Source organism: Pseudopipra pipra, chromosome 1 (assembly GCF_036250125.1).
Source record: "Pseudopipra pipra isolate bDixPip1 chromosome 1, bDixPip1.hap1, whole genome shotgun sequence".
Lineage (NCBI taxonomy): Eukaryota > Metazoa > Chordata > Aves > Passeriformes > Pipridae > Pseudopipra > Pseudopipra pipra.
In genome coordinates, this window is record NC_087549.1 from 123,040,878 (window position 1) to 123,172,018 (window position 131,141).

The 131,141-nt window shown below is 40.8% G+C and overlaps 2 protein-coding genes across 3 annotated transcripts; one reads left to right on the top strand and one right to left on the bottom strand.

Annotated features, from left to right (window-relative positions):
* Positions 1 to 5,563: 5,563 nt before the first annotated feature.
* IGF2BP3 (insulin like growth factor 2 mRNA binding protein 3) lies at positions 5,564 to 120,099 on the top strand. Its single transcript, XM_064674993.1, has 15 exons — positions 5,564 to 6,143; positions 7,410 to 7,470; positions 30,769 to 30,817; positions 77,040 to 77,091; positions 77,184 to 77,247; positions 85,460 to 85,744; positions 87,683 to 87,817; positions 88,390 to 88,512; positions 90,895 to 91,030; positions 92,860 to 92,991; positions 108,042 to 108,161; positions 112,164 to 112,238; positions 114,980 to 115,111; positions 116,438 to 116,551; positions 117,488 to 120,099. The coding sequence occupies exons 1-15, from the start codon at positions 5,969 to 5,971 to the stop codon at positions 117,587 to 117,589; spliced, it is 1,755 nt and encodes a 584-aa protein (XP_064531063.1). The 5' UTR covers positions 5,564 to 5,968; the 3' UTR covers positions 117,590 to 120,099.
* Positions 120,100 to 123,112: 3,013 nt separating this feature from the next.
* On the bottom strand, positions 123,113 to 130,002 carry MALSU1 (mitochondrial assembly of ribosomal large subunit 1). 2 transcript variants are annotated; one of them, XM_064675007.1, is made up of 4 exons: positions 129,816 to 130,002; positions 128,042 to 128,220; positions 125,144 to 125,225; positions 123,113 to 123,940 (listed from the first exon to the last, which is right to left on the bottom strand). In XM_064675007.1, the coding sequence occupies exons 1-4, from the start codon at positions 130,000 to 130,002 to the stop codon at positions 123,762 to 123,764; spliced, it is 627 nt and encodes a 208-aa protein (XP_064531077.1). In that variant the 3' UTR covers positions 123,113 to 123,761. The 2 variants fall into 2 exon arrangements, with proteins under 2 accessions (XP_064531077.1, XP_064531086.1); XM_064675016.1 differs by lacking the exon at positions 129,816 to 130,002 and adding an exon at positions 129,466 to 129,632.
* Between the last annotated feature and the right edge of the window lie 1,139 nt (positions 130,003 to 131,141).

Sequence of the window (131,141 nt, forward strand, 5' to 3'; positions counted from 1 at the left end):
GCATCAAAATCTAACCAATACTATGTATCGAAAAGCAAATTTAACACTCTTTCCCTATAATTTTAAGATATGGACAGTCCTGAGGCTGAATTCACAATAGACCTATGATACTGCTGGCTGAAAACACTGTTATCGTACCAGTAAGGCAAAACAGATTCTGAAGAGGAGGGTCTCATTGTTCTCGCCAAAAGGATTTCATGCTTGGGTTGCTGCCCCATTTTACTCCCTTACTTGATATTTTTTTCCTCTTGGCAAAAGATCTCCTTGATGAAAGGAGGAGAAAACAAGAAATAAATTCTGATTTCTCTAAATTGTAAGAAAACAAAACCAGAATAAAACCCCATCTGAAACGAGTTACAATACACTGAACTAGTGAGAAACAATTTTACTTCTTAAATAATGCCTTAATTTTCAGTTCTCCACTCCTTGTAAAAGCCCCATAAAATATTCTTTAGCTAGAGGAAGCCATATTGGCAATTCTTCCTATCACTAGATCAAATAAACTTCTGATTTTGCCCATCTATAATGTATATATTTATTTTTTCTACATACTCTTTCCAACACAATTGCAAAGATCTCAGGTTTCATCTATCAAACTGAAATATGATAAGTTCTATTTTGAAAGTCCCCTTTTAAATCCAGCTGTGCCAAGCAAAGTGAACACTGATGAAAAGTTTATGTACGTATACATATTAAAAAAAAAAAGACTGTAAGCTATTTTCACATCATTAAAACGCAAGTGATCAGATTTTTGTTTTGCAAGATCTGTTTGCAAATATTTGAAAGCTGAAAACAGGATAAAGCGAGCAATCAGTACTTGAATAAAGAGATCCCTGGACAAAATGGGAAAAAAAAATACTTACTTTCAAATCAGCATGTAGAGATTCGTTGTAAGTCACAATCAGCACGTTTTATATACCGGAATACTTATTTAGAAATTGTTTGTATTACTTTTGTGCAGTAACACTGTGATCACATTGCATTATAAAACAAAAAAACCTCCTGTAACTTTCCGGTCAGCAAAACAGCACAGACAGCTAACCACTTTGTAATTCTTTTTTATTGGAAAGAAACTCGAACAGAGCTGGCTACAATGTTTTATCTCAAGCCCTGAAACTTCCGATGCATCGTGCGATTTATTTGTTTCACTCCACACCGGCACCGCCGCGCTCTCCGTCGCCGATTCATTGGGTTTTGCAGCATTTTGTGATCAAAACTTCCAAGCCGGAGCGGAGCGGGGCTGATCCCGGTGCTCCCACAGGCATTCCGCCGAGCCCCGGCAGCCTCGCCAGTAGCGGCGGAGCCGAGCCCGGCCACTCCCAGCCTCGGCAGCGGGACCGGCCGCCAGCACCGAGGCGCCACCGCCTTCCCGACCTGCCCAGGCAGCTGGCGGTGCGCGCCTCGGGAAGGACGGCCCGACCCGCCGGGAGCGCCGCTCGGGACCCGGGAGCACCGATCCCTGCGGCGGCGGGGGGCCGCCTGCCGCCTCCGCCCCCCCAGAGCTGGAGACCTGCCCCGTGCGGTTATCCCACGGCTCCCCGGTGCGGGCATCCCGTTCCCGCACGGCGGCCGCGCTCCCCTTTCCCGCACGGCGGCCGCGCGCCGCCGATCCTTTGTTCGCCGCCCCTCCCGGCGCGGCTGCGGCTGCGGCACGGCGGCCCCGGAATCGGCACCTCTGCGGCGTGGCACCCACTTACCGCCTTACAAAGACCCGGCCCGCCGCCGGGAGGGAGGGAGGCGAGAGGGAGGGAGCGGGCTGGCTCTCCCATCCCGCCCCGTCCCGTCCCATCCCGTGCCGGCCCTGCCCTGCCCTGGCCGGCGGCGCCGCGCCCCCCGCCCGTCTCCCATCCCCGCTCCCGCCTCCGCCACCCCCGCGCCCACCGCCGCTTTCGCGCCACGCGCCCCAGGGGCCGGCGCGGGGGCCAATAGGCGGCCGCGCCGCGGTGGCGGGCGGCGCTGGTAGGCGCAGGGCGCAGCCAATGGGAGGCGGCGCCGCCGCGCCGCTTTACTACGAGCGGCTATGGCCGCCCGCGGGGGCTGCGCGCCCCGGGCACGGCGGGAGGGACGGGCGGGCGGACAGACAGACGCGGGGGGGGGGGGCGCGGCGGGGCCGGGCCGGGCGGGTCAGCGCGGTTGTCCTGTCCTGTCCCGTCGTGGCGGGTGCCCGCCCCGCGAGGACCGGCGGCTCCGCGCCCGCGCCGCCCCGGCGGAGGCAGCGGCGGCGGCGCCCCCGCCGTCGTGGCGGCGGCCGCCCTGAGCCCGCGGGAAGCGCCCCCCGGGGCTGCCCGGCCCCCGCTGCCCATCGCGCCTCAGCCACAGACCCACGCGGCAGCCGTCCGTGGGCGGCTGTAACCTGGAAAAAAAAAAAGCCCAAAAAAGACATTTAATGGGAAATATTGGAGCTGCGGCCGGACCGACGTGCTACCCACCCACCGTGCGCCGACCCCGCGGGAGCCGGGGATTTTTAGCCTCGGGAAGGGGCAGGGAGGGAGCCCTGCCCTCCCCTGGCCGTGAAAGAGGAGGTGGAGGGACACGGCGGAGGCTCTCGGAGTCTCACCCGGGGGTGGGGAGAAGCACATGGTTGAGTTTTAATTCTAAACGGCAGAATGTCGTAAAAGCCCTTGCTAATTAAAGATTGGCTGTGCTTCCTTGTGTGCAATATTTATGTAAGTATTTTAACAACTTTTTGGCTTCTGTGGGCAATAAACACAAACAATTGAAATACAGAAAAAAACTTAATTTTTTTTATAATTCTTTTTCTTACAGAAGTGAATCGAAAAATACATTAGTATGTGGGAATGCTCTGATGTGTGCTCACGCATTTGATTTGTGACTGCCAAAATAAATTACATCTCAAATTGCAAAGCTATATTCTCAATAATATTAACATTTGGGAGTGCCCCATTGGTCTGAACTGTGTGTTCATCTGTGCAGGGAAGTGGAGATTTGTCAGGAAGCATGAACAAGTTTTTGTTGTTGATTTGCCTTTTTTTGGCATTCAAGATGTGGAATTACTCTTGAAACCACTAACCAACCCACACTTCTTAACAAACAAAGCTATACATTATTTAGATTTACAGAAAATATTTCAGCTTATTAGCAAGAGGTTTTTCAGAGTATCAAAAAAAAACAAAAAAAAGGGGGGGAATTGTTAATAAGTAAGGGGGTTTTTTCCCCCAATCATCTGATTATAAAGCGGTTTATGATGTTATTGGTCAAATAATGCACAGTGTTATCATGACCATTCAATCTTAATTTCTTAAAAAAATCTTCCAACAAAACAGATTATCAAACTAGAATATTAAATTAAATATAGGCACCCTGTTTAGCAATTTAAGAGGAAATACCACATAACAATATAGATCAACCATGTAGAAATGAGCTCATACAGACTGCCTTATAGATTCAGTACAAATCAAATTTATAAAGAATGCAATTAATCTGCAGAAACAGTGACTAATTCCTTTCACAAGTTTAACTAAGAATTCAGTAGTTCCAAGGGGGCTGTTTTTAACTTGGAGAAGCGATTATTTATTTCAGCCAGATTATACAGACTGGGGTTATGAAATACAAATTCATTTATGAAAAAATTCTACACCCAACATGTAAAAGTCATAAACAGGTTAAATCTCTAGGAAAAAAAAATTTCTCTCTGTTCCCAAGATAATTATTTGCAAATTTTCTACAAAATGGAAGTTGTGATTAAATTCTGATTAGCGGAACACAAAACACTCGATTTCCTCAATCATAACCTGACAATTAAAAGTTCATTAAAATAACCCTGAGATTAAACAATGGATTGAAATTACAAATATTAGGTTTTTGGTCAGCCAACCGCTTGGATGCACACAACAGAAGGGCCGTATTTCCAACTTACTGCAGCATTCACCCAGCCCCTGACAATTTCACAATGGTCTGGGGCTTCAGCCCTCATGGTGAGCCATGTCTCCTTGCATCATCATACCACCACAAGCAAAATCTTCAGCGACTGACTCACCCCGCGAGCGCTGGGTACCACCACCGCCGCCGAGCTGCGGCGGCCGCAGCGCGGGTAACAAAAGCCTGACCCCAGCACGGCTTCCAAGGAGATTTAAATCACCCCTCTTTAATTGTATACTTGTTAGAAGTTTAGGCACAAAACTAGGAAGGGTTCCTCTTTACTATAGATTTCCAGGCATACTACAGGACATGTGGAAATCCAGTCACTGCTCACTAATAAAAGTATTTAACCGTTTTCCATGGATATACCTATTAAAACGTACCACAAGAAGCCTACCACGGAATAAATGAAACCTTCGGCTAAAGTGCATTGAATTATTAAACAAAACCTACTAGATCGCTTTATTAAACACAGTGCTGGCTTTCATTTCCGTATCCTTTCTTCATCTTCAGGCAACGTTTTGTTTGCACTGGAAAGGCTCCACACCCCCAAACCCCTCCCCCACAAGCCCACCATTGTATCTGTACGAATGTGGAGAATTATGAATGGTTCCTTAGACCGGGCAGGGGGAGGAGGGGAGGAAAAGAGGGGGGTCGCCAAATCCCTTTGTGTGCCGTTACCAGCCGACGGCAACGGTGCCTTCGCGTTTCCCCCCGCACCGTCCACCATTGCCCAGATGGGCAGGGAGCGCGCCCCCCTCCCCGGGCCGGGCAGCTCCCTCGCCCTAGGACTCTCCTCTTCTTCATCATCCCCCAACTCTCCTCCACCCCTTTGTCTTTTTTTTTTTCTCTCCCCCTCTTTCTCCTCCTTTCCGTAAGGCTCAGTACAAGGGGCACCGCGAGTAATGCGGGATCATTACCATATGGGGCTCCTCCGGGGCTACAGGGACCCCCGCCCCCGCCCCGCAGCCCCCCAGCACGCAGCCGCGGCGGCGCTGCGCGGGAGCGGATCCCGCTCTCTCTCCCCCGCCGCCTCCCCCCACGCTCGCACCCCCTCTTTTTCCTCCCCCTCTTCCTCCTCCCCCCCAACCCATAGTGCCGGGGAGCGGGATCGCCCAGGCACGACCCCGATGAATAATCCCCACCGCCTGGCACGGCGGGGGAGGAGCGGGGCGGGGGGGGCGGGCATTGCGGTGCCTTTTCCCCTCCCTCCCTGGGATCACACCCCGCTCGCACGGGGGGAGGTGCGGCCGCCCAGCCGTTTTTGGGCGGAGGGGGCGCTCGGAACGGTCTCCCCCGGCGGAAGGGCAGAGGCGGCGCAGACCGGAGCCCACCCAACTCCGGTTTCCCCTTCCCCCGCCCTCTGGCCCTCTCTAAACTTGTCCTGTCCAGCCTCCCCCCACCCCTCTCCCCGTCCTTCACCCCAGCCCTCCTCCGTGAGTGTGTGTGCGCCCTATCCACTCGCTAATTGAAGAGCTGGGATTCCTCACGTGAGAAGTTGATTTGTAGTTTGAACACGTGGCTCATTCAAAAAGCCGGAATATTCAAGTAATTTTTTTCTCTCTCCCTCCGCCCTTCCCTCCCCCCTCCCCTTCTCTCTCTCTTTTTTTTTTTTTTTTTATACGGAGAGGCGGCGCCTGCATGCACGTAGTGTGACATTTTCATAGTCCGCCTGCTGCTGCCAAAGGGGTTCGGGGGCAAGACAAAAAAAGTAGTTTTTTTTTCCCCTCCCCTCCTCCTTTTCCTCTCCTCAGCCCGCCATCCGCGGCCCCGGCGCTGGGTGTTTCCCCCGCGCCCCCCATGCGCCCGGGTAGCACGGCAGGCACTTAGGGCTCCCGTTTGGCTACGCTTTTTTTTTTTTTTTTTTTTTTTTTTTTTTTTTTTTTTTTACCCCTTGAGAGGGAGAGGGAGGGACACAAGCTGCAGATCTGATTTTTTTTTTTCCTTCCTCTCCCTGTCCTCTCTCTCTCTCCCTCTCTCTCTCTCCTTCCTCCATCGCATTTTGTTTTATTTCCCCCTTCCTCCCCACCTCCTCTCGCAAGACGAGGGTTGCAGCCCGCGGTGCGCGCCTCCCCGAGCCGCCAGGAAGATGAACAAGCTCTACATCGGCAACCTCGGCGAGAACGTCAGCCCCCTCGACCTGGAAAGTCTCTTTAAGGACTCCAAGATCCCCTTCTCGGGCCAATTCCTGGTGAAGACGGGGTACGCCTTCGTGGACTGCCCCGACGAGAGCTGGGCCATGAAGGCCATCGAAGCACTTTCAGGTGAGCGGCTCCTTCCACCACCCCCACCCTCTCCCCGCAGCCCCGACGGCTCCCGCCGCCCGCCTTCCTCCGCGGCGGCGGAGTGGCTGCAGCGGCGGGCTAGGACCCGCCGCCGGGCTGGAGGGGATGTTGGGGGGGTCCCTGCCCCTTCCGCCTCCAGGTGAGGGGCGAACTGTTGTTTTCCGAGCGCGGCCGGAGCCGCCTGGCCTTCCCGCGGAGACTTTGCGCGGGGCTTGCGCTGCGGGGGCCCCCCGGGAGTGGCCGGGGAGTGGGGCCGGGGAGGGGCGGGAGCCTGGGCCCACAGACCCGCGGCGCGGCAGCTCCCATGTTTTTCCAAGCCCCACGGCCAGCCCTGCCCGGCCAGGGGCCCTCGCTGCATTGGGGGGGGGGGCGGTGAGTGCAGTGAGGCGGAGGCGGGCTGCGGGCGCGGAGCCCTGCGCGGAGCAGCGGCTGCACACACACGCCCCCCGGGCACAGCTGGACTCCCCCGCGGCCCCTCGGAGGGGCCGCCTCCCTCCTGAGCGGGCTGAGGTTCCCCTCGGTTCGGCGTAGGCCGCGGGCCTGGGGGCGAGCCGCCGAATTGCTCCAAACTTGGGAGGGGGGAGCCCTGCCTGCCCCCCCGCCCCGCGCTGCCCGGCTATTTATTTCGGTTTCTCTTCGCTGCTCTCACGCACCCATCACCGCCTCCAGCATTGCCGGCTCCTGGCCCCGACATCCTGTTTTTGTGTGCTTTAAAAAAAAAAAAAAAAAAAATATTTTCGCGTGAAGCGGGTCTGCGGAGGTCTGCCGGGAGAGGCTGCCTCGCAGGAGATGGGCTCAGGTCTGCCGGGAGAGGCTGCCTCGGAGGAGATGAGCTCGGGCTGCGCTCCGCGCCTCCTCTCGGCTCCCTTCCCGCCCGCTTCCGAGCTGAAAACCGCCCGAAGTTGGCAGCGCGGGGGGCGGCAGAGACCCTGCTCCCCCTCCCCGAGACGGGGCAGAGCCCGGCTCCCACACACGGCGTTTCGCCGGCTGTTTGCAGCGCGGGGCGGGGGAAGGGGCCCCGCCGAGGGCAGCGCGGCTCCCCCCCGGCAGCGGCGCGGCCCCGGGCGCCGGGATGTGTCTCCTTGCCGGGCGCCGCGACCCCGCTCCGGCGGTGCCCGGGCTGCCGATGAATGGGCTAACGTGTTGCGCTCCCGTTCCCTGCCTCGCACCCCTGCGAGCCCGCTCCAAGAGACGGGGACGCACAGCCGCGCTCGAATATTTTCCCCTTTCTGTTTATCTCGGCAGGTAAAGTGGAGCTGCATGGGAAACTCATAGAAGTTGAACATTCGGTCCCGAAAAGACAAAGGTAATTTATTTTTATTTCCTACCCCCCTGCCCCTCGGTCTTAGTTACCCAGTGAGAAGCAATTTGAAAAATGCTTAGGTTTGTGTTTCTCTTCCCTGTAGATAAATGGACCGCTTTCTTAAAACCACAGGCGTGCACTCAGTGCTGTCCGAGAGGTTTTCTAGTATCACCCCATGTATTTCTAATGTAGTGTCTTGGCCAGGCAGCAGTGGTACTATTTAATTTATTTAAAAAAAAAATAATAAAAGCGCCTTTTTGTGGGAGAGGCAGGTTATTATGGTCTGATGACAAATGATTGTGAAGATTTTAAAATTTAAAGTTCTGTGAGAAGAGTTAAAATCTGTGCTAGCAGGAAATGAAATGTGGTGTTGTGAACTGTATAACGGGCAAGCATGTGAGCTCTGCTTCAGCAACAGAAAGCACCTTGTAAATATACTGGTGTATATATTTTTTTGATCCTGCCGTGTTGGAGTCTGCAGCATTTTATAGGCATGTAGTAGAAGTCTCATCTGTATTTGAGAGGATTTTATCATCGCTATTTTGAGTTGGTCTATAGAAGCAGCAGGAGAATGACTCCTTCCCAGTGAGGACAGGATTTATGCATCCTTAATTTCTAAACATACCTTTAATTTTTGTGAGTCAGTAATTTTATTGGGCCTCATGTAAAGAAGCAATCTTTGGAATAAAGCAGGGTAGTATTTTTATGCTGCCTATAGCAATTCAGCCTGCTTTCACAAATATTTAGATTATAGAAAACCTGCCGTGCACTAGAGAGTAAAAAAAAAAAAAGATCAAACTTTCCACGTGCTTGGTCCTGTACTCCATTATTCAATCTGGGAAATATGTCTGTCTGTGTAACTTTATTAAAAGGGGCTTCTACTATTTCAGAATTATTTTTTAAAACTACAGTGTTTTTAAGATAGTTGATTGGAAAAAATGATTAAGCTGTCTTGATGGGCATTGTATTTTGAGAATTAGAAGTTTGATCACTAAATAGTGTTAGAGGAGAGCTTCACTTGAGAAAGTATGGAGGATTTTTGCTCTAGTTAAGGGAGGGGGCAAACTCTCTGTAGACTAATTCATAGCATGTGAATCTTCATGGTTTTCTTTATTTGATACTTTTAATTGGAAATTAATGTGCTGTATGTGCTCTCTCTCATTTAATATGCAAGGTATATGGTTTGGATTTATAATAGCCTGTATTTCAGATATTTTGTATACAAAATTGTTGTAGATGAAATATATTTTTAGATTTAAGAAGAAAATGCCATAAGCCATGTAAGAATTGATAATTTCCTGTTAGTCTCAAATAAATTTACTGTCGTGCTTATTAATCTTAAACTTGCACAAACAGCAATCTATTTATGCTGTTGAAAATAAATTCATTACACTCATATAAATATAAATTTAAAATCACTGGTTCTGCCTCAACTTTTTTAATCATTGTTTAATGTCTTTACAAGTATTTTCCTCTTCTTTCAGCTGTCAGCTGAAATGGTGTAAAAGTCCATTCTTTGTGTTGGGTGGCATGTCCTCCTATTTGTCTGTGAATTAGCAATTATCAGAAACATTTATCTGCCTGTAACTCGTTGAAAATAATTCTGTACTGAACTTAAGCACTTTTGTAGGCATACACTGCCTGCATATAGACATATTGAAAAAATTGCAAATGTAACTGTATCAGCATACCGGTGTTGCTTCTCCCAAAGCCCTTATTTGTTGAAACACTGTTTTATTGTGCAGTATCATGTTGGAATGTATTAGATAGAGTTCAGATTTAGACTGCTGTTTAACAGAAAATTAAATTGCATTTCTCATAACTGCACTTCCTTCCCCTTTGTTTCCGCTCCCCTTCTCCCAAAATCTAATATAGAAAGCCACTTAAAATTCATTCAGTGGCCTCCATATGTAGAAGTGACTCTCTGGTTCCTTTTATAGATGTCTAATATTTTTCTTTTTTGAGGGGGGTCAAAAACTTGGAGATTTTTTTTTTTTCCTTGTTTTCCTAAACATTGCTTACTGGGCGCATATTTAGAGTTAGTTGCTAGTTACATGTGAAAGGATAGTTTTCAAATGTTGAGTATTGTTGGGGAAACTGGTTAATAAGGTGCTTTCAAAGTAACTTATTTTTACACAAGGGAAAGGTGTAGATGCAGCTGGGGTGGGGGGTGTTGCCCAGCAGGCCCACCCAGTGTGTTTTCATGCTGCAAGGCCAGGGAGTGCTTTCCAGAGAGCCCTGTGCACTCCAGCGTGCGAGATACGGTTAGAGAAGTGACGCCATTTAAAAAAAAACAACCTAGATGTGTCAAGTCTGTCTTTCAGCATGAGGGTACGATTAATAGTTTGATCAAATGATTACTTCATAAGAGCAAAAGTTGTTTTGTAGTGCACTGAAATTATTCAATACGTTGTATTGACCTCTGCTGCTGTGAGACTGCTTCATGGAGAGTCCTAGCTCCCCTCCTCACAGCCTCCTTCAACATGATAATTAGAAGAGTTTCTGGCTTTTTTTGGTTAGGTTTGGTTTTTTTAATCAGAGCGTGTACATTATTGCTCACAAAGGTAGTTTGTAGCCATCTCTGTAGGAAGATACCTGAGGTGCACAGGAGGAAAGGGTAAGGGTTTGGTAATCCATATCCTTGTCACATAAAGGAAGGTCAAGAGGTGGTGTCAGCTAGGGTTGCCATAAAGTTGAGCTGAATCTAGAAGATGTGGAGTGTGCCTGGCTTGTTATTCGGGGCGAAATTTTTGGGCCCAGTAGTCACTGCATTCCAGCCCTTGCTGGATCTTCTGATTTGAAGTGGGCACACCCAGGTTTGAAAATTGCCTGCCTACATGCTGTGGAAGGAAGGAGAGAGCCTGTGTGTGGCTTTCTTCCTCCCTGCCCCCCTGGAAGCATTTAAAAACAGACAAGGGGATATGCTGTGGTTGAAAGAAGGGGCCTGGTCAAGGTTTCCTTGATGGAAGGGTGGGGAATTATTCTGGGGGAGGTGCGAAGTACTAAATAAGCTCGGAGTAGATTCCTGACTTACTATTGAAATCTCAAGGGAATGCCAAAGGAATGCAGCATTTCTGCATTCAGACCCCTCAGTGTGGAGGAAGGCTATTGCAATATTTAAAGGTTTAGGTCACTTCATGCAAAAGTTAGAGGAGGCATTGTAATGATTTTGACTGCTAGTCGCGCTCTGAGAGGGAAGGCAGGGCACTGTTAGTCACATTCACTACTTAGGTGAGTTTTCTCCTTGCAAAGCAGCAGTGCGGGAGGATGTTGGCAGCCCATGGCGTACGTGGAACTTGTGGTGCAAGGCTTTGGGTACTACCTCGCTGCAATCCAAGAGCAGCTGGTATCTCACAAGGCGATGTAGGCTGCAATCTGATTATTCAAATAGCCCTGATGTCACTTGTGCGCAATGAGGGGGGAGGGCAGGCGCTAACTCTGGGCACCTGGAGGCTGCCCCAGGCACACCCCCTGGCTCTGGCTTCCATGTCCAGGTGGGCTTCCTACCCAGACCTGGTCCCCTCTGCCTGCTACTGGGGCCTTCAGGTACCCAAAATGCTCACAAACACCTCAGTTGTGGTAATGACGAGGTGTTTTTCCAATTAGAAGGCTAATTATTTTTCTTCCCCACCTCGAGGGCTCTTTGTTGAGAAAATAGATTCACTATGTCTCTTCTGGGGAGTCTGTTTGGGAAGGGAGCAGAAGAACCAGGTAACAAGGGTGTACCCTGTAGGTAATGCTGCTATGGGGAGAGCAACAACTTTCCAGCTGTGCTTCATCTCTGATGCAGAGGTGTCTGAAGGCTGATTTAAGGAAAATAGGTCTCAAATCCCCCTCATGCAGCCATCTCTGTTCCAGGGGCGAGCAGTGGATGGAAACTGGATTGTGTTGGTGATTTTCAGTATAATGAGGATTTGTATCTTGCGTGCACAAGGCGGTGGGAAATGGTTTGGTGATGCTAAGGTATAGGTGGTGTGTGCAATGGTCACAGTTCATAAAAAAAAATAGTTTAGTGGCATTGATTTGTAGTTTCGCTTCTGTAAATATCAAGTAGGGAGAAACATGCTCCAAGTAAGGACACATGATAGAAAATGTAATTTATTAGCCATATTCGTTCTCTTTTCTGTGCCCAAACTTAGAATATTTGTTGAGAGCGAAGGGCCAAAACTTCACCTAGTGATTTAAGGTTTTTATTCTCTGTTTCCCCATTTATTTTTGCAGATGCAAACAAAATTTTTTTGTTTGATCTGTGAAAGCTTACAATTAGAGTGGAAACACTAATTGTGGTGATTCCTATACAGATGAGTTGTTATGGCAAGAACAGATAATTCTTCACTAACCATGTTAGCTGTTACATCGTTGGAATTTTAATTTTTATTGCTCCTCTTACTGTTTGATCATTAATAAGAAAAAAATCCCTTCTTGTTGCAGTTCTTAAAAATCAGCTGGAACACATGAAACACAGCTCTAAATGCATATCCTGAAGGGTTAGTCCTGTTCTCGTTTTGCTTCCTTCCTTTTATGGAAGGTACCCTGAGAGCATACTTGTAGTGGACCTTAAATTGTGCATAGATATGGTAAATTTTGAAGGGGTGGAATAAAAAATAACATTTTGGAAGTGTAATTCAAGGGTAGTAAAAATATAATCAGGAAATATTTAAGATTTTTTTTTTTATTTCTCCCTTTTTTTTCCCCCCTTAAAGCATGGGGTAATAACATTTTCCACATTTTTTGAAACCTTGAAGGTGGTATTTTTGTAAAATGGGGCTGTGTTCATTTCAGTTGCTCTTTTAAGTGCAGAGTATAGGACTCTACAGTGCTGGAGTCCTTTTATGGCTTCTGGCTAGCTAGTGGGTGGACTTCAAATACTTTGTTTTGATGAAAAATTCTTAAATGGTCTGAGATTTACCTACCCAACAGAAAATGTGAAGCTTCCCACAATGGCTGTGAGAGAAGGACCCAGAATTAAAATACACCTAATACTTAACTATGGATAGGGCTAGTCCTTCAGAGAACTTCACGAAAAAGATTCTTTGCTCCTTAAACCTGTTCTCCTTAATATCATTTTACAATTTAAGATTTTATCCTCCTGGATTTTGGTAAAAAATATATAGGACCACATGTAAAGACATTTTCTCTTCTGGTGATTTCATCCTTACGTGAGCCCAGTGAGACAGGCAAAGGGTAATATTGATGTAGAACCTTTTTTCCTATAATTTAAGACTAAAATGTATTGTTGAAATCCGATTATTCGGAATCAGTAAATAGGTGGAGAACATGTGCAAAATTAAATGCTCTAAAATCTAAGTATGGACAATAACTCTTCATGTTTTATATATAGATAGGGATGGGTTGAAGAGTTTGAATAGGTTTAATACACTTAGCAATACTGAGGTCCTTTATGTATTTCCAGAGTTATTCAAGACTGTTCTCTTTTAATGCGGGTTCTCTCATTTTGTTTTCATACACAAGGTGTTTATCTCCACATCAGTCCATTCTTCATCTCTAATGATGCAGAATATAGAATTATATTAAGTTATATGCTGATTACTGTTGAAAGCTAAGACAAGACATAACTCTCCCTTATTTTGTCTAAAAATGTGACATAATCAGAAATACTTGTGTATTATTTTGTAGTTCTAGTCTTGGGCTTCCATAATTTTTTTTCCCCCCCCTGCACATGTCAAGTATATGCACTTATATGCCTTTTCATCCTGCATCTTTGCTGTGCCCAAATAAAGAAATAAAGAAAATATAATTGAATGCGCCAACCTAAAAATCTCCCCAGGTGTTCGTGTTTGGGTTATGCTGAGGAGATCAGTAAGCCCAGTCCTCACTGGTGCTACCCAGCCTGTCTGGGCATGTTTATCCACCTGGATACTTCAATGGCAGTTGTTCCTTCTCATCAACTGGAATATGTAATTTGGCTTTGAAAAATTTCTGTGTGGTAGCAAGAGCTCCTGTGTGTGCTCCTGGGCACACTTCAGGTAACTAACAAAAAAATACAATTTTGTATTGCTTCCTGGCTTTTCTTTTTTCCAGATCTGCAATATATGGGCCACTCATTTAAGAGGTGGACTTGATAATCCTTGTGGGTCCCTTCTAAGTCAGAATATTCTGTGATTCTGTGATTGGTTTGTGAGTGTGTGTTGAAAGATGCATCTGTTTAACAGAGAAGGAGATCTTGATGTTTGTAGTGGGATACTTAGCAAATGAAGTGCATTACCCTAATATTAATCCTAGTAAATGTTAAAATACTGTATGTGTAATGACAGTAAAAGAGTGGCACCAAAAAAGGTTGTGTATTCAATTTTTTTTTCTGAAAGTGCATTGAAATTTCAAAATTAAAAATTATGATATTCTTATTTGCTGAAGAGTATTATCATGACAGTTGGCACAAGAGAAACCTGTACTATAAACTATCTCCTGTGCAATATAACCTTAGCAGCAATGTACCTCCTCTATTGCCTGCCTCTTCATGGTGCAGTGGAATCAGCATCAACTCAAACTGTCGTATTGCAAATCTGAATGGATGAAAAAGTGACACTAACAGGTAAAATCAAGTATTCTGTACTTTTAAGTGAAAATTTGGATAAGAGCACAGATAAAACAATTATTCAGAGGGATCTGGCTTTTCTTGGGTATGGCACTAAGTACAAAAATGAAACTGTCTTGAAATGAAAGGTCTTCTGCTGGGAAGGGCATTACTCCATTTTAATTTTTTTTGCTGTCTTGATTATTTTGTGACTAGCCTCTACATTACATCTCACCAATCAGAAGTGTTTCAAAGAGAAATGTGTATGTATATGTGTGTCTCTTGTGTGTGTGTGCTTGTGTATATATATCCACATATGCATTTTAAAAGATTGTAATACCATAAAATAATTTGCGGTTTGAGAAGAGACCAGCTAAAAATATCTGGAGAATTTATAAAAATAGTAAGGTTTTTTTTTTCGTTTGTTTGTTTGGTTTTGTTTTTTTTTTTTGCTAGTGCCACTACCTTTGAATACAACTGGAGCTGAATGTTCACTTTTGAAAGATTAACTTTCATGCTCAACTGAACTTTAGGAATGCTATTTTAAAATATGTAGTCTACACCATGTGTCCAATACATTTTTCCTCTTTGAAAATAGCTGTGCTTTATTGTTTTGGTAAACTGTCTTTTATTTTTACATGTTAAATGTACAGGTCCTGTAGGTTTTCCTTCAAAAATGGAGCTTGCTTCATCTTAATGGAGCTGTAAATATTGTAGTGCAGAAATCAAAACTCCTGATAAAGGGAACTCTAGTCTGTGTGAACCAAAATTTGTTGGAACATAATAATAAACTTATTAGTTGGGTTTACAGTTACTTATTTTCCTGAAATTTCATGTTAAAGAGCAGTTAGAGATGGAGTAAAAAGCTTATGTTTTGGTTTGAAATTATTCATTATATGTCTAACGTGCATGGATCAAGGTGAGACTGATATTCTAGGAATAAACAGGGTGGGAGGGCTAGCTATGAGAAAGGGGAGGGGTAATCCCCACCTTGAGTGAGTTGTACTGTGCAGTTGGTCCAAGCAGCTTTCATCCTAGGGCCTGATCCTGCAGACTCTTAGCCCCTTGTTCCCTGCCATCAGAGGGAATCCTAAGCGTGCTGTAGGGAGACTCTTGGGAAAACTCTTTGGAAACAGAGTTGGCGAAACTGCTCTAGCTTTGACAGGGAAAACGTGTATATAATCTAGCAAAGGCAAAAGACACAAGTTTTGTTTGTGTTTGCTTTTTTAAATTTTTTTTTTTAACAACAGTAATTTTAAAGCAGTTACAGAACAGATCGTCCAGAAATTTAGTTTTAATGGTAGAGTGGATTATTTAGTTTATCCACATAGGGGAGACTCTTTGTGTGATGGCTTCCTGGTTATCATGGGAGAACAGTTGAATTTTTCCTCCTACATCTAAAATAAAAGTTTGAAAACAGTGTCTCTTTAGGACTACACTTGAAAAACATAATCTGTGGGATGTTAGAGGAATTTAAGTAGCAGTTTAATCCATGACAGTAGATTACATTTATAATGTAAACCTTATCTTTTTCCTTATATGAATTAAAATTCTGATATACATGCTTTAAATGATTTTCTGGTGAAAGTTTTGTGGCGAACTTGAGCAGGTAGTGGTTAGGAAAAAAAAATAGAATTTTCCTGTCTTGGAATATTGTTGCTAATTTAGAAATAATTTTTCAGATGACTTTGCTAGCTGTACACCAGCTTGCACAGGTTCCCCTTGCCTTTGAGGTGTTGGTCTGTTAGAGATGTGTCCTGCTGTGCCATAAAGAGGATATGGGTCTTTCCTACCAAGGGAACAAGATCCCTGAATGAACCACATTTTTCTTTGTGGAAAACCATTGATCTGATGTGCAGAGGGAGCTGTTTACCAGGGTCAAGTGAGAGGGGTTCGATGCTAAGTGTCTCTCAGTGGTATCGATCACAGTGGGTGCTGGTCAGCAAGAGTTCTTACACAGTGAGGTTTGTGTTAATAGAAGCTCAGTTATTTAGGAAGTTCTAGGTGGTGGTGGGCAGCAGCATAACTTGGTGTTATGCTAACTAAAAAGCGCTAAAAGCTGCCATTGCTAATCAGGAGGCACTACTGTCGACCCAAGAGAAGTGCTGGAGTATGTCAATGCTTGTTTGTTACCTGATTGTATGAACTTTCTACCTCCACAGAAGCTTTTTATTGTAGGATACTTCTGAGAAACGTGCAACTTTTTTTGTACCCTGAACAAAATAAATGAGAAATGGACAGCTCTTATTTTTTTTTTTTTAATACTGTGTGCTCTCATTCAGAGTTTAATTCTGCAGCCCAGTAACAGTGGTGTAAAATTTTTCTTATACTGCTAATACTGGTTAATTTGAAGATGTACTAGAGTGCTTATTCTGCTAAAATATTTTATTTAAAAACAACCCACCCCCAAAACCCTCCCCTACATAAAGTTATAGTAGTCAAAAACTAGGAGATCCTTTATTTATTAAGAACTAAGGTTTTTTTTCCCTCAGTGATGATCTGAGCCCTAATAGCAACTAGTGAAGTCCTGTTTTATTTGATAACTTGCTCTGGGTTATTGCTTATTATATTTGCTTAGAGTGAGTTATATACCTTTATTTAGAAGTTTTCAGTTTTTTCTGATGCGGTTGAGAGAGAAATTTTATAAATAATGTGATTTCTACACCTTCTTCTACCCTGGCTGCTCTCTTAAACAAGAAATGGCTGTTAACATGTAAATATACCCCAATTCTGCATTTAACATAGAATGGTAAGCATCTCTAAAGTTGTGGTGTACACACCCTTTGTACAACTGGGCTTTATGACAGTTGTTCAATTAAAGCATGAGCAAAATTATGTTTTTAGGTATATAGAATGTGCTTAAGCTATATATAGTTGAAGCTACCCATTGCTCCTTGAAAGTAATCTTGGGAAAACAGTTGGAAAATTTGTCATTATAATTTCTAGGGCCCATCGAGATTTCAAATTGAGTTCAAGATACCTTTGCATTTGACTAGCTTTGCTAAAATCACAAAATTGCATTCATTTGCCATGGTTGGATTTTGCTGCCTCTGTGGCAAATAATAAGCTTATGTACATTGCTTTTCTTCCTGGCCCTTGGGCTCACATCACCTGATCCACACAGTTCACTTAGTATGACTGTTACTGGGTTTGCATACATTAGGTTCAGCATCTTAACCTGAAAATGCTACTTCTGAATGCATGAAGGACAGTTCAGATCCAGCACCACACCTGTGATTAGGTCAGTCTCCTGCTGTATAGCAGTGCTGTGTTTTGTGCTGCAGGGCTTCAAAAAATGGCTTTTCAAATGAAAGTTGAAGCTATCTTTTTAGCTAGAGAGGGCTGGTGGAAACCATGTGTGGTTTTGTATTGCAGAAAGCCTCTCTTTGACATAGTTCTAACTTGTTTCACTGGATGTATCATTCTGGGGGGAAGAAAAGGGAGGTAGAAGGGGGGGAAAAAAAAAAAAAAGGCAGAGCATGAAAAAATCTGTCCAAAACTTAGTCATGTTTCACCATGATGAAAGCCTGTAAATTCCACAGGAGGAAATGGCATTTGAGCAGTGATAATTTTCTGGAGATGGCTTGGTGCATGCCCTACCTGGTGAGAATGGGGCTATATGAGGAGGGCTTGTCCTAGTTTGGGGGGGCTGAGCAGGTGTCCTGACATGTTTCTTTTCCCTGTAACATTCAGCTCTGTGAACTTTCCTTGCACTCTGTGGATAACGCGCGTGGTTACAAACTATTAAAGTGTGTCTTTGAGGTTTGGGGGAGGAGAGGGAGGGAGTGATGCTTTGTTTTGAGGCCTTTGGTAGCTCCAGTTCTGGTTGTTACTGGTAGTTGTGTTTCATTGTATGGTCCAGTACTAGGCATGAAGCTGTTTGAAATAAGTTGAAATTTTGGGGAATGATCATGGAATAGATGAGTGAAGAAGACATACTTAGTAGTTCTAGCAAAAAATGGTTAGTAACCCCTAAAGAAGGATGAATTATATCTGTGGGTGAATCTCATAACATTGTAGGTCCTTAAGCTTTTTTTTTTGACTTGCTGTTTTAGCTTTCTCTAGCTCTTTTTTAAAATGTTCATAAATCCTCAGTTGTTGGTCATATCTGTATACAGATGGAACAGTTGAATTTAAAAGCTTTGAAAGGTGTATTTAAACTATACTTAAGCTATGCTCTCAGGTAAGAGCAACTTGATCTACTAGTGGGGGTAAGTACCACCTAATTTAAGTATCTCTGTTTATGAATCAGTACTGTATGATTGTAAAAATAAGATAGTAATTACTGCCTTGATGTGATAATAAGCTTGAACATCTGTATACAAACTAAATTTGAAGTAATTATCTGCTAAATAATTTATTAAACTTGGTCAAAATTATCATCTTCATTGATATGAACTTTGTTCCTAATTTGGATTTAAATACACAGTAAAGTGTTATGCCTTTGAAAATTCCAAGTCACTAAATGCAAATAATCTTGACATTAATGATGATTAACTTGTATTGTACTTACGTTTCAACTGGTTAGCTGTAGCATGATATAGGACTTTTCTCTGCATTGAAACTACCAGATCCAAACTTACAATTTTGCTCAATTTAATACAAAGTGAACTAAAATAGTGTCAATGTTAAATGCTACATAAAGAGTGTGGTTACCAGTGCAGAAATGTAAACTCTATTTTTTGTTCTCTGGTCATGGCAGTGTATTCAAATCTACAGTGACCATGAGAAAGTTAATGATTGCTGTGATCTTCATCCTCAATACATGGTCTATATTCTGCTTTCTGTGAAAAAGAAATTAAAAATAATGGGGTTACTTAAAAGGTGATAGTGTCTATCCTATAATTGCTTTATATGTCACTACTTAAAGTCAGGGTAGATTTTTTAATAGTATTACTAAAGTGGGGGAAATTATTAAATATTAACTGTAAGGGTTGCTAAAGAAAATACTTACACCTCTTACATACAAGCAATTTTTCAAGCATAACTTGCCTTTGAAAGAAATTGTAGAATTGAAATATTGCATAATTTTAAGTCAGTGAACAATTGCATGTTAGTTGTTGACTTTTCCAGTTGAACAGAATGAAATGATACTTTAAGGCTTTAATCAAGCCCTGGTATGAAAGCTCAGGCATTGCTTTCATATATTATACTATATAAGCCTGTGTGCACTAATCAAAGCTGCTATGACAAAAGCACAGAAGATTGTTTTGGTAATTCTCAAAAATGAAGTTTAATGAAAGATATAATTAACAGTATTTCTATTAAGTAAATATAAAAAATTGCAAAAGACTCTTTACACACAAGCTGTGATTCTTTAACTATACCAGTATAAACTATTTGCTGTGCATGTGGATTACATAGATTTACTTACCCTGGCCAAAATTGTTGCTCTAAAAAAAAAAAAAAAAGACAACTTTGCTTAGTTGTTTTTAAATACTGTATAAATTTAACTTCTTAAATCAAAAAGCTAAATTTTTTCAGTAACCAGTCTTTAGATTAAACCTTAAAGCAGAAAATGTGTGCAAAGCGTGGGTAGTACTTAGTTTTGCATACCAGCTGAAAGAGGGTGCATTCTATACTTCATTGTATACTTTAAAGGGATAAAATTTTTTGAGAGGAGAATGTGCAGGTCTTCTAAATAACAGATAACTTCTAGCTGAAAGTACAGCTATGAAATGTTCTCTCAACACAGGTTTTTGCGTAATTAAGTACGATTTAATTTTGGGGGGAGAATTTGTCAGAAAAAAATAGTAAAAAGAAATGAAAATAATGTCTGGAAACCATAAACTGAATTTGTTTCTCTTTGCAAGTAACTTAAGTACAGAAAAAGCAATGTCGCTTTTTAAAAATTTCTGCATCTAGTGATGTTCAGCGTAAAAATGACAAAGCCAAACAGCAGAGTGTTCACATTCGGTGACTTGGATTTTGATAGAGAAAGGAAGGGAAATTATTTGGTGGTGACAGTACAAACCCCACATGTTCTAGCACTGCTCCGGTGAAGGTGTTATATCTCATCTGATTTAGGTCACTTAATCAGTTTAAAGCCACGTGGAATTGCCATTAGTAAGGGCCAGCACTTGAGTGCTCTTTCTTCTTGTTGGTATTCAATTAGTTCAACAAAGTGTACTAGTGAAATAATTACTAGAGCATCAAAGTGAAAATTGGTATCTGTGCAGTCTTAGCTCTAGTGGGCATCAATTTATACTTTGAAAGTTTCTGTTCTATTTTAAACTTGTGTAAGGTTTATTGTACTGAAGCTATTGAGATGGAAGAAATTATTTATTTTAAAGCAAAGATAATAGGAAATGTACAGTGGACTTAATATCTCTGCTGTAAAACTGGTGAAGTATTCTACTTTATACCTGTTAGTGTGGTCTAGAAGACTTGTAAGAAATGATTTGTCTTTCCAGTATTTTTAAAATTTTTCTTGATTTGTCTTGAGATTGAAAGGTATAAAATATTTTTTAATTAAAAAAAAATTGTCATGTGAGCAAGTTAACTGCAGGTCTTTGTTAGGCTTCCCTGGAACATCAGATGAGGAGCATAGTATATCTTTCAAATGTTCAATTATCATGTCAGTATAAGATGTCCTCTTGCAAAATTGAGTAATATACATATTTATGAAAAACAGTAATAAAAATGGAAGTTTCAGTGAGGAGGGATGCAGAGTGAAAGCCATGCATGCACGTGCACATGCACACTCTACATTCTTTGAGTGGCTCTACACACTGGAAAGAGCCTGGAAACTGTGGCTGTACATTTAAAAGTGTTGATTTACTCTGTGCTCGTGTTAATTCTACTTTTAGTTTATGTAGCTCTTTTAAGCACCAGGATTATTCATGTTTTTAGATATTGTTATATAGACAGTTGCCTAAATGAAGTAGGTTACCCCTGTTAATGTTTTTTTATATCATCGAAGAGTCTTGCAAATGTTAAGAGAGCCCGTCTGGTAGCTAAAGTGTGCATATACACTTAAAATCAGACTAGCGAAGATTTTTCATTTATTCTACTTATAGCATGTAAGCTTTTTGAAATTAGATGGTGTTTTCAGCAGCATGAGTGTTTTATTGTTTTCATTTCCCAAACCCCATGGTAATCTTCATTTACTGAGATAATTTTAGGAACTGGACATCAATTTGTGCAGTTTTTGTAAAGTAGCCTGAGAGAGGCAGCAAACAGTCTTGTCTTTCAAAAAGTCTGTGTGTGGGGTGAAACAGCGACGCAGTGGAGAAGTGGGATGAGTCCCTGAACTACCCTAATGCCATGCTCAGTTTAAATTCTGAAGTAGCTTGTTCCTAACCTGAATGTTTTAAATTGGATATTTAATGACAAAAAAAAAAGTAGCAAAGGGAGGTTCCCTGCTTGCTGAGACTGTGTAACAGAGGTCTTGCAACTACACGCTGTAAAGGAAGAGCAGCTCTTGCTGTTTTGCTTCCACTCTAGCCCCCCCAAACCAGAACTGAATTTGTTTAATCTGGAGCATAGTGAACTCAAATTGAGTATGAACAACCTTAGCTTCACTTGAGCAGGACCTGAAAGAGACCAAAATAGGTTTGACTCCCTGTCTGTTGCTGTGGTGTAAGGAATCTGGAAAGCATTTCCGATGTTCTCTGCAAACACAAGGCTCGTGGTTGAGCAGTTGGTCTCAGCAGCATGGTGGCTACTGAGTTTGTCTACGAGTGCTGCTAATTTTATTTAGATATTTCAGTCTGAGAAGGGTGAATCACTGAGTTATTGTTAGATGAGATCTAATCTAGTGCCATACCTCCCATACCAAAAAAAGTTGCCAAAATTTTACATAGTACATGATATCTGTGTCACTTATTTCCATCGGGTTTCTAGCTGGTTTGTAAACTTCTGTGGAGTAAGAGACAGTAGTAGAGAAGATACACTGTGAGGGTGTATCCAGCAGCTGCTTAGAACAAAGTACCTTATTGGCTTTTTAATTATTGTGGTCTTGGTATCCTCTTTTACTTCAGAAATGGTAGTGAAGTATCCTAATCCACACCATTTCTTTCTCCTCCTTGGGCTCTTTAAAAGAAGCTGAATTCCCTGGAAATTAAAAAAAAAAAAAAAGGGAGAGAGAACAGAAAAGGATTTTTTTTTTTTCTTTAATCTGCTGCTCCCCAGCCCCTAGCTTGGTCATGTATTGGAGGGGCACATCATATGCAAGTTTCAGTCTGGAGCTGCTTCTTACAGCTGATGTAAAGTTTCACAGTTAATCCATAATGGGAGTATTGCTTCAAGCAGCAGCCCCTGTGGACACTAGGAAAACAGGTAATGGGGGAAAAGAAGCCTTTAGCTCTTTCGGTGGCTGAAAGAAAGGAGGGGTGAGGAGGAGAAATAAAAGATGAGTGTGCCCCACCATTAAAGGATTAGTAGTTCATACTTATTAGGATATTAAGTAGACTTTTTTTTTCCATGCTTAGAAGTACTTTTGCTTTTAAAAATGTTATTTTCAGTCTTTCTTGAGTGTTTTCACTGTTATCCACATCCCAGTTAATTGCAAGTTAGTGGTAGGGTGAGAGAATAAATGGCAAGTGGCCATAGCTTGAAAAAATTTGATCAACAAAATCAGCTCTGTAGTACAGTTGTTTAAGGAAGAGACCCCTGCTCAGAGGAGGAGGGAAAGAGAAAATGTGGCATTTAGAAAAAACACACATAAACCCTGCACCTCACATCAAACAGAGGGGAAGGAATCAAAATCAACCCAATTAAAAATAATTCAGTTTCTCCAAAGAGCTTTGGCATAGGGGAAGAGGCTTTAAATGCCACAAGGCACAAAGATAGGCCCATTTTTCTAAAGGACACTAGAACTTCCCATTAAATTTAAAGTAATGCTTAATTCTTTAATTTAAAAAAAATTTAACAGCCTTCTCTCATTAACAACACCTGGAAAATGAAAGGTTTTTTAAAACAAGGAGTTCAACATTAATATGGTAATGGGAGAATCTTTAGAATTTTCTTCTTAAAATGCCTTTATGGTCCACTCAAGGGAATTTACAAATAATGAATATAAGCTTTTAGTCTAATTAGTCACGTGAAGAATTGTGGAGCTAAAATTCTAAAGCAAATGGTAACAGGTGAAAGCCTACTATCCAGCTAATCCACATAAACATGAGAACTTGGATGTGTCAGTGTAAGTCTTCTGGTTGTGCTTCTTGAGCTATCAGTCTGTCCACAAATGCGCAGTCTCTTTCAGGGTATTCAAGTTAATCCTGCAAGGAGAGTGCAGCTCTGTGCCCAGTTGTTTGGCTGGTGGCTTTAGGGAGCAGAGCTGTGTGGTCGTACTGGCCCCACGGACAGCTGTCTGATTTTTCATCCTGGTGAAAAATAGTAAATAAACTTGATGTTTCACAGGCACTGGTAGGAAATTTGATCATCAGCACAGAGGGATCTGTGGGGTAATCCAAGAGTAGTATTTTCATCCTGAATGCTGAGATAATGCACCTCTCCAAAGCGGCTACTTTGGTGGGTTTGTATGCGCAAGATGAAAGGGAAACAGTGTAGTTAGGAGCCAACTGTTACGTCTTGCATGAGCTTTGAGAAAAAAATTATCTTTGTCTAAATTTTGTGGGAAATCCTTACTCTGAGTGGTAGTACAGAATGCTTTTAAATCTGGGTCTGGGATTAAATAATGAATCAACACAAAGAGAAGTATTGCTGCAGTTTGCCTGTGGCTTAGCCAGGCTTTGTCTACTTGAATTGCTGAATTGGGTCTGAAATTGGAGCAATAGCATTTCCTCTTCAAGTATTCTGCTGTCCAGATCAATGTGTAGAAATAAAAAGTGGTGATGTTTCTTAACAAGTCAGTATTTGAAACCATTCTCCTTTTTTCTGTAAGGTAAGTTCATCAAGACGAACTATCTGTTTTGCAAACCAATGGCTTGATTTGATAAAATATAGTAACTGTCATCAGTGTCCCTTGTGATATACTAGAAATTAATTACCTTTTAATAGGAGTGATATAAACACTTCTGTTTTTCACTTAAGTGAAACTGAGTTGGTTTTTAAAAGAAATTCAGAATACCTTCTTTTTAGGTAGGAAGTGTGACCCTTTGGTTTTCTATTTATCAGAACTATTTGTTAGGAAAAAGCAAATTGAGATATATAATTGCATATAAAATTTTATATATAAAAAGATGGCTTAGGATAAGCATCCAATAGGCTTAATTTCACAGAATATGCGGAGTTGGAAGGGACTCACAAAGATCGAGTCCAACTCCTAATCCTGGACAGGACCATTCCCAGAAGTCACACCATGTGCCTTGAGAGTATTGTCCAAATGCTTCTTGAACTCTGTCAGGCTTGGTGCTGTGACCACTTCCCTGGGGAGCCTGTTCCACTTTCCAGCTACCCTCTGAGTGAAGAACCTCTTTCTAATATCCAACTTAAACCTCCCCTGACACAACTTTAGGCCATTTCCTTGGGTCCTGTCACTGCTCACCACAGAGATCAGTGCCTGCCCCTCCTCTTCCCCTCACAAGGAAGTTGTAAACTGCAATGAAGTCTCTCCTCAGTCAATGCTTCTGGTCAGCCAGCTTTCAGTCAATGGACTTATTGCTGTTTGTTAGGTACTTTCAGGAACCAAATGTGGACATCTTAAAAACAGTTAAATGGCTGCTTAAACCCATGGAGTTTGTGTGAAGTCAGGGGGCAGGCAGCAGAGACTGCAGCACCTCTTGCAGGACAGGTCACTCCAGTGGCTCAATCTGTATTGTCACCTTCATTTACTGTGAAGAAAATAAGAACCCCCTTCCCTCACCTTGTAACTAAAAAAATGACTGCTGCTTTTTTCCCTAATCACACTGATATGAATTGAGAGTTAAGGATTATTTATTTTGTCCTGTAAACCTGCCCGTTTTAATTCCCACCAGAAGACCATTAAAAACACTGATTCACTCTGTTGTCATCAAACATCAGCTACTTGAAGCAACCTGAGGGGGAGAAACTAATGAACTCTTTGTGGAGGGGTAGCTTTTGTGTGGGTTTTTTTCTTGCCTGTTTTTATTTTACTGGCTGCAGAGTAAACAATAAGACACCTCTTCCCTTTCCCTTATAAAATCAGTTGGTTGCCAGCAGTTTTCCATTTGGCTATAGGAGTTGCTAACTTTGCCTCTATGGCTGTTCCTGTCAGGACTTCTTATACAGAACTTATTTCTTACCGTGTGGCATTAGCCACAGTTCACAGAAGGGTTTTTTTGCTGTGTGGTGGTATTTTTTAATATTTCATCTCCAGCTGTCTATGTTCAGTTTGGGTTGTCAGTGAAGTAAGCCTGAGAATTGACTATTTTTGTCTTCATGCAGCTCTTTGTAGCTCAGGGAGAAAAATGGTTGTTTCAGTGAGTGGGTTTGCAGCGGCATCACATGTAGCTGTCAGAGCTGAGGACCACAAACTGGGAGACAGTGCTGGGGAGTACCAGCACTGGGTGCTGGTGGGTATTGGCATACTCTGCATCTGTGCCATTGGTGTGAGGTGCCAAGACTTCTTCCAGGTAACCAGCATAGCAGTACCTACCGAGAATGGATGAAACGAATAAGCGCTTGCTCTTTGCACGTTCCTTAGAATGGAGAAGGGAGACCATTTACTTTCTGTCCCATAGGTATTGAGTTCAAACAGTTGAATGAACTAACATTGTCAATGTTCACTTGATCTCCTTTCAAACATATTTGAAAAGCCCCTCTTTTTCCATAGGCTCTTGTTTAAAAGGAGTACGTTTGTGCTTTGTGGGTTTAAAGCATTAAGGTTGTGTGTAGTTTGTATGGCTGCTGAAGTAAGGGTCTATTAATGTTGTTATTGTTGAGAAATGCGAATTGAGGAGCAGGAGGCAGCAGGTCTCTGGCAGAGGAAGGATGGTGAGAAGGGTCTTGTATGAGTGTAGTTACAACTGTGTGGAAGTGCAGTCACTTGTTTATGATTCACTCTGAAATAGTCAAATTTTGACACACCTGTGAGATACAAAAAGTTTTGGACTGTGAGCAAAAGCATGATACTTTGTTGTTCTTTGCTTTAAAATTGTCTATCCTCTGTTATTTAAAATTATTTTCCCTTAAGGACATGTGCGGATCTGATGTGATTTGCCTTTGCTAAATGTCATATAAAGCATACAGTGAGATTCTATTAGTGAAAGTGTATAGTGAGATTTTATTTAATACGAGGATGCAAAAATAGACAATTTTGAGACCCTTTTAACTCAAGAGGAACTTGATATGTTGAAGGAGAAAAAAGTGATGCATATAGCGAAAGGCAGAGAAAGAAGGAATGTATATATAAAAGAAAGAAAATGCTAAAATTATGGCTTTTCTTTTTCCTTTCTCCCACCACCTTTTCCTAAGACATGTCTAGTATTGTTTCGTGTGTGTGGAGGGTTCTTGTGGGTTGGGAGCACTGGGTGTCCCTGTGCATATGTTTGTTCTCTGTATTTACGTAAGAGAGATTACCCCTTCAGAGATCACTAAGATGGCTTTTAGTAAATTATCCATCTTTGTGGTACTTTGCTCTTTCTGTCTCTGCGCACACGTGGCACAAATATGCTGCTTTCCTTGTGAAGGGGCACAAGAACGGCTTTTTGTTTTACCTGTTTTCAGTGTTGTAGAGATATTCATGTCCCCCAAACACAAGGCTCCATGTCTCAACATCCCCAGAATAAATATGTTGGCATATGGTCCTCAGCAGTGGCTCAAAGTAACTGAATCCTGTTACCTGGATAGTACCTGAAAAGAAGAATTACGATATGTGCAATTTCTCAAATTAGAATGTGTGCAATTCCTCTTAAGAAAAGTAAATTATTGCCAAACAATTGCTTATGGACTAACCTTGCACAGAAACCAGAGAAGTCTGTTTTCTTCTTGCCTAATTAAAGGTGTTTTGGGTCTCTTTGAAAAAGAGAAACGAATGGGAACACCTGTTCACATGCTGTGAACACAGGTAGCTTTCAAAAGCCTTCATATGATACAGAGCACAAACATAATTTGTGCTTTTTTTCAGTTGACATCTATTTGCAATGCCTATTTAGAATAGGAGAAACAAACTAAGAAATCTGCTTAAACTGGAAAAACTGCATACACAAGGCTTATGTGAGTCACACTGAGAGATGCTGGTAGTGTTTTACTAAGGATTTATTAAGACTAGGTGAGCTATGTTTTAAATGCAACTATTGTAATAAAATACTGTCAGGGGATGAGAGAGGACTGTTTCTTGTTTTATGCACTCAGTGTGACTGCAAGTAGTTGTAGAGTAACAAAACTTGAGATTACTTCGAAACAGAACATAACAGAGCCCTCTATAGGGGTCTGCTGCCTGGGTTGCGATAGCTGTAGGATCTTTGCATATACCATACTTAGCTAAAGAAAACCGTGTCATGAGGAAGATGGAAAGCATCCTAGAAGAGCTGACAGTGTCTGAGATGGAAGTGTATTTCCAGGAAGATGTTTCCATACTTTTCTCTTTCCTTTCCCCATCTATTGTGTGGAGTTTTGACCCTGTGCAAAAGTGTGCTTTCTGAAATCAGAACCCATCCTCGTGGAAGCTGTTGCTGCTCTGGTAAATTCAGTCAGGACCCACCTTTGTCCCTTACTCATTGCTATACATTCGCGTTTGGTTTGGGATTTTTCCTGAAGTTGAGAGCTGATTTTCTGTGTGCTCACATGCAAGTAATAGAGAGAGTGCCTGCAAAATCACTCGTGCTGCCGAGAGGAGATGTACGGGGCTGCCAAAGTGCAGGAAAAGAACGGGAGGGAGCGATCTCTGAGGAGGAGCTGCAGGTTATCGCAGCACGTGGGAGATTCTGTCTCCATCTGCTCGCTGCTTGTCCAGTGCTCGTTCTGGTCCTGGGAACAAAAAACCACTTTGGTCATTTCTAGTTATTCTTTCTGTGTGTGGAGAAGGGCAGAGGGGGAAAGGGGTGACAAGCTTTGTGTATTTCTAGGTAACTTTAAGGGATATATTTCGATGCCTTTTTAACAGGGGCTAATAGTAACTGAAACAGGGAAATCTCATATATGATCTTTTATCTAACACTGGTTCTATGTGGTTCCTCTCTTGGCCATGCAAAGCTCTATTCAATTATATTTTTTCCCTATTGCTAATTGTAATACAGAAATAATGTAAAAGAATAAGTTTTTACATGCATCAGTAAACACCAGATTTCAAAGTTGTGCACTGGGTGACAAGTTAAAATTACTTGCAGCCAAGAAACTGATGAAGGTATAAACAGTTCCAAATTAAATGGTGGGTATAGCTATTCTTGTATTTTTGAAGTGACCTTTCAGTTTTGTACAATAGGTGTCTCACTATTGCCATAAATTGAGGTGCACAGCAGGACTGTACCTGTTTTGTACTTGGCTTGCCATTTCCTTTGGCTGTTTATGAATGTGGTAGAGGAACTGGTAATTTTAAGGTGGCATTTCTTCCTTGCTCGTCTCCCCTAGTCCTCCTCCTTTTTAGGATGTCCAAGTTATTTCTGTGCTACAAATGTTGGCTGGCAGAAGTTCTAAATTGCATCAAACTTTTCAGATCCTTGAAGTCACATGGGAAGGAAAAAAACCACCTCCAAACCTTGTGTTAGTCTTCAACAATAGATGAGTAAAAGTAGAGATGGCTTTTTTGGTCCACCTCTCAGGTGTTGGACAGTAGAGAAGACACACAGGTTTCACACAGCTATCACCTCACATTTCATTTCAGAAGGAAAACCTACATAAGTGCTTCTGGAAAGGACTTTTCCACCCTACCTTTCTCACCAGTGGATATACACAGCTCAGTGTGGGCATTTGTGGCCAAACTTGATGTGGAGCTGGGGTGAGACCTCTTGTTCCTGTCGTGGTGGGCAGGGCTATTGGGCTTGGATCCTTCTGTGAGTGGCACTCCTTGCTGTGAAACTCATGAATTTCAATTTGAATCTACAAGTGGGAGAGAGTAATGCCACAACAGTTTGAAGCACATTGAATAGCATATTAGCTACCAGTTTTGTGGTTTGGAGGTTTTGCTGTATTAAAATTTCCCGGTATTTCTAATATTGAATGAACATCCCCTTTTATGTTCTACTTTAGGACCCAACTTCCAAGTTTCAGGTTGCTTTGTGAGATTATTTTGATATTTCAGAGCAGTATATCACTACTTTAGGGCAACTTTTTGTAGCATTATTGCTAGCTGAGTTTAAGGAAAACTTTGCAGACTTCAAGGAATTTTCTGCTCTCAGTGAAGCAGCTCCTGACTTCCCTTGCTTTATTGAAAATGAAACCTTAAATAGGGTTGTGTGTGGTTTGGTTTTTTTGTTCTCCCTTCCTTGCCTATTTATATGATCAAATGATGAAATGTGCTCCTACTTGCTTGAGAGAGAGTAAAAACAGCTGAGAAATGCTGCACACAACCAAGACCTGTTCATCTTTTCTGGCAAAAAAGCCAGAAAAGCTTGTCTCTTGATCTCATGGTTGCTGTAGTGTTGGGGGTTGACACTGCCACATGAGGAGCTGTTTGGGCAAGGTGGCTTTGTGCTATGACCTCCGGCTGTGCCTTGGACAAAGCCTGTTGAGAAGAGCATTTCAAGATGTAAAACACTCACTGCAGGCCTGGGTAGGTGGTGGTATTAGGGAAAGGAGTGTATTTTAAAAGGTTTTGAGGGGAAAAGGAAAGCTTTTGATTTTATTGCTAGACGGGAACACCTCTAAAACTTGTTTTGCTGCAAGACTTCACTGGCCTGTACAAGTTTAACTGTTATAAAAAGCCCTTAAAGTGTAAAGCATTTTTTTTCTGTGAGAGGTCAGTATTGAGCAATTAAAATGTGAAGTAAAACTGTTTGGACCCAAGACACTTATTTTAGCTGCTTTGGTGAACCAAAACGTAACTGAGACCTTCTAAACTAGACTGCTCTTTGTTGTCCCCTCTCCTGTCCCCAGAGCTTCCCAGGATGGGCAGGCTGACCCTACTAGCTCACTCTACCTGAGCCCAGCCGAAACTGTTACTCTACACATTCTTGTAAATCCCAGGGGGTTTGTGGCATCTCCGGCATTTATTTGTTCTCTCACTTTGGGGGAAGGGACGAGACAAAGGACTTGGCTGTGAAGGCAGCCAGCACACTGCCAGGCTTTGCAGTAGCACTTCAAAGTGAATGTTTTGTTTACTAGATAAATGAAAACCGATGTAAATTTGGGGTGAAAATACAAGGAATTTACTAGACTCTTACCCTCTCCTCCCAGTCAGGGAGGAAGAACGTTAGTCATGTCAATGTTGGAAAATAGTCCATCATTAAACTTTTCATTAATCTAATATCAAAGCAAATGTATTAATTCAAATTTGTATTCCCTATCTTGAAGGAACTTAAAATCCTGAAGTATTTTCCTGGTGGATTCACAAAACAAAATAACAACAAAAAATTCTTAAAGTGTGTGAAGGAGAACCCAGTAGAAATATATGGGATTATCACACCCATTTATAACAGAGAATTAGATACTGAAGGCCTTAAAGCAGAAATAGAAATAGTCTACAAGAAAAGTGGAGACTTCATGAAATGTAACAGCTGTCAAATGTGTAACAAGTATTTCTGTAACAGCTCTTTAGACTTGAAATGGTTTTGACCTGACATTCCCCCCTCGGCGATCTGTTGGGTTTTTTTGAGTTGTGTATTTGGTTTTGCCCCTCTTAGTATGACAGATGCTTAAATGTATGACACTGCTATGTATAGTCTATCTTGCAATGATGTTTTCTTTCCGTTTTTTTGTTTTGTTTTTTTTTTTTTTAAATGCTATTTTCTTTAATTTATCTACAGGAGTCGGAAGCTTCAGATCAGGAATATCCCGCCTCACTTGCAGTGGGAGGTAGGAAGTTACTTTAAAAAAATTGTATCTTTGCTTAAAAACTGTTTGTGTTTCTCTCTTTATCCACAGGACTTTTCCCCTTCCCCCACCTTTTACTTGCTTTGCACACACCACCCATTCTGTTCTGGGGAAAAATCCTTTGGAAGAGGGAACAATAGAGCCTTCTAAGCAATTCAGATAACTGCCTTCATTTCTGCTCTCCCAGCTAACCATAAAAAATGTTGAAATGGATTCTTTGGTGAATGCTGACTTCCTGATGCAGTCACTCTCTTTGACTGAAAGCTTGTCCGTTTTGGACCTGGTGTCTGGTGTATGAGTTCAATAAATTTAAAACAAGTTCATATTTAAATACTTGGCCAAACCTTTACAGAAGCAGAAACGTAATGCTGATCTTTTTTTTTTTTTTTTTGAGTGGTGGGTTTTTGTATTTTCCTAGCTTCTCTATAGTGGTGGCATTTTGGCAAATTGTTTATTCATGTTATTATGGTTATTGGTTATCCTCAGTATAGTGTACACTTCCTGCACTTAACAAATAGCGTTCTCATTTTTACAGTAGATGGACTACCATAAGAACAGATTTGTTTTCTTTTTTCTGCCTTATGTGTGTGTTTAAAATGTTATTTTCATGTTTTATTAGTGATAAGTCATTCTTTTGCCTGAGGGAGATAAGAGGGCAGAGGGTTTGAGGATATAGCTCTGGTAGCAGTTCTCCAGGAGGTTTGGTCTGCCTTCATTTAACTTTCCATCTGCAGCAACTTCTTTGTTTGCACTACTTGATTTCTTCTTAGCTTTAAGAAAAATGGAGGCATTGGTCTGTTTAACCTAGGCTGTCAAACTACAGGGTTTCTGTAAGGTACCAGCCCACATTGCCTCTCATTGCTTCAGTCTGCCTTTTTGGTGTCTGCTGTCTATATAAGCTTTTCCTCTGCGCTTCCCAGACCTCGTGTACCCCTCAACTGAACAGTATCCACCCGATACCCTCATTTCAAATCCATAAGTTTTTTTTGGTCAAGCTTCTGGGAAGAGTAGTTATAGAAACGGTTGAGGGTGACTAATTTGAAGATTAACTTATTTTTTGGTACCAAATTCCTCTGAGGATTTCGTGTAGGAACAGTATCAGAGCAGAGGCATACAATTCAGAGATGTGAATAAACAGGGGTGTAAGCACTGTTAAGCAGAGTACTTAAAAATGCTTCTACCTGCTTATGCCTCATTACACATTTGTAGCTAATTTTGCTTGTGTGTTACAGATATCTACTCTGTTTCCTATCTATTTCCTGATTTTTTAAAATTATTTCCCTCTTCTCTATTGCTGCAGTTTCTGTGGTGACATCTGGTCTCAGACAGATGTTCTCTTTACCTACCTTTTTAAAACACTGTATCTTCCTAACGCTCCCAAGGAAGAGTTAAAGTTGTCCCTATTAACATAATCTCAGTCTTGCCTAGATGTCCTCAAGTTACTTGTACAGACCTGATTCTTTGAGTACAAAATTTAGAGACCTGAAAACTTCTACAATACTTTTGGATTCTCTTGCAACATCAGGGCTGCTTGTCAAGTACAGCTTGTCCACTAACTTCCTAAAGTTTTTCTTTGTAAGTGCTGGTGGTCTGGCACCTCTGCACTTAAACAGGTAAGCTTTGTATACTCGCAAAACAGTGCTGATGATAAAATACAACAACTGGTGATTAAATTCATCAGGGAATTGTCTTATGTCAGTTTACCTTGGGCTCTGGTATCTTTTGTTGATGCTAAAAATCCTTGAAAAAACTTCCTTTGAGCTCTGTAAGAAAGCTTTTGATTCTTCCTTAAAACAAGTCTTGGTAGGGAGAGTAGAAGTTGATACATGCAGAGAGGTATTTATATTGAAGCAATGTTCTTGCAGAATATTTTCTGAGAGAATGATGTGTTAGTGTGCATGTGTGTCAGCTGGAGTGATTTTACTTAAATTGTGTCTTATAGTCCCTCTGTGCCAATTTTCTTGCCTCATCGCTTTTGTTAATTCCTTGAATCAGGGCTGACTTCTAATGGGTGTGAAATCCTTAAAACCAAACCAAAAAACAACTGATGAAAGAGGTCCCTATGTTAGCTAATCCATTGGCCCTCATGTATGTTCAATATTGAAACACACTTAGTACCCTGCAACACCTTTCCTTGTACTGTGACATAGATATGTGAAAAGAAGATTATTGTTCTTGTGAAGTTTCTTCCCTTAGTATAGCCACTCTTAGTAAGGTTACAGTGTCATTCTTTGCAAAAGTTGAAGTAATTGTCTTGCTTTGATTTTGTTGTTTATAGAAACAAGCTTTTTACGTGGGAAGCCCACAGGAGTGTCCCTAGCAGTCAGTGTGCATGCCTCTAGTTCAGTACTTCTCAGCTGTTCTTGCTGCCAGTGTGTCACACAGTGGTACCTGCATGCCTTGAGCCATGTGGTACTGGGACCCAGTGAGCATCTCTGCACTGATGGTCCTTGGCTTATAAAAAAACCCCACCCACAAAGTGCTCTTATAATAAGGAAGGCATCCATAATGTTCTCAAGTGCAGCTTGTCAGGTTTGGAGAAAGCAGGTCTGGAAGTGTGGTAGGGGTGGGATATGCTGGTCCCGCAGGAATGTAGCTGAAGTGCTTGTCGTGTGAAGTGTAACAATTCGGTGGTAGCTCCCACTTCTGAGCACCACAGATAGTAGTTCTGCCTCCTGGTTTTCAAAACCAGAAAAGCTTTCAGGGAATATTGAAGCTTAATTTGAATTGAGAATGTTTTGAGATCCATCAGCTGATGAAGGTGCTCCATTATTAATACAGGTCCTTTGTTCTCCATGCAGGTGGAAGCTGTCTTTTGAGATTCATGAAATGCTGAAGTAAATCAGTTTCTGGTGAAAACCTTGAAACTATTCCACTGGTGTACCCTCTTATCTAAGAGACATGCATGCCTATTTAGTAAAATCTAATGCCTTTAGTAGCACAGAAGAGAGAAAACATCAAACTTTAGTGATAAGGAGTCTTTGACTTCCTCTGGGAAGTAACTGGGTATTCTGAAAACTCATGTGATAGGACACTTAACCCATAGTTATTCCATATAGATTGGGAAACAGTGATGTAAATGGCCACAGAGTAGCAAATGGCCACAGAGTAGCAAGCGTTTATTAACAAGACTTTTCATGAACCAGACACATAAATTCAGATTAACTATTTGCTTTTCTGGTTACCTTTTTTTGAGAAAAATATTCCAATTAGTGTTCTCCTTCACCTAGGTTGAAGTTACTGAACAAAATACTGACTCTTACAACCAGCCATAGTAATTGGACTTGTAGTTGTTTCCTCTGTGTAATATAAGACCTCGCTGTGTACTTATTAGACCATCATGGTATAAGTAAAAAAGGTAAGATAACCTTTTTAGATCATATTCAGGTTTAAGTGGTGGAAAAAGAGGCAGATAATGACCTGCTCTAATCTGCTGAGTTACTACTTTGAAACAAAACCACGAGGTTGCTATTCTGAAGAGCTCACTTGAAAAATGCAGCTGTAAAAGATAAAATTCTAATTTATTCCAAGTCATTCAAGGTTAAGTTTGTACAAAACTTGTCTGGTGATTAATTTGAACTTCACAAGATTTTTGGCAAGGTTCTGCAGGTTCCTGTGTGTGTGGGTTGGGTACTCTTATACTCCTTGCCCAGCTAGGAGGTGGAGGGAAGGCAGCAACTCTGTCTGAACTAAGAAAATTTAGAACTTGCCTCAGTCTGCATTTGGAGTCTGGACTGGTAGGTGATTATCCAGGATCATGTTCTCTACTTATCCAGGAGGTCATTTGCATCTTCCCCCTTCCCTCACTGGACAGTCTGTGTTTGAGGACTCTGGATCAGTGACCATGTTCCATAAAAGCATCATCACTTCTGCTGTGCATCTTCTCCCTTTTGTTTTGCTTGCATATAATTTGCCTATAGAGGTTATTGTATCAGTTTAGTAATTTGGAGAACACATGCATGATCAGATTTTATTTTTTAAATAAATCATTTAATCTTGTTACAAAGTCTTTTGTGAGGCAAACCTTCAAACAGTTAGTGCATCATTTTTAGTGATAGTATGTGGTTATACCTTCCCCCCCCGTTTCTCTCCTTACTTGTCAAATACAAAGTCCAGACTGATCCTAAGAATCATGACTAGTGAAGAATTTGGCACACCACCTTTTTCCGTTCTCCACATATACCAGTCTCAACTCTTTCTCATTGGAAACGACTACCCTGGCTCTATGGTCACTGCAGGAAAGTAAATAGACCTGTATTACTCTTTCCTGAACTGCAGTCTGTAAGATACTGATTTGACTCCTAATTTGTAATGGCAAGTGCTCTCTCACTTAGCTTGTGTGTATTCAGCACTGGAGGTGTATTTGCAAGACAAAATTATATGCCTTCTGGAAGGAGATCTAGATGTGGTGATTTAAAACTGAAGTACCTAGAGTTTGTTTCTGATTTAATATGATGGGGATTTGAGTTGAGTTCTCTGAGAAGGAACTGTGGTGTGCAATACCACCCCCTTTTCTTTACTTTCTTTTAAGACATTTTAAAACTAGCATCTACGGTTTAGAAGATGCTTCAAGAAGTTTTCTTTCCAATTATTTTTTCTATGTTTAGTGAATAAAACACTAGAGAACAGACTTCCAGGACACAGATGGTGCCAAAAATGGCACTTGCTGGCTCAGCAGGAAGGTAGCTGTTGAAGAGTTCCTACTTATCTTCTGTGGGCTTATTTCCTTCTTGGTTTGGATGGAGCAGATAAACAGATAGTGTTGATGAACTTGGTAACAAAAAAGGTAGACTAAAAGCCCAGCCTGTGAAGTGTGAACCTGTTGTGTGAGGAAAGAAAGCAAGAAAAATGCTGTGAATGTGTATTCCTAGCTTTGCTGTGAGACTTGCAGGTTGCTTTCGGGGACAGAAACGTGTGGGAAGGAAGGTCTGGTTTAGCTCTTCCAATGGCAAAAGGATGTTGCTAAACAGGGTTTGCTTTTCCTCACTTTTTGATGGAAGTGAAAAATGAAGTCTCGTAGTTATGCTGAGACTTCCGATGTTTCAGATTCCCCAGGCAGAAGTTGTAATGAAAAAGGATTTCTGGATCAGAGTTGCAAAGTGACTTCAGTTTCTGCATTGAGATTCGTCAATGCAAGAAAGCTTTGAATCATCTTCACCCATCTGCATATTTTGTAAGAATACTTTCAGTTTCTTTGAGAGAATGGAGACTGACTCTGTGAGCAAATGTTTGTAAATCTTACAGCGCACATAACTGTCCTGAGGATCTGTAGTAGCTTGTGTCACTGCTTTGAATAAGACAGCTAAACCGTGTGGGATGGGTTGTTTGTTCTTTAAACCAGAGATGCAGTGTAAAAACTAATCTTGATGAATGGTACCTGCTTAAGATGCAGCTTACTTTAGAATACCAAGGATATGAAGAGGATAGGTGGAGAACTTGTAGGTTTTAAGGAAGGAAAAAAACACCATAAAACTATTGCAATTAAGTTAGGATTATACAGAATAGATATTTCTCATAAAGCCAAGATGTAAAGAGGAAATGCAGAAATGAGCCGGAGTTACAATGAAAAGAATTCTAGAAGTAAGGTGAATCAACAGTAAAAACATTTAAAATATACTGAAATACAGTCTTTCGCCTCAAGCATCCTCCAAGAATCCCAACTTAATGTAGTGCTATAAAAATAATGTATAGCTATAAAAATGCTAGCAGAACACTAAGCATGCACAAATCTGTTACTGCCTGCTAGGTATGGGAATCTGGTAGGGATCTTTGAGGAGGAAACAGAAAACAGTGTGCTACATTAGGCACTAAATTGTACTTTTTGCAATTACTACTTGTCCTATTCAGCAGGTGAATGGAGAACAAGTTTTTCTGTTCTCTGCATCAGTCTTTTATATATTTGAAGACCTGTGTTGCTTAGGGAGGGTTAAGAGGAAAGTTTAAGTTCTTTCAGTCTCTTCTCAGGACTCTTATTTCTAGGCTATTGATTGTTCTTAAGTCTGTCACCTGGGGGTGTCCCATGAGGCTTTACCAGAGTAGTTTCTGTAGTTTAAGATCACTTTGAGCTCTTGTCCTCTGGCATAATGTCACTTCATTTCAGCCTTGTGCCATCTTCAAATTTAATAAACACAAAGTTGGTACTACACTACATGGGATGGTCCTTGCAAGCCCTATGTAATAGAGCCCTTTAGTTTGACAGTAGGCTGGTAATGACTGCTACCTTACAGTAATCACAAAGTCAGCTTCTCGCCTGCTGTTGTACTGTTGTCAGTGTTTGCTTGATAAGTCTGTTGTAGGGGACAGTATGAAAAGCCTTTTGAAGGGAGATTCCCCATCCTTCCCCCATTAATTCTGTTATAATGAGAAACTTGAGAGATTTATCAAGAATTATGCACATCAAACAAAGTTTGAATGTTGATCTCCTGCTTATTTTCATTCCTAACTACAGGATAGAGCAGCCTCTGGGGCAATGCAGAGCCTCAGAAAGGCACTGCTTCCTCTTGGTCTTGGATCTATACACAGAGGACTGCCTTTGCTCCTCTTCTGCCAAAAAAAAAAGGGGGGATGATAATCTTTCCTTCCTATTTGACCTTGGACCCACACTCCGAATTAACTATTTTGCCTGAGCTGCACATATTTTCCATCATCTTGCTGGGCTTAGCTGCAGGTGAGGCAATCTGATATAGGAAAGAGACCATGTCTGTTGCAGACCACTCACTTTTGTACTTCAGACAACGTACTGGCTTATGTTGGGGTTTAATTGCCTGGATTAATTATAGGGGATGATATTTACAGGTATATGTGAAGTAGTAAATACCTCTTGCAGGTGTTTAAAAGACAGGGTGTGGGAGTGAAGGTCCTTGGATAAACATGCAATATGTGTATTTCTCACTTGGAATGATTTATTCATATGAATGTGTTGGTTACAGCACTACTGATAATTGTCATACGGTTTTGTAAAAAAGGGAAAAATCTAATGAGCAAAGTTAATTTTCTTCAAGAATTGGGCTTCAGTGTTTATTTAAATCAGGATCGTACTAAAAGCAGTTAACAGTGATACTTTTATCAAACATCTGCCCATGTAAGAGGTAATATCCTAGAAATCCTCACTGAAGATATTTTGCTGTTCTTTTATTATAGTTGTAGGCTTAGAAAAGTAACGTTGCATTAGTTAACACAATTTTTTCTCTAGGAAACTTGTAGTAGCTTAAACAACAAATAGAGAAGTTAGAGATGAGTTCAGGGCTCTGTTGTGCTAAGCACCTAGAAGATACAGAAGGTGGTCTTCCAACCACAGGAGCTAGACATAATGCTAATACTCTGTTTCAAAGAAATCTGAAGACTCACCGGGTCAGAGCTGGCTTGACTGACAGACTTTGGAGGTGTGAAAGTTGCCCTTCTTCCTCCAGGTGGTCAAGGTGGTAAGTTGAAAGAAGAGGAAGTAGATGATTTTGGGCTGTGCTGCAGGAAATCTGTTGGGTGGTTGTTCACACAGCCACTTCAAGTTGTTTGGCGGAGGCAGGAGGGTTGGCTGAGCAACTTTCGAAGAAGGTGCTGTGAAATGCCACAGCTTTTTGACCATGATCTGAAGCAAGCTGAGTAGTTTGGGGCATGATTTGTGAGCTATTGTTTAACCTTGCTGTGGAGAGGGCACACAAGGAGTGGAGAGACGCTTCCACTTAGACTTGAGACTTTCAATCTATTGTCTCATCTGAGCCACACAGCTTTGTGATTCAGTGTGTTGTCTACATATCTGTGTTGGAGTATGAGCTGCTTCTGTCTGTGATGGGCTCTAATTGTCAAAGCACAGAGAACTGGTGAGTTTTAAGTGTTAAAAGTGGCCATTCCAACTAAGACATACATAATCTTTGTCTACATACATAATCTTTGTCTTTAGAGACTACATTTATGGCCCTAGATCCTATTTCTCTTTCAAAATTCAGTGGGAGACCCTTCAGCCAAGTGAAGGGTCTAAAAAAAAAAAAAAGGAATGTTTCAGTGCAACTCTTTGATTAAAAACTTCTCTCCCCATCCAAATTGGTTCTGTTGTCCCGTGCCTGAGATGAGGAAAATGTCTGTTTTCATTACTGGTTTTTGATCTTCTGGGTAAAGAAAAGCACAACATGTAATCCCTTAACTTTTCAGAAATATTCTAATACTTATAACAGCTGTTAGTGTGCAAGAATTTTGGCATTGTCACCATGGGGTTGCTTGGCACTGTTAAAACAGTGTGTTGCTCACAAGCTTAGAATGACATAGTTACTTGTTTACCCTGTCACTAACAGTGACTACAAAACTTGAGAAATCTTAACAGACACACAAAGTTTGCTTAGTTCAAAACACTTTTTTGGAATCCAGCCACCAAGTCTTACTTTTTATCTGTGATTCTAGAAAGGTGTCAGTGAAAACCTTTGTTCAAGGGTTCAGTTGACAAAGCGTTACATCCCTTAGCTATGATTTTTACTTAAGGAGTCACTTTATTCATGATGCAACCTCTTTATCCAGCATTGTGATGTGTTTTTTCTTAGAATTACGAGACCATTTGGGTTGGAAGGGATCTCAGGATCTATAGTCCAACTTTCTGTTCAAAGCAGCGCTCTGTTGAATTCAAGCCACATTGCTTAAAGTTTGGGCCAGTATTGGAGACCTTTAGGAATGCAGGTCATGCAACCTCTCTGGGCAACCAGGTCTAAGGACTAATTATCCTGTTGGTGAGAATTGTTTTCCTTATACCTGGTGAGAACATCTGTTGTATCAACTTAAGCCCGTTGTCTCCTGTTCTCCCACCCTACACCTCTGGGAAGAGCCTGGGTCTGTCTTCTCAATGACCTCTAGGGCAGGCTGCTGCTATGTTCCCCCCAAAGCTGTTCATTCTTGGGCTCACCAAGCCCGTTTCCCTCAGCCTTTCCTCAGTAGAGAGGCATTCCAGCCTCCAACCATCTTGGTGGCCCTTCATTTCAGGTTCTCAATGGGTGTCTTGTACTGAAGGCACCAAAACTGGATGAAGTATCTACATGTGATTGGTTATCCCCTTTAACTCAACATCCATTAACTTTCCTCCATCCATTGGCTGTGCTTCTGTTAATATAGCCCAGGTTGTCATTGACCTTCTTTGCTGCCAAGACACAGACGTGGCTCATATTCTGCTTGCTGTCCAACACCAGTCTGTGTGGTCTTTTCAGCAGAGCTGCTCTCCAACCAGGCAGTCCTTAGCCTGCACTCATGTCCAGGGGGCTATTTCTTCCCCAGTGCAGGACTTTGCATTTGTCCTTGTTGAATTTCATCAGGCTGCTGCTAACTGTGCCTAGGTCTCCCTGTGAGGCATGTTAACTGTTCCCCTCAGTTTGGTCACATCCCCAAACGTGAGAGTGTAGTGCAACAACTCTTTCAGGTTGTTGACATAGGTGTTAAGTGGGGCAGGCCCTGGGACAAAATACTTGTTACTGACGTCCTGGTAAAGTGTGGGCAGGTAGGGTACCGTCCTCTGAGCCCTACTGTTATTCAGTATAGCATCATTACTGAACGTTAAGCTAGATGTGGAATCTCTGCAAGTCTGTCACCTGTATGCACAGGAGAGGAAACATGCCTGGGAATTGTATTGCCTGGGAATTGTATTGCATCTCTGCAGATAGAACTTAGACTGTTTAGCCGCTGCTGACTAAATTTCCTTAAACACAATGATAAATTAACCCATTGTTCAAACCACCCTTAATTGAGACAACCCAAAAGCAAAATAAGTAGCACCAACACACTACTACGTTCTTCATTTCACATGTAATCGCATGATCTTGTTTCCCAGTGGTACTCCAATAGCATAAAAACCAAACTGCCAGGGGGCTACTTGGTGAAAACTGTAGCTTCTAAAAACCTGCAATCTCAGATTAGCAAACTGTAACAAAAATCGCAAAATATGCTTTTGACCTATGAAATAATATACTTTTTTTGATAAGAAAAATGTACTTATCCCTGTCAAAGCTATTGGCGTAGCTTTTCTTTGTCTTTCATATGGAAACTTACTCTTTCCTAGTTATTCATGCTACCTGACATCTAAATCTTGCTTGTTTTAGTTTTTCTGTGTGAAATAAGGAACCACTAGTTTGTACTGGTGTTGAGTCTTCTGCTGAAGTGCTGGTTTTAGATGCTGGGAGTGCAGCCCAAAAATTCCTGATGAAATTAGATGTCTGTACCTTTTGTGTTGGCATGCACGAAGCTGCTGGTAAAGCTATGTGCTTTTATAAACAAACATGCCCTTCAAGCATTGCAAAATCAGTGTGTTATAAATGTGATTAAGAAACTAGTTACTTCTGTCTGCTCTTGGAGAAGTTCTGAACTAATTTCAGTTACCTGCCTTGAAAGAAGACATCACTAGCAGCGACTGCTGCTTCAGACTTACCTATTGTGTAACTTGAAAAGAAGTGAAGGAAATGCATAAAGTTGTTCCTTGGGCAATAATAGGAGAAATGTTATGAGCTCTTGTTCATGGTAGCCAAAGGAATAGAAAAATGTTAACTTCAAGTGGCCTCAATGATTCTTAATCCACTTAGTTTATGCATGAAGAACATAAAACCAGCAACACTGCGTCAGAAGAGATGTTAATGTAGTCATGTAAGCCACCTTTGCTGTGCCTTGGGAGGGGTACAGGAATAAGGGCAAGGATACAGTGATAATTCACTGTATGCCAGAGCACTCTACTGGCTTCTGGCATTTTGCAGCCCTGACACCTACTGATAGTAGTTTGTATTTGTGAAATATGGTGAGTTTGTATTTGAGAAATCAATCTAGGATTTCTGTGGTCATGTTCTTGAACCAATGCAAACTCCTGGCATCCACAATATACTGCAGTGAAGCGACATGGTTTTAGGGCATGTTGCAGGAAAAACCATCTCATTTCACATGGTTTGAACTTCCACTTACCTCCCAGCTCCTATATTGGAAGAGTGAATAGCAGTAGAATAGTAATAGCTCTGTTACCTTTTCTCCCTTTCTATTTCCCTTATTATTTTAATGGTCTTTATTCCTCAGCCATTTCTTTTTCTTTCTGAAGAGCTATAGCCTGCTGAGTTGTTTTTGGAAGCTGTTTCCCATTCTTTGATTATCTTTGTCCATTCATGGAAGTTTTAATTGATTTGGAGTTGAGGACCCAAATCTGCACATAGTTATTCATTTTAGGTTATTTCACTTTATGAAGGTAGTTGCTGTCAGAGGTATCTGTATATGCCTTGGGTTTTGCTCCTTTAAACAAAGAAGAGCTGCCATAAAGCTAGTGGAAAGCTAATCACTGGAATGGGGTTAGCTCCTTGTGTCTCAAGAGATCAGTAGACTTCTTTTTTATGATGGCCATGGGAAAAATCGACATTATAGTAGCGCAGATCCTCCCTGGGCATGCTGCTGGTTGGCAGGAAATGTTACATTTGAATCATATGCATACCACATGTTGACCTAACTTTATGCAAGTGGCTCTTGTGTGGAGGGAGGGAAACAAAATGTGATTATTTCCTAGGGGCTGGCTAGTTCCTGTTCAGTTGATTCTATAAAGCAATGATAGTCAGCACATCTCTTCTCACAGCTGTGCTTTAGGTGTGTGGGACTTTTGTCTTGTTTGCTGGCCAGGCAGAAACTGGCTCTTGGGCTACCTCTCCAATGAGCAAGTCTACTGTGGTGCTGCTCCTGATACAAGCCTTCTACTTCATTTCTACATGTACCAGCACATTGCTGCATTACCTGTGTGTTCCCTCCCACAGTGACTGTTTTGGTTGTAGTCTTGAACTTGACCATTCAGGACTCGAGGCCCCATCTGTGTCTCTTTTTGCAGCTCTCGCTTGCTTTCATCTAGTGATATAGAAAAATCTTGAGTTGTTTCTTGGATGAGTACGGGAAAGGAACAAAATGAGCCCAGCTGCAGAGGAGACACATGACCAAAAGGCAAGCAGCGAAGCTGTTGTACCAAGCAAGGGAGAAATGCCACAGGCTTATGGGGAAGGCAAGAGATACCAACACAATCTGCACCTGCATGCTGCCATTTTATCCAGTCTGCTAATGCTCAGTCCAAGAACCTGGATGCTGCAGAGGTTCAAGTGCTGGCTGCTGGGCTGAGACCTTGAAAAAGCAGCAATGAGGACATGAGAAATGGGTACCAGATCTTTAGGATGTTCATGAACATCAACTGAGCCAAATTTGCTGAGCAGGGGGAAGAGAGTGAAGTTCTGTTACTGTATTTGCCTTTTGAAGTTTTTGTGTTATTCTAAAGCCTGAAGCTCCCTCTGATGTCGTGTCCCAAACTGGTAGCCAAGTACATGTGAGTAGCAAAAGAAGGGAATGTAACTTGAAATAGCTCCCTTACTTTCAGATGCTGAGTGTGGTGGCAATCAAAAGGAGTGATACGACTAAAAGACATAAAAACCACTTCCAAACATATGCCTTTTAGTGAAGCAAATGAGCAGGATTTTTAGAATATATTGGAAACAGGAAATCACTCTAAAAACTGTAGCCCACCGTTAACTTGCAAGGGGAAGGGAAGATAGTTTTAATCTATCTTTGCAAACAGCCATTTTATTATAAAGCTTGATAGGGGATTGAATGCATGTGTAAGAAATTAGTCCAAATCAACATTTCTTGGTACACCTTTTATTAGGTGTTGAGTTGTTTTTTTATTGTTGCTCTTCGTAATAGAATCAGGCTGCTATGTGACTAGTAGATAACTATTTATGCAACAGTTTCACTTGTTTGCTCACCTAATTCTCATACTAAACTCAGTTACCCAGCATGAGCAGCAACAAGGAGGCCAACCTCAGCTATGTACTCTGAAGCACAGAGGGTTATAATGATGTACCAGTGGCTTCTAGGAAGGTGTTCCTCAGCCCTTTGTTGCATTGGATGTGTAATTAGATTTGTAGCCTTCATGATTGCCTATAGCAGCTGTCGCCCTCTTGAATGTGGTCTGAGTTATGAATCTGGTGTCCTTGTGTAGATCCAGCAGGCTTTTGGTCTGGAAAACTCTTGCATTCTACCTTCTCAGTACATGTTTTATTTTCTTGGCACGTTGTTTTCTGGTATTTCTTCTTCTCTATCTGCATGTAGATATTCACAGTGTAGAAATTTACAGGAGCCATCCATGTGAACTTACAGTGAAGTGATGTGTGTTACATCCCAACTACAGCAATTTTTTTGTTTGTTTGTTTCTTCTCTTTGAGTGTGGGACTTCTGTGGACCTGTAGCATTCTTGCTACAGGTGGTGGTGTGGGCAGCTCCTTACCCCTAATTTGATTTGTGGGTATTGGTTGTTGCAGCCCAAATGGTTGCTGGTTTAGGTTGCTATCACAAGCTGGGATGACTTTAGGTACTTGAGTGACTGCACCCTTATAGGAAACTTTTCTTGTTGCCCCTTCATTTCAGCCTCCTGTTAAGGTTCAGTATTTAGTATGTGTCATCCATCAGTAGGTTTGGGTTTCATACTGAGGAGGCATCTCCTCCTGGTGACATCACAGTTTTTAAAAGAAGAAACAGTGCGGTGGAAGTGATGGTGGGAAATACTGAAAACCTCAAGTAGCTTCATGTCTGGGACTGTAGTGGGAGTGTGCAGAGATTCATGATAGATTAGTGATTATGACTCTTCCAACTGTATGATCTCAAGTGAGTTGTGAGGGACTAGAAAACCCTTTAGCAGATGTGGATGGCAGTATAGCAGATATGAACTTCTCTTAGCTGTGCTGGGTACACCCACTAGAATCAGCCTTCAGCTATCTGAGCTCGCTGGCTGTGAAATTCATTGTGGGATCTAGGAGGAGGGTGGAAAGACTACAAAAGGTATCAGAAGAAAACATGAACTTTTGCCAGCTCAGGAGTTGGGAGGAGGGGGGAAAAAAAATCAGGTGTTGTTGCTAAATGTTAGAGACAAGTGCCCATGACTTCCACTTTACTATGTCACAGCTTTTAGTCTAAACCAGTGTCCAGTGATGCTTTTGGACCCTGTAGAAATGCACATGTTGGTGATTTGTGTTATGTGGCCATATGTTACAAAAGTAACTTATGTCTTCATGAAATAGGAGAGCTCTCAAGTGGCGTCCCCACCTGAGTAATGAAATACATTAGCCTGCTTCAGCATGAAAGTGTTTTGTTCCCATAACCAACCCGTTTAGTGGCCACCTTTGTGTTCTCTTGTTCATGTTTCCATTATGAAGGAGCTATTATTTCTCCACCGTTCAGACAATGCAGTAATGCAGCCTCCCAGAGGTGAGGCAAGCCGTGGGTCATTGAGACTGCAACATGTAAGAGATGTTAGAGCTGCAGCCTCCAGTATCCTTGGATTGCATTGACTACTGTGCATTATTCCTGATTCTTCTGCATGGTATTATCTTCTGAGCTTGTGGGATTAAAAGCATCGCCCTACTATATGTTACTTGTTAAATGTCTATCTTCTGCTTAACAGAGAAGGTATAATGCTGTCTCTTGCTTGTATTTTTGATGCAGTGAGACCAGCTGTTTTATTAGTTGGTGGGAGCTTCAGAAACGCAGAGGCCTTCTGACCTTGAGATCGGGGAGGGAACACATCAAATCTGTCTGGCTCTATGACCTTTCCTGTCCTGGGGTAGTGGCAAACCTGAAAATCTGCTACTGGCGATGCCAGGCTGCTGATGTAAAGCTGCTTGGAGCTAACCCCAGGATTCTGCAAGGCAGGAGGTGTTTGTCCTGGGCTAGAGGGGCAGCAGGTTTCTGATGGTAAAGCACAGAAGTGCAGGTGGTACCCTTCTGTTGGAAATCTCTCCTGCTGCTCCTGAAGCCCATCCCTTGCACTGCTGCTCTGCACCAGGAAGGGTCACCGTGTGTATGTGTGTTACCCTGCTAGTGTGATCAGATATGTGACTCTGCAGCATGCGTGTATCTCCATGTATTTTTAAGGCCTTTAAAAAATATTTTTAATAAACATGAACACCACTGGATCAAGTATTTAACTGAAAAGACCACAGAGCTTCTGACTTGCAGCAGTATTTGTCCCTTTCAGAGAAGTAGGTGGTATAGGTTGTGTGAAATGGTGGAGTGGAAGTGAAGTAATATGCTGTTTTCTGTACTGACTCAAAAAAAAAAGAAAATCGTGTTTGAGGAGCAACCAGGTTGTAGACTGCACTGTAACTAGAGAAGTGATAAATCTTCATGCTGCAGTGACATTTGACACTTTTTCCCTTTGGATTTCTGGTTTTAGTGGAAGTAAATGCAACCAGAAGTGATCAACAGCTGTTCCAGCAGCACTTTGACTACTTTTCTCCTCTGTATGTTGTAGAAAATATGACCTCTCCTGCCTTTCTACCTCTAACCAAATTCATGTGGTTGGGTTTGGGACAGAAGAAACTTCTATTTGGCAAATAAGAGGAAGGTGCCTTCAGTCTCAATGGGAAACTTTCAAAGATTAATGATAAAACTGGTGCCTAAAGCATGAGAGGAGGCACCATTGACTTTTTCTGCCAGAGTGCTCTATGTGTGTGAGGGGAGAACGCCTTAAAAAATCCTATTGACTTTTGCAGAATGTTGGCTTGGCTCCTTGTCACTTTTTTGGGTCGTGGCAAATACTCTAGTTGTAGAAGTGAAGAGTTTTAAGATTTTGAAAGTGTCAAAGCACTTCTGAAGAGTATTTATCTTTTGTGATCTAATTGGAGCACATAAAGGTACCAACTTACTTTCTCATGAGTTTTCTCTCGTTCAGGCATGGTAAGTTTATAATCAAACGAGGGATCATTTGAATACTAGTTTTCAGAACATTGATACCATCACATTCAATTTGTGCCTAAGAAGTTAATTATAGATACTGGATATTAGTTCTGCTTTTCTTTTTGACATCTTAAACTTGGCAAAAGAAAAATGTAGATTATAAAAAGGTTGAAAATTAAAGTCTAGTTGAGTTCTAACATCTCATGCACTGTTACTTAAACTTTAAAAAATGCTTTTAAATAGAACTTCCCAGACTGTTAGTCTGATGCCAGATGAACAGTTCAGGGGTATTTCTGTAAATCAGCAAAAGAAAATTTTGCCATGAGATGAATCCCAATTTTTTTCTGCAAAGAAAAACTAAAAACCAAAACCAGACGTTCCCCTGCCAACAAAAATAATCCAACCCAAAAAACCCCCAAACAAACAAACAAAAATCACCTAAAAAAACCCCGCAAACCCAACCTTTTCTCTGCTTGTCTTTAAACCTACTAATAAGCTTTTTCATAGCATTACTTGGAAAAAAAAAACCACCAGCTGTGGTTGTCCATTAATTATTCCCTCACTTGAAGTCCCTGTCTTCTTCCCTTGCGAAGTATCTGCTATTCATGAATTTGGTTTCTTTCTCTGAGCTGAGCAAAATGTGAGGTAAATAATAAGCTTCCATTATCTTACCTGTTTTCTAACTTTTCTGATGTTCATTTTAGTAGAAAAGGAAGTGTAGGTGCTGCATGTAGTCCTTTGTTGCCCACTGGAGTGTATTTTAAGCAGGCAGTTTAGACAATTCCTTCAAGGCTTGCAAACTGTTGGGTGAGGCTTTATACCTGGAGACTTGCTGCCACAAAAGGAAACTCCTAGCCTATAAGCCAAGGTCCCATCCTTTCTGGCAAATAAGAGTGCTCTGTAATTCCTGTCTTGCCTTCATTTCCACTAACTGTTGGAGGAAGCTGCTTTTTTTTTCTCCACCTTCCTCCATGCTCTGTCCACAGCAGCTACATGGTGACATCCTTATGCTGTATTCCCTGGGCTTGAGAGGGCCTCCTGGGATTTGTAGGACACACAGCTTTCCTGGGGCTTTTGCTTCCATCAAAGACCAGGACAGGTAGGGGCAGAGGGCATCATATCCTCATCCTCTTTGCCAGTGACCAGTGTCTGGTTACATCGTTATGGGGAAGGTCTTCTATGAGCTCGAGCTAAAGAGCTTTGAAAATGTGTGTGTGGATTTTTTCAGTTTTTGTGTTATCCTGATGCCAAAGATGTCGTTCTTTCCAAATCATTTGCTAGTCAAACATTGGGGGATACAGAGACAGTTAGCATTCCAGCAGTGCTTGAAGATGCATGCAGAAAAGGGATGGGAAATCTTAAACCTATTCTTTTTGGGAACTATGAGGAATAACTAGTTGGAACTGTATAATTGTATTTGTTTCACAAAAATAAGTAGGTTCTCGATCCCTTTGATTTTTCTTGTTCTAATGAGAAAATGACTTAAAGTTATAGAAACAATATAATTGTAGGCATAAGAAATACTGATGGGTGATGTTGCAAACTTTACCTTAGAATTAATACACTACTTCTTCACTTGCAACTTAATGGGTGCTGTCTATGAATTCTGTCTAAAATATCTACTTCTATTCAATTTTAAGGAAAAATTGAATTAATTTTCTGAATTAAAAAAAATACATCTGAATAACCAGAACTGCAAGGAAGTTTTTTACTGTACTGGCCCAATATAATACATATAATATAAAGCTCTTATATTCTGTGCTAACCCACAATAGGACTCTTTACACCTTTGATAAATGTCAGTATGTGTATCAGATGCACACAAGATCCTAAATTAAGACTTTTTTTTGTGGATGTCGTGTGTATAAAGCTATAACCTACAGAATACTCAGCTTCCATCAACTGTTTGTGGCTGCTAAGAATGCAAAAATCTACCAAATGGAATATACAGGAGGAATGTGACCATGCATAAGCTTAGATCTCCCAATTCCTTATCCACTGTTATCGAGTTGCACTGCCTTATGGTTTTAGAAGAATATTAGTTGAATTTGGGGAAAACAGATATAAAATGAAGTTTAATAGCACTACAAATGTTTCATATAGAATTGATTGTGGATTATATAGTTCTTATATAGCACTTTTGGAATGAAATTCTAGAGGTATTAGTTGTGGTTCTGAAGCTTGCTTTTATGTTCAAAAAAAGTCGGAGCAACACTTTCCTTGTTTGTGCTTTCTGAAGTCTCTTACCTTGATGAGTTCATAAAACCACTTTTTTCACCCCACTGCCTGTGTCGTTGCTTAACTACCCGTCAGCTGATTGTAACTAATTTCTAGTGATCTGTGTCATGATGCTTGTGTTTTTTCTTACCGAGGTATGATGGTCACCTGAACTGAGGTAACTATTGTGCTAATGCGCATTAATTTATCTTCTCCTATATTTTTTTATCAGTTCAATTCATGTCATCACTGCCTCTTGCATGCTTTTGGGGCTTTGGCTTATCTGAGAGTATATCTTGCAGAAGCGGTGCTTTTCATTTCCTTTGGAGAGCGATCCACATGTAGCAGTGCTGTCTAAGGAAATCCTGCTGCTTGACTCCAGCTGCAGCTAAAAGGGGGTCATTAACATGGTCTTTGCTCTTTCCTGCTGTCCCATGCTATTGTAGCTGTTGTCTCCTCTGTTGTGTATCTGTTAAATCTAGCAGCCTAGCCCTTCACAGTTTATCAGTGAGATGATCTTTACTCCTGGGAGCAAGAAGACAGAAAATTGGAGAGGAAATTGGGAAAAAGGCAGGTTCCTCCTTTCTGTTTTCTTGTGACATAGGATATATACAGTAACTTTGGAGTGCACTTAAATGTTAAATTACTTCTTATTCATAGTGATTACTTCATCAAAATGATAACTGAGTAATGTGAGAATATGCTCTATCACCAAAATATACAACCCACAGAGCCCGCACTCTGTAGGGTGCAGGTACTATGATGCGTACAGCTTGCACTGAAAGTAGTGTGATCCACATTAAAGTCTGTTTTGGGATCATCAGAGACATTTGAAGGAGCAGGGCACTTGCTCTTTCATGTGTGTCCTGCATCTTCAATGATTTTAGTGAAATCTCGGTTTGTGTGTGGATGCAAGACCTCCATAAGTAAAGGTATTTGTCATTTTGACTTTCTAGCTTGGTTTAGGTGAGGAATACAATTTTTTTAAAATATTCCTGAAGTGTGTTGTGCAGCATTCCCTCTTGCTCATGAGGAGTCAACTTCATGGTGTACAATACTTGAGGGAGATCTGTGGTCTTCACTTTGTAACCTTTGATACTTCATGACAAAGGTCACCGATGTCACCCTCTCCTGCTTTCTCTGAGCTGTGCTGCAGTTGGTGGGGCTTGCCAGGGTGTAGAAATGTGGTTTCCATCTTGCAGGAGTCCTCTGGGTGGGTCTTGATGAGTGCAACCCTTCCCTACGCTGGCAGGCTCACAGGGTTTGGCTGAGGCTGAGATGTTCCTAGAGTGCAAATGCTGTATTTTGTGTGATCTGGATTGGGAGGCTGCCCATTTGGCTACACCCCTCCCTCAGTGATGGCCCAAAATAAACACTGTGCAAATCATATGTCCCTCAAACAAGCAATCAGTGAAAATTGCTGTGCTTCCACTAAGATTAAGACTAATCGAAGTGGACAGTGATTGCAGGAGTCAGTCTTAGCTTGGAATTTGTTCTAATGAAGTCTTCACTGCCCCATGAAGGCACAGAAAGTATATGACATGACACAACCTACAAAAACTTTACCACTAATTGCATTTTATGTTGCTCTGCTACACCACGATCTTTCTTGGTCTCATTTATTTTGGTGGAAAACTCTTCTGGTAAAGAGGAAAATTTTGTGTAGGCTAAGTAAGTAGGAGACATTGAGTTCTTGCTATGTGGTGAAACAAAACCTCTGTGGTAAATGTACTTCAAAATGCGAATCTGAAAAAAAAAATTAAAAAACACCCTTAAATCAGTGAATTCCTGTGTGTCTAATTAGCTTAAAGGAGAAATATAGGATGTATTGGAAATATGGAAATATATACAGTTTCATTTTATGAAGTCTAGTTTACTGTGTGAATAATTCTTTATAAATGTAGCTAGTGATTTAAGGGATGACTCATTAATGGTTTAAAAGCAGTATCGTAAAAACGAAACTTGGTTGTTTGTGTGAGAGCTATTTTTGTGTGGGGTTTTTTTAAAGTTATTTTGGGAGTTACTTTCAGTGGAATCCTATCGGTTCTCTACAACATAACCATGATTGCCTACTTTGCTGGTTTTCTTTTTGCCTTTAACACAGTGGCAATAAATGGGGAAATATCGATGTCAGGCAAGTTAAGCATGGGCAAATGTACAGCTTTAAGGAAGGGCTAGAATGAAGCTAATATTAAAATTATGGTAACTTTTGCTACTTGTTGCAGTACTAGATCATATCCTTTTGCTGTATTGAAGTCATGATTAAAAACCAGTATAATTCTAAGTTCTTGTATGTTATCTCAGTGACCCTTGGTTGATCAATGCCATTATATGCAGGAAAATTCTTCTCCTTGTACATTGATAGTAATCTTAACAAGAAGAAAATGTTTAGCTGTCATTAAGTGTGAGAAGACTTAAAGCTCTGCATCTTTTCTTATAATACTAGTTCTTTAGAGTGAGGCTTCTTTTTATGATAAGTTATATAAATCAGTGTTTTATTTAGCACTTTACTGAGAGTAATGGACTTAAAAGCAGTGCACATATCTCCTAAAATATAGGAAATCAGTTACAGAGATTAAAAAAAAAATCAGTGTATTTAAATTTCAGAGAATTGTCACTACCTGTGCATATTACTACAGAGGCTTGTCTATGCAAGAAAAGCAACTAATGGAGGTGGGTTCTGCACTTGAGCAATGTGTCTCTTAGTAATATTGTTGCCTTTACATCTTCCAATTAACAGAACTTAATTCTAAAGATAGGCATTTAGGCTGGGCTTAAAGTAACGGGATCTCCAAATTCAGTGACTCGTGGGAGGTTCTAAACCAGTCTCCTTTTCTCAGCCTTGCCTCTTCATGTGTGTATAATCAGGTCTTGAAATCCATAGTTCTTTTCCATTATCTAAAAGATGTACATGATTTTGGAGGAACCTTCTGTCAGACCCTCTGCTCATCTGAAAAAAGGCAACCACACTTTCAGAACACTTCCAGTGAAGAGTTAGAGTATTAATTGCAGTTTTAAAATAAAAAACCACTTGTCTTGTGTAAGTGTAATATTTTACTGCTGTTAGATTATAAACACTGAACCATGATTTATAAGCAAGCTGTTGACTTGGTCTGACATAGTTTTAGTGGATGCCACAAAAAAGTTGTTGCATTTTGTATTGAGACAGGTAGTTCTTTTAAAACAATATTTGCTTTCATTTTTTGCAAATTAATTCAGAATTTAGAATTTGAATTACTTAATAGTTTGAGACAAAGTGATAAAAAACAACCCTGAGCGTAACTTTGATGCTTTCAACTTTATGCAGCTATATATCTATTTTCCTCCTTTTTTTTTTTTTTTAAAACTTTCCTGCTGCTTTTCTCCTTTGCTGCTGCTTCTTTTTCTGAATCTCACCTACTTTCCCTGGTCCCTTTCACAACAGAGTGCAGCCAGCTTGGATCCCATGTGCAAACCCGTGTCTCGATGAGGGCCAGTGGTGTGGGCAGGCTTTTGCTGCTGTGAGGTTGGAACTGAGGGTTAAAGGTGGCCTGGGGTGAGACTCTTTGTGCTTTGCATGACTGGGAGAGATGGGGAAGAAGGGTATAGGTAGCCACATGCCATACTTGAGATCAAGGTTTTTAAGTCTATGTGCAGCAATACAGTTAGTAAATGCTTGGAGGGCAGTCTACCTGTACCTTTCACCCCTGGGCTGTAGGGTTTAGCTGAGTGATTTGTTTTCAGCAGTAGGGTGTCCAAAAACCTTTAGAGCTGGGCTCTCTATACTGCAGCCAGGTGGATGCTCCCAAAGCAGCCATGCTGGGCTTGTTTGTGAGAATGTGATTTGTTCAGATCACCTGACAAGTAGAACGGGAGTGTGATTGCATTTAGGTATCTTGGGAGAGAAGCTGTGTAGTATGGGGGTTAGGCCCACATCCTACTTCGTTTATACAAACACAGAAATATCTTGTAACTTGGAACTGGTTTTTGTTTTTTATACTTTATTCTTTTTTTTCCCTTTCATTCTTTTAGTAGCATGTTTTGTGTGACGTGTTCTCTACGAGCAAGTGTTGAAACTGAGGTAGTGTTAGGCAAACATCTGTTCCTATGGAAAGTTAATGGGACTTATGTTGCTCAGCAGCTCATTTACTAATGCAGTCAAAAAGAGATGCAAATATGTCCCCACTTCCCCCCCCCAAAGTTGTGCTTGTTTGCTTGTTTTGCTGGCAACAGTAATTTTACACACTGTGCTGTCCCTATTTACTGCCCTAAGAGCAGCACAGCATGCAGACCAGTCACAGCAGCCAATGCCATATGAAGCTGTTAAAGCAACACTGCCATTGTCTGTCCACATCTTGTACCATCCACTCTTGCCTTCCAGCCTGTTTGCTAGTTGACTTTGTCTTCTTTCCTGAACTCTGTGTGTATAACACTGGATTTAGTTGTCACAGGTAGTTGCTGTATCTATAGTCTGGGGACCATGCTGATCAGCGCAGAACACTTAAATGTTTCATTATCCACTGGAGTTTAAAAAGAAAATACTAAAGATACTCTTAAATATCCTGTGTAAAGTTTCCTAAAACAGAACTTAAGGTAATATGTCATACTAGTGAAAACAGATTATTAAGTTGATGCAGTTGAAGATTTTCTGTGCAAATAGAAAATTCATGTAAAGCAACTTAGGTTATTTTTTTTTTTCTTAAAACTTCTGTCTTCTGACTTCAGTCCTCAACAGCTGAAAGACTTCTTCCACTAGAGCTCTGGAGAGCATGTGGCAGCTAATCTTGATCTCTGTGTTCAGAATGAGCAGAGCATACCATGGGCTATTAATTAGTACCTGCTCTGGCATTTCTGTTCCTTGCAAACATGTTGAGGATGCTGTGAATCACACACTTACTAAATTGTAAGGTTTTATGGTGGGATAGGCACAGACATAACTTTAAATAACAAAACAACTTTTTTGTACGGAAACACTTTTGTAACCTTAGGCAGAATGCTGCTGTCTGGCTTATACCTTTGTCTTGTTAAAATCTTATTTTATTGTTGTGTTTATTGCCATGTTTCAGGTAGCTCAGTGCTTCATAGTTGTTCTGTTCATTTACATGATTCATCTGATTCAACTGGTGAGAGTTTGGTGATCTGACCTTGCTGCTGGCCAAAGATTTTTTTTTTTTTTTGCTTGTAGATGACCTAAGTACAGCTCCTGTGGCACCCCTGTGCCACTAGAGTGGGGGAAGAAGGAATTTATGTTCAGTTTTCTGGAATTGTGCATTTTCTAGTCCCTGTTGTCTTCCTCACTGCATAGCTTATTAGCTAAGTGTAAGAGTACTTTGTGAGTCTGCCAGTGCCTCACAGTAAGGAATTTGCTTGAAACTATTTAGATGATATTTCAAATAAAGGACACTTGCTAGTGAAAAATGCAGCAGACTTGCCTGTGAGAGTGGCTAAAGATGGTTGCAGGTATATAGGTGTTAATTGAAAGCAGAGGGTCAAATGTTATATGTATTGCTAATACCTTGGATGTCTGATAACTATTTTTATTAATGAATGAGAGCTACCAGATAATGTGTGACTTTACAGTATTATGCTCTGTGGTCTAATTTTGGGAGTACTGAATAACATTAGAAATGGTGGCCAAAATGATAAGGCTTCTTGCTTCCTTTAGATGACTGAACAGGCTTTCATCCACAGATGAAAGATTTTTCTGGTTTTTTTTTTTTGAACAGCTGATGCTAGAGGTACTGAAAAGTTTGAAAATTAGTCATATGTAGAACCTAAAATAGAAAACCACTGGGGAATGCAACGCCTTTGATAACAGTTGATTTTTTTTTTTTTTAAATTTTTTACAGACCCTTTATCATTCTTGCCTATCTGAAATATTTACTTTTAAGTTGAAAGAAATTAATGTAGTCCATTTCCTTTCAGTTTACTGCTTAACCCCTCTTCAGGATTTTGATTGCTATGCAGCCATTTCCTTCCAATAGCATCGAGCTCAAGGACTGTGTCAGGAGCCCTGATGCTGCCCCAGTGAGTCACCTGGTAAAACCGAAGCAGTCCCATGTGATTATTCACACACAAGATTTGGGCTCATCTGTCTGTAAATAAGCAAGTGCTTGTCTACCTCGTTTTTCCTGTAAACTGCTGAAGTAGTGAAAGTGCTTTCTAAGCATGTGCCCTTGACACATAATGCTAAAAATAGGGCAGTTTGACATTGCTACAAACTCGCAGGCTTCCTACTTGTCTAAAAAGTGACTCCCATATTTAAGCAAGTGTTTGAATGGGCACATTTTCACTCAGATGTTCTGGAGTGGGATTTTTTTGTGTTCTACTCTAATATTTAGAGCTTTCAAATTTATTTTTTCTGTAATGAACAAAGTTAGGCAGCATATCTGTTTGTAATGCTCTCAGTAACTTTTTATAATCTCAGTGGAAGAGAGCAGAGGTAGGTTTCAGTCTTTTTAAGGCATCTGTGCTCTTTCTTTGATATTTGCTTCATTTGTGAAGTCACATCACTCTCTTGTGCTGGTTGTTGTCGTCACCATTATTGAAACTACTTCAGATGTGGTTGAGACTTTGTTAGAAGAATAATCAGTTATATTAGCCATAGCTGGTCTGTTTTTATGACTGTGCTTTTGTCACACCTTTCTTCCAAAAAAGCTGAACTAGTTAAGCTCCTTAAAGCATTTCACACCGTGTTTTATCAGTGTGACACTGTGCACAATGTGAAGGTTGCTGTACCTCCCTTAGATGTATTCCCCAAAACTTGTGCCTTGGACCCATGTGCTGTGCTGTGGTGGTACCATGTGGTGTTTCCCCTGGTTGTGCAGGAAGCAGCTCCATAGCAGAGTCTGGGACTGGTTGGAACACAAAGCCTACATTGGAGCCTGAACCTGGGAGGCAACTGTCTGTGCTGGGAGTAGGAAGGGGGATGTTTGGAGCTGGGTATGTGAGGCCTGGGGGAAGGGGAGGGGAAGAGAGATTTATTTTAACTAACCGTAAGCTTAATGTAGCTTCCTTCCTTCCTTACTTCCTTTGCCCCCTGCTTTACCTTTATGGTAAGTGCATACAATAGTCTGTGTGGCTTTATCTCTGCTGCCCAGAAGAAATGGGTGTTTTTGCCCCAGATCGAGCCCCCAGCATGCCTGACATGTGGTGTGGCAGTGGTGTGAGGATGGCACAGACAAAGGCAGGCTTTGGGCAGGGGAGAGTACTGGGGGGTGGTCACTGTGTGGACTCCGTGTTCACCCCCCGGCCCAGGGAGAGGAAACACGTCAATCTGGCAGCCCTGAAAACTTTGTGGCAGTGGAAACACGGTGGGTGGGGAGCGGGATAGACTGAGCAAGCAGCGCATGGGCCAGGGAATGCCTGTGAAAGTGTGGGAGATGGGAGCAAGCTCTGATTTTGGCAGGGCCTTGTTTTGCTAGGTTGGTGCTGTTGTTGCCGGTGGGAGAGCAGTGGTGAATCTCACGGCCTTCTCGCATTGCCCTGCTGTTCAACCTCCTGTTTCCTTGGTGTGGTTGTAGCCTGCTTACAGCTCAGCAGATCCACTGCTTGAGATGGAGAAATTCCCTGTGCTTCCTCTCTCACCATTCCCACATGCATATCCACAGGCTCAAGACTTCCCTCAGGCTTTTCTCTTGTCACTGGTCTTTTAGTTGTTTTAATTGTCTTTTACTTGTTTCTTGGAGGTCACGTTTTGTGGGCTTTGGAGGGCTCTTGTACTGCAGATTCCTTTAAAGCAGTCCACATGTTTCTTCAAGTGGTGGCACATGGAGAGCAACCAGGGCTATGGGGAAAGACCCAATAGGTAGAGGGAAGAGCTGTTGCAGGTTCAGTGCTGGGAAACAGCATTTGCAGGGAGTCTTCTCTCTGCAAATATAATCTGACTTGTGCCAAAAGGATTGCCCTTGCAAATAGAATTGCTCTCAGGGATTGCACTGTATCCTGCCTTATACCAACCATTAGTGTTGCACAGAATTCCTTGACACTTATATCCATCAAACTTTTGAGTGAATTTCACTTTAAAATAATAGGAGATCCTTGAGAAAATGAGTGTTTAGTCTCTGTACTTCATCACTCTCTATTGCTTTAGAAGCAGAACTGACGAGTTCGCAAGCTGCGATTAGTTTCTTTCCCAGCTTGAGCCACTATAAAGTGCAAGTTACACAGCATTAAAAGATGGAGACCAGACTATAAAGCAGTACAAATTAAGCTGTGGATTTCTAAATCATGAATAATTCTGAAAACCTTGTTGTATGAGAGAAATGCATGCCCCTGCATTTTTGAATCAGATGCAGAAATGTCGTATAGCTGGGACAAAGAAAACGTGACTCATGATGCATGAAAATATATAATTCACTGCAGTCTTTCACAGTTTATAAGCAACAATCTAAAAGGAGAAGAAACACAGCTTTAAAAATAAAATAAAATATCTGTGAGTGAAGGGTCTTCTGTTGGGACCCAACAGGTTGACACCCTTGCTGGTGTGGCTGTACAGCTGCTTTGTAAGCAGCAGCTGGGCTCACTCGGTGAGATTTGGGGCCAGCCAGTCTCTTGACCCAATGTCACCAGCTGCCATGGCTCTTGGCATTGGGACCCCCTGGCTTGGCTGGAGCTGCAACATGAAGCCGTGGTGCAGGAGAACATGGGCTGCTGCTGGTGAAGCTGCAGGCACATGTCTGACTCCCGCCTCAGACTTTCTCCTCTCTCTTGATTACAAGGCATACATTCTTGCTTCTCATGTGCCCACTTTGCTCTGAGGTGTGTGGTCAAAAGGAAGCTCTGCCTGCCACAGCCAGTACCAGGTGTTCCTGAGTGAGAAGCCTTGGGGTCTGGTTTTGCTCGTGTGTGCTGCGAGCGCAGCCTCCTCGGCACGGACAAGCGTTGCAGGGCATGAGCTCATTCTCATGACACTTCACACAGCTGCATGAGGCTGAACTGCTCTATCTTGTCGCCAGCTTTGCGGTCTTCTGAGCTTTTCTGGGGGAATTATTGTTGTAAACAGGCATGTGCTTCACATATATGGTTTTGTGCTGGTGTTTTTAATGAGGGAAGAACACCACGCGCTTCACCAGTAACGTGCGTTGCAGTCGTTGTACAGATGGCCATATCCTCACGTGGTCTGGTTCATACCAGATTTACAACTGCGTGTTCATTATTAGACTTGGAGCTGTGTGCAAGTGCTGTTCGTATAGTTGCCTGCATATTTAAAGGTTGCACAGATACAATTCTTCTTGGTGATGCCTAGTAGAGAACTGTGCAGCTTTCTTTATCTAGCAGCTGACAGGTGAAAAAAATAAATCCCAATATACCTGCTCTGAAGGATTGTTTCCTAAAGCCAAATAAGTAAGATTGGACCCCTTTTGAGGATCTGGAATATTTACTGTCTCTACTGAGAATGGTAGGGGTGCTGAGCTTTTCTGCTGACTTGTTCTGGATTAAGGAATCTAAGTTTTTACATCCAAGTTGGAAAACTATGCACTTTTTTTGATCTGATTGGTGGTTTGTAACCACTGTTACAGCACAACTTATACTTGTCATGGGATAATTTAGAGGTATACACAGTGGAACATTTATTCAGTTTTATTATTATTGGACAGTGTGAAGAGGTGATTGTATTTTACATGAGAAAACAGAATATTTCAGCCTCTCCATGCATAATTTACCACTTGGAATTTTGTAATTATGGTTCTAGTTAAGCTTGCAGTTGGTAACTCCAGAACTTGAACCATTTGTCTTCTCTCTAATGGTTAGAAAATGAATGTTTAATTGAAAGGTTTAGAGTGACTGTCTGCTCTTTCCTCCTGGTGTAACAGATGAAGGACAGACATACAGATAGTTTCCTGCCTGGTATTCTCATAGCTCTTCTTGCAGGTCATGTGCTGGTGATGTGTACTTGCATGTTGCAATTAAAGCTTTTTATAGCTTTAAAGCTGGGATTACAAGATTGCCTTAAACTTTTAAAGCAAATTTAATAATAATTTTATTTTTTCAAAGCTGATTATTGTTAAGCGTTAATGGATTTTTTAGTTTGCGCTGTTGTATCTTGGTACACCTCTGTTACAAACTCAGGTTGTTGCCTGTTGTGTTCATGGCACAAGTGGTAAAGGTGTTGACACTTCCTGTTCTGCAGTACTCCGAGTGCTAAGCTTTTTGTGGTCAATCCTCATTGCCATTTTATAGAATCTTAAAAAAAAGAGGGGGCAAAAAATTAAGTGCAAAAACCCTTCAACCTACAAACTGGTAACCCAAACCTTCTCTGTCCTTTACTACTTACAGCTGTGGTCAGCTCTATGTAACCTTAGCATTCACCTGGTCTAGAGCTTTTGTTTTCCCTTTTTCTTCAAACCACTGCACACCTACTTGATACTACTTCTACAATGCTCTTCATTTCCATTTAAGAGCACAATAGGAAGTAGATTTGGAAAAAATAAATGAGAGAAAAGGTATGTTCTTGTAATATTGCTTTTTTTCTTACATGTTTTGTATTTTAAGTGTATGTTTTCATAGATGTACATGTTTGCTCTCCTGGTATGTGAACTGTATAATAGATGGATGCTGATGTTTTGTGCTCATGCACTCATGTACAGATTTATATTAACAAATCATGTTTTGCTTTACAACCCCATTTCTGTCTTTTAATGCTGCATAACTTGCTCTTCACAGTTGGCTCAAACTGAGAATGAAACTAAGGAGCTTGCAAACACCTTGGTACTGTTTCTAAAGCAATAGAGAATGATGAAGTGCAGAGTCTAAACATTCACTTTCTGAAGTATCTTGGATGATTTAAAAGTGAAATTTATTCAATGATTTGATGAATGTAGGCTTACCCTAAACCAGTTACTGATATATCAAATTATATTTGTAGAGACAAGAGTTTTAACAGATGATATTTTCCCAGTGCTGAGTGGAATGGCTGTAGGTATTTCCCCTTACTTCACACTACCATCTTCTTTGAGGTGAACATCCTTTTCTCAGCTACTTCTGTCACATTAGTCTCTTTAGCCAAGTCCCTCTGGAGCTCTGGGTTTGCTCTTTGTGTGCCACTGTAAAAAGTATGTGGACCAATTTGAAGGCATCTCCAGCAGGACAAGTAAAACCTGACCTCCAAGGAAGACCTAAGGTCATTAAGTATTTTCACTGCCCTCTGTGAAGATGAAAGTCTTCAAGTGCATCAAATCTTTTATTATCTGCTGTGAAATGGTAGACATTTTAATAAGTATAAAGTCTATGGTGATATGGGAAGGGTGTCTGTCGTGGTGAGTGTCTAAAAGTCATCTGTACTCCAGTGATACAGATTCAAACATTGGCTTGAAATTGCTGAAGTGTAGCTGATTGTACCTTATGCTGGATAAAATGACTTGTTTAGACCTTTAATAGCTCTAGTAATGATGTTTCATATAGCTGTTTTTGGAATTTGGGGGCCACACCAAAAGTCAAAGCCAACTTCAGTCAAGGATCTGATTCGTCAGACCAGTCTTGGTTTTGACACCAGATAGCTGTGCTGTCATGAGGCAGGTTGTAGACTGCAGCTGCAGTTCTACTGTGGCACGAACAGTGGTGGTTGAATTGACTGAATTTCAGCAGATAGAGAAGGTCGTTGAAAGCACTTGAACTTTAAGTCAATAACCTCTGCATGTAACTTTCAGTGTGTCCGTATTGACATTGTCCGCTTTGAAGGACAATGTTCCCATTTGTCTGCGTGGGGAAAACACCACAGAAGCCTCAATATTAAGATAAGGGAACATATGTACAGGGTCTGTATGTGTACAGGGTTCAGGGCTCAAAGTTCAGGGTTTCTGTCTCACAGTAAGATGCACAAGAAGCCTGCCAGTGCATGGGGCTACTGTACACCTTTTTCTAAATTAGTCATTTTTGGTGTTTCTGTCATGTTTTAAAACCGTTACTGGTAGACTTGCTCTCAGCTGTTGATGTGAGATCTAGTCATGTATTTTTCTGCTTTGCCTGAGGAGTATTTAGTTTTGAATACCTTCAGAAAGTCAGCTTGAACTGAATTTATCCTAATAAACACATAATGCTATGACAAGATGCTGAATTCAGTAAACAATATTCCATGTGTCCTACCTGACTTTGGGATGTCACTTTTTAAATGAACCAATTGTGAGTGAAGTGACCATTGTTCATCTTATGCTGCTGCTGTGCAGGGCTCTTTGAGGTGTGTGTGCTGTGTACTCATCCCACAACCTATACTTTGACACCTGAAGCAGCTTCTCTTATCAGCTCGCTCTTCCATGCTGAGTCCTGCTATCCTGCAAGTGGGAGGGATATGAATGAATATGTATACTATGTTGTGTGTGTAGATACGCATTTGTACACAGTGGAAGGAAGCTATTTAAACTCCTAGAAAAAGTATATAGTCAGCTGCATGTATTCAAGCACAAGCAGCTGTAATCCACATCTGTAGCAGTGGTAGTGAAGACCTGTGCAGGAGTGCAGAGAGAAATGGGTGGCTGGACCACTTCTGTGAACAAATTCTTTAAATTATCCTGAGGATGGATTTTCTAAGACTTACGTCTATCGAATGCAGAAAACCAGTCTGAATGTTTTTGTAAGAGGTTTCTAGGAGAACATGCTAACATGGTTAATATGACAAATATCTTCACTGTCTTCATATTCTTCTTGTTAAAGCCTACCTTTAGCATTTCTCCTGTGATGAAAAGCCAGCTGAAGGCATTGATACCTACACTGTAACAAGAAACAGATGAGAGGAAGTGGGTAATGCTTATTTGTTGGCTTTTTTAAAAATTAATGACTGATTATTTATGTAGCATGTAGTCACAGAGGCAGTCAGAGTGCAGATAAATCAGGCTTCCTTTTCCCAGAATTTGGATGGAGATCTCTTGAGTTATTATTTCCTGATTTCTTGTCTGAAGGTATAAAAATACCATAAGCACTGAAGATTTTAATGGGAGTTTTAACAAAGCCCAAACAGTGAGGAACATAATCTTATACAGGCATCATTCTCCAGGGACTTAGGTTCTCTATTAGTGGCATGTGCACATTTCTTCTCTGGTGAGATATTGGGGAAAAAAGAACTTATTCACGTAACTTTTGCTTTTCTGCTTAAAAAAAAAGAAAAAGAAAAAAGGTAGGGGTGGGGTGGAAGAGCAGAGGAATGAATGATTTCTGATTCCCCCCAGAAAGCCCACTGCTACTTTCTGAGCTTCTTGTTACTGCTAGGTTATCTCATATTAGATCCGTTCATATATGATCCCCTGCTCTTCTTGTAAATGTACTGAAGGAAAACTTGTGTCCTTGGGTTTTAAGCAAAACTCACAGAAGAAAAAACAAACAAAAGAAACACTACAAGTTAGCACTGAGGTGACTTCAAGGGAAGGATGGGTGAGAGTGGAGCCAGTTGGTCCATCTGTCCAGAAGGCGTGGTCTTTTTCTCATCTGGAAATAAGTTGCTGACATCTGTATGGATGTCCATTCTTGTGATGATTCGTCTGAAAGGGTCAAGAAAAAAAAATCCAGGCAAATTGAAAGTGAAATCTGTCTTGTCTGTCTCTGAGCATGCAGAAATGAACATAAAATGAACATTTTTTTAAGTTTAACCTCAGAAGACTCCAGTTGACTGAAATTGGGTATCTGAAACTCTGTATCTAAATAGCTGCCAGAAAAAGGTGGGTCCAAGGTAATTTTTAAATGTTAAGTTTATCTATGATAGTTCCTGGTGTACACTGCAGGAGCTGCTCTGTGATAGCCACTGCTGATAGAGGTTAAGGTGCGCCCTGCATTGTGCTGGTGGGAGACAATGCAAGGAATGAAACTTGTATGTTTCCTGGTCACCTTCTACTCATACTTTCAGAGCGTTAACCCTGAGGTGATTCCTTTATCATATTGGAAATCACAAGAGCCTTTATTAAACATAAAGAGGACACACCCTGTGCATGTTTTAGTGTGCAGAGGCAAAGTGTTTCTGCCTTAATTGCGCTTTTGTTCCTGAACACCCCAGAACCCAGGCTGGAGGGTGACAAAGGAAAAGTCTGGGTTGGGTTCCCTCCCCTCGCCTTCTTTGAGGAAAAACCAGTATAATAACCAAAATATATTTAACCGTCTGCCTCTTTCTTGTGAAAGCGCACCATTGCAGATAAGGTTACACGCAGAAATCTTCCTGCATGCTAGTTGGGAATAGCAGCAGATAACTTGGAGCCTGCAGCTAAGATGAGCATGTTGGAGTGTCTGTTTACAAATCAAATATCAGCCTGGCATGGCCTGCTCTGGCAGCAGAGCTGCGTGAGCACTAAAATTAAAGAGGAGGCTGGAAAGGGAGACATTCCTCGTGTTCTGGGCTGGTCTCATTGGTTCGGCAGTATGTACCACTACTGTGCTGCTGGCATGGTAGCCAGCACAACTACAGTAGCCCATTGTGCACTGGTGGGTAAGAGCTCAACAATAAGGGACTGGAAAAGACCACTTTCCATAGAGAGGTTTTTAGAAGGCTGAATATTACCAAAATAATTTCACAAAGCTATATAATCTAAAAAGCAACTGAAGTGACTGCCCTTGATCTGCTGCCAGACCTCATGGGGTATTGCTTTCCACAGGCTGTTGCAGCACATTCAGCCATGTTACCCCATCCCATAATTTTTTTTTCTGCCATAGCTGAGCTTACTATTTATGCTGGTTTGAAAGTTAAGCATGCTCTCAAGTAAGCAGAGGGAAGAGTGATTGTACTGTTGCTATGTGGAAGAATGGCCAAATGCTCGTATGTATTTTTGGGGTGGTATAGAGTGTTTAGACTTGAAATTCTAGCCAAGGGTGTTCAGGTTTCTAAGCTTGCCTCTGTACCTGGCAGCAATTCTTCTAGTGTTGTCAGTCCTGCTGCCAGAGACGTTGTGATGTCCTGGAGGGGACAATATGGCAGCCTCTTAGTCTGAACCTCTCAGATTTGCTTAAAGTAAAAGACCTTAAATGTTGGTAAAAGGTCCCCAATATGTAGAACACTTTCTTTTTTAAAGTAAAAAAAAAAGGGTTGCCCTCGGCTTCTCCTCCTGCCTTGCAGTTTGGAGTAGTAAGTCACCAGAGAGGTGCCATTTGTAGCGCTTCCAGGAGCTGTGCTGATGCAGAAGCCTGTTCTCCACATTCAGTGTCCATGTTTTATTTAGAGGTCCTGACACATTCTCATTGCTTATTGGGAAGTTTGCTTTCTAGTTTCTGATTTGGGGTGTTGTGTGGTTTTTTTAGCATTATAACTATTTCTCATCTCTTCTGGGATGCTGTGCTGTATGTGACTCGTGTTCATTATTCATAACTTAAGAACCTGTCTTTATAGTAGAATATGTGCAACAGGCCCAGCTTTATTCAGTTGACTCATATCTGAAGACCATCTTGGAGCATCTCTATGCTGAGCACAGCTCTGCCATGCTTTCTTAGAGTGTCTCTGTCATGCTTTTGATTTTCTCCCTTTCAAGTATCTGGTTGATGAAAATCATGTCATCAGTGTAGCTTCATGCTTTCTGGCTTCAAGGCCTCTTGTATATGACTGCTTCTGCATGCCGAGCTGTTTCCATCTCCCTGAAACCAAGCATTGGGGAGGAGGGGGTGTGTGTAATGGTATGTGGTTGTGAGGGAGTGTATTAGTTGACTACTGAGGCTTCTGCTACTGCATGTCTCCGCCTCTCATTTATGTTCATCCTATATTCCCTTGCACTCAGAAGCTGTTTTTGAGTGGTCACTGACCTGGGATGCTGATGTTCCTATCTGCTCCTTTCTCTAATCTGATTATGATGCTGCTTATCACTAAAGTCTCTTGTTCAGATTTTTTTTTGAGAGAGAGCTTTTATGATGCCCCTCATATTTTACAAGCATCTCTAGTACTTACTACTTCTATGATAGCTGGAGACTTCACCAATGTCCTTTTCTACAAGGCATAGATCATGTTCCCTGTGAAAGCTCTCCTGAACACTCCTGCCTCACTCTTCACCTCCATCCCCAGGAGACCAGGCAATGGCTGGGCCCCGGGTCCTTGGGTCCGTTCATGATCTCCCCAGCCTCCCAACTTGGTTACACTTCCTTCAGCACTTGGGCCACCTATTCTTTATTTTGATACCCAGACACCCTTGCCTACACCTGCAAGCTCTTTGGGCCACCCTGGTTTTTTGCTGCTTGTTACACACAGCTGCTGATCTAATGCAAGAGGTGAGTGGCACTAATGGTTGGATATAAAATTTTCCTCTGCTCTAGCAGTCTCCTACTACTGCTCTCAGCATCTACTTGCTATGCTCAGCTCCAAGTAGCACGTTTCATTCTCATCCAGATGCCATGAGCAGGGATTTAAGAGCTGTGGCTCCCTAAATATTCAACAGGCGAATAACCAAGATTTCTTAGTTCCTCTTACACCGCCTCCTCTTTCTTTCCATGTCAATAGCAAAGCACTGAAGTACTCTTTCCCTCTGTGCCTAAAAATCTAGCTCCCCTTCTGTTGGGCTGAGTATTTAGCTATGAATCAGTGAAAAATCAGAATGAAGTGTGCATTCATACAGGCGTATACTGGGGATTTACACTCCCACTTCCCTTATTTTAAACAGTGCTGGCTTTTTAAATGTCAAAAAATTTAAATTTTAAGCTTAAGGAGAGGGAGTTATTTTGACAAGGGAAGATAGTTTATTGTACAGTAAATGTGAAACTGGTAAATGGCATACAACTTCTCCATGCTTTGTGGTATTCTTCACCTTTAGTCTAAATTTATTGCTACTAGAGATGGTTTTGATTAATGTTCAGGGGACTATTGCTGTAGAGAGTTAAAGTACTTTTAGCAGAGGACAGCTTGTGCAGCTACTTATGGAACAACAGTGAAACACGACTAGAGCCACTTGTTCAAATACTTGCAGTGCCTGATTCAGAGCATAAGAAAAAGTTTGCATCCAAATTAAGCGTCCAGGTTTCTGTAAAATAGCAGGTTTATGATGGTTTTTCTCAAAACTGGGAGTATCAGTCTAGCATCTGATGTTATGAAAGTGCTCAGATGCTGGCACACGGATGACTTTAGCAAAGAACAGCTCTACTGTTTTTTTAGCTGCTAAAGCCTGGTGTGTTCAGCAGAAAGGATTAGTTGAATTTAAAATTTAGGAACAAAGTAGAAGACAGAGACTTGAGCCTAAACTTTCCTATAGGGCCGCTGAAACCAGTAAGAATAGAGCAGACCTCTGTGCTGTATTTGATTTCTTCTGCTTTTTATAAGTTAGTCTGAGGAATAGCAGACAATTAATGGTGTTCTAGGCAAGCAATTATTTTTGAATAAATGATGAATAAAGGAAAAACAAACAACCCAAAAACATATATCATCCATGTTGTTTAGTATTCCCCCTTTCCTCTATGAATTCCAATGCTTATGAGGTATGAGGGTATTTTGGTTTTCAGGTCTGTACAACTACAGAGTAATAATTACTGCAGAGTGAGTGGAACCGTGTAAACTTTCTTCCTTCGTGATTGCATCTCTTTCATTGTCCCTTTATAAGAAGAAAAAACATATTCTAGTTTTATTAATGATGAGGCTGAACAATAAACTTCAGAGTTGAGAACTTGCTGGTGACTGAATTGCATCCTGCAAGGCTGCAAACAGAAAACTCTTTTACCTCTTTGTAGAGGGCTCTGAATGCAAGTAGATGGAAAAAGATCACTCTTCCACTTTAGGTGTAATTAGCTCATTTAGCTATGACCATTCTCCTTGAATTGTTCCAGTCATCTTACTTGTCATTGACTCTCCTTCAAAATTGACTCTTGAAAGTAATTTATAGTCTCTAAGCTGTCAGTTAGCACGTAGCATTCACACTCTGAATTGTTTTGTTTGGGCATATATAGGTCAAATTGTATTAGCATAGTGCATCTCTTGCAATCTTAATTTCTATGTTAGATAATTGCATTCAGAAGTTTCTGGCTATTTGTAAACATCCTCTTAAATCTTATCTTTCAGATTAGTACATGAGTTGGCCTTAATGCTGGGATTCTTTAAGGTAGACTTGGAAATCTCATAGATCTCAGTAAATCTGTGTTTAACAGAATTTCAAAGTAGTATCCTTTTAAGGGAGGTTTGAATAACTTGGTTTTGAGTGTTGAAAATATGTATACTTTCATTTTTATTACTATCTGAATAGTTAGGTAGCTGCTAGATAATGTGTTTTACTAGAGAAATTTTCTGCACTCAAAATTCCTCTGTTTCCCCTTTGCTCCGAGGTTCATGTTTTTGCAGTCTGAAGGCTTTGACAGCACATAGTTGTTGTTTGCAAAGCTCTCACCTCTGTGTTAGCACTGTGGAGACCTTTACTTTATTTCAGTTCAATTCTGCAGCTGAAGTAACTCAAGCGCTTGAAGGCAGGGTACTTGTTCTACCAAGATCACTCCTAAAGTGTATGTAACTTTTGCTTGTGTTTGATCCCAAGTTTGAGTTCTTGAGTCCCGCTACAACCTTCCCTACTTTTGTTGCCTGGTCTCCGCAGCAGGGACTAGATAAGGTTGTCCTCTTTCCTTCCCTCTCCCTGGAAATAGCCATATAAAACAGGAGAGGTGGGTTAAGAAAAAAAAAAACTTTCTCCAGTTGTGGGGATGACTTTTGCAATTTCAGGTGTAGCTGTTGCAACTACTCAAGTAACTGGGCTACCCTGTGAGTTATGAGTCTGCTACTGGTGGTTCTGCATTCAGGTACAGGTGTTTTGTCATGCCAGCAAGATAACTAGGGAGATGAGGCAAGTGACATGCACTGATAGCTCAAAGGAAAGCTTTGTATGAGAATATGCAACAACATGTCTGTAAACCTCAGTAAATGCAGATAACAATTCCCTCCCTTCAGTAGTCTCTTGTATTTCAGAACCTTGTTGTTTAGAGGCCAAACCTGGTGTGTCTGGTCAATAGTAGTGCCATACTTTAGTAGGACTGCTGTGAAGCCAAAGGCATGGCATGCATCTTATGTATGACCATTTTAAAAAGGGGAAAGGGGAGTCTTATAAGTATAACTCCAGAAAAATGCTTCAATCTTTTTATAGTTTTTCCTCATTATAAAGAGACTGAAGGTATTCATAAAGTGACTGTTAAGAATTCTTTTTCCCAAAAGCTTGTCATCTTGCATCTTGTGCACAATAGAGGGGATGTTTCAGATGTGATCTCCATCTGAGTTCTAATATAATTCCTCTTTATCTACCCTAATCTGTGAATTAAATCCATTTTACAGGATTTGCCTCTGTTATTCCCTCTGTTGTTTTTGGTTAGTTACAAGCAGATCTTAGAGGAAATTCTTTATGTTAAATTATGGGACAACCTTCCCAGGAAAGATTCCCTGGTATCAAGCACTGACTTGGCTCTGTCTCTGTAATGCACTGTCATACCTGTACCAGAGGGAACCCTTTTCATACATATGGCCTCTTCTTGAATTATGCCTGTGCTCTTGTGGAGAGATTTCTTGGAATTTGTAATTGTTGATAGGTTCCAGAAGATGGTCTGAAAATTGATTATTTTTTTTTTTCAGTTTGACAGATATCTCTTATAATTGCAGCATTCCAGCTTTACAGAAAGCATTTTTTAAATGAACAAACTGTTATTATACTGAAACTAGAAATATCAGGCTAGCACTAGCCTTGTAGAGCAGTATGAAGTGGCATCAAGACTTTTAAATAGCTACAGAATACCTTTTAAAAGTGCTATTTTTGTGCACACACGCACGGAAGAGAGTAAAGCGTATGGGAGAAGTATAATTTTCCCTAATAAATTTTGCAATTAAAAAGAACACTTTTTCTCTAATGACATGGAGTTAGCAAAACTGAGAGGACCAAAAGGCTGAAGGGGAAAGGAAAAAAACGTAACCGTTTCTGTTCTAGTTTTCATTGCCTGGAGCAGGACACTGCAGCTCTCACTGTGGGGCTGAGCTGTCGGCTTCTTGACAGAGACCGGTGCCTGATGCCTCCACAGGAAAGTGTTGAAACTGCCTATAAGGCACCAATTGTATTTTGGTATAGTGCTGTGAGTAAAGCAGAAAAATCATCCTTTATCCCAGTGTCTTTTCCAAACATTCTTTAAAAATTTGCTGGCTCCCTTGCTTTTGTGTAGTCTATCGTTTAATCAGAGTTGGGCAGTGGGTGTTCACTGAATAGTAATGCTTTTATAGCTCTTTTTTTTCCTTCCCTTTGGCAAACTACAAATGAGATCGTGGAAGTAGTGACAAGTGTTTCCACTTAAACTGGCCGCCTCAGTGCAAGAGGAGGCAGATGAACACTAGTGTTGCTGCTGCATCCTACTACGTTTGACAACACCCATCTGCCAGCCCGGCATGTGATCCTTTCCTCATGCCGAGCCGCAGAAGTGTCCTGGTAGCCCGTCTGCCTGAGGAGGATGGGGCCCCAACAGTGCCCATGCAGAGATTCTGGGAAAGGGGATTAGCTGCATAAAACAGCAGTTCCTCCTTTAAGGACCAATCTGTGTGACGGTGCTTTTTAATTTTCAGGAAATAAGAATGGGGACTGAATCAGGAGCACTTGCATTAGTGCAAACCTGGTTCATAAACTCCAGTGTTATCTGAAACTGCTCTTGAAGTTACACCTTTAGTGTAAAGAGAGGGAAGATTAATGAAGTATTGTAGCAGATATTGTGCAGTGCTTAATGGTGTTTCAGATAATGTTGCATAAATACTTATTTCTGTGTTTTCAAACTTGTTTTCATTTAATTTACATGAAGGGTGAATAGAAGCTGCCAATTTGGCCATCTCTACATGATTCGTTATTTCATAATACCTGTATCATATTCCCTCTCACTCCTTTCCAAACTGAATTATCCTGTTCCCTTTAATCTCTTTGTGAAGGAGGCCACCCATGCATCTAATAAGTGGCATTTTTTTACCTTTCTCTTAAACATTTCTCAAGTACTTTTTTTTTAGCCTTGCAGACCATTTAATGCTATTTATCTGCCTGGATACTATGGGGGTTTTTTTCCCCCATCACATACCTCCTTAGTGTAATCCACACTAATCTTTCCTCCCTATCACACATTTAAGAGACTGGTTCCAGTTTAGGGTGTAATGTGGGAACATGAAAGCACAGGAGAACTTTTTGTGTGCTACATTCAGTACCTGGGCTAATTTTGTAGCCTAAAAATTTCTTTTTCAATTTCTTCTATTTTCAGGGTTTCATTAGAATATTCTCTCAGTGAATTTTTCGATTCTGTGAATTGTTATATAAAAAAAGGGAGAGGGAGTTCTGGTACTGATGTTGATCTGTAATGATTTACCATGTTGCTTATACTTGTTGCATTGCTTAATTTTTTATTTTTTTTTTTTAGAAACCAACCTTCTTTCACTGGTAAATCATGTAAATTATACTTCAAACAATTTTTGACTTAGCAGATTCAAGGCGGGTTCTTTTAAATGTTGTTCTTGAATACCAGTTTTAAAGCATTTAATCCACTCTTCCTGTTACCTTTTTTATTTTATATACAGAAGTGGGTGGATGTATATATATATAAGAATTTAAATGGTCCAGCAGTACTATCTGGAAATACTTACAAACATATGTGGTATGTGGAGTTAGTTACAATAGTTGTAGTCATGGCTGCATGTGGTGCTCTTGAGACCTCTTTTCAGTTGCTGTCTATCTTTTGGTTAATTTGAAACACCAAAATTGTGATAGTTCACATCATCACTTACCTCAGTTTTTTTAATTGAGCATTTCAGATGTTCCATAATGAGAGCAAGGTAAATAGGGACCTATGTTTGCTCTTTGCACTGCAGGGAGAGACATGGGCTTAGGCCAGAGGATGGCTCTGCTGTCACAAGTCCAGCCTGTGCAGTGAAGATGATTAGTCTTGTAAGAGTTGTGACCCAGTTTACTCACCACATGCTTTCTTAATTTTGCAGCAAGTTGAGGACTTTCAGGAAGACAGACCCTTTTGGTTAGGGGAATTGAATGTTGCCATGGCAAACTGAATCCTGCATGTTCTAGTCTCCGGTGCTGTGCTAACTCCTTAAACAAAAGTCACTGTTAGTTGCTAAGTGTGTGCCTTGTCTTCAGCTTGTCTTGTGATGAGCCAGAGGTCTTGCAGAAGTGCCGTGTTCTCCTTACTACCAAAAGTGGCTTTGAAGCCGCCCTTTGAACAGGCAGACGTGCTGAGCACTGTGGAAAATCAAGCCCTTGGTGTCCAAATTGGTCACTCAATTAGAAGTCCCTTTGACAATTTTGTCTTTGTTCTCTGTGGTTCAGCATTACATTCTTAAAACCCTGGTAATGCCACCTAAACAGAATTGTATTATAGGGTAAACTTATTATTAGTTTTGAACATTTGGATATAACTGTAAGTTCCCAGGAGAAGAATTCACTCCAGGGTTTGTATGGGATGTGGTAAATAAGCCAGAGTTATTGTTTTCAGGCGCTGCCTTTCTGGTGTGTGCAAACAATGACTCCAGCAGCTTCCAGGCTTATTTTTCTGATTCTTCCAGACCATGGTCATGGTTTCATGAGACAGTAAACTGGGTATTGGAGGACCTACAGGATGAAAAACACCATCACCACATGCTGCAATGCATTGAGCCATTGCAGACTGGCTTTGCCTATTCAAATGCCTTCACAAGGTTTTGGACAAATAACTGTGTCCCTGCAGACCATGTGCTGGATTGGATACTCCATGTCAATGCTGCTCTGCCTTTACAAAGAACCCAACATACTCTCCTTTTTGGTGAAAATGGGCAAAGTTGCTCTTTTTGGGCTCTGGATGGGTGGCAGTAGTCCAGACAGGCTGCCCAGACTGGGAGGTTTGCTGGGCAACCTGGAGCCAAGCTCTCCTGTCCACCACAGCCACCAATCAGGCAATGCAGTGTTACCCAATTAAACCTTTCAAAAATGATTGCTTCCTCAAGGATTTATTAGGGGCTTATTCGTATTTAATTTTCCTTGTAAAGTCATGCTAGCTGGGCCCCTTGTTGGGGATATGACTTTTACCAATAAAAAGGTTAAGCCAGACTGAAGGAACTTTAAAGAGCCTTTCTGCCATGGTCAGCCATTGGCAGCTTGTGTGGCTGCAAGAGTAGCATCTCTGCTGAGGTGATTTCACACCTCAAAGGCACAAAATGCCTGGTCTGCTCCCACTGCACAGAAAATTCTAGTACACCAGGGCCCAGTGGGGGGGCCACATCAGACTAGTTGGGCTCCATTAATATAATTAACTGAAAATGGCATTATGGCTTTTTTTTTTTTTTTGGTAGACTTAAATATACCAAGACAGTACCTGAAGTGTGCAGATGGCATTAATGGTTCAGCCAGGCTTGATATCTGGAGTGATATCAGCATTGCTTTGTACCTAGTCACACTCTCCTTTCCTTACCTGGCTCTTTTGTTTTCTTTCATCCCCACCTCTCCTCTGTTAAATCTATTAGCCATGTGTACACACAACTACTCTTTCCTCATATTGTTGCCTGATACTTATCTTTTTTTGGTTTGGTTTGGTTTTTTGTTTGTTTTTGTTAATTCACACAGTACACTCAAAGTCTTTGCAGGCAAATATTTCCATGTCCTTTTTTACTGAATGACCCTAATCCTCCTGTCTCTTTTTGCCTCTGCTATTTATGATTTTAGTTGTGTTGACTAATTTTAACTCCCAGTCAATGTGGCACAAAAGTCATGGAAACAAGGGTGGTGGTCTAACGGATTTGCTCTACATGAGTGGAGAAAATAACTTCAGGTTCTACAGCACCACTGTGAAGTTCCTGTTGTGAAGTGTGTGTGTGAGAGAGAAACAATATGGATAACTGTGCTTGCGGACCTGATATCTTGAGACTAATTTGCTTATGGCATACAGCAGAAATCCTATAGCACTATAAAGTGATGTGTATGAAATAGTCTGTTCTGAAAGTGCAGAAAACAACTGCTCTGATTTGTTCAAAGGTGCTACTTCTAAACCTGTGAAATTTTGTATGAGAACAGGGATATTTTAATGTGTGCATCAAGCTCTTGGCTTTACTGAAAAGTGATGTTTCCTTCTTTCTTTTTTCCATGTAAAGCAGCCTCGATTTGTGGGTCTTGGTGTAGGGTAATGCTGTTTATAATGAAGTCAGAATTGGCTTTTAGAGCCTGATGAATGAAAGTCCACAGTATAAGACTGCAGCTTTTTGTGAGAGAGACATCTGTGCTATAACAAGAGCAGGAGACCCAATTTAGACAACTGCGAGAAGGAGAACTGAAGAAAAGGAAAGACCTTTTTTTTTCTAGCTTAGATTAAATATTTGTACAAATAAACTTTTCAGCTGCTCATCAGAATTGCTGCTGCACCACCAACTTGGCTTTGAATTTTGTTCTGATTGCCCAACAAGGCTGTACACGGAGAGTGTTACGGAAGAGCAGCTTAAACAAAACATGTTTGTTTTGCAGCAGAAATAGAGGCTTTGGGCTAGGGAGAAAAATTGGGGGAGAGAGAAAAGATAGCGAGAAAGAGACATATGAAGAAATGAAAGATGTATATAGGAACTAACTGTTGCAGTAAAGACACGTGAAGCAAGAAAGACATGCAGGAATTGAGTTTGTGTTTTGAAAGTGAATTACCGTAGAGGATCTAGCTTTGAATACAGCTGCAATGACTTTTCCCATCTGGATCAGCTGGTTCAGTTAAAAGTGTTCTCACCCATGAAGTTTGCTTCTTAGACATGGACACATATACCTCAACTGCTGCAGAAACTTTCCTACTAGTGCATTTTAACTACAGTCTAATTAAAACACCCCTGTGGTGTTTATCATGCTTTAAGTCTTGCTGCATGAGGCTGATAGTGATGAAAATTCAAGTTTCTACTGAGAACAGTGCTGTGGAGAGCAAGTGTCTTTGACTGAAGAGGATTGTTTCTCATTTCGGTTAAAGCAAGCTTCAATCCTTTGAGGAAACTCTTCATAAATCTGTTTGGTAAAGCAACTCTTCTAAGAACATGGGAACTCAAATCACTTGGATTAAAGCCCAGATGGACACTGTCTCTGACTGAAATGACTCAGAAGAGGATTAAGGAGTAGCATAAGTGGAGAACTCCTTGTGAAGAGGAGTGGGATGCTGAATGTGCCATCCTGGGCTGCTCCTCAGCAGTAACAGGGAAGGAGCCTTTTAGTTCTCAGGCTTCTTGGAGCAGATGCAAGGATAGTGTGTTGAGATGTTTCTGATGGCTGATCAGAAACATGCTGAAAGTAGTTCTTGAGAGAATGTAGTATCTTTGAAAGGTTGTGTGAATTCAACTTTAAAGTATTTCTTTTCTTGGTGAAGCTGGTGACTTTAAATATAGAACTACCTTACAAAATATCAATTATTATCCAGCAAACTCTCATGAAACTTCTGGCATTCTAGCTTGCTCTTTTCCTGTATGATTAAGGATGATAAAGAAATTCTGTTGTTTTGAAGTGATGCAGCTTTGGGACAGAGTGGGTATGAGCTGGTGGTTAGCACAGTTCAAACGTAGTAATAACTAAAGATTTTAGCTTACGCTGTAGAACGCTTGCTGTGTAGTACGACATGGGTGTTGGCATATTGTCATCATCATGGCTAGGCCTCACGAAGGAAGATTTGGGAAGGGCTCTACCCACGTCTGTTACAAGTGCGTTGGTGGCTAAAAAGGCCAATACGAGATAGGCATGTCCAGTTGCAAAAGGCACAGCAGAAAGACTCCTTAGGTGGTATATTCTGCAAGACATGGTTCTTTCTGCGTTGTCTTTTCTCCTCTAGAGTGATCCTGCGTGTGTTCTCAAAGGCATCAGCAGCGTTATAGATGGTGTGTCTCCAGGCCTCCCGGTTGGAGGCCAGAGTAGACCAGTTATGTTGATCAATATGGCCAAGGCTGAGATGTTGTTTCAGGAAGTCCTTGTATCTTCTCTTCGGGGCTCCTCTCTTGAGGCAGCCAGTGGCAAGTTCACCATAAAGCAGGATCTTAGGGAGGCAGTGGTCCTTCATCCTTGAGATGTGCCCTGCCCAGCACAACTGTGTTCTCAGCAACATGGCCTCAATACTTGTGACTGCTGCTTGTTCTAGAACAGATGTATTGGTCACATAATCTGACCAGTGGATGTTTAGGATTGCACAGAGGCAGCGTTGATGGAAGTGTTCTAGGAGACACAGGTGGTGGTGGTAAATGACCCATGATTCAGATCTGTATAAGAGAGTAGACAGCACAATGGCTCTGTAAACACTGATTTTTGTACTTTTCTTCAAGTGTTTATTTCACCAAATGGCATATTGTAGGGACAAAGGAATTGCTTTATCAGACTAATGAACTCTTCAGTGTCCTATTTCAACTAAACTTCTCAGAATGGATCTCTAAGCCAGGGACTTGCTCTGCTTTTCTTGTTTTAAACCCCTGACCCCACCTGAGATTCTGCTCACCTCCTGATTTCAATGGATCACTTAAGCTGTCTGTGGAAGAAGGCTTTCCTCTAATCGCATGTGGTGGCTCTCCTGGCTTGTGTGGAGGTACAGCTGCAGACCTGCAAGACCGCACAACTCTCCCACTCATCTGTGCCAACATTTTAATTGTCTTAAAAGGATCTTCCACAGACTTTTAATTTATTTTAATCCCCTGGAGCATCTCTGCTTCAGTAATATTTAGTGAATTTCAGAGCAAACATTCACTTAGTTTCCAATTGTCAGATCTGAGGAGTGGCAGAAAAATTATTTTTCAGGGAACTGAAAAGACAAACTCTCAGACTAGGCTAATCTCTACTTGTAGAAGGAGAGGACAATTAACAACTTGTCTATGAAAACAAAACAGTTGCCAAGAAAACTTACTAGAGTCTCTACAGGAAGGATGGGGAAATTCTGCAGTTAGAAGCAGTAATGCATTGCTTAAACTTGGTGAGCACCACATTGCCTTTAAATATCTGTTCTGAAATGTTACCTTTGAAATGTCTGTGTGCAGTTTAAATGTTAGTAGGTGGTAAAGAGTGGAAATTATACTCATATAAGTTGTCTTTAAATTGCAGTTTATATGCCCAAACTTATCTTGAAAATGTCTCTTACATATACCATGCAAAGTATAGGGTGCATTGGTAGATCGTAAACTGGGATTTTTAATCTAGTGAGGGCGTAGACTAAATTTTACATTTTTAAGGGCTGGGGATTTGTGCACACTCAGTTGCTAGATATAGCGAAGGGAAGTGTAGTGCAATGGGAAGCTGCACAGAAACTGTTAACTGTTTTCCTTCTGTCCTTGCTTCCTTGTTTCCTCCCGTTCCCGAAGGGGTTTCTTCCCTTTCCTACTGACATTTTGGCTTTAGAGACTAGCTGGAGAATGACACTTTGGTCAGAGGAGAGATTGCAAGTTTACTTTTTCACTTCTTGGTGTAAATAATGAACTTCTCCAGAATCAGTTTAATTTCTGATAGAAAACATTAGGACTCAGCACACCACAGTGATGTACTTGTGTCCTGTGCTAGTTACTACCACAGTCACTGTTTTCTGCAACATTATTTCTCACCAGGAAGAAAATAAAATATATACCATGTGAATTTTAGAAGCAGTACAACTGTGAGTGTTTTAATGCTTTTACTGGAATATTCTGAAACCTTGATTTTCCCCAAAAGTCTGTGTTCTTCCGCCTTCTCCATCCTCCATTTGACTAGAATAAAGGAAATTATACAAGATAAAAGTAATTCATGCAGATTGCTTTTGCTCCTTGTCATACACATTTACCTGTTTCTCCCTAGCTTTCTGCTGAGGAAAAAATTAGTTGTGACTTGAAAATAATGGTGAAGATACTGTTATGAGTCGTTCCTCTGGAATGGATCTATGGGAAAGCTGTCAAAATAATTGTGAAACAGCTCTCGGTGTGCTGGTTATTCTGGTTACCTTGTCTATTTAGGCAATACCCCACTGAGAAAGAAAACAACATTTTTATGTATGATCTAAGGGTGTTGTGAGGAAAGAACCCAACAACTCCAAACAGCGACAAAATTAGATATGTGTTCTTGGAATACATGGAGAAAGTTTTACCCCAGATTTACTCTTCTCTTAATTCTTTCTGTTTATGCTTTAGCCCACTTTGAGAACAGGTGAACTTGGAGGTTTATTTTCAAAGTTTGGGAGGTGCAGTTCAGTGTGACTTCTTGAGTTATGTTCTGTATTTTCACATAATGAGGTTTCAAATGCAGATTTTCTGTTAGGAGAAAAAGCATACAAACAATGTGTGCTTGTTTTTCCCAGAACAGTTAGCATTTCTTCCTTGTTGGAGTGGCTGTCTTGAATGATCTATGTTCTCATACAACTATTTTACAAATTTTAGTGTTTTTACAGGCCTTTTATTTTGTTAATCTGCTTTGAAATTTAAATCTGTCATTTCTTTTGCCTCTTATAGGTGCTGGACAGTTTGTTAGCTCAGTATGGAACAGTGGAGAACTGTGAGCAAGGTACAGCTCTACTCTCAAGTTGCTTTCAAATTTGTAGTGGGAAGTGAGTGCACATTGAACTTAACTTGTTTTCATTGCATTTTCCTTTCTAGTGAACACTGACACGGAGACTGCAGTTGTAAATGTAACATACGGCAATAAGGACCAGGCTAGACAGTAAGTATCTTACTTAGTTGTTACTGTCATCTGACTTGCACTTTGGAATTCATATGCAACTTCGTTTCGAATTACATCATCACTTTAACAATAAGTTAAGCATTGACTTTTAAGAAAGTCTATTTTCCCTGCACCAAGTGTAGTGTGCTTTACCTTAATTAACTATTTTTATCATCAACTTTTCTTGCACTTTGATAAAAAATTTTAAATTTCAAGAAACGGAAAAATCGAGCAAACTTATTTGAATGCCGAGGGCAGAAGGTTAGTAATTTGCCAGTGACAGAGGAGTTACTGTTTAATGATTTTTAGCCATGTTTTAGCGATACCCTTTTACAGTGTTCATTCTTTTGTGTCTGTTTCTTAATGGACAATCATAGCAAAATAACAGGGAAAAAATAGAAGAATGCAGCTGCTAACCAGAAGACAGACAGGTGTTGGTTTTTTTTAAGATTAGAAAATTTAATGCTGCTTTCAAACACGCAAAAAAGTATAATCTGAATACCTAAAATAACTTTTTTGGTGTTTTTGAAATTCAGGCCACATATTTTATGCTTGCTTATATCTTCAATAGTTGATAACTTTTAATCTATATATTAAAATTTTAAAATATAATGTTTTACTTTCTTAATCAGTGGTTGTAAATACTTTTTCTTTAAAAATTTATATTATGCATTATGCTATAGGTTTAATTTTGCTTTTCTACCCACATACAGAAAAAGGGTTTGTGTGTTCTTAAAGTTTTAATCTGGTGACATAAGCATACTTCCCCATTTCTAGTCATAGTAGGTGAAACAAAACCGAACGCATGGAATAGCCTACAATGATCTTTTTATTTTAACTTTGAAATTTCTGCCACCTTGTGGCTAACTAAAACCAGCAGTTAAAATGCAGAGTGCACTTATGGTATGCATTAATTCAAAATTACAAATGAAATAATATTTGTACATATAATTAAGTAATTATGATCTGTGCGTAACTTGAATGCAACACATGTATTTAATCTTTCAAAGTGTTAGGTTACTTGTTAGTACATTATAAACAAATGTGATGGGAAACTTGTGTCGGTGGTATCTCCTGTATACACTGGAGCTGAAGGAAACAATGTTTTCCTTGAATTCCCTCTTTAACTTTTCTCAAAATCTGAATTGTTCAACAAGTTCTTCAGGTTCTTCTATTGCCCAGTCATTAATAAAAAGGCTGAATTTCTAGTTCTGAAGAAACTTACCATGAAATGTTACAGATTAGTATTACATGGGCCAGTTTCTCCTCTGCAAATGTAAGAAGGAAGTACCAAAAATATCCTGGAAAGAAGCATGATGTTTTTTTTGAGCTGTCTGTTGTCTGTGATGTGGATTCCCGGGCTTGTGCACTCCCTTCTGAAGCTGAAAAAGAAACGTGCAGTTTCTCCCCTTTCAAACTGTACTTGCTAAATTTTAAAAGCAATCCTGAGGAAATGCTGGGATAAGCAAAGACTGTGAAGGAAATATCCAAGATAAAATTTTGTTTTGCATAAGAAATCACGTGACAATGACTGGAAACATCCTGAGTTCGAAGCAGGTGAATTGGTATCCAGTGTGAATGTTGCATGGGACCTGAAGCAATATAGGTTGAACGTTGACCCAGTTTGGTTCCCTTGAACAGGTAGGGCAAGCAGAGGAACCTTGATTTGCATTTGTGAGTGGTTTAATAGGGATATACAGGTTTCTAAGTGGATGAGTCCACGTTCTGTTCAAAAAAATGTTAGCTCAGATTGTCTCTGTTCAGGAGGTGACCTTGCAACCATGTGGAAATCCGTAGGAGAAGTGGCTAGATTGAGGTATGGAAAAAACTGTGAGAAATTGCAATGAAGGGTCATTACAGGACCTGTACGTGCATGGCTTTTCCATAGTGACTGTGATGCTGTTTCAGTTAAATGGTTTTCCCAGATGTGAACTGGCTGTGGTGAACAGCAGTGGCACTGGAGAGGGAGCAGTGTACAAGTGCCGATAGCTGATAAAGGCAGGGCTGGTCATCCTATGAAGCACGTGCAGTAACAGGAACTGACTTTATCAAAAGCTATTTAGAGTTGTCAGGAGTCAGCAGCTGCTAACAAGCTTTGTAGTTTGAAATTTAACTGGTTAGGGAAAATGAGGCTCTTTGCCATGAGTTTTGGATCAAACACCATGACTTGAAGATTTCTGTGCTAACACACATAGTGGGTCCCTAGTTCTAAATGCACCTTTTCTGCACTTTTTGCAGAGCACGTACTAACCTCACAGAGTGTTGGCTGACAAAACATGCAGAGTTGGCTATGTCCCCTCTGGATAGCTGTATGGCATTGCCATGCCTGCTGGTGTGTACCAGCAGTACTGTGCAATGAAGGTGCTGTAACAAAACCTAGAGATACTTTTGATAAGCAGTTCTAAACAAGTGTGGTATGCATTGCTTGGAGGATGATACTTTTGAACAAAACTTTTGGTTCCACCCAGCTGGGAAAGTGAGAATTCTTCTATCTTGCAGTCTAAGTTGTTGTGACAGAGGTTTTTTCCTCTAGGCTGGTACTGCCGTTGCAGCATGTTCAATACAGGGCTGCATTCAAAATTAACTTGGAAGCTGAAATCATCAAAGAATGCTGCAGTCTTTTTGAGAAAGAAGTCTTAGAGCACACAGCACCCAAAATCTGAGATGTGCACAGTTACTGGCTTCCAGTTGGGACAGAAGTCTGTGTCTTTGACCTGTGTAGTGACAGCTCTTTCCTAGCTGAAGAGGCAGGAGGCTGTCTTGTCAGTAAAAGCAGGATGCTGTTCCTCGACTATGTGGCCAGAGCAGGGGAGCCAGCATGGCAAATCAGGTGCTTTTGGAGAGCCTGGTAGCATTGTGGAGGAGTGTACAGCAAGCACAGAACCATGTGTGGGCCTTGGAAAACCACCCTTTGCTCTCAGGACTTTGGGTATCAAGGAGAAGGCTGGAAATACCAGGGTATTTCTGTGACCACATCCCTCCCCTCCTCTCCTGCAACTACTTGGGAGGAGGAGGAATTTGTTCCATCTCACAAACTGCTCCTGCTGCTGTCCTTTTCAGAAACTGGAGAGGGCCTTACAAAGCATGTGCACGCTGCTGTGGCAATGCAGTTGTGAACGTCGTGGTGGGTTGTGGAATATTTGGAAGAGAGGAGAGGGTGAGCGACAGAACCTGTAGCCTGTGATTCATTCTGAACAACCCAGCTGCAGGTGCTGTGGCAGCTTGGGATATGCTTGCCAAAAGACACCTCTCCTTCTCCCAATATCAGTCCCTGGCTGCAACCAGCAGGGCACGCTGCCTGTGTCCTTGTGACATGCTGCCACCTAAATTATGCCTGTTACCTTCAAAAGTTACACCACCTTCTCTTTTGCTCCCCAAAATGTTCCAGTGTAGGTGTCTAGTACGTGATCTACCTGGGATTTTTAAAGTCCACTAGTGGTAACCTCTTAATTAGAATACTTGACAAAGAATTTTTTTTTTTTTTACCCCTTCAGTGAAGGACAAGTCTGTCTGCATGCCTGTGTGTGCACACATGCATCCTTGATGAATGAATGAGAGTTCACATAACTAATACTTCTACATGCCGTTGTGGGTCAGGGCTAATGTTGCCATAGGAACGATTATAGTGAAAATTCAGCAGTGTATGATTATAAGCTTAGATTTGTTTTTTTCTTTGTTTTTGTTTTCAGAAGTACTAATGAAAACTGTATTTTTATTTAATGTAAAAAAAATTATCGTGTCAAAGAAAATTTGCCATGTATATCCATCTTCTTGTATGCAAATGTATCTGTTCAGGGAAGAAAAAAGAGAAGTGGTGTATGTACAAGCTGCATGTGGGAGTGAAATATGTTCTCCATCTAGTGCTTAGTGTCATCATGCTATCAGTGGAAGAATGATTTCCAGCAAAAGACTCGGTGCTTTCACTGTAATAATTTTCGAGGATGTTTAACCTCCACTAGCATCAGAAGGGAGAAGGCTGGACAAATATCCTCTGTTAGGGAGCTCACCAGAGGACAGCAGTGAGATGTAACTTAGATGGGAAGAACTTTGGTGATGAATTTACAAAATGTTTGTTTAAAGCTTTCATTTTTATGTAGGTATTCTCTTGCTTCTGAGCAGGTGTTACATGAACATAAGCCAGGCTGCTCTACATCTTATTGGTGCATAGGCAGTAGTCATTGTGGTCTCTTAATGAATTTGTTTTATTAAAAAATTCTGAACTACACTAAGAGATGTCTGTGTACTGGGTCTTGCTGGTATATGAAATGGAAACATTTTCTACTTCTACTAAATAGGAATTTTTAAAGATGATTTGGGGCAGGAGGACACTTCTTAATGAGGCAGTTTACTGAATTTTTCTCTATCTTTGTCCTCATTAAGTGACTAAGGCTTTTAGCCTTTGTGTAAAAGATGGTTTGTGGTTCATTTCAGTAGGTACCAGCAGTGCTCTCTGACAGAGGTAATCTGCTTGACCTTTATTAACTTGCGGTCATGGAAGGAGATTTCCCCCCCCTTCCCTCCCAACCTGTTTGGGAGAGCAGAGTCTTTGTAGGAAGGCAGAGGTGGTGTTGCTGTGGCTTGGATTTGAGTTTCCAAGGTGGTCAGTCAACACGAGTGTGTGCTTCCCAAGAGGAGCTTGATTTAAAGTGTCTTTGGTGGACTGCAGCAGTGATGATAACTTTGACTGAAACAGATGGCTCTAGTGCTGTGAAGAACCATCTTGCTTTTATCTGAGGCTCAGACTTTCCCAGGGAGCAGGGATGACTCTCCTGATAGCGAGTGCTGTCCTAGATGCTGTTTCACAGGAATTCTGCATCCATCTAGAAGATAGTTCGTAGTCACTTGTGTCTCTTCATGGTTTTTCTTCCACATCTTTCTCCTCAACCCCTGAAGCAGTGCCTAGATGCCTCTAAAATTGAGTTTGTTATGGTGCTGAACAGCTGCTGAGTCATCACATTGCCTAATTCCAGCCCTAAGTTTTGTACCACAAAATTGATAAAAATTAATTCAGAACAGCTAAAGAAAGATATATGACAATATTTTAAAAACCTAGTGCAGATTGTGAAATTCTGGAATGTGAAGGCCAGGCTTAACAGCCAAAGGGACCTTTCAAAAACTGGGGTTGTGTCTTGTGTAAGAAGTGCACCAGAACTGTGTATGTGGTGCATCCACTGAAAATCAGTTACCTTGGCATTCCACTGTGTGTGCCCAAATCAGTGCAGAATATGGGACCACCAACCCAGAAAATGTCAGTTCCACAAAAGGCTTGGGAGAGCAGCATTTAATTACTGACTCCTCTGACTTCTCATCACTTGAACAAGTCAAATTATAAAATAAGTCAGCCTATAAAATATGGAGAACTCTGTGACTCACAGGGTGAATTAGTGTGTTATTTTTCCATGTCATCATATGACTTTGGTGGCCAAGGATTGTTCACTGCTGACATAATTGATTTTCCACAATGGCAAATGAACTTTTCTCAGTTTGCATTGAATTTAAGGTACTTATAGTCATATGGAACCATTTAGCAATTTATAAATTGTTATTAAGTAGAAAAATTCCAACTTTCTTTCCAGGAAAAGGATGGTGCATATAGAAATGTATATATAGATATACATACACATATATATGCACTAGTTGTTGCTATAAAGCGTTTGTTGTGAAAACATGATAGGTATGTACCTTGGTTGCAAACAGAAAGCCTAGTCTTTTCTTTCCATACCACTTCTGAGGAGCAGTGAGAAGTCTTGTGCACTGATTTAATGTAAGGTTTTGTATTAGTGCTGGGATTCTGGTCAAAGATGTTTTAAAGCCAGAGAAGACTGACGCATTTTGAGAAAGAAGCAGTGTCTGAACTTGTCAGATGAAAGTGTGGAAGACAGTGAGTTGGGATGGACGTCAAATTGGAGCCTACCAGCACATTTGCAGAATTGTTGGTATTCATGTCTCCAGCATCTTGAGGTTTGACTCCAAAAGAAACAGGGTTTGTGCCACTGCACTATCTGGCAGTGCTGTTCCCCTCCCTGGTAGCAATTCACCTTTCTAGTTGATTTCGGTAAAACTCAACCCAGAAGTAAACATCTCAGATATTTGCAAAAAACAAGAACTTAATATGTTCATGTTTGCACGAAAAGGAAAGGTTCCAGACCCCTTTCCCAGATAGGATGTCCATAGAGAGGAACTTCAGTGAAATGCCTTTCAGGCATTGGAAATTTATCCAGAAACTAAAAACTGAGAGAAATCCAGAGAAACACCAGTTTCATTAGTCTGCTCACTGCCCTTACTGTTTTGTAAACGTGTTTTATTGTGTAATAAAATGTTCTTCAAAGTCCATGGAGTAAAAGTTAAGAATTGTCAGCTCTGAAATAGCCTTACCAAATCTGAATCCAGCTCATTTGCCATATGCTGTAAGGGATTCTTCTGTTAGGGGAGTAATTACTCTCCTGCTCAATTCCCAGAGGACCTATGTTTCATTTGGTTAGCACAAGTATTTAATGAGCAGTGATCAGTTATTCAATATTTTGCTTTCTTTGTTCATTGGCATTGCCTTGAGCCTTATTTATTACCAGCCCTTATTAAACACCATTCCAGAGACACAAATTACTTGTTTTCATGTAAGCTCTTTACTGTCCAACTGGAGTATTTTGAGGATGCTGTTTCAACTCCAGAGAGACAAGGGCAAGTTATCCTCAGTACCCAAATACCACTCACCTCTGAAGCTGCTGCTTGGCTTCAACAGCTGCTAGAGACCCAGGCTATCAAATGGGACAGGAAACTAATAGTATTTTTCACTGGCTACTGAAAATGCCGGTGATTAGCTAGCACCATGCTTCATCTCTGTAGCAGAGGCAGGAGTAAAAGTGTTGCAAAGGCTGAGTGTTTGGTAAACTGGCAGTAAGCTCCTGCAGCTGTGTGAATGGAGGGACTGGGTTAAGTTTCTGAATGTCACAGGCCTTGCTCATATGTTGTTTGGAACTTTTCTTTAATATCAGATGGAAACCCCTTCCCTCCCACTACTGCTTTTAGTTTAAATTTTGTCTTTAAAGAAAATCTCCTGGTAATCATTGGTCCAAGATTAAGCCTGGCATTTTTAAACTACTCCAAATCAATGCATATTTCAGTGATCAATATATCACAGATAATCTGAATAATAATAATACCTTTCGAAGCAAAATTTGAAATGTCTTTCTTGGGCAAGTGTGTCGGTTTTATGCCACTAGTTTACCAGGGTGTTGTGTGTAGCTTAGTTATTCCTACTGTTGGCTGGATCTTTAGTTGTACAGAATAAGTTTTTAGGTTGACTTGTGTTCCTCCTGTAAAAAGAAGACCACCAGCAAGTCAGGCTGGCTGGCTTGTCCCCACCTTGCTTAGAAAGAGGGACTGAGCAGAGGGGGAATGCTGAGCAACCAAAAGGTTATTCAGTGTGATGGACCCCCATGGTGGGAGTGGGCTGTGTATATTTGGGCAGTATCCCTCTGTAATGTCTAATTAAAAGAGAAATTGAAGCACCATTTAAATGCCTTCTAACAACTTTGCATCTCTTGAGAGTTTAACATGTGTGGGCTTTAATTTCCTAGTTTAAAAATTAACTTTACTTACAACATGACTAGTTGGTAAGTTGCACTTTGCTATTGTAATCTGCTAAGTGGTATTTCAGATGCCATTGAGAAGCATTTGAATTTGCTTCCTTTCCTGCTGTGAATGAACTAGATACTGTCTTCTTTCATATTTTATTTTCTTTCCTGTCACAGCTATATCATTGCAAAAACTACAGCCAAATAGCTATGCTGGCAAAAACCCTAATGAAGGTGCTGTGATAGCAACTAAAAAGTTTTCCCTCTGGTGCAACTTTAATTCTATTTGGGAAATTGATTTAAATTAAATCGGGCAAAAGAATGCTTTTGAGTGTATAAGCTCTGTTTCCTGTGAGGTTTTGCTGATAGAGTTGGACCAGCAAAACCTATAAAGTGCACAGCAGCCCAGAGCAAGCAAGAACTAACTTGTAGTTCTTAATATTGTGACTTTGTGTAATCAAAATCTTGGCTGAAGAATTTAAAATGTAACTCTTCACTGTAGAACCAGTTTTTAGCTTTACCATGCAGTTTATAAAGACCAAAAGTCCATGTCTGAATGACTTGTCATTTCATAAGGCCCTGCATGTGATTGTGGGTTTTTTTTAATCTCCTCTCTCCTCCCCTTTGCAAATAAACAGAGCAATAGAAAAACTGAACGGGTTTCAGCTTGAAAACTATTCCTTGAAAGTTGCATACATCCCTGATGAAATGGCAGCCCAGCAACCTCCGCAACAACATCCCCAGGGAAGACGTGGATTTGGACAGAGAGGTCCTCCTAGGCAAGGGTCACCTGGCGCAACCACAAGGCAGAAACCACAGTCAGACGTTCCTCTACGGATGCTGGTTCCCACACAGTTTGTAGGAGCCATTATTGGGAAAGAAGGAGCAACAATCAGAAACATTACAAAGCAGACACAGTCCAAGTAAGTTATTTTACAAAACTGTAATTAATAGCTTTCATATTGTGTTCTCATTGCTCCTGTAAAGGGGAATTTGTAAAACTTCACAACTAACCTGTGTGGTCAGAGAGCAAATGAAGGTAACGGTGAACAGGAAGTCTTTTGCAAGATTTACTTAAGGACTAAATTCTGTCCTTGGTGTATGTTCAAATACTGACTTGTTTCTCCCTTCTTAGAAGAGGGAAACTAGGCAGTGCTAGCAGGATAGTACTCTGTTGGAGAGTTTTGCTTACAGATGTACTGTTATGGTTCTGGCACAAAAAGTGAAACTGAAAGAGCTGTTATATGTTGGTCTGTGGGACATACAGTCAGTGTGTTGACATATCCAAGTCTTCAGGTGTTTATTCTAGCTTTAGTTTGATTTATGACATTCTTAAGATTTGTAAATGTTGCCAATTCAAGGGGGGGGGGGGGGGGAATAAAAACGAACGAAACCCCTTCCTATCTACCCTCACTACTCCTTACACCTCACCCCCCTGTATTTCTGGAGAACACATTTGTTGCTATCAAGTTGCAGACCACACCAAGACGCAGATTAAGGAAATGCACGGGAGGCAAAAAGCAAGCTGCTAAGTGACTTAAGAAGCTTAGAGAACTGGGGTCTAGAGACGCTGGAGGAGATTGTTTCCAGTGTGTGTTAAATCCCTACCCACAAGGAAGAGCTCAGCGCAGATGAAGAGGGAGGTGGGGTTCCTATTCCGAGAACTTTTCCAGGATACCCCTAAAAGCAGAGTTAAAATGCTGTCTTCAGCAGTACACTGGTAGGAGCCCCCAGTTCTGTAGTTGCAGCAGGCAGGATGTGGAAATAAGCTGTGTGTGAGGGGTATTGAGAGGGGGTGGCGGCTTCAGTTTTGAGAGTAGTTAATGAGGATAAAAGAGTCCTCTCTAATTACACCCCAACCCCCAACAAACAGGCTTTCCCCCACCCTCCAAACCTGGGATTATCATGATGCTCCTTCCGAATTCTCATTAGCATTTTGTAACCCAGGAGACTATTTAGTGTGTTTAACTGCACAGGTTTAAGAGATTTGTGATGTCCTGACAAGACTCGGCTGTAGATTGCCTATGGGTAACCAGTTTTTCAGGTGATATCTAAAACATCTAGTTCTCCAACTCTAAAAATCCTGGAAAATTGGCATAAGGAAAACTTTTATATCTTAAAAGAAGGGTGGATAGAGCAGAAATAATTGCAGGTTGTTAACTTTACAGATATGCAACTTCAAGAAAGATGTTTTCATTGATTTAGGGATAAAAAAAGAAATTTCATATACTTCCACTTCTACCAAGGATTGTCATGGGCTTCTTGGAAAATGCTTCATTGTGAAACTAAATGAATTTTCAGTACTGGAAAGAACTGCAAAAATGAAGGACCTTATTGAAAAGCAGCATTGTTGTTTCAGTTTGGAAACAGCTATGATTTGGGGAAGAGGGGCAAAAGGAAAAAGCAGAGATGGAAAGAACATGTGACCTGCAGTTATTGGCAGAGGACCAGTAATATCCTAGGCATTGTCTTTATGCAGGTCAAAATTAATTTTTGTTAAATTCCTAGAGCAATGGGGCTAATGATGGAGTGTTGGGAAAGCTTGATGAGATGTCTTCAGTGGTTTACTACAGATTGTCTAATAACTCCCTTGTGTGTCTGGATGGGACCCTACTGAGGAAAGGAGATCCCAGTATCTACAAAGATGGGGTTTAACTGGTAAAATCAGGATAGGAGAGACTCTTTATAACACATAAAAATTAGTATTTAGGATATGTTTAAGTAGTTGTAAATGTTTCAATATTAAATCACTTAAGTGTAGTCACTGTTAGCTCAAAATAAATTGGTTTTATGAGAGTTGAAAATACACAAGGCTTACCACAGAGTACATGGTTACAGTTAGCGTTTTTCTTTCTTTCAAGAATTGATATTCATCGTAAAGAGAATGCAGGTGCTGCTGAGAAACCAATTACCATCCACTCAACTCCTGAAGGCTGCTCAACGGCTTGTAAAATTATTATGGAGATCATGCAAAAGGAAGCTCAAGATACTAAATTGTGAGTAAAAGGCATTCATTGTGGAAGCATTAAAAATTCTGAATTCTTGTTGACTCCATTTAAAGATGTAGTCTTTAAAAACTGTTAACAAGTGAATCTTCATTGTCGTTATCCATTTCTAAGTATGTAAAGGAATTAAGACATTTTACCTTTCAGGACAGTCTTGTTGCTTAATTAGCCCCAGCACACATCTGCTGTTTCAGTCATTGTCTGCCTGTGATTTTGAGGTGAATGGGAGCAAATACAGAAGTTTCTTGAGCAACTGATAGCTTTTAGTCAGAGTGAGCTTAACAAGTTGTGAGCCCTTGCTAAAAGCTTTAAGATATACCTCCTTCTTCCCAATAGCTCTTGCTACCTCAATCTGAGCTTTAGCTCAAGGTACGTTACAATGAAGCTCTAGGTGATAGTTCTGAGAAGTCCACTGCACTTGGACTTGTTCTGCATCTAGTGTAAACATGTGTTAGTGAATGGGAGTTGTGGATGTTTCTGTGAAAATAAAATTAATCCGTAACACACATAAAAACTTATGCTCTGGTCTCCAAAAGTCTCACTGGTTATAACTTCCATTACAGTACAGAAGAAATTCCCCTGAAGATATTGGCACACAATAACTTCGTTGGCCGACTTATTGGCAAAGAGGGAAGAAACCTGAAGAAAATTGAACAGGACACAGATACTAAAATCACGATATCTCCGTAAGTTTTTGGTGGCCTAAGGTTTTGGTGAGATGTCTCAAATAGCAGCAATGCTGCTGCAGTACATTCAGGTACAGAGTTCTTAGAAAAATATTATGTGTGTTGAAGGCTGAGATAACAGCCCTTCAGAGGCCTTTCCATCATGTGGATTAAACTGTTACTTAAGCTCAGTTAAATTTTATGTAAACAGTGAGTCTTCATTGCAAACTCAGTCAAGAGCAAGCCTAAAAATAACATAGGCTATGTGGAGCCTGTGTCAGACTATATTTTAAGTGTTGGTTGTTTTTAACATATTATACCATATGTAATGATGAGTGTTTGAAACTGTAAGTCTGGATCAGTTCTGAGCTTTGTGCAAAAATGAGTGAAATTAGTGATGTTTTAGTTACAACTATGTATTAAATTTTTGGACTAGAGGGAAGGAAGTAAAGCAAATGAATACTGGAAAGAGTATTTTTAGTAGCAGTTCTGTCCCTCTTGACCGCTAGCAGCCAAACTGTGGTACATTGGTTAGTCTGCTTCAAAGTAATAGCTTTTGGTCCATGAGTCTGTGAAGGTAACTGTGAGACCTGTTCAAATTTAGCTGAGATTAGACAAGAGTTTTCACCTTCACTGGAAATCTGCAAATCACTGTTTAGATTAACATCTCTGTAGAAGCTTGGCAGTCAATAGTAGTTTTACCCCGGAGTAATATCCACAGAGAACCTCCTGTTCTGAATAATGAATGCTCTGGCATGAACCTCAAGCATTTGAGGGCATCTTGGGTTTGTCTTTATCCAGAAAGGGTGAGAATAAGGCTTATAGGCTGTAGGAAGGGGAAAAAGTTTGGAAAAAGACACATGAAGATGGATGAAGAGGTGTGAATACATGCAGGAACAAAAAAAGTACAGCAGAAAATAGCTCAAATGAGGACAAGGAAGTTTGGAGTGAATGTGGCTCCTCAAAAAGAGGAAATCAAATTTGGGTGAAAGAACCTGAGGCCCTCCTTAAAGGTGTGTAAGTGTTTATGGAACTAGTGTAAGGAAGAGAAACAAATGAATTGTGTGCTTCAATAATATGTGAGGCCAGCATGCTCTCTTAATTGTGCTGGCATAAATATTCTGTTTGCAAACAGTACTCAGACTGTTAATGCTATTGCTTAAAGGAAAAAAATGTGTACAGGGTAAATGGGATAACGGGCTTCATTCTGTGAAATCAACTTGTCTTTATTGATGGTGACACAAATAACATATTGTCTGTAAACACAGTATTTTTTTAATTTAGTAAGTTAATGGTTTATTTGCACTAAAACCTTGGTCTCAAGATTGTATTTGTCATGCTATGCCTGAAATAGCCCCATGAAGTTGCCTGATATAATCGATACGTAAAGAGAGCATATTTGCCCACTGATTTTGCTCTATCCAATTAGTCTTTCTCCTGATCTCTTCATTTAGGCTATTTTGTAAGCTTGTCTATAAATGTAAAGTAAGGCAGATGGTTTGGGAAAGCGTTTCCTTTCTTCTTTGGGGTATTTCCCATCACTTTCCTTCCTGAGACAGTAACTTGAGGCTTTTGCGCTGGAAACTTAAGGACTGTTTGTGGATGCATTTTGTGCTTGCCACTGTTCAGTTGAGATGTGCAGGTTGCTATGCTACTTGTTGTGCAAGAAAGCAAAGCCTTGCATTCTGCTTCCTCTCTGCTTTCTGCCACGGGCTTCCTCACTCCTGCATCTTGCTCTGAACTTTTTGTCTTCACCCCTTTTTCCATTTCTCAGTGCATGGATATACCATGGCTTCCCAGTTTGTTTATTCCGTTTTACCATAGTAAGTTAGCATTTGTTACCAAATAAAGCACTCGTTTAATGTTGTCACCCTTTTGTTTTCCCAGGGGAGTTACTAGCATTTTGCAGCAAATGTTGACTTGCACACAGCTTTCCTTTTTCCCCTTTTGAGTATTTGGAGGCTCTCCTGCAGTTTCACTGAGAGTTGGGCATTTTCCCCCTCCATCCTTAAGGAATACACTATAGTTCTCACAGAAAGAAAGTTTCTTATGGTCTGTGTTCATGGGGTGTCTAAAGTGTCTGAAGCCCTCTCTGTTGGTAGGGCTGATGTGGAGTGTGAAGCAGAATGTTGCTTGCATTCCTACACAGCATGATGGTTTCCATTTTGCATAGCACCTAAGCATGTCTCAACCATCTCATGCCAAACCTCACTGTGGTAGTTTGCTGTGTTTCCTAGGAGGACAGAGTTTCTCCAGATTCTCTGTTTGAGCCCTGTTATGAATTGATTCTATGGTTCTTTGGAGAGCAAACTTGACACGCTCGGGTGTCATTTCTCTCTAATGATAAACATGGATTACCCTCTTTTTGTTTGCAAATTAACTGTGCTTCTGTTTCCTTTGCAGATTGCAGGACTTGACACTCTATAATCCGGAAAGGACCATTACAGTTAAAGGCAGTATTGAGACTTGTGCCAAGGCCGAGGAAGAAATTATGAAGAAAATCAGGGAGTCCTATGAAAATGACATTGCTGCTATGAATGTGAGTTTTCTTACGGTGTGGTCTCTTTCTGAAACTAGAACCATAGAAAGATTTAGGTGTGAGGGACTCCTGGAGGTCTCTTGGCCCAGCAGGGGGTTTATTCAATATAGGCCCCACTTCAAAGTTAAACTAGATTGTGTAGGGATTTGTCTCCTCTTGAACATCTCCACAGATAGAAAGCCCACAGTGTCTCTGGGCAATCTGTGCCCTGTCTCACTATTCTCATGGTGAATTTTTTTTCCTAATATCAGAATTTTTCTGTTGCAGCCTCTGTTGCCTCTTTTATTAATTTGTGGGAGTGTGGGCACGTGTTTTTATTTATACATGTATGTTATTTTAATGAAGGCCTTTTCTGGTTGGTTTTGAGTGGGGGAACTGATAACTTGATTCAGATTGAGGAAATGAATGACCATTTCACTTTTTTTTTGTTGCAAAAACGTGAAGGAAGGTGCGTTTGTGCTGTTGTGGTTTGTGTGCTCTACCTTGCATGTTTTATGAAGTAGTGATTCACAGTTTCTTCATATGTATGGAAGAAGGATCTCTCCTGTTTTCAATTATTTAATTTAAGAAGGCTTTATGAAAAGTTTTTTCTTGATATAGATGATAAAGGCATTTAGCTATTTGAAGATGATTAGATCTTATGTAATGAAAACAACATATCTCATTAGTTTGCCAAAGTATTACTAATGCATATTGAGAAATGATTGAGACTTATGATAAGTTATAAGAGCTTTTTGTGTATGTGTATCTAAATCTTATGGTCTAGAATTAGATTGGAAATATTTTTCAGTTTACAGTAGTCCTGATTTTCTAGAAATGTGTGTTCATGGTTTTCCTACTGACTAAAGAGAATATTCTTCCCGCTTTTCCCCCCTGCCTCCCGTGCTAAGCAAATTGCAGGACATAAGCTACACATGAGGACATGAAGTAATTTATTGTGGTGCATTTCTGTTTCATATAACAAGCAGGGTGAGCTAGAGACTATGTTCATATAACATGGGGTGAGCTAGAGACTGTGTTGCTGTTTGGCAAACATGTGGAAAGCCAAAAACTGCCTTTGTTACTGTATGGATTTAAAGTTTAGTTTGTAGTGATTAGGGTAGTTTTAGAGTTGGTGAAGTTTTGGGATTTTTTGGTGACTTATCTTAACGGTTTGAGACGGCGTCTGTCTGAGGTATTTCTAAAGCATATTCATATTACTGGGCAATTATCTGGAAAAGGGTACTGAAAAGTTTTGTATCACTGACAACAGATTTTTCCTTACCGTATGATGCTGCCACTGTTCTCAGCTGTGGTCAAGCAAGAGACATGCAACTTTACAGCTGATCCTTTCCCAGCAAATGCTGGAGGTATCTCACTTCATCTTTTGCAAGGAGTGTGAGGGAAAGGATAGGGGAAGGAGGATGGGGTTATAGTGTCATGTATCTATGCCCCCAGAGTATGAAAAGTCAGGGTTTGTGCATGATCTTTCTGTTTCCACAGGACTGTCTTTTTAGTATAAGGCCAAAATTATTATTTTTCTGATAATTTTGTTCACTCTGAAGGTAAATTGTACTATTATCTGGATGTCTTGCCATAGAGTTTGAAATATATTTCGCTTACTAAATTGTAGCAAGTGATTGCCAGATGTCTTTCCTACTACATGTTTTTAATGTTATTGGTCTGTCCATGTGTCTGGGAAATAGGTTTGAAGCAGAGTTCTTGGAGTAATGGGGATGAATTTTTTTTTTAAATAACATCCCAAAAGGTTGATAGACTATGTCAACTCAGATTTTATTTAAGTTAATAACCAGGACTGTAAATCTTAAATAACTCTTCTGCCATTGCAGCTTCAAGCACATTTAATTCCTGGATTAAATCTGAATGCCTTGGGTCTGTTCCCACCTTCTTCTTCAGGAATACCACCTCCCGCAGTGAGTGTTGCATCTGCTGCTGCTGCTGCTTCATATCCACCATTTGGGGTAAGGGAAGCTCTGATTTTGGATGGTTAGTGGATGGTGATACTAATCTGTCCAATGCTGCTGTTCAAAACTGAGCAGATTGCTGCATCTTTTGCCAAATTACCTGAAAAATCTGGGAATAGTGTTTTGGTACTGTGTTCTGTTCTAAATGTTTGTCTTCCTGCTTGCACACTGAAAAGCTTCATGTGGCTGCAATTGGGAGCAGGCGGTCACTGCTTGTTTAGTGCAATGCTCAGTGAAACCAGAAAATAGTGTTTCTTAGAAAACTGGTAGATCCTATTTTATAGAGAATTTGAATTATTACAGAAAGAAATCTCATATAAAATAGAATTTAAAAATTGATGAAATTTTCAATTAATAATGCTAGTCTGCAAGTTTATTCCTGTTGATATGGAAGGAAATGATCTCTTGTCATAAAGTGGGAATCTATATGCAGCTAAAATGTTTGTTCGAATGTAGCAATTTTAGAAGTGTACAAGCCCTGTTGAATACAGTACTGCAAAATATATAGGATTTTAATTACATGGATTAATTGCCAGAAAGCTGTGATTTACTTGCCACTTTGCTCTCTAATAAATATGTGAAAAAGTTCAATAGAATCTTAGTCAAATTTAGTGCTGATTAGTAATGATAATGAGGTCTTTTGCTATGGAGCAGAAGATAATTTTTTATATCAGAAAGCTCCAGAGTCTTTCTGGAATTGAGATTCTTTTCTTGAATAGCAAAGCACTACCTCATTACACAGAGAAGGTGATTTTCATCTCTTCCCTGTTTCTGGGGGTGATGGTTGTTAGCAGCTCAATGGAAGGTGAATTTTCAGAGCAACTCTAACAAGTGGATGAGAGAGCTTTACAAACTCTGCTGTTGCTCACTTTGTCCCCTTCTTTGCCCTGCAGTGACATCTAGAGAGCTAAGTCTGAGACTATTCATGAATTAAAAAAATAAAAACGCATCACAGCACACTGAACTTTATCAAATAACTCAAGTTACATTGCACTAAAGGGTAGTTGTTGCCTAAATATTTTTCCCAGAGGAAGAAGCCAAGAAAAAGTCTCTGCAAGGAACAGGAAAAATTCTGCACTCATAGCATTGTTTCTGGGAATGAAAAACTTTGGTATTATGAACTATATTGAGTATAATAATGGCTTTATCAGAAAAAAGTGCTTCAACGACGAGTACAATGGAAAGATGTTTATACTTAGTTATTTTATTGTTAATAGTAGAGCCTCTATTTATGACAAATTCTCTCCCAGTCCTTCTGCACTTCAATTAGATTGGCAGACTAAACTAAACTACAGGTTTCTGCTTCATTGTATTATATAAAATGTTATCTCTGATACTGGATTGCCTCAATTTATTTCTTCTTTTCTTAAGAGAAAGGATGTGGTTTGTTAACAGTATATAACTTTCTGTAGTGGTAATTAAAAGTGTGGCTTTTCCTTTCTTTTTACTCCAGATTTACAAACTACTTTGCTATTCTTGAGATGCATACTGTAAGCCCACAGTTCTGTTCATCACTTGGTTTATTTTCATTTCTTTCCCACCTTTTCCCCCTGTTGTGATTCTTTTTGCTTTTGCTTTAAATATGCACCTAAACAACGCTGAATTTGGTGATTACTCTTGTCTGTCCCCCTGTTGCTAGTGCACCTTTATCCCCCCCCAGATGCACCTTTTCTGGCCTGCTAAGATCTCTGGCAATTTCCAGGGTTCTGGACATAGAACAGTGGCAACATCTGGAAAAAGGCATCAAGAAACAAGTGTTGTTGTGTAAAACTGTAGAAACTTTGCAGCTGGAAGGACTACACTGTCTGAACTCCCTTGCTTCTGTTCATGCTCAGTCTTCTGAAAAAGCTTTCATTCCATATAGTCTAGATGTGTGACAAGCTAACATGCAAAAAGAGATAAACTCACAGGTTGCATAGATAAACTCTGACAGCTTTTGTGGAGGTTGGGGGTGGTACCAATACAGCCCCTGAACCTGATACGATGGGCTTCTAAAACAAATTAACAATTTGAAGAACTGAACATGAATAATTGAAATTATCTCACCTTTTTGTACTTGTAAGTGACCGTATTTGGAAAAGAGAAGGTGGTTCTGTGCAAGGCAAGTTAGCCCCTCAGATTCCTTGGAGTGTCTGTCCCTCTCTGGGGAGAGAAAACAAGGAAAAGTATGAGTCTATTCTTTTAATGGATGCAGTTGTTCAGAAAACAAAACTTCCATTTTGAAGACTTTTAAACCTTGTGTGAATTAATTTTCTGTAATTGAGTTTTACTCTCCTCTTTTTTTTTTTTCCTCTAGTAGAACAATTTTTTCAGACACTTAATTAAATAGGTTATTGGGGCATACAGAAGTAGAAAGGGGGGGGGGGAAAGTCTGGCTGTATTTTGAAGGAGAAATGGAAACAATTTGAAAGGCTAAAGGTAAACATGGAGGGAGATCTAGGAAAGCACGTGAGGGATTTAAATAAAATCTGTGACTAAAAGAGGCTTCAGGGAAAAAAGGTCTTAGAAGAAACATTAATGAAGAACTTGCAAGGAGACTTTATGTCCATTTACCTTTGAGCTATTTGCTAACAATTTCCTTGTTCTGGCAAAAGTGTTTGAGCAACCTAAGTCCCTTTAGCTTGTTTTGAGTGGATGTTCTTTTATGCTTGGGAGCACTGGTTAGCTGATGTTGAGGATATCCCTTTCAGTCAGCTGAAAATCCTTTCTGAAAACACTCCTGGCACCAGGGTATAAGGTATAACAAGCTGCTGTCTCACTTATTTTTGTGTAGTGTGAATTTTGCTGCTTTGTCCAGACTGGACATGGGTGGCTCTTCCCTTGTCTCCTGCTTGTTCGACTGAGCAAAGGTGTTCCTTGGCAATTTCAGCTACACCATCGTCAGGGACCTCTTGGCATCCAAATGTTGTTGAAGTCTGTTTGTGTGCTTACAAACCACATAGTGAGCCTTGAGACTCCACTGTGATGTGCCTGAAGGTTATGAAACTTTTGTTGTAATATCTTTGTATGGAGCCTTTCTTCACCTTGTGGGGATGGACTCACAAGTGGCTCTCCCTTGGGTCAGAAGAGGTAGGTGGTTGAACTTTGGGCATTTGCAGCAGAGTTTCCATATGGAGCTGATCCTTCATATGTACTGTTTTCTAGTGACAAAGTATTGCTATGACCCTCTGCAGGACTTGTTACCAAAGAAACTGAGGTGTCATCCTAATTATTGGAACAAGTGTCTGTTGCATTTCTGCTGCTGTTTTTTTATATGGGTGTAAAGATGAAAAACCTACATAGTAGGCAGATCTAGGATTTTGTTAAAGTGCCAGAGCTTAGTGTCAGGTCTGAACACCCATACATACAGCTGGAGCCAAGTATTCCTAAAACTGAATGTTCAGGAGTTTGGGACTGAGTAGTTGGGTTTAGTTGTATTAATGTGGGTTTAGCTATGCTAATGTGTGTGATGCTTCATCCTATCCCTCTTCATGCAAACCTATAAGACTTATTTGACAAGAGCATGAACACTGTTCTCCAGCTGCTTCAGGTACAGTCCAGTGTCACTAACTTAGGAGATGGAGGTGTTGTCAAACACCAGTTCACATTTAGCTCCTTGGACTGGGTCACATTCAGGAGAATGATTTCCATGTGATTGAGATATCTTACTCTCTAGTGTCCATCTCCATGATGGTTCACACTGGTGTATAACACCAAAGTCTCATCTAATCTTATGAGATGCAGTTTCTGTCTCCCTAAGAATCTCGGTGTTGCTTTACTTTGTCCTGGCAGTAGAGTCCACACAGGAAAGCACAAGTTGTCCTGGGTACTTTTCTGTTTACAGATACAAACATGCATGTGTGCACATGTCTATTGCATGTGGCTAACATTGTCTGAGCACCACATCTAGTGCAGGCTAACCATCCATTTTTTTTGTATTTTTACCTATTGCTAGCAACAGTTGTTGATATTGCAATTGTATAATTTGCAGAGTCCAAACTCTGTTTCCCTGTTTTTAAAGCACTTGTTTTGTGCATCATTTAAAAGGAATGCAATGGAATTGTATATTGTTTCAATTTCTGAATTTTTTTCTCTCTATTTGCAAAAGTCCAAGATCTGTTTATATTACTCTGGACTCCAAAAAGACAAATCAGACAAACACTGGGAATCATTTAAATGTTTCAAGGTTTGAGGAAGAAGTAGGATAAATAAAAAATACTAGGAGTTAAAGATTCTTTTTGCCATCAGATTTTCTTCTTGTGATCTTGGTGATGATCAAACTAGTGGTGTTTTTTTGATCGATGTATGCCCTTGTGTGACCATACTAAGGACCAGTAGCTTTTCTGTGCCTATTTGTAGCTGATGTCTTGTCCAGCTGCTTTTGGGCCTGGAGAAACCATCACTTTCTGTTTACCCTTAAATCTTTCTCCTTAGCTCTGCATTTCAATGCTCGTGTGTGTTGCAGTTCTGACACAATTGCAAAGAGCTTTATTAGTCTGCCCACTGTCATTCATAACAAAGTGTCATGACCTGAGCACCTGCACAAAGCATTGGGACTTGTATGAGGAGAAGAGTAAGAGTGAATATACCCTGTGCTTGTTTTTTTTTTTTTTTTTAGAAGATATGTTGCCACAAAAAATGTTTTAACAAGTATCCCAGCCAAACTGCTTCAGATGTAGTGTTGTACTGCTCAAAGCTGTTTTGATGGAGTTGTTGCTTCTGTCTTCTGAACTGTGGGGAGAATATGCACATACTTGTCTCTCAAGAATAGAAGTTTGTTCTCATGCAACACTGAAGGTTCTAAAGCTCCAAACAAATAAGAAATCCTTATCTTAAAGTTCAGCTGTGTACAGTTAAATGGACTTGGCCCAACTACTGGGTTAAGCGGGTTGCACCATCCTTCCTTTCACAACTGGAACTCTGCATGTTTAATTTTACATACAATTGCATTTCTTTTGTAGCCTTTGGGTCTGAAATTTGGCATTCCAAGAATATGGGGGAAGACCATATGTGGAGACCTCATCCTGCCCTTGAATGTGCTGAAACAGGGCAGTAGAATTAATTATCTTTATCGCATGGCAAATAAACTAAAAGTAAGGTGAGAAGTAGACAGCTTTTCTCCACAGGAGAAGTTCATACTAGCTGCTCTCCTGCATCTGTAAGGTCATGGAAGAGACAGCTGAACTTATGCCCTGTGAAAGTTAGCTAAGGTGAAGAGACACTCCTCCACTCGCAGTGGGACTGCTTTCTCTGCTGGTCTCTTTGCATAACCATTGTAGCTTTTTGAAGCTCTGCCTTCAAAAAGCACTCTTTCTAACCTTTTCTTTAGCTTCACAGTTAATTTTCAGGTCATGTGATGTGCGTAGAGACTTCTAGGAAGGGAGGGGGGAAAAAAGGAAAGGAAAAACAAAAGGTAGCTTCCTACAGTAAACACAACCAAAAAATGAAACCACCTTTTTCTAATGACAAAGTCTTGTACAGCTCAGCTGATAGGTTACTTTCCTTTATTCTTTTTGCCATCTCTTGAAGCTTTTTGTTGCAGGTGAGGAACATGCCAATGGAAAACTTTCTCCTTAGAAGATGTTGTGGTCAAGAGAAAGATTCCTTCTTTATTCTCCAGTAATTTTCTTATAATAGTAAAGAAGACATCTTCTATAATGCATAGAAGTAAGAGAAGAAATAACTGTATTATGCTTTTGGCAGGAAAGAAAAGTAATTTAAAATGAAAAATTGCTTCATTGAGGGCCTTCATTTGATGCCCTGAGCATAGATGAGAGAGACAAGGAAGAGGAAAAACTGTCCTGTGTTTCCAGGTACTTTGACTCTTACTTGGTGGAGTTGGGCTCCTTTGGATGTCTGGGTTTGATAGGATTAGCTCTTGCAACTGTTACGTCTGACCTACCCAAAGGTAGTAATGTCTGTACATCTATAATGTGTGTAGTCATAAGTGGCTTTGCCCTAATTTGGCTAGCTTGTTAAGCAGTAGATGATTTTGTGAGGAGCTATGCTACAGCCAAAAGAGGATCTGGTTTTGGGGAGTGAGGAAGGATTTGCTGGTGTTCTTATAAAATAGTTTTATCAGTGAAATTAAAACCATACATGTGCAACACATACCATCTTGAGAAAGGCACTATAGGACAACAGCATTGTCTGACCAAAAAAATCTACCTGCTAATTAGACTTCTTTTGAAGACTGTAACCTCAGTGCCTTGAAATAGACCTTTCTCAATGATTAATTTCTTAAATTCATTAATGATGCATTTTTTTGACAACTAAGATGTTCACTCCATGGTGCCTAACAGTATGGAGTTGTTCTGCCCTGTGGAAAAAATGGTTGGTTCTCCCATTGCCTTGAAACTCTCCTACTCCTGCCATGCTGTGTTGGCAGAGACCCATGTCCAAAGCAATCAAACTATTCTGCCTCAAGAGATGGACCATCCCCCTGTGAGGGAAGCAAAAATGTCACCATATGATGTACAAAGATCTGGCAAGTCAATGGTAGGTCTTTTTACAGTCTGAGGTTGTCATACTGCAAATAACATCACTTGCTAACTACTAATCCATGCTTTTTAAAATAAAAATGTCTTCCTCTGTGGGTTTGAATACTTGTAGAGATATTTGTAGTTTCTTTGAACAAGAGAATTAAGAATTTGTTTTTGTGCTCCTAGATTCTCATTGTGGGAAGATATAATCTGTGTTCCCTGGAGCACTTCAGACTCTCAAGCTCTAAGTACCAGGCTCAGCACCTTCTGAATGTTAAACTAAATGGGAAATTTAATTCCTCGGGGTGCCAAATATTTTGTTACTGGAGTGTACTGAGCTCCTTCAGGCCAGAGACAAAAGTAGGTCAAGTCCTTGTTCTGTTGTATCTGGCTCCACCTCTTGTTTGTTTGTTAGTTCAACATGATGGAAAAATAAGTGATCTTTCTGTGTTTACACAACCTGTTTTTCTGGCAGCTGTCATGGAATCTGAGAGCAGTGTCTTTGTAAACCAGAGCTGATGACTACCTGTGTCTTCCAAAGCCACTGATTTCTTGGGCAGCTTCTGTGAGCTTGGAGCACCCATGTGGCTCCTGTGTTACAGCTATGATTTTTAAAATGGAAGTGTTTCTATACATACACTTCTTGTTTTGATGGTCATACAGCATTGCAACTCCAAATACCTATGTTTTGCTGCTTGTAAATGACCAGCAAAATTACTGCTTACGTAGTTTCACAATCTGTTCCTTGTGTTGATTTCTGCTTTTGGCTGTCTATTCAGAATAAAAGGTGGCAGATTGCTTTTTTTGGCATTGTGGCCAGTCAGATTTTGCAAAAACAAAAAGTTCATGCCATGTTCAGAAATATGTCAGACCAGTTCCTGCTTGTGAAATGCCTTATAACCAGCCTGCCAGAAAACATTCCTTCTCTGCTTCTGTGATTTCTACCCCCTCGTTCCTAGCTAGGCTCTCATGTTGGAAACGCTTCTGATAGGTGTGGTCCTGTGACTACTGTGACTTCTAGTAGTCTGAGGAGATTCCCATGTCTTGCCAGGTAGAAGGTGACGGTGATGAAAAGTACTAAATTTAAGAGCCAAGAGGTGGAGTGAGTAGTACTAAGTGAAAGGATTTTACTAGCATCTCACTCTTGACCATTGTGTGATAACAAGCTGTCTTTGAATTTCAGGTGTTTAAATGCAGTAGCTCCCAAACTGGAAACGCAGACAGGGGTAATTGCTTAAGTTTTCAACCAAGAGGAGAGGATCAGCTCAGCTGGACAGCCAGAAGACTCCTACACAATTTTTGGGGGTCTGGGACTGATTGCTGAGGAGAGAGGTACAGCTGCATGGCCTTGCCATAGGCTGTGTGTTTCAGAAAGGCTCACATTCTCAGTTCATCTAGTGACACGTGTTTCTTACCTAATGCAGCAGTAACACTTAGAGGGCAAAGGGGAGCCAACTCTGATCTGAACACAACAGATTCCCAGCCCAGAACACAGACCCAGTGGAGGCAGGTGGTGGAGCTCCTGACCACACTAGAAAGTTGCTGCAAGTGTGATGTTGAAGCTGGTATGGGGGAGTTTCTTGCCATACTTGGAAATCCTTGTTGCTCCTGCGTCTTGCATTAACCTGGGGTTCATGTGAAGGTGAAACCCTGGGAGGATGGTGGCTGTACAGTTTGTCCATGGGAAAATGGGCAATGCTTCAGGGTGTGCAGATCAAAGTTAAAAATATGCATTGCTTCTTTTAAGTTGTGTTTTACTACCTCTTGAGTGACTGAAGTCAGCAGTGAAGAACTCCATTACCTTCTGATTGTTGTCTTGGCTTTTTAGGCAGTGAATATGGCAGAAAGCTTTAGACTTGCAGCATGGACCTCAGTCTGGTCAAAATAAATCCAAAATCTTGGAGGGAGGGGGAACTCAGGCTATGGTTTGATCTACACTGGCAGCACCACTTCAGCTAATGTACAAGATGGTGACTCAAGGTATTTGCAAGGATGTTGTAAAACTGTGAACCATGTTAGACCTATCTACTAAGACTTTAAGTTGTCCTTAATGAGCCTCTTGTTTCCAACAGAGGCTTAAATTCATAGCATTAGTATTGGAAAATGAATGCAGTAGGATTTCTTTCACCATTATCTAAAGCTTATTTCTTATTAATGCATTGAATCCTACTAGATGTCTTCAAGGATACTTGGCTTAATGCTGGTTTCCTGTTGCTGCAAGTCTTTATTACTAAATAAGAACATTTAATATAGCTGTAGGCCAGACTAATTCTTCAGAGTGCATTGCAAAAACATGGTTTAAATTTTGGCTTTGTGTCTGGTACAGGGTTTGAATAAAATGATACCTCACTTTCTGACAAAACTCAGGGTATTCTGAAGACTAAATTATCTGTAAGTCTGCCTTGTCTTGGTGATGGTGATCATGGTGGTTGGGAAGGGGGAGAATGGCAAAAGAGAGCTTTTTAATGCTGTTACCTACTGTCTGTATATGTTTACTTCACAAAGTGGATTTGTTTATTATTAAAAAACCCCAAAACGCACCAGTAGCCCACTAGGCTAGATGGTAGACAAATGTTGTCTGAGACTTCTCAATGCAGTCTTAAAATGGTTTTAAATTATTTCCCTCACAACTTAAAAAACCTGATTCTGACTAGAAATGGCTAATGTGACTTTGTGACTTAAAATAAGTGTCTCATCCTAAGGTAATTAATTGGCAACATGAAACGTAACAGGCTTAGAAGCTAGCAAAGATCTGATTCTGCTCCCATTGATGTCTGGCATAAAAGTCGTATTTACTTCAGTGGGTACAATATTTTTAAAGATTTATAGCCTTATCCCAAATGTTGCCATGGATTTACCAACCACATGTGTTTGATGGAGCAAGGGGTCTATGGACGCACTTGAACGCACGACTGGAAAAATTTTGTACTATTGGCAGGCTTGCAGAAAAAGACAGAGATTAATTCTGAAATGAACTTTATAAATAACAAACGTGCCCTCTTAGGAGCTCTGCAGTGGGTGGGATCACACACTCATGCTGATTGAGGGAGCTGTGGACTGACCTAGCAGGAGCATCAGCTGAAAGCAAAAGAGGAGGGAAGAACTGAGGAGGCAAAACTCCTTTGGTTTTTCTGTGTGTTGTTAGTTGTTTTGTCTTGTGGTTTGTTTTTGGTTTTTTGGTTCAGTTTTTTTAAATACCATTCCCCAAATAGAATGTCCACTCCCCTAGCTCGAGTAGTTGGGACCTACTTTTTTACCTATCACTGTCTACCTGGAGGATCATAGCTTTCTTTTTCTGAGTTTTCATCCTTGCCTGGCCGTGCTTTGGCTATTACCCAAGTGTGAGATGAGAAGGAATGATTTTTCTTCTGACAATGTATCAGGTAAGGGAGAAAGCTCTCCTTCTGTGTGATTTTTGGGCAGTTTGTAGGACTGATGCATCAGGAGTTGGCAGAGAAAGGTATAATAACCTTATCCTAGGGGCAGTTGGTCTCTACAGATCTTTCTAACACTGCAAGCAAGAGTTGCAGAAAGAAGAGTGAACCTGCAAATTTTCTTGAGTGGGAGTCCTCAGCTTCTAGCTCTGGTATGAAGCAATAGCCCTTGTGCTGAAGGACATGTGGCAATATCCCAAGGAGGAGAAGAACCTCACTCCTGCTGAGGTTCTGGAAACCAAGAGATGATGGTTGTGCTAAGGCGGTTTGCTAAGAGTTAAATACAATGTGCTAGGGTTGGCAGCAGAGAAATGATTGGCCTGGGAAAATCTTCTGTAGGGCTGCAGGGTCTGGTTGGAATGAAGAGGACCATCATGATGCTACCTGCAGTGCAGGGGCTCCAGGTGAGCGCAGTGTAATGGGGAAGCAGAGAGGGGTGACAGGATTTAGGAACAGATTCATCTAGATCTTGGATGGAGGTGGTGGCAATTGAAAGGAAAAATTAAAAATAAAAAAAATAGTTGGCATGGACTGTTAGGCTAGGGACAGATGGCTGGTGCTCAGGGACTTGCAGGAGGTATGGAAGGAGGTGTATCCAAGCTGCTCCAGGAAAAAGAGTTGGACTAGTGCAAAATATTAGAGCCAATGGTGTGCAGCAGCAGTTGCTTAGTGTCATCCAGTGGGGTAGATTGATTTACATCTCTGCATTAGGTCACTGTTTTCAATTGTGATTTAAATGAGCAAGCATGAAATCTGATTTGACTTATCAAATTTTACATGTGTACTTTGGTTACCTTTCTAAAAGCCTTAGTGTGTATTCTGTACCACCACAGCTACTCTTAGCTAACAGAGTGAATATGCAGTTTGCCTTTGCTTTGCTTAATGTATTTTTCCATTTTCTGTTAAAAAATGATGAGTGGTGCTTTTCTTATTTGCTTGATTAATTTTTAACTTCTGATTTTCATCAGGCAACATTTGGATGGAAATTGGAATCTAATTAATGAACAAAACCAGCATTTAAAATTGTTTTCATTAGTTAAATATTCTGGATATAGACAAAAATTCCTTATCAAGCCTGTTTTGTAACTGAAGCAGACTGATTTTTGTAGAAACAAAGCAAGTATTATTAGCTGTTTATGAACTGAATTAATTGTTTCTTGTCTCCATGCTCTCGAAGAATCTGTTTCTTATATCTAAAAAAATCTCTGTTTCTGGAACTCTTCTTGGAATTAAAAATCCCGAAACAAAACCACAAAAAACCAACCTACCCCAAAACAACCTAGATTTTCCATCTGTGTGAACACTGCAGTGTCATCTGTGTGCCACAGCTACACAAGACAAACTTTTCTGGTTAGGGTGGACTACTCATGAGTTCATATCGCAAATATTGCTGGGGCAGAAGAGGTGATCTGTGCATCACAGATACTGGATGTGGTTACTTGCAAATTAGGGTGGATGTATGGACTATATTTGGTGAAGCTAAGTTACTACTTTTAGAAGATTTTCTTTCCACGTTTCTGTCAGTTCCCAGGGTTGGGCTGACTTTGAATAAAATATTTTCTTATGTGTGGGGGAAAATAAAGTGAATGGAGAAGAGGAGAAAATTGTACAGGAGACCTTACTGTTGTTAAAAATACATACACATGTATATTTTAGTTTTTAAATTTTAAGTATATGTTTAAACAAGCTTGGCTTTGTTAAGGCAGTGAACATTGAAGCTCAGATTTCACAGAGTGGGAAATCAGTTCCCTAAATTTAGTGCTTCTAACATATGTTTAAGATCTAGGAATCTATTTCTGATATAACTCATGCTAGGAGTTCCTGGAAAGCTCTCTGACTTATGTGGCATGGCATGGGTAAGATTAAATTATAGCTGATTTTCTTCCATTCTAAGATCCCCAGAAGCATCTGTAAGATTGATGGGCGGTACAGTCATTGCATTATATTTGGATGTGTTTCTTTTGCAGGATAGTCTTCCAGTAAATACAAAAGAATTTAAAAATTATTGTGGGTAAGGAGGTGGATGGAAAATAATTTGAACTTGGTGTTATGATGCTCTAGCTTTAGCTAGACTTGGTTTCTGCCAGAAGAAAAAAGCAAGATATACAGTGGGTTTTTTCTAGTGGTTAAAAATCAGTGTGGGTAAAGAAATGGATATGATTTCTCTAAATCTGGTATCATGTTATACTGGAGATGAATTTGGTTATACATGTGTGCCAATGTGCTTCTCCAGACAAGAATTTGAAAAATGAGTATATGAACATTTCAGTATCACCACATTCTCTGCTGTTCTTTAGTAAACATATATCACTATTACACCAAAATACAAGTTTAATGTTAAAGATCCTCAGTCACATAAAAAATAACAAAATCCTTTAGGAAAAAGAGAAGTTGAAATGTATCAACAAGTCAAAAGGAGAGATGGGGGAAGAATGCTACAGTGAGCTGACTGTACAGTTAGAAAGGCACATGTGCATCTTCTGTCTTTCGTTGCCTTTGCCCATGTTTCATGTTTAAGGGTGAGGCAGCAGAAAAGAATTTCAGTGGTAAGTTGAATCTAGTAAAGAACGTGCCCTGAAATTAAGCTTTGGGAAGAAGAGGGGGAAACTGTGCTGCAGACAGATGGGCAACAGAGGGAAGGAAGGAAATATATGCAAACAAAAATAATGAAGTTTGATTTGTTTCCATGGTACAGAAATGTGTCTGGAGGTGGGTTTAGGTAGAAGCTGCTTAAATTCTTGAAACCCAAGTCAAGTTACACGTTTGATTTGCAGCACTGTTGTGCAAACTAGCTGGAAGGTCTGTGTGTGTTAGCTCAAAGTTTAGCTGGAAGAGGGTGGCTGGAGTTGCATGTGGAAGGGAGAACTTCAGCAGTGGACTTCTGCGGGAGCTGAAGCATGTGTGGACAACTGAAGGTAGGGCACAAGGAGATGAGTGAGGAAGCGAAGTGGCTAAGCTGTCTGGATTGGAATGAGGGGTTACTTCTACACCCGGTGCAGTTAGTATAGGTCCTTGCAACAAAACTGGAAAAAAACAAATGCCTCATGAACTTGTAACCATTTAGAAAGAGTTCTCTGAAGTGGTAAGATTGAGCGAGTGCCTACAGTAGCATTTCCAAATTACTGGAAATCTTGTTGGATTCCCAGTGAACATGTAAAAGGACTTACTATGACAACACTCAGGATGTTTGTAATAGGAGGAGAAAATGAGTAATCTTCTGGAAAGTCTTTTTAACATATATACTGAAGTGACTGATATCTTTCACTACAAATATGTAGTTTTAGGGTGTAGTTTTGAGATCATTGTAAACTGATCTGTAGGCAGATTAGAAGGGGTGCTCCCACCTTTTCCCATTCCCTGACCTAATTGTTGTTTCTTCCTCCCTTGATCCTGACTGCTGCTTGTGTGGCTCTCTGGTTATTCAGGTCAGGAACACACTGCCCGTCTTAAAAATCGTCTGAATCTGCAATCCTGCTGGCCACAAAACACACAGGGCAGTGGGGAGGCTGGGTGTGGAGGGCTGCATCCAGGGAAAACAGGGACTTAAACCAGCATGAAATGACTGTGAATCCTAATACCTTGTAAGTGTGAAAACACAGGGTAAATTGTGCAACTGTTGTAATCACCTGAAGCGACTGGCAGAATGTGTTTCTATTTTCAATATCCTATTTTGGGGTTTCTTCACCTGGTACATGGAGCTGTGCCTGGAATTTGTTTCCCCTGAGGTTACAGTTGACTTGTGTTTACCAAAAATGAAGTGGTAGAACTTGGAAACAAGCATTTTGTTCTGATTAGTTTATGGTTAATGCAGTGGGGCTTCACTTCCAGTTGAAAGAAGTTACTGAAACTTTAAGTGGGAGATAGTGTTCTTAGGATTGCAGCTGCTTTTTGCTTTGTGTTGAATATAGCGGGTTTTTTTCCAAAAACATCATGGAAAAAGCTGCTTTGGTGAGCTTCTGTACCTGGGTCTGTATCCCTACCAAAATATACAAGCGAGCAAAGCTAGATGAGTGTGGTTGGTCCCATGTGCACTGTTTGCTGGTGCTTGGTGCTGGTCTGCGCTGGGGCACTGAGAAAGCAAGGATGAGAACGTCTGCGTTGTCTTAAAAGACCTTGGCACAAAAAGGGCTTGTTGGCTTTTGTCTCGTTGAGGATGAGCAAAACGGATTTTGAAAATACATAAGAGGGCTACACAGAGGAAGAAATGCTTTAAAAGAGGAGATGTAATGTCTTAAATACCTCCTAGTTCAAAGAAAGGTTTGTGTGAAATTATTTTGAGAGATAACCCTGACATAAGTAGATGGATTAGTGGTAGCATAGTCCATACTCGTTAATCTGAGACAGGCTCTTCTGAGGCTGCTAAAATAGTTATGATTTACTGTGGCATATGTAACCCTGCTGCTTGATCATGGCTATGCAGCCTGTAGAGAGGATCTCGAGTATTATGTTGTGCTTTCCAGCTGGGATGTCTGCTTGAAAGCAATAGGAAGATGCAGTGATGCCTGATACCCAGTGGGTGCAGTGGTAGGGTCCTCTTGCTTTTAAGAACTCCTAATGTGGTGTTTAATTTACTAGCCTGCGTGAGGACTGCTGCCAAGGCTCCAACTGTTGCATAATGTTACACAGGAGGAATCACTGGCAGATTTCAAGCTGGCTATCATTCCAGATCACTCCCACACAAAGGAAATTGTAGCATATATGTAACTCTGAGGCTTTTCGTGGCACTCAGCACAATCTAAAATTAAAAATGTAACTAGGAAAACTATAAAGCTTGCCTAGTCAGTGTGTAGCCCCTCTGCTTGTAGTAGCCTCACCTGCAGAGTCTTGCATGTGGAAGAGAATTCAGACAGCAACAGGTAAGAGCAAAAGCCTTGCAAAGAAGCAACACCTCAATTGTTTTTTAAAGCTCTAAGCATTAAAATTATGAGTATTTTATACAAGATGAAAGAATCCTCTTTTGGCTCAAACTGTATATCATGTTCTGTGAATTCTGTGATTCCCAGAAAAAGCCAGACCCTTAATATTCAGACATCACAGGGGGAAATCTTATTTCCCCCTCATTTCCATGCATGCCTGTTCCATACCCGTTTTCTTGTCAGTCTGATTCATAATGTTCAAAAACATTCACTGCATTTTTCCTTCTTCCCCACAGCAACAGCCTGAGTCTGAGACTGTTCATCTGTTCATCCCAGCCTTGGCAGTTGGAGCTATTATTGGCAAGCAGGGACAGCACATCAAACAACTTTCTCGTTTTGCAGGCGCATCTATTAAGGTATTATTACACTGACTATAACTTTGTCTATTCTACGTGTCACTTCTAGCAAGTTTGCACAAGTCGTCCTTTCGTGAACATCCTCCCCAACTCTGTGCTTAGAATGTGATGTGATAAATGGTACATTTGTTTATAAATCATCTTTTAATCTTCCTTAAGACAAGATAATTAGAAGCATGTTTTCAAACGTCTCCTGAGGTGTGAAATATACGCTGCAAAGAAAACTACTTTGGTGGTCTCGATTTCTTAGAAACAGACTTGCGTCTTAATGATGCAGTGCTTAAAGGCTTTCTTCTTTTGGTACGGTGAAAATCGGTGAGGTAAATTCCCCTTCTAAAAACAGCAGCACAGGTGAAGTTTTCTACTGCTCTGCCTGCTCTGTTCCAGATGGATCAGTCTGGGCTGTCAAGCTCAGATGGCTCCACGCTGAAGTGTTCACGTTTTAGCATCATCCATGTGCTCCAAGCTCCTGGGGTCAGTCAGTTCTTTAACATCATGTTTACCTTGTTACCCAGGTTTAATATCCAGCTGTTTGTGTATTGACATTCCATGTACAAGATGTTTTGCAGAGGTTGACCTCTTGGTGAAATCCATCTTGAGTGTTGTTAGGGGTTGGTACCAGTCGCAGTTGTAGGAAGGCCTTGGCTTTCTGCTACTGATGCCATTGTAACCACATGTATCCTCTCTAAACACCTGAGCATTTTTTTCTTTTAATTAGGCTATTCTGCTATTCTGTGCTGTAAAAATAATGTTTTGGCCTAAATAAAAAAAAAAAAAATTAAAAGTACAGTGTTTAGCTGTATGTGCTGTTAGATTGACGTTTTCCTGCACAGGTAAAGCAAATATTTTCTTCTCAGCTCTTTGTTTTTGCTCAGGAGATGTGGCCTGTGTAGCAAGTGCTATGGCGGGGAGCTGCCAGAAGTCCAGGGGCAGAGGAGCACCAGTTGAGTTGAGCTTGGTGAAGCCAGTGAGGCAGGCTTGGCTTGGAAGGTGTTCATCTAAGTGTGCAGAGCAAAGTAATTGGGGAATCTTGATGAATGAGTCTTGTGTGTGGTTTGCTGAATGCCGATCAGTCAACCAACTGATATGCTGCCCAGTTCCATCCTTTTTTTGAGGAGTATATTAAATAGTTGTTATACTACCCAGATGGTTTATGTTACTTGAGCACTAATAATCATATTTTTAGGAGGAAAATGCAATAGAAGACAGTGAGATGTGCGGATTTTTCTTTATCAAATCTGTCTTGCATGGAGGTGTAATATATCACATGGATTTCCTCTTTCCCTCTCCATTCCCACAGCTTGTATCTAAAGCTTAAGCAGTGTATGGAAGGTACTGCTAGGTGGAGAGAGAAATGTGAAACAACCTGGACCTCCACGAACCCGTCCAAACTAGTTCTTCAGTTGGTCCTTGAAAGACAATTTAGTGGAGAGGGAGTTTCCAATGTTTCTCATGCACCTGGCTAACAGTGGCCTCAGGCTTCCTCTACTGGCTGGCACCTCTCTACCCAATGCATTTAACAGTTCTGTATTAATTGAAATTCAGTGAAAAGTTTTCTGAAGTTCTGGTCTTTTGTTCCTTTAGTAGCGATAAAATAAAGACATTTTTGTGAAAATGGGATTAGGTCTTAGCAAAACTATACAGATACAGGGTATGCTTGCTAAATTGGGAAGTTGCATGTATGCTTTTCAATTAAAATAAAAACATAACTTCATCTGTAATCTGGCAGAACAATATGGAGCACTATGCTTGCTTCTATGTGAAAGTATTAAATATGACAGTTGGTAAATTATTCAAAGCTCCTGAACTTCCCTCGTGTTGACCACCTGCCCTTTGTCATAACTTTGGAGCAAAATAATACATTGTGAATCAAGGAATCTGTGCTTTTAGCTAAGAGTTGGAGGGAGTGCTGCCTGAGTAACTTTTAACTTGCCAAGCTGCAGTAATCATACTCTGTGGAGGAAGTAGTCTCTGTGCATAACACTTGTTTTGAGTTGTGCTGTAGCTTGTTACAGCTGAACATGTTTTACATCCCCATACATCTTCACTGTGCTCATGCTGAGCTTTGTAGATCTGATGCAATTCTTTAGCTGCGAAGTAAGACTAAAACTGCAGGTGCCCAGGGGTTCTGTACAGGGCTGCAGTGTTCAGGCTGTCAATTCAGAGGTGCATGTGGCTGTTGATGAGATCAGGTTGTGTCTTTGTGCTGGTGGTCATTGCTTGGCAATGCAGGCTCAGTGTGGGACTCCAGCAGACTCAATTGTTCAGTAAAAGAGCCAGGCAGAGACTTCTGGGCTGTTGTCTGCCCATCCTGTACTACAGTTGGGAACCCATTGTCATCTCCCTAGTTATAAATTCTATCCAGAGTAGCCTTTCGTGATGGAAGGATGACCCTTACAGGTTTTGGGAGTATGAAGTTGTCAGCTTGTGGCTTGGCATATGGAAGATTGGTTGTTTTCTGGTTAGGAATGTAAAATTATTTAATTTCCAAAGTTAAATTCACCACTTCTATACTATTTGTATGTATATAACTACTTCTTCCAAGACCAGATGACAAAATTAACACAGAAGACTCTTAGGTTACCCCTTCAGAAACTGAAATGTTAGTTGATATGTGTTTCTTTCACAACCCTCAGCCATGTTTTACCCCAGCTTCTGAGAACAGGACATTCTAAGATAAAAGCAAAGCAGGATATGTCCCAGAACATTTGAGCACATGTAAAATATAATGAAGGCTTGATGGAAAATATTTTTCTTCAAATTTCAGTAAAGGTGCTGGTGCTCACTAAGAAAAACATGATGTGACTGAAAGAAAAACTACAGTATCCACTTTTCATGAATGACAATTCAGGCTGAGCTCTGTTCAGTCAGTTGCCTCTAAATGTGCCTTGAAATTTTGGCCCTTTAAAATACTTGTGTTCCAAAGAATGAATGGATTTAGTCTGTGCTTGCTCTTACCACAACGTCATGTCATAAAAATGTACTGCTGTAAAATTAGTGTATTTTTAGATATATCCAATTGGAATGCAGAAATTATGAAAAATAGATATGCAAACCATATCTAATGTAATGATGTAATGCCTTCTCCATCTTAGGGTACAATATGAATAATTTTATAAACTTTCCTTAGCAAAATTCTTTAGTGAAAATGATGCATGATGACTGGTAATTTGTCTGAAATAAACTTACAGCTGTTAAATATGAATAACATCCCTATGCCAACAGCTGAGATGAAATTCTGTAGTGTTTAATATATTGCTCATTCAATAAACAGCTATGTAATACTAGATGCAACAATGGAAATGTCAGTTGTGATAAACAAAAGATTCATTTGGAATGTCAGAGGCTAGTTTGAATTATTTAATGCCACTGGAGTCTGAGAACAACACCCACAGAAATTTTACTGTTGTGGTGACATGAACTGCTAAAGACCCTACAGGCATCTCTGTCTCAGCTCTGGTGGAGCTTAATTTTTATTTGGGTCACACATGTCTGTAGATACAAACATCTTGGAAACTGTGAACTCATTGTCCAGTATAGAGGAATGTTTTGGATCCGATTAGTTACAACAGTAAAGTGATCTTCTGTTCTCAGGGTGATGAATGCAACATTTTGCTAATGAGCAAAACTCATTCAAGCTAATGAGTAGGGATGAGAATCTCAGTTTATTAACCATGTTTATCTTTTTGAAGGCTACATGTCTTATATCACTCACAGCCACATGAAAATGGCATGTGGGATTCTGCCATATGTGGATGAATAGCTATGTCTTTAATTTTCAGAAGTAAATTTGCTTATGGTTTACCCAGTTTCTCCATATTACCTTATGGCTCATTAATGCAGTTTAAAGAGAATAAACCCGTCATGACTGAAGTGTGATGCTGCTGCTGTAACGAATAATTTTTCACTCTTGAACAGAATGTGAGACCGAAATGGGGAGGAGGTGGCTTTAAACTATTCCTTCAAAAGACAGCTACCAAAAGCTATGTTTATCCATTCCAGATTGCCCCTGCTGAAGGACCAGATGCTAAGCTGAGAATGGTTATCATCACTGGACCTCCAGAAGCTCAGTTCAAGGTACAACATATAAAAACTTGTTAATCTGTAGTGGCCTTTGGACCATGAGGTACGATATTGAAAATAAAACACTTGGTTCCAAGCGTGCTTTATTCTGAATTTTAGTAAACACTGGGGTTTTGCTTTCGTTTTGCTGAAAAGTGTCTCATAAGAATATGAGTAATACAGTAGTATAAGAAGCCACATTCTGATCATCTGAAAACTGGGAGTTTCATGTAAGTAGGAATCGAGTCTAGCAAAAAGTATGGCCATATTACATTCCTAATTTTTCCTTTTATCTGCAAGCACCATTTAGTTCAGTCTTTCCATTTTGCCTTAATATGTGCAACAGTTTCATGTTCTTAATTGAAATAATAAAGCTGACAAGATGAGAGATTGAGTCTTCCCAGGTTGCTGTTGTATGCCCAATGGAAAATGCTTTTTGGATAGCTCTGTGGATAAATGCAAGATTTCTAATTGTATTTCCACTACAACTACAGGTTGATAGTCAACCTGATTATCTCATTTTTGTTTAAATTGAGTTCTGGAGTAGCCTTCTTACCCCAAAAGAAGTTGACCAGGCTAGGAGTGATGCAAACAGCTCAGTGAAGCAGCCTGGCCTCATCACAGATAAGGCCCAGAGAATACAGAAAGTCACTGAGAGTTTATGTCCGGGCATTGTTCTCTTGCATCTTCTTATTTTTGACTTCGTAATTTTGCAAGAAAGAGGTGCACAAACTTCAGAAGTATCTAGAATCAATTTCGTTAATGCCTTTAGGATTTTTGGAAAAGTATCAGGGCAGGTAACTTTGAAGGTCTGCCTCCATGATGTTTTTTGTGTGCATGTGGGCTTGGCCACGTGGCATATTTTACATATGGGGTACTCTTGTGATCTGGGATCAGCACAAGGTCAGATACTGGCTACCCTTTCTTTTCATCAGATAGCAGTGGACTTATCCTCTGGGAATAGCATGCTGAAGGACATTTGGGCATCCCTTAACTTGACTTTTTATGTAGGCAAAGGCTTGTCTTCAGGCTTCCTCACTAATTAGAGTTCTTCTGGCAGCTCTTCTCTCCAACCTGGATCATGCAAGGAAAAAAGTCTCCCTTTTCTGCACCCCATACATAAGACTAAAATGACATCAATCAATCACTTCTCTACACCTGGGCTTTTGTTTGCAAAGGTGGATCAATGTACTAGCACAGTCAATGCTCCTGAGTATGCTGGTCTTGTGAAGGAGAGGGATTATCTCTTGGGGCTTCCTTCAGCTCCAGCCCTTGTAAGTCTTTTAACTAGTCTTTAAGCAATGCCCCCTTGACTAAGATGGGCAGAGGCAGAGCTCAGTCCTTCCTTTTATTGCCACTGCTAACCTGAAGCATGCCTTATGGTCAGGACCAAGCCTCATTAGTGCTCTCCTTAAGCTCTGTTTAAGAAGGGTGTTCTTTCTCTTTGAGGGTAGGCTGTTGTTTTTTGGGCACCAAGAATGTAAACTGGTGCTCAACAACTTGAAGAGGGAATAGCTGCTGCTCAGGTGAGTAACCAGCTCTTGGAGAGTCAGCGTCATCCTAGAGGCTGAGTTTGGCTTCCTTTCCTTAGTACATTGTGCTCTGCTGTCTGATTTGTGTCTGTGGTGGCCACAACAGCTGCGCCCCTTCTTCCTCAGCTGCAGTAGCCTGAGGATGTTGCAGTATGCAGGGCTAGTTATTATCAAGGCAATGGGAAGAGAATATGCCACTGTTTACAGCCTCTGGTGCTGTGCTCCCTAGAGATTAGGCATATCCATTACACCAATATTCAGGGAACAGTGCATTGCCTTGGATTGGGGATGTGCAAGCGAAGTGGAATCTCGTGTAGACAGCGTACTTCAGCTGCCATTTTGCTGTGAAGCAGCTGCAGCCTTAAAGACTTTTCAAGAGCTGAAAGATTTGGGATGTTGGAAGAACATCTACAACCCTTTAAAAGTCCACATCCCACCTTGCTTTATAATTCAGCAGTAATGTGTGTTCTTTTGAAGCACAGAAGAAGATCTGGTTACCATTTCTCAAGAACTTACTCATTAATGGCAGGGAATAAGGAAATAAATATATTTAAAAATCAGCAAGATTTACAAGCTTAGTCTTGATGGACATTCTTCTTGTTACCTGGCACTTCTGTGTTTCCGAGAAAAAGGAACTATGTGCTGGTTGGAGTAATACTGTTCCTGTGGTACTATTTAGATCTAGGCAGATAGATTTTTCACTTTAGAAAATTGAGCAAGTTCAGGTTTATTTATTTTTAAACAATATGTTGTAATGGATTGTAAAAGCAAGCTGTTTGTGCTAATTGGAGTCTTTATCCCATGACTTGTTGGGGGTGTTATGGCTTTGTTTGTTTAGCATCCTTAAAAGAATGGGTTACTGAGTCAATTAATTGCATTCTGTGCTTCTGGGTACAATAAAAAAGCTTCAGCTAGACAGTTGCTCTCTCTACCGCTCTTTACCTCTACAGAAATGCAATAGTTTCTTTTAAAAGCAATAGTTCTACTGAATAGCAGAATAATGATTCCTTTTAAAATGTTGTTTGATTCCCTGGTTTGTCATTCAGTCTTTAAAGCTGGACAGTGGTGCTTCCTAGTTTGGTACAATAACTTCTTTTAGAAAAATAATGTATTTATTAGGGAAAACACTGTGTCAGGATTGCGTACTGAGAACCTTTCTGTGGAATTTCTTGACGTTAACTAGATCCCGATAAGCACATTCTCTAACTGAAAGCATTTTTGCAGGCTCAAGGGAGAATCTATGGAAAACTTAAAGAAGAAAATTTCTTTGGACCTAAAGAAGAAGTGAAACTTGAGGCTCATATAAAAGTGCCATCCTATGCTGCTGGTAGAGTTATTGGTAAAGGAGGCAAAACAGTAAGTAGCTGAAATAAAACTTTTAACATTGCTCAGTTACATTTCTTACTTCAGTGTGCACATACACATATATATATATACATAAGGCTTAAACTTTTAGCTAATCCTTTGACGTTACATTAAAGCAGGAGCTATTTCCTTAGCTGTACTTGTTAGGCTTTCCTTTCTTCTAGTGTGGATTCAAAAGAAGCCAATCTCAGAATGATTTCTTTTATCTAAAAAAAGGCAGGGGAAAAAAAGAAATAAATAGTCTAACGAAAATCGATAGCCCCAGTCAGATCTGCAGGGCTTTTATTAGTAGAAATGTAGTTCTTCCATTTAGAATGAATATGTTCCCATTCAAGATCTGCTTTTGTGAACCTTGGCTTATGTGCCAGATTTTGCTGTCCAAAAATGAGTGAAAACATAATTTCTAAACAAGTGGTAGGAAATTAAGACATGTTCAGACCTCAGTAGTACAAAAAACCCTGTGTCTACTTTTGTTTCAGTTTAATTGGTGGCATTTCTTAGGCTTAGTTTATTGTATAAAATAACGTCACTGAAATTTTTCACTCACGAAAAGGTGCTGGTGCTCTAGTATTTTCATATGGTTATTAGTCAGGAGCTAGATGATATTTGCAAAGAAATGGTTCAGTCTTGTGTGTCCATCCTTGAGTACAATGAGGTCTTTAAGTTCAGTGTCAGAAGACAATGTGGCCGCTTCCATTACTTGCAGTGGTAAGAGGTTTAAGGACAAACACATCTGAGAAGCTGTTCATCTAAAACATTTTTAATAAAATAATGCTGTGCATTTCTAAAATAAAATGAGTGTAAATGGGACAAAGGCTTTAACCTTACCTGTACTTAACACTATAGAAGCCAATAAGCTACTGAAAATAATTTGAACAAATAGAACTTCTCATTGTTCTGTTTGAAGTTCTCCATCTTGTGGAGGTTTTTCGAGGCAAAGCATATAAATACTTTGGCATTTTTCTTCTTGCTACATTATATGAGTTTTCTGACCTTACACTTTTAAACTCAACTGTAAACACTGTGGCATCTATTTGCTTTTTTAAAGTCATGTATTTAACACCTTCTGTGTGTTGTATTTAGTCTTTAAAACACTTCTACAAATCCAGAGAACTTGGTGCTAATTTATGGTAAGAGACACAAGAGGCTCATCTTGCAGAATGCACACTGCTGCATAAGGATGCTTTGTGTTAGTGAGGGGTGGTTTTTAAGTGTAACTTAAGAGAAAGATGTTTCTGTGGGCAGTATCTTTGAGGCTTGATTGTTGTGGAATATTTGTTAGTTTAAGACTTTCTGAATTCTGGTCTCTATTTATAGGTAAATGAGCTTCAAAACTTGACAAGTGCAGAAGTTGTAGTCCCTCGTGACCAGACACCTGATGAAAATGATCAGGTGGTTGTGAAAATAACTGGTCACTTCTATGCATGCCAGGTAGGAGGACTGAAATGATCTTCTGTATTAGCTTGATGTTTCCATGTTCTTTCTTTTATAACCATGTGGTGGAAGATTTTGGAAGGAACCAAGGGGTGGAAGATTTTTACTTGGGATACAGAAAGCACTGCTTGCCAGGCTCCTCTGCTTGTCTTGCTGCAATAAACTTTACTCGTGCCTGTGAGAGATTTATAATAATAAATCTGCGTGGTTACATATGTAAAACAATCTCTTTAAATTCTTCTGTCAATATATGTTGGCTCTGGCACTGCTAAAACTTTCAAAGCAAAAGAAAACCCAAGTTGTGATTGGACTGAAATTCAGAAGGAATTAAGACACAGGCGATATCATGGTATTTGGCAAGAACTGCCCCCAGATATGCAATTTGTCTACATTGCCCAATCTGTTGATTTAATATCATAAAGAAAAGGATCACAAGATTCCTTCCCTCACTTAAGTCTTAACTCAGACCAATTGCTTTTGATATTTTGCTACAGGTGACTTGTATTTCAGAAAGGAGATGGGATGGGAGGGGGCTGGGAAATTATGTAAGTCTGACCTTCTGGATTCCCTGGTGTATAAAAAAATTTGTACACTATTAAAACAGTGGTTCTTATAAAACATTAGTATCTCCAGAGGAGTAAAATGAAGGTAGCCTGTAGATTCAGTCTTAACATGGGTAGTCATCTTCCTATGCTCATGCTTTCTATATTACAGATGTGAAAATTGACCATGGCAGGTAGTTGTGGTAGGTGGAAAAAGAAGAATTAAATTTTAAGTTGTACATCAGGATAACCCAAGTGTATTTTAACTAACAAGTAATCATTGGTCATGCCATGTTTTCTTAGTGCCAATAGCATCTATTGTTGGTTGTAAACAGCGTTCACTGCAGCATGGCGTCATGATGGGCTGTTTTTTCTTCTTTGTGTCCTTCAGCTTGCTCAGAGAAAAATTCAGGAAATACTGGCTCAGGTAAGAAGGCAGCAGCAACAGCAAAAAACATTGCAAAGCGGACAGCCTCAGCCAAGACGAAAATAAAGGTTTAGGAAATGGCCCATCAGAGACAGATGCCAGACCAAAGACAGACTGTGCGACAGAGAGACGGGTGGTGAGCACCTGTTGAAGTTATGCAGAAGATCCACCAAGCCAATCACCTGTTCGAGGACCAGGCAACCGTTGAACGCTGTCTCTGAGAATGTATTCTTTAGGCTCTCTCAAACTTTTGAAACCCAGCTTTAAAATAAGGACCCCTTCACTTCCCTTTTGTTCTATTCTCACAATTTAACATAAACTCGTTAGTCTTTTTTATTGTTCTTATTATTCCCCAACAATTTTAGAACTTGGTTTAATGAAGCTTTCTCTTCTGAGTTCACTGGTTAAAAAAAAAGAAAAGAAAAAACCAACAAAAAAAAAAGAAAAGGCATTGCTCTTATAGGTCCAGTTGTAAAAGAAGAAACACATTTGGAGGGTGGGATTGTGGGTGGGCTTGGGTTAGAGCAAGGGTATTGACAAGAGTTTAAGTGTTAGTCCCAATGTTGAAACAAGTGGCATTTTTTAAAAATAATTTGGTTGCATTTTTACATAACACTGCCATGAATAACCTAAGGGAAGTGTTGAATGGTGTTGGCCAGGGCATAAAAAGATAAATATGCATTTTACTAAACTACCTCAGGCATTTAGTACCTCAATGAGAAATTGTTCCTTTTTTGCTTTTTTTTTTTTGGTATTTTGTATACTTTATAAAGCTAATAGTTCTTGAGCATTTTATTTTTTTAAAAAAAATTAAAATTTGATCAGCCACCAGCCAGGAGTACTACAGACTTATCGGGGAAAAATATAGTAGAGCACTTCTAGCTGCTGGCTGATGGGAGTAAGGTGGGTAAAAAAAACACAGCCTCAGATTTCCTGAGGGCTTCAACACCATCATTTGTTTAAAAAAAAAATTCAGTGAATGTTCAAAAGATAGTGAATGATGCCAACATTCTGATAGCAGCAATGCCGTTTAGTTTTCTTTTAAGATGGGATGAAAAAGTTTGTGACGGTACTTTTTTGGGAACAGGACAAGGAAGTGATGGCAAGAGGCTGGGGTTGGGGGAAAAATTTAGAAGGCTGCAAGAGGCTGAATTTTTTTTTTGTGCTACTTGATTGAATGCATGAACCCTTTGTGCCTTTGACCATCACTACCTAATAATGCTACATTTAACCATTTGCAGCCCATTTGGACTTTGCCATTTTGTTCAAAGAGCAAGCTTCATCTTCAGTTTGATAGAACACTTGATCTGCTAGAGCATATTTGAGGCCAGGATGGTCTCTGCTGTCTGCAGATCACATCATACTGCTTTCAGTTACCACGATGGGGGAAGGTCAAACAGTGTTTGATCACATTGAAAGATAATGAAAGGCTAAGTTTACATATCCAGCCGCTGTTATGGGCCACACTAAGCCACTTTGAAGGTTTTAAAAATGATTACAAGAAAACAAAACAACAACCTCTCTAGCCTGGCTTATAATAGATGCAGCAGGATTTATGCACGTTCTGCAACCAACCATTAGAGAAGAACAAAAAATCTCAAAAGGCAGGGATAACAGGAAAGTTACCAAATTTTATAATTTCCAAATGTAATTTGAATGATGATTGTGGTAATAGTGACACATTCAAGTTTCTACAATAAACTTCAGTCTACCTCAGTTTAAGAAAAAAAAAATGTGGCAACACATGGTGCATAAAGACTGCTGTGTGTGTGTGTGTGCGCGTGCGCGCCTGTGTGTGTGTGGTCGACAGAGCCATGCTATTACCTCTGAACCTTTTTTGTGATGTTTTTTTGTGCATGAGATGATCAGAATCACCATGCTGCACTGATTTGAGGGGCACAGCGAGCAAAAAACATTTGTTTCATCATTTTGTTATCTACCTCTTAGGTTCATGTTGAGATAGAGGCATTACTACATAGACTAGATAATTTTCCCAAAGATCATTGTTGTACAGATTAGGTAATTTTGAAAATGGTCTGAAGTGTTTTTCCTGCATCTCTTCTTTACTAATTGGTTTAAAAACCACAAACTTATGTTGTAGTTTTAGCAAAGAAAAATGAGTTTCTTTTCCTTTTTTGACAGTGACCTTCATCTAGCCTTTAGGATAATTTTTTTTCTTACAATGAATTTAAAATTACTGAAGTATGAAAAGTACATAGCATTTTAAATTTTGTTGAGGCTTAAGTAAGTCAGTCTGATGTTCCTTTCTTAACATTTGAGAAGGATTTGACTTCATTATTTTCCATAAAAAATTACTTTACAGATAGGCGCTGCATTTACATCTGCTGATTTAAATACTGTCATCTCTCTGAAATTTCTAGACTTAATATGGTAATTCATGTTTTTCTTTTCAATTGAGACTTGGTAATTTGGAGTATTTGGGAATAGCTAGAAAGTAAATGCTGTAAATGATTTCAATATCCACAAAGTATGGATCATTTTTCATCTGTAATGTGCCCCCCAATGCAGCTCTACTTGCCAGATGCCTCTGAATGGAATAAAGAGTTTAACTCCTATCATCAGATAAAGTTGTGTGGTGTTTTTTTAAATTAATGAGGCATAGGGACAGACTGTTCTAAATATTTACGGTGCTTTGATCAAGTTGTTTTCTGTCCACAATAACAACTGGATAAGGATGAATTGTCACCTACAGGTATTCCATAGCTGCTAGGACAACCACGTTACAAAGTCTGCACTTCCCAACATAAGCAGTGACTTCTGTGGCTTATAATTCATCTTCTCCCTCCCATCTAACAATGCCATACAGTCTGTAGTAGAACCTATAGTTCGGGGTTTGTCTTGCACAGCTCTCTTAGGTTGATCTGCTGTGGAACAGATGTGAACTCAACAGTCCTGTCCCAGGGCAAATGTGAAGGAATCTTTACCAGGTTTGAAGTGAGATCTGAAATGCATTAATTTTTTTTTTTTTTGGCAGTTTTCTACCCAGTCTTTACTGTGGTGGTTTTGGTGTGATGAAGCTGTGTAACGAACATGGCCCTAGAAGGCTGGATAGGCAGAACCAGTCACGCTGGCAAGCCAGTGTGCTGGCAACCTGTATCTCACTCCAGCCATGACCACCCAAACACACACCACTTGCCTGTGAGGTGGTATGGCAATACATTTAGATCCTTGTTAACATTATTTGGAATAGAAATGAGACTAGATGTTTAACTGAACGTTTCAGAGTGAGATGGAGGGGTTGGGGAATGAAGGAACATCATGAATTACACAATTCTGTATCTTTCTGAACAGAAGTGGGAAAACCCAACTTGTTTTCCAAACTCTTGCAGCCTCTTACTTGTCTTCACAGCTCATTTCCGGGGTCCAACCAGCAGAAAGAGGGAATTGAAGAAATTATGTCTGTAGAAGACACTGTGTAGAGTATTGTATTTCACAGGGCACCCTAAACTCATTTTTCCATGCTGATATCAAGCTATCTTCTCAGAACCAGCATCCTGCCATTTGAGCAACGTATAAAGTTAGGCCTTGCTCTGTACTGCGGGTGCATTTGTGACAGCTCAACTCCTGAGTTTTTTAAGCATTTGCTTAATCATGACATTTTTATTTGCTTCTAACCTTCCAGAGCTTTTATTCCTAAGCTGCAATTTCCAAGGCATGTGCTCTTCATAATACTTTCCATTAAATGAAGCATGTGTGCTGTGCAAGACAGCCTGGGCTTGATATGGCATTAGGGTGTAGGATTTTTAAACAAACATGAAAAATTGTGGAGAAAGCATTCAAGCTGGGCTGTAACAGAGATGTTAGCTCAACTGATGGACACAAACAGTGCTTGAAAATGAAGTTACTCAAATGCAGTGCAGGAAATCAGTGAAATGACGACAAAAGTTCCACTTTAATGGTTTCCCCTGTTCATTCATCATCAAGGGATCCTGCACAGAGCCAAACCTGCATGTACCTCTGTACAGGAGGGCTGAATGATGAATCTGTAGACTCATTGCACAAGCTGCTCAATTATTTTTATTTTACACAGAAATCACCTGACCCATTGAACTACTTCTCCAAAAGTTTTCTTTCCAAAAGGGGTTTAATGTTGCACATTACTGATCATCCAGACTGTCTTGGTTAATTTGTAAGTCCCCAGCTTTTAACAGTATCAGGCCAAAGTCTCACCAAGGCAGGCAAGTAACCTGTCTGAGGCATTGCAGTAGCTCAGCACATATTGTCAATGCTTCTGTTAAATGGCTAAGGACAAAGTTGTTTTCCTGGGCTGGTAGTTCTGATTGTTTAATAGCAAGCAGTGGATGTTCCATAGAACTCCTTTTTACATTATGCTTTAGCAGTAAAGTCAGTTACACTTTATTTTACTGGGTTTTTTGTCTCCTTTGTTAATTTTTTTTTTTGTCTTGTCTTACAGACTATTACCCCTTTTCACCTTTAAGAGTCCTAAACTGTTCCCATGGAACCTATTCCCTATCTCTTAATGTTCTTTTCTGGGTGCTCCTTTCACTACTGTGCTCTTGGAGACAGGATACTCTATGTGGTTCTGGTTACTAAATGTGGGTTCATATAATGGTTTAATGTTTGCTAAACCTGCCTCTATCCATCTACTATTACTGATCCTCAGCAGCAGTAAAAGGCAAATTGTTTCAGGGAATGAGTCACTTACTCCTACACATCACTCCTAGGAGGAAATATCTGATTTAGAACGCATCAGGCTGTAAGACAGCCAAGGTTATCTTTCCCCCATATGATTACTTTTGAAAAGTTATCATGAAGCATTTTGAAAGTCCTTCTCTGCACTCAGACTTAACACTAATATGTTTGTTTTGTGGGCAAAGATGTTTTATCTGTATAGTTTAACTATATTTTATAAATGCCCTTTGCTTAACTGCAGAACTATCTGCTGCCTTGTATCAAAGAGCAGGTGAACTTGGGGGCAGTCATTCCTGAAAGAAGAGAGGCTAGGCAGAGCAAGAATATGATGTGAAATAGAGGGAGAAGTTTTTTGTTTGTTTGTTTGTTTTAAATTAAATACACACACACATCCTCCTAAACACCACAGCTATAAGCACAATGACCAGGCTCACTCTGAGCATTACAAAGAGCAGCTACTGTGCAGTGCTTGAAGTAATGTGTGGTGCTATGGAGTGAAAAGGGTGATTACCCTCAGAATCTCCTGTTTCTGCTTCCTGATGCATAGCAATGCAAATTTCTCCAGAAGGAAGAGATCCTAATCCAGTGATGAAAACTCTGTCCTGTAGTGGAGTGTGTTACACAGACAAGCTTACCACCCTGAAGGTCTTCTTAACTGAGCAGAGCATGCAGCAATCAGATTAAGAACAAGCTGTGTGATAACTTCTGAGAGTGCCCAACATCTGCAGTATGTAATGCTCAGTGACCAAGGGCTTCCTATATTTTTGCCCACTTCGAAGAGCTGAAGGTTTTTACTGCCAGAGTATGTCTCAGTGACCCTTTTCAGAAAGTAGGTGAGAGAAAAGCTAGAGGAGGAGCGAACTGCACATGCAGACTGAGCTGAATGTTTTAACTGAAGACAACTAATTGAAGCACTTCAGTTTGGGTTTTTTATTATTATTAAAAACAGATTGGCTTTGGCCGAAAAACTGACTTACTGTTCTGTTAACTCAAAGCACATTTATTTGTCACTGCTGCTCTTGGCTTTTATGTTCTCAGTAACACCAGTCTGTTTTCTGTCCCCCTTCAACTCAGACCATGACTTGCTTTATTGTGACCAGAAGCAAACAGCTTAACACAAGAAGCGTCATCTCAGCTGTACTATTTCAGTTTTTCCTTGCAGCACTCAAATCTGTTTTGCACTGCCAGTACAAGCAAGTCTTTCAAAGATACTAAAAAAACAATTACTTCAGAGGATGAGCATGAGTTTCAGGGTAAGTAGCTTGAGCAGCTGTCTTTGGCCCACTCTTCTCACTGCAAACTCCACTGGGACAGTAGCTCCCCCAGGAAGCTCTGATAGGATTGCCTCTTTGATATTTTATGGTTGGACTTTATCTTAAAGGTCTTTTCCAACCTTGATGATTCTATGATTCTGATCACTTTTTTAGTTTGTTTAGAACTTTGCTTAGGCACATCCACTAAATACACTGTTTTGTACTGATAACTGTACTGACTGCTCAGTCAGTTCCCAAGCCTCTCTGATCTGTGAAGGCACACTCAGTTCTCTTTCCACACAGTAGCTGCATTAAGTTCTTGTCTCAAGATGATCACTGCTGTTAGCAGTCAGTCCAAATATAAAGTCTTCTGGCAGGGACTGCGGAGTCATCTGTGTTAACTGGTCATCGTAGGGACCGAGAGTCCACAGCTTCTCCAATTCATAAACCTCTCGTGCCTCTGGCAGCATGAAATGCACCACAATGTTACCTGTGCAGAACAGAAATTTGCAATAAATTAATGTGAACTGTAAAGCACTACTACACCTTCAGCTGTGCAAAGAGTTCAAGTCTTCCACCCCTATTCTGGCTCAATATAACAGGTCAGCTCATAGAGGTATCTTCTTAAATTGCTGCTTCCAGTTCTTAAACAGTGTTAGGAATTGGTCAGTCCTTCAAAAGACTCCAAGACTACAGTCACAAAAATGAGGCACAATACTTCACAATAAGACACTATCACAAGACTCCAGACCAAAGAAGTTATGACTTCTGTGGGACAGAAGAAAATAAGTCAAAAGGAATTTTACTTCAAAGAGTCCTGCAAGGTGACAGATGGATTTTCAGCTTTCTTTTATTACCAACAACATCCAGCTATAGCCAAGTAATTTTTCTTAGTTGTGTTGTTCACACTTCTCAGGTGGTTTTTATAATGAAATAGGTCCAAACTTTGATAAGTTTTTCTTAGAAAAAAGTGCATTAGACGAACACTGGAATAAACATTCTCTACTGTTGTTTGCTCAGAATGGAAATATATATGTCCTTAAATTTCAATTGGTTTTCAGTTATTACAGTGACGTATTACGACAGTTAAGTAACCAAGGCTTAATATCACTGGCTGCAGTGTTCCTCACTCATCTATCCTCTCTTTTAGGCCAAAACACCAAGTTGGAGGGTGATATTCTAGAATTAGGAGTGAAGGAGAAATGCTTTTTGAATGCAGTCTTTTATATTTGTGTAGTTTCACACTTAAAGAATAAAGAATTACACTCAGTTTCTTAGGACTGATGTTTTACCCCATGTCATGGTATGATCTGGACAGTGAAAAAGTCCATTTAATAGTTCACTACTAAGGCAGTATACAGCAAGCACCCACTTAACCAAAGAGTGGTTATAGAAAACCACTTATAGAAACCGGTGGTTATAGAAAATTGACAAAAGTAGCTTTTTTCCCCCACTACTGTTATCTGCAATTTATTAAAACGTGTTTTAAAGAGTAGTTAATGCTTTTTTTCTCAGTGTCAAAGATCTTTAATGAACAATCATTTAATATCTCAATGAGTTCAAGCAGCAACTGGAATTCCAAAACAGGAAAGTATTGCGAATTCTCCATAGCAACCAGGGTTCACGGTGAGATGCTTCTGTCAACAAGGAGCTCATGCAGAACTTTGTACTTGTCAGATTCACAAATATTTACCAAAATCAATGCACAGCCAGTCATCTGTCTCTTTTCCTTCAATCTGTGTATGAGGATCACTTTCTTCTTTGAGATGCTTGTACTAAAAAAAAAAAAAAGGTAATGGCAGGAAATTAAGTACTTTGCATTTATTTAAAAGCACTCAAACTTAGCTAGATTTTGCTGAGTTGCTTTAAAGCTTAAATGGGTTAGATTACTTCATGTTGGTTCTGGAGTCTGCACAAAAAAAAGAATATACACTTGCAGTACTATAAAATAAGTAGAGATTTCTCAGTGGGATTTAGTATCAAACCTGGAACCTAATGCTCTGAATTCCCATACAGTTATCCATGAATTTTATAGGTTATCCATATTTTATTGAGATGAATATTGAATACAACTGCTCAGCGTTACAGTAGTCTTTCAGTTACTGGGTCCCTAGAACTGCCACTACCACCAAGTTTTATTTCCTTTCCAATACCTTTCATTGGTGTTTTACACTGGCTAGTTAAGGATGCAGAAATGGAAGCTTATCCTCTTCTCAGAGGGGAGTGTGGTGAAAAAGTTTCACCCCCTGCCATGAGGAAGGCATTCAAGCAAGCCTCCTGTCTCTGGAGTGCACACACTCACCACTCACTGCAAGCTGGGGAAAAGCATGACAGGCACACAGGTTTCCAAGCTATGAACTGCTGTGGGAGAGGCGAGGGGGCAGCTCAAAACACACACTCAGCTAGGGAAAGTGGGTAGTTCCCTTTGCAACACAGGGTGGCTTTTGTAAATGCTAGCTTAAGAGGCTTAGCTCTCCCCACCCAGTACATGAAGAACCCAAGCACCCACCAGAGATGAGGAAATTTGACAACTAGAAGCTTAAGCATGGTCACTTTTGGATCTGCCCATAACCTACTTGTTTCTCTACAAGAAGCATCAATAGAAAGGGCTCTAACAGTCCTTTCTGCCATGGAGGCAAAACACAAAATAACATATACTAGCATAGCTGGCTAAGAAATGAGTCCCACTTCACTGGGAATGCAATTATGACCAAATGCAATTGTTCCTGGTTGTTCCACACAACGCTGGCTGCCAGATAATGACCCTTTTGAAAACCAGCAGGAAAACTTTTAAAATCTACTAGTTCTGAGTTACTTTCAAAATGTAACTCAGAACCAGTTCTACCTTCCTATCTTTAAGATGGCTTGTGAGACATCTTCAAAAGCAGGCAATTGTCAAAGACTCTCTGAAAGTCGGCTTAAAATGCTAAAAGCCCTGTGTGCGCTGCCATCAGCTATCATCAGCCTGCAAAGGCTGATCTCTGCTACAAGTTTCCAAGCCCTGTCTTTAGAGGCTGTGTAAGGTGAACAGATTATAATAAAGCCAAGTGTTAGCTTCTTCCTCTAACATGAAACCAGATGGGAATGGGTAAGAAGTAGTTGGGACTTCGCCATTTACAAGCCACTGGAAGCAAAGCAGGAAGATCTCATGCTACACCTGAGCACTTCTGTGTTTTATTGTGACTAAATCATGCACTGACATAAGCTTTTAGGTACAGTAATGGTAAAGCTTGCCAGCTGCCTGGCAGTACTCCTGAGCACCTACTCCGCTTATTTTTGCCTAGAAAACTTTCAGTGTGAGACAAGCTCAGCCACTCCCATGTACTTGGTCAGGCTTCCCGGTTTTTCAGGAGGCCCAGGAGGGACACCTTCTCTCCCCAGAGGCTCTGCCTTTACAAAATCGCTGCTTTTACAGCCACCAGAGGGTGCAGCTATGAAGCACAGCCATGTTTTTGCAGGGTGGGCAGTACTCACTGATATCTCCTGGTTTGGAGGAGATGGAAAGCTGTTGATTTAAGTCGTTGCAAGTTATGCAAACAACAGAATATATATATAAAGCACTTAGATTTAGTACATTCAAATCACATTAATGCAACTTCCAGCTTAAGGCAAAAATTTGGTTTGCAAAGATGCATCAATTCCTTCAAAGAACAAAAGAAACTCCCCTAACCTGTTCAGAAATACACTGAAAAGCAAAACCGTCTCTCCCTCTTTCCTCCCCACCTCAAGTCTCACAGCTGAAACCAATGGGACTGGAAGGAAGAATGTAAAACCAAGAGCCAAAGGAAAAATGGGGTCAGGAAGGGAAAGAAAGTGGGTGAAGAGAAGGCAAACTCCAGGCTGAGTCCAGATAGCTGACTGAGATGGGGACTGGTTATACTCCTCACACTGCGCTTTTTAAAGTCAGACGGTTCTTTTCTGGCCATGAAGTTTCCCCTCCCCTGAGTCTGGTCCTCATCCCTAAGCTCTACTTGTATTTTTATTGACTTCTATTTCTATACTGAAAAGCTCACATTCCACCAAAGCCAAACAGCGCAGGATTTCTATGCAAGGATGGCTACCACTGCGCTTCCTTTCCTCCTCTTCATGCACAGCAGGGTGAATATTAAACAGCAGTTTGCTTTACTAAGCCCAGGAGGGGATCCTGTGCCTCTCAGGATGCCATCTTTTTCCCAGCCTTACAATATGCCTGAGAATCTGGAACTTTTAGGGATTAGGGTTTGAGAACAGTCAAAGTAAGTATTATGAATGACTGGGAACAGCTATGATGCTTGCTGGACAAAGGTTTGATGACACAGGTCATCATCACCATTTCACATCACTCCTGTCCTAGCCACCAAACTCTGCTGATGTCATCACTGTTCTACATCCAGTGAGGTCTGTTTTTAAAACATATTACTACATTTTGTGTAGTGCTGCTAAAGCGAAAAAGCATAGTTAGTTGCTAGATGTATTCAGGACTAAATGATATAATGTAAATCAGGTTCATCTTACCTGGCACAACCTTATACGTGCAAACCTGAGGAAATTCCTTTCACAACATTTAAAACCATTCCCCAAAACTCAGGGAGAGCAGCAAAAACTGTCTTACCATTTTCAGCATGTACTGTGCCATTGCATGGAGATGCCGTGTTGAAGATCCACTCACAATTATAAAATAATCACAGTACTTTATTTCTGGAGGTGGCTGGATGACACAGATGTCTTTAGCGTTTTCTTGCCTCAGCAGTGCTACAACAAAGTCAATGTTGAATTTTTGAAGAACAGTATCTGGGAGCAGATGGAAAAAATAACACAGTGGCAATTTATCTTTTTAATTGCAAAAATCAACCATTTAAGAAGCCATAAAATAGCAATTAACTGAATTATAGCCTAAGCTAGTCACTCATTATGAAGTTTGGTTTGATATGACAATGCAACATGATCTGCAGATTTTTCAAAAACATCTTTAAAATCATTAAAGCTGAGAACTAAGCAGTGTTCTGGTAAACAACACTTTATCACTACATATAAGTTACCTAAATGAAACTCTGATGTTTGCTAACTTACTTATTTATTGTTGTTAGCATCTACAAGTCAGTGATATCATCAGACACTTGTCAATTAAGATGAATGAAACCTAAGTAATTCAACAGACATTATTAAAACAACAGACAAAACTGAAAATATTTCAAAACAATGCTTTTCAACAGACCTGTGATAATACATGATGAAATTATTCTAGAGCCTTAAGCAGGTGAAATCAATGTACTGAAAATGGAGCTGATGTGATGCAGTGTGAAGGTATTTTTTATCTGCACATGGAGTAAAGCCACTTTTTTTCTTTTTCTCTAGCCTGTTCTGCTGCAGAAGATTATGATATTGTAGACCATGCTTTAGTCCTTCAACAGTTTAAGCAAGCCAGCTTAGAAACCATTAAATCTGTGCAACTACCTTGTGTTCACACCAAGAAATCAGTTTATTTATAATTTGTCCTAATTAGGGAGATGCAATTTGTGTGCACACTTAAGACATAATTTGAATCTGTCAGCAATGCAAGTCTACCACTATAAAGTGAACGTTAGTGCAGACGGAGCATCAGCACAGAGCCAAACTTCATATTTCCCAATATAAAGAAAAAACCAAACACAAGAACAACAGCTACATACAATTATATGCATGAACGGGGATTTGAAATTGGATCAGACTTCTGTAAATGGAAGCCTTTGAGCTCAGGGACTCATGCACTCTTTCAACTTTTTGCTGTGGTCACACATGCAGAAAATTAGCGATGGCCACAGCCCCTCCAGACGCAGTGGTTACAAAAGTTAAATATTTGCTTGGTAGCCACATGTGAAGTCTCCAGTGCCTCCTTAGAGAGCGAATGGCCTAAACAACCCCGGGCACGGTGTGCCACGCTGATCGGCATGGCCAGATCCAGGCTAGAGAAGGTTTGCAAAACAGCCGCAGGGACACACCAGCCCTGTGCACACGAGGCTTGTACCCGTAACCAGCCACCCGAAACTGCTTCCCAACCTCTTACGTAAAAGGGAGACTGCCAGGGCACATCCCAAAAACACCTCCAGCTCGGCACCACTGCCCCCTCAGAAGTTCCTCTAGGCATCTACACACAGGTTCCATTCACACCAGCCCCGAATCCTCATTTTCCCGCCGGGCAAGGGAGTCGATGCTGGCCCAGCGCCGATGCCGTGACTCCGGCTGCGGTCGCAGCCGAGGTGAGGCCGATCCCACCGCACTGGGCACTGTGAGGGTCCTCCCGCAGCTGCAGAAGCGATTCCACGCTCTTCGAGCAGCCCCCTCTTCCCGAGGTATCACATTTCGCTCAGGGCCACCCCCGCAGCGCGGCTCCCGCGGCTGGGCCCTACCTGCCGCCTGGCGCCGCTCCGCCGCCGCCTCCAGTGCCCCGGCCCCGGCTCCGGCTCCCGCCGCCGCGCAGCCCCCGCGGGGACCCGGCGGGGCCCGGGGTGGCGGCAGCACCGCCCGCGGGGTGCCCCCGGCCGCGGCCCCGAGCGGCCGCAGCAGCCGCCGCGCCCCCGACACCGCCCGCCACATGCCGGCCCCGCGCCCCGCCCCCTCCGCCGTACCGCACAGCGATTGGTCGGCGGCGGGGCCGCCCCCTCGCCTCATTGGCGCAGCCGGCCGTCGCTCGGGCAGTGGCGGCGGGCGCGCGCAAGGCGACTGCCTGGAGGTCGCGGCGCTGCCGGACGTGTGCCCGGACCGGGGTGTCCCCGAACCGGGGTGTCCCCGAACCGCCCGCGGGGTGTCCCCGAACCGCCGCCCGGTGTCCTCCGGCGCCAACGGGGTGGCGGCCCTGGGGCCTTGCGGCTCTGCTCGTCGGAGCGGCACCTCTTCGAGGAGCGGGCGCTCGGCCCGTCATGGAATCATACAATGGTTTGGGTTGGAAGGGAACAAGCATAAATTTTAAAGGATCATAGAATATGCTGAGTTGGAATGGACCCATCAGGATCATTGAGTCCAACTCATGGCCCTGTGCGGGACACCCCAAGAATCACACTATGTGCCTGAGACCATTGTCCAGGCACTCCTTGAACTCAGACAGGCTTGGTGCTGTGACCACTTCCCTGGGGAGCCTGTTTCAGTGCTCAACCACCCTCTGAGTGAAAAACTTTCTCCTGATATACAACCTAAATCTCCTCCAACTCAGCTTCATGCCATTTCCTCAAGTCCTGTCACTGGTCATGAGAATGAAGAGATTGGTACATGCCCTGCTGCTTCCCCTCATGACGATGTTGAAGATTGCAATGAAGTCTCCCTCAGTCTCCTCTGTAGATGCCTACAGGAACTTCTGAGGGGGCGGTGGTGCCGAGCTGGAGGTGTTTTTGGGATGTGCCCTGGCAGTCTCCCTGTTACGGGTGGCTGGTTACAGGTGCACTTGAACAAACCAAGTGAACAAGTGAACAAGCAACTCAAGGATGATTTGATGTATCTAAATTTGAGAGGGAAGGTCGTTCCTGCACTTTAACCAGCTCTGTGCTGTGCTAGGTTGTTGGGCATCTGTAAAAGGGCAGATACAAAATGTGGGCACTGCCATGTAAACTGAAATCACATATCCCAGCTCAGGCCTTGTGCCCCCTTTTAAAGTCAGTGGCTTTGGCTAAAAAGCTGCAGCTGTTTTGAAACTTGATTTTTCTTGAGAAAGTGTGTTTTACATTTGTGTAATTCCCACACAG

Bases quoted from the DNA above. Each gene is read 5' to 3' on its own strand.
- IGF2BP3 (XM_064674993.1), top strand. From the start codon at position 5,969: ATGAACAAGCTCTACATCGGCAACCTCGGCGAGAACGTCAGCCCCCTC. The intron at 6,144-7,409 runs GTGAGCGGCTCC...TTATCTCGGCAG, and splicing joins GGCCATCGAAGCACTTTCAG to GTAAAGTGGAGCTGCATGGG. The intron at 92,992-108,041 runs GTAAGGGAAGCT...TCTTCCCCACAG, and splicing joins CTTCATATCCACCATTTGGG to CAACAGCCTGAGTCTGAGAC.
- MALSU1 (XM_064675007.1), bottom strand. From the start codon at position 130,002: ATGTGGCGGGCGGTGTCGGGGGCGCGGCGGCTGCTGCGGCCGCTCGGG. The intron at 128,221-129,815 runs GTAGGGCCCAGC...ATCTGCTCCCAG, and splicing joins GGAGCGGCGCCAGGCGGCAG to ATACTGTTCTTCAAAAATTC. The intron at 123,941-125,143 runs GTAAATATTTGT...TGTTCTGCACAG, and splicing joins CTGGCTGTGCATTGATTTTG to GTAACATTGTGGTGCATTTC.